The sequence below is a fragment of the Symphalangus syndactylus genome, chromosome 17 (genome assembly GCF_028878055.3).
Source record: "Symphalangus syndactylus isolate Jambi chromosome 17, NHGRI_mSymSyn1-v2.1_pri, whole genome shotgun sequence".
Classification (NCBI taxonomy): domain Eukaryota; kingdom Metazoa; phylum Chordata; class Mammalia; order Primates; family Hylobatidae; genus Symphalangus; species Symphalangus syndactylus.
In genome coordinates, this window is record NC_072439.2 from 30410569 (window position 1) to 30554747 (window position 144179).

The window sequence follows — 144179 nt, forward strand, 5'->3', positions numbered from 1 at the left end:
GAATCCTTTACTGCTTAAGGCCAAAAAGAAAATTGGCCTTATTGAAGGGCATTAAACAAATGGGGGAGGTAACCCACATTTATATATAGAAAGAGAATATTTATTTTCATTTTTGTTTTTTTGAGACGGAGCCTTGCTCTGTCACCCAGTCTGGAGTGCAGTGGCATGATCTTGGCTCACTGCAAGCTCCGCCTCCTGGGTTCACACCATTCTCCTGCCTCAGCCTCCCGAGTAGCTGGGACTACAGGTGCCAGCCACCACGCCCAGCTAATTTTTTGTATTTTTAGTAGAGACGGGGTTTCACCACATTAACCAGGATGGTCTCGATCTCCTGACCTCGTGATCCACCCTCCTTGGCCTCCCAAAGTGCTAGGATTACAGGCGTGAGCCACCGCACCCGGTGAAAGAGAATATCTTTAAAATGCCACTTTCCTCAACTTTATCAAATTGATAGAATGTTAATTTAAATTCCAATAGTGTTATAGATGGGACATGGTAAGCTAACTTTAAATTTGTACTAGTTTCCCAAGAAGTGGAGAAGGAGGAAAAGGGAAAGAAGAAAGCATTGTCCTACAATATAGACAAGGTCTTATTGTAAAGTGATAGTTCTTAAAAGCACATGTTATTGGCACAGTGATAGACAAACTGACACTTGCAATTAGGCGTGAAAGACGAAAGGCAGATCATATCTATATGCAACTTGACAGATGACAGAGGGGGTGTGGCAAGGTAAACTTTGGAGTGGGATTATTTAACACATAATACTATTTAACAATACTGTATTGTATACCTGAACTATTAGTTATTTATATAGGAAAGAAAAAGAAAAAGAAAATAAATTCCTACTTTATACCATCACAAAATTAAACTCTAAATGGATTAATATCTTACATTTCAAAGGCAGAAATTTAAAACTTTTTAGAAAAGATTATGTTAATCAAATAATTAATAAATTTTACCTCATTTAAAATTAAAATGTTAGACAAATTTTTAAAAAGCAATGTAGCAAAAGATAAATTAGAAAACTGGGCAAAACATAAAATTAAGCAAAAACATTTCACAGAAGAGAAAACATACATGACCAAGAAGAAAAAGACATACTCCACATAATGAATAATAATTAGAGGAAAGTAAATAAAGACCTTGATGTGTTTATTTATAAGCACCTTATTGTAAAAATGTAAATCCTTAAATTTATAACAGACATGTATCTATGGCTAACTCTAACATATTTCTAATAATTGGTCCAATGATATTGGAAAACTTTTTGAAATTATCTTTTAAAGTCTAACATGTCAATACCCTACAAGCCATTACTTCTATGACTAGACATATTTTTAAGAGAAACTCTTATATGTGTACCAGTAAACTTGAACAAGAATGTTCCCAGCACCACTGTTTGTAGTAACACATAAGTTGAAGCAATTTAAGTAGTCATCAACATCAGAATGAATAAGTGACTTGTGTTATCTTCATAACTTAAAGGATGTCTTAATGAAGAAACCACAAGAAAAAGAACATGTATTACTACATATCTTATAAAAATAATTTTGATAAATCATTTATTGCTGGCATATATAAGAATATAATTAAAAAAGAAAGCATATGATAAACACAACAACTACAATACTGATTGCCATAGCACTCCAGTCTGGGCAACATAGCAAGACCCTGTCTCAAAAAAACACATGTTATTTATTTATGTATTTATTTATTACTTGATTGGGGTTGGGGTGGAGCATTCAGGTCATAAAAGCCAGAGAAAGACTACATGTGGGGATGTAAGTATGTAAGTTATTAGAAGTGCTTTAGGTGTTGTGATGAATTCTACACTCATACTTAGTAATTATACTATTAACTACACAAATAAGAGAGAAAGGACATGCATGGACCAACGATGATGATGTGTCATGAGCCCAGGTTATGATTAAATCAAATCATGCATCTGAAGTCCAAGAGAAAAAGAAATAATACATTTACCAGTTTACAGAATTCAGAAAAACGAAAGAATTAATAGGTTCCTCAAAAAATCAGAACTGCCATATGATCCAGTAATTTATCTTTGGGTATATATCCAAAGGAAATAAAATTACTACCTTGACGAGATATGTGCACTATCACGTTTATTGCAGCATTATGACTGGATAAAGAAAATGTGATGTGTGTGTGCATGTGTGTGATATGTATGTACTCATGCATACAAATATTATTGACTCATACAAAAGAAGGAAATCTTGTCATTTACAACATCAAGGATGAATCTGGAGGACATTATGCTAAGTGAAATACGTAAGACACAGAAAGACAAATTTGTATAATTGCACTTATACGTAGAATCTAAAAATGTTACACTTATATAAACAGAGAGTAGAAGGGTAGTTACCAAGGATCAGGAAATGGAGAGTAGAAAAAGATGTTGGTCAAAGGCTACAAACTTGTGTTTATAAGATGGATAAGTTCTGGAGACAGGCTGTGCGGCAGGTGGCTATAGTTTATAATACTGTATTGTATACTTGAAATTTACTAATAGAGTAAGTTTCTCATTACACACAAAAAGGAAGTTTTGTGAGGTGATGGATATGTTAATTAGCTGAATTGTGTTAATCATTTCACAGTGTATATGTACAACAAAACACACTACGTTGAGCTCCTTGAGTATGTACATTTTATTTCTTATTTACGCCTCAAAAAAGCTAAAAAAATACTTCGGAATGAAATAATTCTTAGCATATGTAGAGTAGGAACCGAAGGGAAAATGGACAAACTGAAACTTAAATATATTAATTTTAAATTTAAGAATATCAAAAAGAAATAATTTCTAAAAACTCACAGAAAGTAAGAAGAGATTGCCCAAGAAAAATAATAAGTAGCTCCATTGCATACTGTTTAACAACAATAGAGGATCTACGATAATGAAGTAATTTTAAAAAATATTAATAAAAAGTAAAAACTTCAAACATAATGTTTGTCCAGTCCATCAGTCATTAAATTATAAGGGCATATGAAGAATATTCTCAGGCATACAAGACCTTAAAAATGTGTAATTTGAGAACCTACACTGGTATTACTTTTGGAGAAGGCACTCACATGGGAAACACGTTGACAGCATTCTGCAAAACTGTATGTGGACAAATGGCAATCAGTTTTGGTGGGGAGAGGGGACATTTACCATTACTTAAAGAACATGAAGACAAGAAGAAGGAAAGGAAAACAGATGATAAGTGATCAAAGAAACATGAGAGCAAGTTAAATAAAGTACTTGCCTTTCTGCGGAAGATTCTACCTGGAAGAAAGCAGAAAAGATGAAAACCAAACAACTCAATAAAGAAAATACTATATTTAAAAAGATAAAAGAGATGTGATCAAATTGAATAAACAACCTGATGGAACAATATAACATCTTTAAGAAAAAATGGTTAAAATAGAGAGAGGAGAGCCTGACATGATTGTGGGGTCAAGGGAGAGCTTCTAATTTGTTAAGTCATTGGAGAAAGTTGGTTTATGGGTACAAGGAAGGAAGTAGTAGAGAAATATTTAATGCTCAAAAAAGAAGGTATAATTAAATAAGCAAAGTTTCAGAGGAGATAAATAATCATGTAAACAAAAATGATAATTGAAAAGATAAGTCTTAGGAACAAGACCAAGCCATGCTTTCTTCCACCGTTTTAGGAGGTAAGGGAAATAAAATCATTCAGGGAAGATAAAGTACTTCACCTTAGAGATTTGTGAACGCTGTTGGCTAAAAAGATGAAAACAATCTACTAAATACAGGGGAAGCTATAAGAATTGTAGTTGACAGTCTAACTTAATTTGTATTAAAAAATTGTGTAAATGTTACAAGATTTAATGAAAGATGAGTAAGTAGCAACTGAGCAACAAGAGTTGAGATGAGATGAACTGGTAAAGGAAGCAAGTCTCAGTGGGTCATGATTTTCTCCAGTGCTGTTCCAGAACCTGAAAGTGGAGAAGGTGGATGCCAGCATTTCTAAGTTATGGTTGCATACAGCTGGAGGCACAGCAAAGACCAACAAGGCAGAGGGATGCTTGAAGTAGTTATTGTCAAGATTGACTACGGGGTCCCACAAGTGAGGAAAGCAAATAAATTCAGAAGGGGCTAATGCAACAAGTGGTGAAAGAATCGAAAAAGGATCATTTAATGAGGCCAAGGAGCAAGTTCAAGTGTCACAATTAAGTCAGAGAGGGAAGAACAGGAATTGAAAACAGAAGAGAGAAATTCCACAGAGCTCTTCTAATACGTGAACATTCCTGATAACGTGAGTGAAGATGGAGGATTTTGGAACATAGAAATTAAAAACCAGGCAAGTGGTAAACTAGTTCAATCATTGTGGAAGACAATGAGGCAATTCCTCAAGGATCTAGAACTAGAAATATCATTTGACCCAGCCATCCCATTACTGGGTATATACCCAAAGGATTATAAATCATGCTACTATAAAGACACATGCACACGTATGTTTATTGCAGCACTATTCACAATAGCAAAGACTTGGAACCAACACAAATGTCCATCAATGATAGACTGGATTAAAAAAACGTGGCACATATACACTATGGAATACTATGCAGCCATAAAAAATGATGAGTTCATGTCCTTTGTAGGGACATGGATGAAGCTGGAAACCATCATTCTCAGTAAACTGTCGCAAGGACAGAAAACCAAACACCACATGTTCTCACTCATAGGTGAGAAATGAACAATGAGAACACTTGGACACAGGGTGGGGAACATCACACACCGGGGCCTGTCATGGGGTTGGGGGAGGAGGGAGGGATAGCATTAGGAGATATACCTAATGTAAATGCCAAGTTAATGGGTGCAGCACACCAACATGGCACGTGTATACATATGTAACAAACCTGCACATTGGCACATGTACCCTAGAACTTAAATTTAAAAAAATTAAATTTAAAAAAATTTTAAAAAAAGAAAAATATGCAATAAAACTCCTATTTCAGAGTTCCTTCCTTTTATTTGATATGTTTCCACTGAATTGCTTTTTAAATGTCAAGAGTGGCTTACTCCAACTTCAAAATGCAGTTCCTTTGTGGAGATAACTCATTACACTTACAACTGCTTGATGTGTTTGATTTACATCCCCCAGAGTTAAAATGAAGATATTGGTTTGAGAAGGTAGCATTCAAAAGCAGCCCAAACTGTGAAGAGGTGTGTGTTCAGTTTGAAAGTAGATCTGCTTGTCTCTTATCTTGAAGATAATTAGAGTACCCTAAAGACAGAAAATCAATGCATTCTAAATGAGAATAATTTAGTTGTTAATGCATTCAGTCAGCATAAAACCATCAAAGAACCTCTAGAACTGTATATATTCTCATCATCTCACTTCAAATAATGTTTATAGCATTGTCAAATTTTAAGTGTCAAGTTATGTTAAAAATGTTGACAAGACGGATGATGACACATAATCAATATGGGCAAAGCCTCTGTTAGTACCTTAATGCTCCATGCACAATAATTATTTTCAAATAACAACTCTATTTAAAATAAGTTAACATCTTTCGTTAACATGTACACATTTTTCCTTTTAACATTCCTTTAACAACATAGTCTCAAGATTCATACAATGAGGAATACTACAACAATTTGTTATAAAATTTTTTAAAAAAATTGTTATGGTCTGCCCTGATACAGGGATTGATGGATCAACTGTTGAAGGCATGAACAGATGGTATGTGAGAGAGTTTCTTCAAAGTTTACACAGTACAAAACCGGTAGAGCACATTCTGACCAAGATGGATGGAGGGTTAGAGTGAACTTCTTTGCACTTTATAAATATGTTTCATTTTTTAAGAAAAACACAATCATTAAGGCTTAGTCCTTAACCACAGCACAACGAAGGTTTTCATCTGTAACCTGTTCCCATGTTCTTTTTTCCTCTGAATTCATTTATTCAATAATATTTATACAGACAAGTCTTGTGGTAACCTAAGTCAGCAATGGTGAACATTAAAAAAAAAAAAGGAAATACATGATGGGAGACCTAATCTAGATAGAATGAATGAAATACATCTCTGATTCAGAGATAATTCAACTGAGATTGTAAAAATACTAAAAGTTACTGTAAATGTGGGGTGTAAGGTGGTGAAGGGTTGGAGGAGAGATAATTAAAGTGGTAACTGGGTGGTCTAGTTAGAAAGACCAGCATGTGCAAAGATCTTGTGGTGGGAGTAAACAGAAGATGCTTGAGGAAAGAGAGAAGTGCAGCAAGGAAAATACAGCAAAGTATGTGATGAGGCGAAAGCCAAAGGATACAGGAAAATTATAGCACTCCAGTCCATCCTCTTTTCCATACATGATACTCATTTTCTGTTCTTCACATCTTCCACACTCACAGTGTTCCTTCTGCTTTTGCCGGCCAGCCCTTCCTTCGAAAATCCCCATCACAGAAATGTCTGTGTGCCTATAAGATTCTCCTTACCTGTTAGTAAACATGTCAGTGAAAACTGGTGGCATGAATTAATGATTTTAGTGACAATCTATGTAAATATTTTTCCATTTTAAAATAGTTTAGAAGCCCTCTGGACTCCTATGCACTGTGTGTGTATGCATGTGCAGTGAATTTCAAAAAGGGGAAATGCATAATTCTCAGAACAAGAATTATCAGTACTACTCCACATGTTACATTTCTACAACTGATTTATTATTCACTACTTAATGTAGTGGCACATATTTTGGAATAATTTTCACCTCTGATAAAGTTTGTAAACATTGATGAAAAAGTTTGGCCTTAATTACAGAAGGAATTTGAAAAAAAAAGTTAGATATTTATATCAAATAAGAAAATATTTAAAAATCTAACTGGTTATGACCACTTCATTCTTATAAAGAAATAACATATTTTAAATAAAGTATTTTAAAGGGAAAATAAATCTCTATACTACTCCCATTTATTCAGAGACTGACTGAGATGAGAGAATAGGAAAAGTGAAATGTCAAAGCCTCTGCCAGCTTTTCCTACTGAAAGGAAAGAATGGACATAAACAGCAAAGGCATTGAGTCTTTGGATATGGATATGGATATGGATATGGATTGTTTCAGCAAAGGCACTGAGTCTTTGGATATGTGAAATTATGCACAGTCTCACCAAGCATTCGGAGAACTAAATTGCTCTGCATAATAAGGTGATTTGCTATCTTCAAGGGTACCTAAGGGTGGGGACTAGTGAAGAGGAAAAGGTGGGTTGTTATCAGAGAGTCTAGAGGGGAAAAAGGGATGAGTAATTTCATGATATAAAACCTCACCATTTTCCTCAAGCCATTAGTGAAATCTACTCTTGCCACAAGTGCTTTGCATGAAATTTGTTCCAGTGTTTGTGAGTATGTGTGGCTAGAGAACCTTATAAAGAGAATAAATTCTACGTTTATATAAGTGAAAACAGAGGAAAAATGATAGTCAAGGACGATGAGATACAAGTAAAATGGATAGTTCAGAGAAAACATAAACTTAGAATTCTAAAAAAAGAAGGCCTTTCGAACAAATGGAAATCTTGGGTAGGCCCTTCGAGTAGCAACAGAATATGGGTTAGGACATTCGAAATGTCTTTTCTTTCTTAATTTCAAGAGACAATGGCAACTGAATTTTATTAATAAACAATGTAAATTCAGAAGCTAGAATTAAATTATCCCTCTAGTCAAAGGAGGAATTATCTTAAGGATTAGGCACATGTAACTATCACAGAGTTAGTTATTTTATCATCCTGAAAAATATTTCACTTCCCCATGAAACACTCTTTTCAGGGCCAACAGTTTAGATATGTCTGACTTTTTAAACCTATTTCTTATCAGCCTAACCTGGAAAATACTTTATATTTCGCCACTTTATGCTGGTAAGCAATGCTTCCATTGACATTGGCTGCATTCACTGCCTCCTGCTTGCCTCTCTTCGTTATCGCTTGATATGCGTACAAACCCATGAACCACATATCTGTACACAACACCCAGGAAAAGTTAGTTATCCTTTATACACCTTGCCTAAGTGTAAAATAAGTAGTGGTTTTGAAGCTGTATTTCCTGGACAAGGGCTCATGCCTCAGACACTGTTTATATTCACCTTACTAAAGGGAAAGCTAAAGCTTAGGGAGTTTGTTAGGTTTTCTTCACTAAAGAGAAAATAATATACTCAGAGTTGGGTGTCTCCATAAAAGCAGGTTAAATTCTGGTTCTTTCATTTCTCTCTCTCTTTCTTTCTCTCTCTTACTTTCTTGTTAACTCATGTTCTTGATCTCCTTCTTTGTAACAGTTTCATTGAGATACAGTTCACATTTCATACAATTTACCCATTTAAAGTATACATTTAAGTGGTATTTAGTATAGTCACAGAACTGTGTGAACATCACACAATCAATTTTAGAACATTTCTAATAACTCAAAGAGAAATCCTCTACCTTTTAGCAATTATTCCCAATTTCCCCCTGATATCTCTACCCCCAGCCCTAATTAAAAGATAATATACTTTCTGTTTCTATAGATTTACCTATTCTGGGCACTTCATATAAATGGAATAAAAAAATATGCTGTCTTTTATGCCTGGCTTCTTTCACTGACATAGCTTTTTCAAAGTTCATTTATGTTGACTTATGTATTAGTAATTAATTGTACCAGTCATTCAGCTTATAATTGCTGAATACCCTATATAAATATATTATTTTATTTTTATATTATATAAATATATTATTATATTTTTATATTATATAAATATATATTTTATGTATTCATTCATCATTTGGTGAACAGTTGGGTTATTTCCATTTTTGGCAAATATAAATAAAGTTGCTTTGAACATTCATGTACAAATTTTTGTCTGGACACATTTCCATTTCTCTTGGTATATATGTAGGATGGAGTTTTTGGGTCATATGGAAACTTAATGTTTATTATGTATTTATTAAGGAACTGCCAAGCCGTTTTCAAAAGCTGCAGCACTAATTTACAATCACATTGTCACTATACCTTTTCTAACTTCTTTAAGCATGTTTACTTTAGTTATTTAAACATATTTATGAGGGCTGCTTTCAAGTCTTAGTCTATTAAATCTTCAGCTGGAATCTCATAGACAGTTTATTTTTTCTGTTCTTCTTCCTGTATATAGATCACACTTTCTTGTTTCTTTGCATGTCTTGTAATTTTTTTGTTAAAACTTGGACAGATTAGTAACACTATTATAACACCCTGGATACTGATATCTACCTTCCAAATCTCACCCTTAGGAGCTTATTGTTTTTGTTGTTTGTTTAATTATTTGTTTAATGACATTAATATGCTAAGGCCTCTAATGGGAAAAGTGAACAACATGCAAGAACAGATGGGTAATTTAAGAAGAAATATGGAAACTAAGAATCAAAAGAGAATGCTATAAATCAAAAACACTATAAGAAAAATAAAGACCATCTTTGATGGCTCACCAGTAGACTTGATAAAGCCAAGAAAAGAATCAGTGACTCAAAGAAATGCCAATAGGAACTTCCAAAACTGAAATACAAAATGAAAAAGAATGAATAAGACAGAATAGAAAATTTAAGAGCTATGGGACAATTGCAAACGTGTAACATACCTGTAATAGGAATATCAGAAGGAGAAGAAAGTGATAAAGGAAAAGAAGTATTTGAAGCGATAATGACTGAGAATTTCTAAAAGTTAATGATAAACACCAAATCACAGATCCAGGAAGCTCATAGAACACCAAGCAGAATAAATACAAAAACAAAATACCTCTAGGCAAATCATATTCAAGCTGCAGAAAATCAAAATAGAGAAAATATTTTAAAAAGCTGGGGAGTGGGATTACTCTTTACCTCTGTAGGAGCAAGGACAGGGATTCCACTGAAACAATTCAAGGTGGAAGGGAGTGGAACCAAATGGAAGTAAACTAGAACTGAATGATGGAAGGATACCCGAAAAATCTCAAATAACTTGGAGATTAAATAATTCCAGTATAGCACCTGGGTGGAAGAAGTCCCAAGAGAAATTTAAACAAATTTTGAAGTAAATTAAGATAAAAATACAGCTTATCAGAAGCTGTGGGATGCAGTGAAAGTAGTGTTTAGAAAGAAATTTACAGCATTGACTGCATATATTCAAAAAGAAAAAAGATCAAAAATAAATAATTTAAGCTATCATTTTAGGAAACTAGGAAAAAGAAGGACAAATTAGATCCAAGGTAAACAGAAAAAAAAATTATTAGCTCAGAATTAAGTAAAATTGAACACAAGAAATCAACAGGGAAAAAAAAACAACAATAAAACCAAAAGCTGTCATTTCAAAAAGATCAAAACAGGGCTGGGTGCAGTGGCTCACGCCTGAATCCCAGCACCTTGGGAGGCCAAGGCGGGTGGATCATGAGGTCAAGAGTTTGAGACCAGCTTGGCCAACATGGTGAAACCCAGTCTCTACTAAGAATACAAAAATTAGCCAGGTCTGGTGGCAGATGCATTTAATCCCAGCTACTGGGGAGGCTGAGGCAGGAGAATCGCTTTGAACCTGGGAGGGGAGGTGGCAGTCAGCCAAGATCTCGCCACTGTGCTCCAGCCTGGGCGACAGAGCACCATTCCGTCTGGGGTAGGGGTTGAGGGGGAAGAAAAACAAAGATCAAAACAATTGATAAGCCTTTAGCTTTAGTCAGGCTAACCAAAATAAAAGTGAGAAGTGAGAGAGAGAAGACATTACTGATCTATGGACATTGAAATGATAATAAAGAACTATTTTTGAACAGCTCTGTGCTCATAAATTCAATGACTTAAATGAAATAGACCAATTCCTTGAAAGACACAATCTCAAACTTCACACAGGTAGGAATCAATTATCTGAATAGGCCTGTATCTATTAGAGAATTGAATCAATTACTAATAATCTTTTTAAACAGAAACATCAGGCCCAGATAGTTTCACTGGTGAATTCTACCAAATATTTTAAAAATAAATTATTCCAATTCTCTATAATCTCTTCCAGAAAATAGAAGCGATATCTTTAGTCATTTGCTCATTTTAATTGAACATTATTAAAAGAGTCGGAGTCTAGCAATCAGTACAGTTGGAACCTCACAAATATTTAGTGTGTGCCTACTTAATTATGCTATGTTGTGAATCCAAACATCTGTTTAACAAAAGCAAACAGTACCCTCCAGTATGCAGGTGGGTAGCAGTTCTAAGTAAGTGGCTAACTCAGACTTGTCACTTTGTCAGTTACTTACAAAAATAGACACAGCTAGTTATTTAAACAACAATTTACCAAATCAGACATTATTTCCAATACATCTGCCACAAGGAATTTATTCCTTAACCTTCATAAAGCTAAAAGTCTTCTCTTTATAACACTGCATGTTTCACCAATTAAACTATATTGACTATTATATGTCATTATCAATGACATTCCATCAATGTGACAATTTCAAATATCATTCTTGGTTTTATAAAGTTATTTTTGAAATTTTATTAGGAGTTTGGATTTTGTAATCTATATGAGAAAGACAATATTAACATTTAAGTGGTACTTTACCTAAGTATTCTAATAGTACCCTATTTGAGGTATGCTAAATGTGCATCCTAGTTCTCATTCTCTAGTGATTGTAAATTCAGTATTAAAATCAAATTGGACAATAGTAAACTAAAAATCAGGCCATGATAAAAATGTTAATTTTTAGATGGCAATATAATAGGAGATTACATTAAAATATTGATTAAAATATAAATTTTGATGGTCAATGTATATGACAAAAGTATCATAAAAATAAAAGGAAATATATATGAATTGAAGTTGTGGATTATATAGTATGTTCTAAGTTATCAACCTCTTTGTTTCCACTTGATGTACTTACTGCTATAGATACAAAAATCTGTAATACATGAATCTATCTGGTTGTATTTTTAAATTTCTTGAAATGCGGAATATACACATTATGATTTTCTCAAGAGCAACTAATGTTTTAGGTTAAAAGTTTTTAACAATAATCCTACATACAGAGTTCTGATTAAAGTTGTATTTATCATTCTATTTTACAGACTCTAAAAAGCAAATTTTTCTTACAGATCCCTCAGTTATAAAATATAGCCTTATTATTTATTTAATAATTGAAAAAAATGATTTCCCATATGTAACTAAAAACAAAATCTCTCATTTGTGTCTCATTGTGTTCTTGTTGCCTTTAGGTAAGCATACTTTTAGGATGTCATTTATTTTAAAAGCATTAGGTAGAAATCTCTGAATATCCTTGTTGGATATACTAAACAAAAAAGGAGAGAAAACTAAATTACTATTTTAGAAGATCTGTACAGAAAAATCAAAATGTCATATGCAAACCAAGATCCCAGAAAAACCTAGGGATTTAAAAGCTCTTCTAATAGTTTATAATCATCATAGCAAAAAGTAGGATGTATTTTTCTCTATATATTTCCATTTCTAAACCTAAAATCCAAACTGTTGATACATAAACTTTAGAGAGTTTCTGAAAAACGTGCTTGATAAAATCAATGAATATTTTATGGAATGTTCCTAACATCCAAGTTATAATCATACACATCTTCCCAAATTTTGATACATTAAGCCTAATTTTCTTACCCCACCAAGTCTGATGTTCACTTATGTTTAATTTACTAAATTTTGAAATAATTTTTTTCATTTTTGTTCCTGCAATTATTGTTCATAATGATGATTATTCAATAGGGTCTTTCTTTAAAAAGAAACTCTACATAAAATTAGCTATCACATTTTGAAAATCATTGGCATATGATATGCTACAGAAATGCCAAGAACATTTTATTACATAAAAACTTGACAAATATTGACAGACAGCTATGCAAAGGGCAAGCTTATATGAATTTTTATTTAACTCACCAATTATCATTTTTAAAGGGCAATTCAGTGCCTGAAAAAAGAAGTTAAATTATTCTGGTTTGCAGTTGATTCCTTAATAGTGCTTCTTAAGTAACATCCATACCTCAAGAAGAAAAATGAGGTCACTTTTTTTTTCTTTACATTTAAAGAATCTGAGACATATTTGACTCAATTTAAAGGCCAATGAAGAGTGGTGAGTTTTTTAATATTGTTCTGTTAAATAATATAATTAATTATAATGTAAAATTAAAAATCTAACTTTTTAAATGTCATCAATTTCAGATATGTTTTTTAGGATTATGTTCATTGACTTGCTGATTTGCTTAAAAACAGTACAATATTCTTTAGTGAACATAAAACTATATTTAATTTCCATGTGTGTATAGAAAACAGAATCTCATGTTGGTTTTCTGAGGTCCATCTTCCCTCTTGAAGTTTCTTAATAATTATCTTGGCTTCAGGGGCTTTGCTCAAAATCAAGGAATCCTTTATGATGATGACCCACCACACCTAAACTCCACAGTTTCTCAGTCTCTCCATGTAAATTCTTCACAGAACTCCAAATCACTGATCTCATCTGTCTTGATCCAAGCCTCACAAATTACAATTAAGTAAGCGAGGAGTGTACAGATGGTCATCGTTGTGTTAGGGCCACTCTTGATGCAGTTAGCCATTGGGGTGGGGTCTTGTGATAGAAAAAGCATACTTACTGCCTTTCAAAAGGCTCTAGGAAAGGCAGTCTTTTGAGAGCTGCTTTAGGTGAGTAAAGACTTAAACTATGCTTATTGCATTTCTTTGCAAGGAAATGTCATGGAGTAGGACATATTGGGTTATTGAATATAGCAACCCTGAATATGATTCTGAGAGTTCCAAGGGCACTCCCTCAGGGAGGCTTAAAGCACACAGCATTGCTTGTGGCTGGATAGGAAAGATTTGTTTAACACTGGGGTTCAGTTTTAGAAAATGTGACAATAATTGCCAGGGGAGCCTCACACACCATACTCTTTTGAAATGTTTAAGGACACAGTGCTTTGCTATTTGCTTCACTATTATCTATTTCTCACCAAGTGAGATCAGATGAGAAAGTGGGGTACATTTGCTGGATTACCTCAAGTATACACAAAAATATTTCTTTGATTATAAGTGAATACTTTGGTATATGTTAGAATTGCAAGTGTTCCTTAGAATTATGCAAATTTGTAGTTCCTAATATTTATGATGTATGTGTTCATTTTACAGAGTGTCTCATTTCATTTATTAATCTCTCTACATCTACCAATCTGGCTCCTTCTCTGAATCTATCATCTCTACACATGTCTACATACACATATCACTTTGTGCGTGTGTGTGTGTGTTTGCAAGAGAGAGAGAATGTATGTGTTTTTCCTAGACTGATCTGTATATCTAGGCAGCTATAAAGAGATTTTGTTTGTTTGTTTGTTTCAGAAAATCCCTGCAAACATGGTCACTCTCATGGTTTCAGAACCTGGTTAGAACCCTCACACTTTCCAATGAAAACCACTGTACTTGTATTCAGCAACCATATAACAAAGAAGATGACCAGTCAGTATTTATTATGTTCCCTTCAAAGAGAGAACACAGACTTTCAGATGCATCTTCGTTCAGAGGAGCAGTTAACAAGCCCTACAGAGGGGAAATGCAGCTGGGAATATCTCACTAGATGTGTCAAGGAAAGTTGAATTTGAACTGTAAATCAAAACTAACTTACAGGGGATGTGAAGGACCTCTTCAAGGAGAACTACAAACCACTGCTCAATGAAATAAAAGAGGATACAAACAAATGGAAGAACATTCCATGCTCATGGGTTGGAAGAATCAATATCGTGAAAATGGCCATACTGCCCAAGGTAATTTATAGATTCAATGCCATCCCCATCAAGCTACCAATGACTTTCTTCACAGAATTGGAAAAACTACTTTAAAGTTCATATGGAACCAAAAAAGAGCCCGCATCACCAAGTCAATCCTAAGCCAAAAGAACAAAGCTGGAGGCATCACGCTACCTGACTTTAAACTATACTACAAGGCTACAGTAACCAAAACAGCATGGTACTGGTACCACAACAGAGACATAGATCAATGGAACAGAACAGAGCCCTCACAAATGATGCCGCATATCTACAACTATCTGATCTTTGACAAACCTGACAAAAACAAGAAATGGGGAAAGGATTCCCTATTTAATAAATGGTGCTGGGAAAACTGGCTAGCCATATGTAGAAAGCTGCAACTGGATCCCTTCCTTACACTTTATACAAAAATTAATTCAAGATGGATTAAAGACTTATATGTTAGACCTAAAACCATTAAAATCCTACAAGAAAACCTAGGCAATACCATTCAGGACATAGGCGTGGGCAAGGACTTCATGTCTAAAACACCAAAAGCAATGGCAACAAAAGCCAAAATCGACAAACGGGATCTCATTAAACTAAAGAGCTTCTGCACAGCAAAAGAAACTATCATCAGAGTGAACAGGCAACCTACACAATGGGAGAAAATTTTTGCAACCTACTCATCTGACAAAGGGCTAATATCCAGAATCTATAATGAACTCAAACAAATTTACAAGAAAAAAACAAACAACCCCATCAAAAAGTGGGCAGAGGACATGAACAGACACTTCTCAAAAGAAGACATTTATGCAGCCAAAAAACACATGAAGAAATGCTCCTCATCACTGGCCATCAGAGAAATGCAAATCAAAACCACAGTGAGATACCATCTCACACCAGTTAGAATGGCCATCATTAAAAAATCAGGAAACAACAGGTGCTGGAGAGGATGTGGAGAAATAGGAACACTTTTACACTGTTGGTGGGACTGTAAACTAGTTCAACCATTGTGGAAGTCAGTGTGGCGATTCCTCAGGGATCTCGAACTAGAAATACCATTTGACCCAGCCATCCCATTACTGGGTATATACCCAAAGGACTATAAATCATGCTGCTATAAAGACACATGCACACGTATGTTTATTGCAGCACTATTCACAATAGCAAAGAGTTGGAACCAACCCAAATGTCCAACAACGATAAACTGGATTAAGAAAATGTGGCACATATACACCATGGAATACTATGCAGCCATAAAAAATGATGAGTTCGTGTCCTTTGTAGGGACATGGATGAAACTGGAAAACATCATTCTCAGTAAACTATCGCAAGGACAAAAAAACCAAACACCGCATGTTCTCACTCATAGGTGGGAATTGAACAATGAGAACTCATGGACACAGGAAGGGGAACATCACGCTCCGGGGACTGTTGTGGGGTGGGGGGAGGGGGGAGGGACAGCATTAGGAGATACACCTAATGCTAAATGACGAGTTAATGGGTGCAGGAAATCAACATGGCACATGGATACATATGTAACAAACCTGCACATTGTGCACTTGTACCCTAAAACCCTAAAGTATAATAAAAAAAAAAAAAAAAAATTCTTTATTCATCGATTTTATTTGCTTCAGAAATGTTTTATCTTCATTTTTGATCTTCAGTAGACAGGAGCTGCTAATACTGTCTGTAGGACAGAGAAATGGGGTTTGTGCAGAGAAAGAAAGATATTCACTAAGATACTGTGCTCAACTCCCACGGTAAAAGTTGAAAATGATAAATCCTGTTGGCAGTATATGTTTCCGAATGGAACTGCTTCATTTTCAATGTGTCACCTACTTCATTCTAAATTTTTTTCTCCCACAAGATGGTAAACACTGAAAATATCTGAGGGGAATTTATTATGGAAAGATGTCTTTTGATTTCAGGTGATTTTCTTACCTTTTTTGGAAAAGCAAGCATATACACGTTTTTTGTCATGTGTTTCAGACTCCCTGATGCATACTTCTTTGGAGAATGGAAGAGGTAGTTATTTGGGTTTTAAGAAAGAAAATAAAAATATAATGTTCTTGTATGTGTCTTTGGGGTACAGGACTCAAGTCACAGTTTAGACAACTCAATACAGTTATTTCCCCATTTAGCAGTATCTGCACAAAAAAGAATTAGGAGACTTTACCAGTGAATATTTTAAAATAGTCTGAAATTACCCCAACAACAGCAAATCAAAAAAGAACAACCATTCTTTTTCTTTTCAAATTACACATCTCTCAAGTGGCATTTTGTACATTCTTTTTTTCTTTAAAGCTATCCTTGAAAACAAGAGTTATTTAGTAACCATTTGAGCAAACGCAATCTATTTTTCTCTGATAACACCAGCCTGCAGGGGGATGGGGGAGGGGAGGCAGTCACAAAACTAGAATTTTACTGGATTTTACTTACTTTCGATTAGCAGAAACAGTTTTCTTCAAATTCTACCACACAGTTGAGATTTCCCAAGGAGTGCCTAATGAATTTGCCATAAACCAACCTTCTAGATTACCATTTTGCCTCCTATTCTGCCTCAGCTAATTCTAATGACTATCACTCTATTCTTCAAAAAAGAAATTTGAACTGTAAAGTCAAAGCACACAGAAGGCTTTGCTGCCACTGTTGGCCGTCATCCAGGGCCTGTCTCAAAGCAGCCTGTCTCTTGTTCCCTGCCTTCTGAATATGACACGCTGATGCTGCTCACTGGTGGTGCTACCAGAAATACTATTGCAGATGGCCACTGAAGATGCCACCACTGGGACCAGTGCCTGCCAATTTCTACATTTCAACAGCCACTGACACATATCTAGGTCCTGCATAGCTGTCTGTACTTCTGGCACCATTTCCCATGCTTGCCAGTACAATGGTACCACCCCTCCTTGCCTTTATAACTGCTGACACCAACATTTCTGATGCTCCATGCTGTCAATATTTTTTGCAGGTTTTAAAGAAGATGCATTTTTAGTTTTCATCTACTCTTTTATTATTGGCCTTTTTGCCCAAGAATCAAGGCATGAATTTGTAAGGGCCAACTGGAGAACAACTTGAGTGACCAATACCAAGTTGTACTCAAATTTGCCTTCTAGCAGGAAACTACTGCTTTTGAAACAGACTGCGCACTTTTACTTTTTCTTCTTGTAGGATATGTGTCTCTTGTAGGATATATGTTTTCATCTAAACAAGGCCTTTGAACAGCCAACCTACAAGAATGCCAGCTATAGCCATGTATTGCTCAATGCTAGACTGAACGCAAAAGAGATTCAAATTGGGACTTTTGATAAACATCATTCAAATAATTGCTACAACATAACACATGTCACATTGGAGCCCATTGGTGTGAGGGCCAGAGTGATCAACTTTTTTAAAGAGAGTTTAATGTCATGGAGAATTAAAAATAAACATAAAAACAAATGCACAGCCTTTTTTATTTGAATGAATAACTAAGGTTTTGTTTGTGATTATCTAATCTTGGAAAATAAAAAGGGGAAAGTAAGCTGTTTTTCTAAAAAAATTGTTTTGATTTTTCTTCCCTTTGAAAAACAGAGCTGAAAGTACCACTAATGTCAGGGTTCCAAAAGGGTGTTTTGCCTCAAATATGAACCATGAAACAAAGGTAAAATTGTACCAATTGTACTGGTCAATATAATCTAAGCAAAAAAATCTGATTTAATGAAGATAACTATATGAACATCTATAAACCAGATTTTTCTCTTCTGCCTGAGTCTTAGGAGGAAACAACAGTGGGAAACACGCCTCTTGCCATAAGTGAAGTGACAGCCTGTGGGATTAGGGACTAGGAAGCAATTGGATCTGTTCTAATCCATGGAAAATGATTTGAGTGAGAGCTGGAAAATATTGCCCAATCAGAGACCTGGAAACAGAGACTGTTAACATTTGGTCATCATGTATAAATAACCCATCTAGCTTTAGATTTAGTGTCCTCCCACTTCAGGGCAAGAGCTAGGATCAAAACTAAGTCATATTCCAGGAGAAGACATGAACACAATCCTAACCAAAAGTTACATACATCCTGATAATAAAATTATCTGAAAATTGAATGTGTATATTCCTATGACATGGGTGGGAGAATGAGCAGGAAGGATAGTAGGTATTATGTCTCTTCCATCTTTGTCTATAAGAATAAAATAAAGATATCTCATTTGTTTGAGGTACCAGATTCTCTATAAGTTGGAAGAAATTTAAAAAGATTTTCTGTAAAATGTCAAGGTAGTCCAGGATACATACTACAAAACTTTCTTTTGCCAATTCCTCTCCAAATCCTAAAGATGCAATCAAACATCCGTACCTAGTCATGATGTTTATAAATAAATATTCAATGAAATATATATTTTATTTTATGAGACGGGGTCTCACTCTGTCGCCCAGGCTGAAGTGCAGTGGCGCGATCTTGGCTCACTCCAAGTTCCGCCTCGCAGGTTCACGCCATTCTCTTGCCTCAGCCTCCCGAGTAGCTGGGACTACAGGCACCCGCCACCAGGCCTGGCTAATTTTTTGTATTTTTAGTAGAGATGGGGTTTCACCAGGTTAGCCAGGATGGTCTCCATCTCCTGATCTCGTGATCCGCCCGCCTCGGCCTCCCAAAGTGCTGAGATTACAGGCGTGAGCCACTGCGCCCAGCAATGAAATAATTTTTAAGCTTCCTTTGCTATAAGAATATTTGTCTACAGCATTAGGAGATACACCTAATGCTAAATGACGAGTTAATGGGTGCAGGAAATCAACATGGCACATGGATACATATGTAACAAATCTGCACATTGTGCACATGTACCCTAAAACCCTAAAGTATAATAGAAAAAAAAAAAAGAATATTTGTCTACCAATATAAAAAGTATCCACTTGAATTTCCCAAGATAGCCTTTTCAAATGACTCGAATCATCTATTTCATCCCCAACAGTTCCTGTGTGCTAAAGCAAGCAATGCTTTTTGTTAAATGTTTAATGTTTCTTGTGGTTAGCATATCAGTTAATGATAATAATTAGTGATGCAGTAGAGTTTTAGTTTATATGTCCTGTTTACATTTTATAGTATGTTAGGGTCTGCTGTAAAGATCCATTAGTGTAATATATTCCATTTTAGAGGGTTTTATATGAGATATTTGTGCCATGGTGTTAAGGTCTACTGGCCTACTGATCAGATTAGAATTCTGGCCTCAGATTTGTCTCTGGACACATGAAATACACCAGACAAGTCTCTTCACCCCTTGGTTATATGTAAAATGAGAAGTTGGATTAGAAAGTCTCTCTTGGTCTGAAATATTTCTCTTTCTTAGATTATAATTTTTATATTAAGTTTTAAATTTAGCTTTCCCATTACTACCAACTCAATGTCATTTTCTTCTTTTTGTGCCTAGTAAAGAAGTAAATTGACAGTTCTCGCATCAAGAAGTGTCCCTAATGGCCTCTTTGTATAAAGTGTTAATTAGGCCCACAGTCCTTTCCTGGTTGTGGTTATCTCTTATCCTAAATGATGAAACAGGGTCTCAGGGAGTAATAACCTTCCTCAAACTTATAGTGCCAAGCTAGGATTTGAAAACAGGTCTGCATAACCTTGAAATCCTTGTTTTTTTCTAATAAAACACTAATTTATTAATCACATCTGTGACTTATTTGTGTTCAAATACTGAATCCGAGCGCAATCCTCAATTGCATCATTGTTTCTGAGTAAAGCTACTAAAGTTTTATAACTAAACACTTCACAGCCCAACCCCAGGGAAAGCTTTGGAGTGAAAAGCAGCAAGTACTTATTAGAGCAAACATCCTGGGTGATATGTCAACAATAATGCAAACAGAAAGTCAATGCTGTGCATAGCAATCAAAAACATACATTTTCATAGCTAATTGGCAATCTAAATTAAGAATGGCCTGTAGAAATATAATGTGATGAAGTTTTAAAATATCAATCCATGTGTACTTTCTTTCTTCCATGTGTATTTTGAGCCTGCCTTCAAGCAGTCAGAAGCATCCACAAGGCATCGAGGAGAAGGATTGTTAGACAAAAAGAGAAACCATGGATATTCAGTGTTTTGACATATAAATTAAGTTGTTTGGAATCAAAAGTTAAAGCCTTGTAGAGAGTGGAACATGGGGACTACTCGTGCCCTGAACAAAACAAATGACAGTCAGAAACATGGCACCCTTCCCTCTCTCAGCTAGAGTGCAAAAGAAAATTGAAATAATACTAATAATAAAGGCGCTGGTGGAAAGAATTATTTAAATTTGTGTATGCAATATTAAGCTCATCCCCAAGTGGTCCATGTGTAAAGCCAACTAGAATCAAAACGGCAAAAGCTTTGGGAACAAAACTGTGATATGGAATACCACCCAGGTTTCAAATTGGTCTCTTGTAATACGCAGGCCAGCTAGGATGTGCTTTTTTTGTTTTGCTTTGTTTTCTTGAGACAGTCTCACTCTGTCACCCAGGCTGGAGTGCAATGGCATGATCTTGGCTCACTGCAACCTCCGCCTCCCAGGTTCAAGAGATTCTCCTGCCTCAGCCTCCTAAGTAGCTGAGATTACAGGCACATGCCACCACATATGGCTAATTTTTGTATTTTTAGTAGAGATGGGGTTTCACCATGTTGGTCAGGCTGGTGTTGAACTCCTGACCTTGTGATCCACCCGCTTCGGCCTCCCAAAGTGCTGGAATTACAGGAGTGAGCCACTGCACCTGGCCAGAATGTGCATTCTGAACCTAAATGCTGCCAGTTCAAATGAAATATTTAAACAGCAACCAGTGGCACAGAGTATAATATTCAAAATATCTAAGATACAATCCAAAATTACTCAGCAAATCAAGAACCAGGAAAATCTCCAGTCAAATGAGGAAAGACGAGAGATGGCAATGCCAACAAAACACAGATACTCGAATTATCTGTGAAGAACTTCAAAACAGTTATAAAAATGCCCAAGTAAGATGTCATAAATACCCCTGAAATCAATGAAAACATAGAAACTCTCATAAAAGATATAGAAGATACAAAGAAGAAACAAGTGGAGATTTTAGGAGTGAAAAATACAATCAACTGAACCTTTAAAAACTTGGTTGATAGGCTCAATAGTCCATATATCCAGAATATATAAAGGATTCTCAAAACTCAAGCATAAAAACACAAACAACCTAATTAAAAAACAGGCAAAAGAGTTAATCAGAAACTTTACCTAACAGGATATATAGATAGAATAAGTACATGAAACGATTTCCAATATCATTAACCATTAATTAGAGGCAACTTAAAACCACAATTGCACATACACTTATCGCATAACCTAGCAATCCTACTCCTAAGAATTTAGCATAGAGAAATAAAAGCTTATATTCATGCAAATACCGGTACATGAATACATAAATATTTATAACATCTTTATCTGAAATAGTCAAAAACTGGAAACAACTCATATATCCTTCAATGAGTGAATGGACAAACAAGCCATAGTTCATTTTCAAAACTGAACACTACTCAATAACAAAAAGAAACATACTGTTTGTTAGCCCAACCTGCACCATTTTGTAAACCCCACCATTTAGTATACCCTGGCCAGCATGAAAAATTCCACTGGGGCCCAGGCTGTGAGAAACATCCTGTTGGGCAGGTCCCAGGCCCAATCACCTGCCTGCAGGAAATTCCTCCCTTATCAGCAGCTAACCACACTGCCCCATCCCATTTTGCAACAATTCCCCCTCTCCTGTCCAGACCTGTAACTGCCCCAGTCTGTAAGTGGGGGGTAGGTTCCAGTGCCGGTGTCCTCCTCCACAGGTTTCCTTAATAAACCTGTGTTGCTGTTGAGCCACTAACTCTCTCTCTTTTACCTTCCCTCTCCCTGACAAACCTTACATTATTGATATCTGAACTTGGAATAATTCCAAGGGAATTACACTGAGTAAAAAAGTCAATCACAGGCCGAGCATGGTGGCTCACGCCTGTAATCCCAGCACTTTGGGAGGCCCAGGCAGGTGGATCATTTGAGGTCAGGAGTTGAAGACCAGCCTGGCCAACATGGTGAAACCCCGTCTCTATTAAAAATACAAAAATTGGCGGTAATGGAGCGCACCTGTAATCCCAGCTACTTGGAAGGTTGAGGTAGGAGATTTGCTTGAGCCTAGGAGGTGGAGGTTGTAGTGAGGCGAGATTGCACCACTGCACTCCAGTCTGGGCAACACAGTGACACCGTCTCAAAAAAAAAAAAAGCCAATCACAAAAGAAAATTTATGGAATAAAATATATACATTTCATTTATATAAAATTTTCAAAATAACTAAATTGCAGTGATGAAGAACAAATCAATGGTTGCTGGACATTAGATTTTCACAGAAGTGTGACTATAAAGGGATAGTATGAGTGAGTTCCCTTAGGGTGAGGAAACATTTCTCATTTTGATTATGGTGGTAGTTATATAAACATGTACATATGACAAAATTTCATACAACTATACACAAGCATAGAGTACCCATAAAAAACTGTTGAAATATGAATATAGTCTGTAGTTTAGTTAATAGTATTTTTGTACTTACACTATTTTTCTGGTTTTGATTATCATGCTATTGAGAGGTGACAGCGTGCCGGCAGTACACAGCCCTCGCTCGCTGACGGCACCTCCTCTGCCTGGGCTCCCACTTTGGTGGCACTTGAGGAGCCCTTCAGCCCACCGCTGCACTGTGGGAGCCCCTTTCTGTGCTGGCCAAGGCAGGAGCCGGCTCCCTCAGCTTGCAGGGAGGTGTGGAGGGAGGCGCGAGCAGGAACCGGGGCTGCGCGCGGCGCTTGCGGGCCGGCTGGAGTTCCGGGTGGGCGTGGACTTGGCGGCCCCCACCCCACTCAGAGCAGCCGGCGGGCCCTGCCGGCCCCAGGCAATGAGGGGCTTAGCACCCAGGCCAGCGGCTGCGGAGGGTGTACTGGGTCCCCCAGCAGTGCCAACACACCGGCACTGCGCTCGATTTCTCACCGGACCTTAGCTGCCTTCCCGCGGTGCAGGGCTGGGGACCTGCAGCCCGCCATGCCTGAGCCTCCCACCCCCTCCATGGGCTCCTGTGCGGCTGGAGCCTCCCCGAAGAGCGCCACCTCCTGCTCCACGGCGCCCAGTCCCATCGACTACCTAAGGGCTGAGGAGTGCGAGCGCAGGGCGAGGGACTGACAGGCAGCTCCACCTGCAGCCCAGGTGCGGGATCCACTGGGTGAAGCCAGCTGGGCTCCTGAGTCTGGTGGAGATGTGGAGAACCTTTATGTCTAGCTCAAGGATTGTAAATACACCAATCAGCACCCTGTGTCTAGCTCAGAGTCTGTGAATGCACCAATGGACACTGTATCTAGCTGCTCTGATGGGGACGTGGAGAACCTTTATGTCTAGCTCAGGGATTGTAAAGGCACCAATCAGCGCCCTGTCAAAACAGACCACTCGGCTCTACCGATCAGCAGAACGTGGGTGGGGCCAGATAAGAGAATAAAAGCAGGCTGCCGGAGCCAGCAGTGGCAACCCGCTCGGGTCCCCTTCGAAGCTGTGGAAGCTTTGTTCTTTCCTTCTTTGCAATAAATCTTGCTACTGCTCACTCTTTGGGTCCAAACTGCATTTGTGAGCTGTAACACTCACCGTGAAGGTCTGCAGCTTCACTCCTGAAGCCAGCGAGACCACGAACCCACCAGGAGGAAGAAACTCCGAACACATCTGAACAACAGAAGGAACAAACTCCGGACACGCCCGCCACCTTTAGAACTGTAACACTCACCGCAAGGGTCCACGGCTTCATTCTTGAAGTCAGTGAGACCAAGAACCCACCAATTCTGGACACACTATCGTTACATAAGATGTCATCACTAGGGAAATCCATGTGAAAAACAAACGGGAACTCTGCAGCTTTTGCAAATTCTAGCTGAGTTAATTAAAAGAATAATTTTATTAAATTTTTTTTTTTTTTTTTTTTTTTGAGACGGAGTCTCGCTCTGTCGCCCAGGCTAGAGTGCAGTGGCGCAATCTCGGCTCACTGCAAGCTCCGCCTCCCGGGTTCATGCCATTCTCCTGCCTCAGCCTCTCCGAGTAGCTGGGACTACAGGCGCCCGCCACTGCGCCCGGCTAATTTTTTTTGTATTTTTAGTAAAGACGGGGTTTCACCGTGGTCTCGATCTCCTGACCTCGTGATCCGCCCGCCTCGGCCTCCCAAAGTGCTGGGATTACAAGCGTGAGCCACCGCGCCCGGCCAATTTTATTAAATTTTTGAAAAATCAAATTCTCATATAAATACATAATGAGCATGTGTGCAATAATTATTTATTAATGATTAAAGACAAAGCAAATTCAAGAGGCTATGAAAGACCGATGCTTAGGGCCGGTGCGATGGCTCACACCCATAATCCCAGCACTTTGGGAGGCCGAGGCGGGTGGATCACAAGGTCAGGAGATCAAGACCATCCTGCCCAACATGGTGAAATCGTGTCTCTACTAAGAATACAAAAAATTAGCTGGGCGTGGTTGGTGTGCGCCTGTAGTCTCAGCTACTCGGGAGGCTGAGGCAGGGGAATCGCTTGAACCCGTGAGGCGGAGATTGCAGTGAGCCGAGATCGTGCCCATGGCACTCCAGCCTGGCGACAGAGCGGAAAAAAAAAAAAAAAGAAGAAGATGGATGCTTACACAGTCAGCTAAAACAATTGATATGGAAATGAGATATCTAAATTAGGTACAAAAATGTTTAAAAGACAATAAATCTAGAACTCTTGCCCCCTCTCCCACCCCCCACAGACATATGTACTTGACAAAAATTATTTGCATCTTTATTGGGCAAAAATCAATTGCAATTTCTTATTTTTCCAAGATAACATCTAATTTTATGGGGCCTAAGCCCAAATCAAAATACAATAAGTCAAGCAAAGTTAGAAGTCCCTGAATAACAGATGACTTCTAGGCAGACTTCTCAGATTAGTCTCCAATATGACATTTAAAAAACATACAGGCATTTTTTGGTCTTATTTCCAAGTTTTGAAAATTATTTTCTTAAAACCTTCAGTTTTTTGCCTTCTGGGGGAGGTATGTTAGTTGGTCTCCATTATTGCTTATCAAAGACTTTCTATAAATTGCTGCCTGTTCTTCACTCCTGGCTCATTCAAAAAAGGTTGACCACCCTTGCCCCAAGAGTACTGAGTCTCCATGAAAACTGGCCTTGTAGGTAAAGCCATATCACAAGACATCAGGACACTCATTAACATCCTGCCTCAAACAAAGCTGTGATTTTTGATTATCAAAGGAAGGGGTAACATAAACGGAAAAGTCCCAACACTAGTACTTGGGTGTAAATGGACCATGGGAAAGTTACGCACATTACCCTATCTGGAGCATCCCAATGACCACACATGAATACAATCCAATCTGTTTAATAATAAAAATTCGCATTTCTGATCTCATGCTTTGTCATATAAAGTGACTACCCAAAATTCAATTGCATTCATGGGAAGAAGGTATTAGAATGCATAACCAACATCAGATTTTAGAGAGACAAAAATAACACTTAATTTTGCAAAAGTAAATTTTCTTTATGGCTGTAGCTTCTAGAATAAGGAACATCAGAGTGATGATACAGGTGAAGGTATGCTGCAAAATTTACTCGACCAGAAGAGAACTCTGGGAGAACACCAGAGCTAATCAATAAAAGGATCTGGCAGCGAGTACTTCAGATATGTTGCATTTCTAACTAAACCAGAGCATGAACATTTCATTTTTTTCAGTTAATTGTACAGTGTTTGATTTCTCTAGAGAAATTCAGGTCTGGTAAACAGTTTTCCTGAATGCTTTCCATGCTGGTTCTAACGTATTGACACTGAAGGAATAATCTAATTATTATGTGGTTAATCGTCGACTGCTGTTGGTCTTAGGCTGATTACATTGATGGTTTATGAAGCAGAATCAGTATTTGGCTCAAATGTCTTCTGAACTGGCAACTTCCACCTAGGGATCAGAACTACATTGAGAAAATATTTCAAACAGAAGCACATGTAATAATTATTCAGTTAATTCCCATTGTCACTCAGAGACATGCAGTTACTAAGCAATGGTAATTACAACTCAGCATGTGTACTGCTGTTGCCATGTTTAAATTAATGAATATTTTATTGTCAACATGCAAATATAAAAATATCCTGCATTAGCTGTGTAGACAATTCTTATGTGTTTCAGCAACAGAGACAAATAAAATTTACTCTCATGCAAATTTAATTATAATACATGATAAAATGAATGACTTTATAAATTAGGAAGAGAATTAGAAATTCAAAAATGCTAATTTTTAATAAAGCCAATTAACACACACTAGAATTTAATGCAATCTTTGGCTTTGTCAAATGATTTTTCCATTATTCGTCGGTACAGTATTAAAATTCAAAATGCGAAGAAAAGAAAACATTCAGAAAATACTAATTTTGCCAAGAACATAGAGTGAATTCGGTTTCCCTTCAGGGGTTACTTTTAAATAGGTGCCTGGTAACTAGAAAAAATTATCTTCATCTGCTACTTCTGAGATGCCTGTCTGTCTTTTGTCAATGCTCTCTTCTATTTTATTTGTAATATCTTAGCTGTCTGGGACTCTAAATCCATCCTTTGATTCTTGGTGGTTCATGTAATCATAGTGGGGATGGGGACCAATTAAAGAAAAAAATTGTCTAACATTGAAATCACAGATTAAAAAATGTTTCTATTGTTATTTGACAAATGACTCTTGATGAATCTTTAAACAGAAAAGAAAATATTGTTGAAGTTTATTCATAGCATGGGGTTGAAAATAAAGAGTTATCTTTTCCTAAATTTGAGGCAGGGACTTTTTCCACCTTACAAGGTCCAGAGAGACTTTTGTTTGTTTGTTCTTACTTTTGAAGAAGATATTTAAAGTTATGAAATTTGCTAATGTGTGGAATATATAATAGGATCTATTTCAAACTGAAAGAAGTACCTCATAAAAAGGGTCTAGTACTGCATTTTACAAAGTGAGGGGAAATGTGGCACCCCACTATGTTGAAACAAAGTAAAACTTTCATTACATTTTGTTATTATTAAAATTTATAGCTATAATTTTTATCATTTTCACCCTTCCCATCCTCCCAACACTGGAAATAATTACTATTTGATATTTACCACTACCATAAATGTTTTCTATTTAAAAGTACATATGCACACACATATGTAAATGTATTCTTGTTTTTATATTAATAATTATACGCTATATATGTTTTTCTGCAGCCTGACTTTTTTGACCAAACTTAGGTTCAGAAAATTTATGCACACGTTGAAACATATAATTCCAGTTAACTCATTTTCACTGCTGAATAGTATTTTACCATATAATTCATTTATTTTAGTACTGATTAATGTTAAGTCATTTTGTTGTCTTTCACTAGAAATAATACTGCTATAATTACTCTTGTATAACTACCTTTTATAGCTATGCAAGAGTTTCTGTAAGAGTGTCTAAAAACAGGAGTAGGTTTAGTCCTGGTGGTATACGAAAAGCTCCCAGTGGTACACCAATATGGATAATCTTAAGGTATAAAGTTCCATATCATCAGCTTTTATATGAATTCATTTACAATTATCCTCCTGTTTTACAAAAGAATTGAATCTTTAAAATGTCATCTCTTCTGTTCTATAAATCTAGTTATATGGGTTCTTTTCAATATGTTTCAGTAGAATTTTTAAAAATTCTTCATACATTTTTCCATCTATTTTGATATATTTATCTGTAACTCATTAAAACCCTTTCTTAAGTTAAATTTTCAACTATCTTTGCTGACATATAGGAAGGTGATTAATTTCCATATATTGCTAAACTCAAATGCTAATATTTTTTATTTAAAAAATTTAATAATTGTACATATTCATGGGGTACATAGTGATGTTTAAATACATATAATGTATAGTAATCAGACCAGGGTAATCGGCATAACCATCATCCCAAACACTTGTCATTTCTTTGTGTTGGGAGCGTTCAACATTCTCTCTAGCTATTTGAAACTACATGTCATTGTGAACTATAGTCATCCTAGTGATATGGAACAGTAGCATTTATTCCTCCAGTCTAGCTAGTATTTTTTTTTTGTACATTCTCTGGGGATTCCTGTGTAGGACAAATAAAATATCTTCAAATGATGACTTCGTTTTCTACTTTTGAATTTTCAAAGATTTTCTTTTTCTTGTCTACTTCAGTGGTTAGAACCTCCATTAAAATTTTGAAAATGCATAGTAAAATGTAGATATTAGATATTTTTCACTTTATTTTTTGTTTGTTTGGCTTTTGAGGTAATATGTTAAATTTGTAAATATTAATTTAATTTTTTGATGATTAGGTCTATTCAGTTTTTATACTTTTTCTTGAGTTTTCTATAATTTTATATTTTTCTAATGAATAATCATTTTTTCCCTAAGTTTTCAAGTTAATTAGCATAAGGTTATTTGTGATATAACAGGATGTTAAAATGGGACTCCTGTCTCAGCCTTAGCTGAAACCCCAGGACAAATAACACAATCACTATGAAGTACTCCACTTAGAGCAAGTTACCTCCTATGAAATTGCCAGCATTTTTTTTCATGACAAATTGTTTTGGTGTAAAGAGCAAGAGCTAATAAGGCCTGAAGGAAGCTTGTCTTTGGAGAGATTTGGCAATGTGCTCTTCAGGCCCCCATTTTTCTGGGTGGGAATGAAGCAATTTCCTTTTCCCTTGTTTTAGTAAGCTGAGTGAAGAGAACTTTAAGAGAGCCACGCAGAAAGGTTCACATGTGTCTCCTGAAGTTGAGAGTATTTAGGGAATGGTGCTTAATTCTCATAGAAACAAAGAGAAGAGGTAATCTGGAGCCCAAAAAGCAATGAAAGAGAAGGCTACCTTCATACCAAATGCTCTTCCTCAAACAGAAGGCCAATTATGCCTCCAAAAAGCTGGAGAAAAAAAAAAGAGAGAAAGAGAAAAGGGCAAGGAAGTGAGAGTCCACAGAAGGGAGTCATCCAAGAGTCATCTTAAAAGGGACTCAACCCAAAAGGATCCTCTGAGGAAACAATGTGACCCAGCTAGAAATTCAAGGACTGAGGTGGAATTATAATTGGCCACACGGCCAGGTTATCCCCCATAAGGAGGATGCCCCCAACAGGGGATCTCTGAAGGAGACCTAAAAGTGCTCATGAGAGAAAGATCAAATAAGAATGCATCCACTTTTGGCTTGTTGAACTGTTTGGTTCCCTTGTAGATTCTGGATTGTAGAGCTTTGACGGATGCATAGATTGCCAATATTTTCTCCCATTCTGTAGGTTGTCTGTCTACTCTGTTGACAGTTTCTTTTGTTGTGCAGAAGCTCCTTAGGTTAATTAGATCCTATTTGTCAATTTGGTCCTGCTTGTCAATTTTTGTTTTTCTTGCAATTGCTTTTGAGGACTTAGTCTTAAATTATTTCCCAAGGCCAATGTCCAGAATAGTGTTTCCTAAGTTTTCTTCTAGGATTCTTACAGTTCGAGCTCTTACATTTACATCTTTAATCCACTTCAATTTAACTTTTATGTATGATGAGTGGTAGGCATCTAGTTTCATTCTTCTGCATATGGAATATGTAGCTATCCCAGCACCATTGATTGAATAGGGAGTCTCCTCTTTGCTTATTTGGTGACTTTGTTGAAGATCAGATGGCTGTGGGTGTGTGGCTTTATTTCTGGGTTCTCTATTCTGTATTATTGGTCTATTGTATGTTTTTGTACCAGTACCATGCTGTTTTGGTTATTGTAGCCTGATAGTATAGTCTGAAGTCAGGTAATGTTATGCTTCTGGCTTTATTCTCTTTGCTTAGAATTGCTTTGGATATTCAGGCTCTTTTTTGGTTCCACGTGAAATTTAGAATAGTCATTTTCTAATTCTGTGAAAAATGACATTCATAGTTTAACAGGAATACTGTTAAATTTGCAGATTGCTTGGGGCAGGATGGCCAATTTAATGATATTGATTCTTCTAATCCATGAACATGAAATGTTTTATCATTTGTGTCATCTGTGATTTCTTTCAGCAGTGTTTTATAGTTCTCTTTGTAGAGATATTTCACCTCCTTGGTTAGTTGTATTCCTAGGTATTTTATTATTTGTGTGCCTATTGTTAATGGGCTTGTGTTCTTAATTTGGCTCTCAATTTGCATGTTTTTAGTATATAGAATTCCTACTGATTTTGTACATTGTTTTTGTATCCTGAAACATTACTGAAGTCACTTATCAGTTCCAGGAATCATTTGGTGTACTCTTTTGGAGTTTTTAGGTATAGAATTATATTCTTGGTAAAGACAGATAGTTTCACTTTTTCTTTTCTTACTTGGAGGTTTTTTATCTCTCTCTATTGCCTATGTGTTCTAGCTAGCACTTCCAGTACTATGTTGAATAAGAGTGGTGTGACTCAGCATCCTTGTCTTGTTCCAGTTCTCAAAAGGAATGCTTCCAATTTTTGCCCATTCAGTGTAATGTTGGTTGTGGAGTTGTCGTAGATGGCTTTTCTTATTTTCAGGTATGTTCCTTCAATGCCTAGTTTGTTGAGGATTTTTATCATGAAGAGATGTTGAATTTTATCAAAAGCTTTTTCCATGTCTATTGAGATGATCATATGATTTTTGTTTTTAATTCTGATTATGTAAGAAGTCACATTTATTAATTTGCATATGTTGAACCAACCTTGCATTCCAGGAATAAAGCCTACTTGTTTGTGGTGAATGAACTTTTCGATGTGCTGCTATATTTGGTTTGCTAGTATTTTGTTGAGGATTTTGCATCTATGTTCATCAGGGATATTGGTCTGTATTTTTTTTTTCTGTATCTTTGCCAGGTTTTGGTATGAGGGTCATGCTGACTTCATAAAATGAGTTAGGGAGGAGTCAAGCAAATAATCCCATTAAAAAGTGGGCAAAAGGCATGAACAGACATTTCTCAAAGGAAGAATTTCAAGCAGCCAGCAAACATGAAAAAAAAGGTCAACATCACTAATCATTAGAGAAATGAAAATCAAAACCACAATGAGACACCATCTCACACCAATCAGAATGGCAATTACTAAAAAGCCCAAAAACAATAGATGCTGATGAAGCTGCGGAGAAAAGGGAATGCTTATACACTGTTGGTGGAAATGAAACTTAATTCAGGCACTGTGGAAAGCAGTTTGGCAATTTTTCAAAGAACTTAAAATAGAACTACCACTTTGGCTCAGCAATTGCATTTCTAGGTATATATCCAAAAAAAAATTGTTCTATCAAAAAGATAACTGCACTTATATGTTTATCACAGCACTATTCACCACAGCAAAGACATGAAATCAACCTAGGAATCTATTAATGGTGGATGGGATAAAAAAATGTAGCACATGTACACTATGGAACACTATGCAGCCATACAAAAGAACTAAAATTATACCCTTTGCAGCAATATGGGTGCAGCTGGAGGTCATTGTCCTAAGCAAATTAATGTAGAAACGAAAACAAATTCTATACATTCTCACTTATAAGTGACAGCTAAACACTGAGTATTTATGGACATAAAGATGGCAACAGTAGATATTGGGAAGTACTTGGTGGGAGAGGGAGGGGCCAAAGGTTGAAAAATTAACTATTAGACATTATGCTCACTACTCAAAAGACAGAATCAACCATACCCCAAACTTCAGCATCACACAAGATATTCATGTAACAAACCTGCCCATTTAACCCTCAAATCTAAAATAAAAATGGAAATTATTGAAAAAAAGAGTGGATCTTCCACACCAAGAGGCAAACTATTAGCCATAGAAGCATTTGTCCATTTCCCTTAGTCCCCTTTATTCTTACTATCTTCTCAGAAGAAATAAAACTGCAGCTAGTCAGTTGGGGAAGGGTGGAACAGGGAGAGAGAAGACTCCCACCATCCTTCCTATCACTACCACTTACTAAAGACTGAATCAGGTTTAATTGGAAGAGGAAAGGAATCTTTTATCAATTCGGAGTACTGATATTAACCAGGACTGGACTTTTATTACTCAAAATGAAGGACTTTTCATTTTCTAAGACACTAGAAAAATTATGAGCTTTGCTAGAGATTTCTTCCAATGGAAAACAAAATATTTTTTACTATATCTTTGCACAAGAAGGGTATGAAAATGGGAAATTCATTTCTGCTTATATCTAAAGAGGTTCAGTCCATTAAACTGGTATGTTCTCTGGTATTGTTTTTAAAATCTCTGATTGTGGTTATATTCCACTTTGATATTTATTTCATTTGTATTTGTTCTTTTTACCAATTTTTGTCTATTTTGTTAGTTTCAAACAACATACTTCTGTCCTTCTTGATGCTCTTTATTATATCTTTATTTCAGTGTTTTAGATGCTTCTTCATTATTGTCATTTTTTGAATTTCTTTAAATTTATTCTGTGAATTTTTTCTTCAGCCTCTTAAATAGAACATTAAACTCATTGACCTTCAGCTTTTCTTTCTTCTCAACTATAAGCCAATGACACTGAATTTCTGTCTAATGCTTATTCCGTATCTCTCCAAAATCTACTCTCTAGTTTCTGTTAAAATTCTTCTTTGCCTGCCTGGTTATTTAGAAGTTTCTTTCTTTACTAAATTTATATATATATATATATATATATATATATATATATATATATATATATATTTTCTTTTTGTTATAATGTTTGTTATTGATTTCTAAACTAATTACAATGTGCATCCAAATAGCCACATTGTAATTAGCTTAGAAATCAATAACACACATCAGTATGATGCTAATTCTTTGAAATTTGTGTTGTTTTATGCCTTGGTACATGGTTAATTTGCAGAAATACTATGTTCTTGATAAAAGTATCTGTTCACTAATTGTTGCATAAGTGTCCTATTTTTAATTTGCTCATTATTATTAATTATATTATTCAAATCTTTTTTTCTGCATGATATAGCAAATATGAGAGAACTGTAGATAGATTCATTTGTCCATATAATTCTGTCAGTTTTGGTTTATATGTATTGGAGGCCACATTTTATTTGTATACCTAATAATCAACTAATTGTGATGTTCCCAAATAAATGATAAATGTTTGAGGCAATGGATATTCCAGTTACCCTCATTTGATCATTACACATTATATACAGGTATAGGAACATCACGTATACCCCCAAAATATATGTAACTACTATATATCAATAGAAAGAGTTATTATAGCTTCCAGGGAATCAAGAAATGCAAGTATAAAGAGTGCACCCTATGCTCTCTAGATAAGATTGACTCTGCCCAAGGAGGGCATGGTACAAGAGACTCTCCAGATGTTCAAGAGGTCATAAAGGAGCCCTAAGAAATCAAACTAAGAACACTCTTCCCAGTCCTTGATCCCTCTATGTGCAAAGGTCCAGAGAGAATTGAGAGTACTCAAAAGAAAACTGTCATTCCCCCCAGCCTCTCAGTTGTAAGATGTAAGACCTCAGAATGCTGTCATTTCTATTTCCCAAAATTCACAGCTTAGACTTCACTACCTCTACTGAGACTACCGAATTTAATCTCATTGGTTGTATACCTAAGTGTGGAACTGTTGCACCATATAGTAATACTGTTTGACATTTTGGAGAACTGAAGATTTTTTTCCAAAGTGGCTATACGATTTTACATTTCTACCTTGAATCTCCTAGTATTTTCATCATGTGACTTTTTGATTATAGCCCTCCTAGATATGAAACAGTATCTCACTGCAGCAGTCAAATGCCTTTAAATATTTATTTTTAAATGTGTTGTAAGTTCATAAATGTGTCACTTCTATTAGAGCGCCTTTGAATTTGTACCTTAATTAATAACACATAAATGAATATACACAGTCATTGTGTGTGTGTGTGTGTGTGTACATACAGAGAGAGAAGGAGAGATGCATAATAATGATAAATTTTCCCAATTTCCATGTTTCCATGATTATCTTTCATGCAAAAAGCAGTTGGCACATATTTACTTATTCCTCAGATTAATATACTAAATTCAAGGTAACTTCTCTTAAGCCCTATGTTTAAAAACTATTGTAAAAAATCAGGATTTTAAGTACAACCATATGTGCCAGCCCTGCTTACCAGTCCTTGGCATATAACTGTTCAATAAATACATAAAAAAGGTATATAGAGACCAAGAGAGGACAGAATGCCATACATGCCATATGAACAAATGTGATGTTTTCTGCATAGAGAACTAATATTCCAGTGCAGTATGACATCTTATCGGTTTTTCACTCGCCAGGTTCTCTATCTACAATTTATTCTTGAGATGTAGTCATCAAATTGTCAAGGTGTAAGGAGTATTTCTATAAAAATTGTTTTATATTATATAGTAATTTACATTGGATGTATTACTTTTAGAAATAATTACTATTAATATTATAAAAACTGGAAATTTGGGTAATGAGAATACACAACAGAGGGATTACGCAGAGGTAAATATGGACCAAAATAAGAAAAAATAAATAAAAACCCAAAAAACCTGGATCTTAAAATATAGGTCATCAAAATCAAACATAGGTCATCAAAAGGTAAAAACCATTTGCAAAAATAATCATATATTGAATGGACAGTGAATTCATTTCCCTAATATAAAGATTTTGCAAATCATTGAAAAGAAGATATGCATCTCATAAAATTAAGACTAAGGGAGTTGGCAAGAATTTCATTAGTAAAATACACAACTGGCTAAAAAATGCTTTTCAATATTCAAACCCACTTCAAATTAATAAAATGCAAATTAAAGCAGCCACCAAACGAATTTTCAGCTAACAACTGCAAAAAGCTGATCATACAGTTATGGTAAGTGGGTAAAGATGTAGAAATTTTTCTATACTGATGGTTGAAAATAAATTAGCACAATTCCACATAAGTGAATTTCTTTTAAATATGTTATTAAGAAATATTCAACATTAATAAATTAAATATATAATGTGCAGGATTTATTCAGTACATTGTGGTGCATAAAATTAATAAGCATTAAAATTATGGGGACAAAGTTTTAACTAGCAAGGAAACATTGTTGTCATATAGCTTAAGAAAAAACAAGATAACATTCTGATTCCACTTTGATAAACTATATACCCATTATCGATTTATCAATACACCCACTATCGATTTATCAATCAATCCAGGTAGGCTACGCTCTGCTGCAATAACAACTCCAAAATCTTACTTATTTGGCCTAACTCAAATATATTACTTGCTCATGCAAAGTCCACTGCAGGCCGGGGCAGTTCTCTTTAGTGTCTGACCTCTATGCCCCATCTCAATGTTCAAAGCTGACCACCTCAACACCAAGTCTCTTCTCAGAAGGGGAAAATGAGAGACTAAAAAAGTTGTAAATATTTTACTGCCCCCATCCTAAAGTGACATCTCATTGGCTACAAAAGGGCTGAAAAGTGCAGTCTTTCATGTGGAAAGATAACTAGATATTGCTGTCATTGGTAATGTCTACTGCATATAGGACAATTCCAATTTGATAAATTATATACTTTATCTATCTATCTGAATGCAGACACACGTCTTGAGAAATATATACATATTCTGACTTTTACTAACATTGGGAATGTAAAGTGCTAATAATCAGAATAAAATTATTTGCTTTGTTATCTGTTCCTGGATGGTAATATAATAAAATTTAATTATAATATGTCAATATACTCAAGACATTGTCTAGCCAACCCAACAAATTAGGAATGTCGTGAGAATGAATGCTAACAGACCTTGATTGGTGGCCTTCTGGGCTCAGCCTTGCTTTGGCAGTGGCACTAAAGCTATTGTGCGTTGGTACTTATTTAGACTGAACTGCTTTCTTGGAGAAACCCTGTGAATGCTGCTTTCCCTATTCCATGAATTCAAGTTAGCATGTCAATAAATTCTCAAAGCTTTCTCAATGCAAAGCATCTAAGTTCCTCTCTGCCTCCTGGCATGGCTACTTATTGAGCTGGAATGCTGTGTATAGAATTTGCAGTTTTCAAAGCTCTTTTAATGCATTACCTCATTTAATCCTCAAAACAACTTTAGAAAGTAGATCTTATAGTAGATTACTAACTAGGATATGAAATTTAATCAGTTTTAGATGATGCAATTGGTTCCCCAGGCTAAATAATTTGTCCAATGTCACAATTAGTAGCAGACAGTGTCAGAATTCAAATTAGTTTTTACTGCTCATACACCCTCTCCATCGTACAGCTTATCCCATCCAGAATTCTTTGAGAAGGGTAGTACAAAAATACACTCATTTTATTCCTATTAAATGAACGTATTATATTTATTCCTATATATGTATATATAATGTATATTTTATTCCTATAAATGAATGTATTATAATTAAATAATTTTCAAATGAACCATTACAAGGGTGATTAGAGAGTAGACTACTCCTGACAAAGCCTAGAATTAGGATTCCTGACTCCTTGGTCTGCCATTGTTTCACTACCTGACTCTGCCTAAGGGGTTGTATGAGTGTCTCCTAAGAAATCATTCAATTATTGTTCTTTGGGGACATCTTCCTACCCTTTTAAAATAGTTTCATAAAACCTGTACAACCAGCAAAGTTTGCAGTCCTCAGTACTCAGGTAAAGCTAACACCCTAGTCATTTTTTTGACACATTTTTTTAATCGAAAATAAATATACAAAGCAGTTGGCTTGGACTTCACACCTAGCCAGGTGGGGATTAAAAAAAAAAAAAATCTATCTCAGGAAAAAGCAAGAAAACATTTTTCTTGCCTTTTTTACAGCAAGGCAAACTGAAATGATCCCTTAAAAAGCAGTACTTGCTTAGAATAAGATCCCATTTATTTGTAAGTAAATGAAAAATGCTTACGTTTGTACATATATTACTTTTGTCCCAGAAAGAATATGAGGAGCCTCCCAATGATACATAATAAAAGAGTACAGCTTAATTTTCGAATCAAAAGAGAATTAGATAGTCCTTGCTATGCATGCACCACAATTTGGTGTAATTTTTTTTTTTTTTTTTTTTTGAGACGGGGTCTCTTTCTGTCACCCAGGCTGGAGTGCAGTGTAGTGACTGCAGCTCACTGCAACTTCTGCCTCTCGGGTTCAAGCAATTCTCCTGCCTCAACCTCCTGAGTAGCTGGGATTACAGGTGCCTGCCACAACTCCTGGCTAATTTTTGTGTTTGTAGTAGAGACAGGGTTTTGCCAGGTTGGCCAGGCTCATCTCAAACTCCTGACTTCAAGTGATCTGCCCATCTCGGCCTCCCAAAGTGCTGGGATTACAGGCTTGAGCCACGGAGCCTGTCGTGTTCTAAACTTTTAATTGGAGAGATAGTCACCAAAACTTTTTTCCCCCATGGTCTAACCTCTTATTCTTTTGTGTTAGGAAAAAAAGGAATCACAGTTTTGGAGACATACAGTAAAAATCCTAGTAGAGAATTGAATAAAAATATTGCTCTGCAATGTTAGAATAATATAGCACAGTTGCTGAGGTTAGAAAGGATTAAAACGCTGAGGGTCAGCCACAGCTCTGGACTGTATATGAAATATTTACTCAAGCAACAGCTAGAGTCAAAAATATAAAAACAAGTAAAATATTGAAGTAACTAGGTCATGCAAACGTGCTAATGATCACCTGTTTCTGTGAGTGAGGTCAACTCCACCAGAAGGCGCATGTTCCAGGAGAGTATCAGTGGTGAGTATTCTAATCCTATACAGAGTTGGACAGACACTGGACACAGGGTCCTTTCCATTTGACTTGGATGATTCTTCTAATGGCATTTTCTTGCCATGTGTGTTTTTATAAACCACTGAGTTTACAAGTCGCCTAGAACTTGCAGGCATCCTGTGTATGTTTTCCACTGAGCATCACCATGATGCCCTTCCCTGTAGGATTCGGCTTATAAGAAATGAGGAAGATAGAAAGGAAGGAAATGCCATTAGCAATCGTGGGAGGCCACTGCAGGAATATACCTGGGCAGAAGAAAAGATTTTGAGAATCATCTGCTTTAGAAACCAGATAAGGCTAGAAGCTGCAATTACTGAGGTTTATCAATGCTTCCAGGTGAGCTCCTGTATGTCACCAACTCTAACAGCTTTGTGCCCAAGCCCGCCACTAGCTAATTCTCTGTATTAAAATTCCTACTGTTTAGAATACCCAGAATGGCTCATGTTTTCCTGGCCAACCTCTGATACTTCAGCAAATGTGCTTACCAAAATAGCTTCTCAGCAGCTGTGGTGTCAAAGAAAGCCAGATCTGTTACTTCTCAGTGTCCATAAAAGAAAACAGATCCAGTTACTCACGAGACATACATCTATTCTCAATGTAAGAGAGCTTCCCTTCAACAACATCCTTCAAATAAAGTTTCATAGTGCTGTTTTATTAAACATCCTTCAATAGAGGGAGGTGGCGGGTTGTGGGAAGGAGAGAGAGCTATAAATGCTCCCATGGCACTCAGCTTCCTATTGATATAGCTTGTTTCAAGAATATGTTTTAAATTATCTGACTTAATGGACAGTCTATTCTCCAAGAGGTTCTTTGCTTAGCTCAGTTTTAATAAATATCTGTTGGTGCACAGTAACATTATACTGGAGAGCATATTAATCTAGAATATATCATTTTGGGTAACGAGTTAAATACGGGTTTACAGACCTTGAAGACAATTCACCAGATATAATGCTATCTATCTCTATCTTTACTGAGTAGCATAACAAGACTGAATTCCTGATTAGAGAGTCTTACCTTGGAATTTATGAAGGTTCCCATGACAAAATTGTTTTACATCCTCTCTAGCACAAAGATACTTGGGCAATCACGGCATATTGATAATTTTTTTTTTTTTTTGAGATGGAGTCATGCACTGTCACCTGGGCTGGAGTGCAATGGTGCCATCTTGGATCACTGCAACCTCCACCTCCTGGGTTCCAGTGCCTCAGTCTCCTGAGTAGCTGGGACCATAGGCACACATCACCATGCCCAGTTCATTTTTGTATTTTTATTGGAGATGGGGTTTCATCATATTGGCTAATCCAATCTTAAACTTCTGACCTTGTGATCTGCCTGCCCTGGGCTCCTGAAGTGCTGGGATTACAGGCGTGGGCCACCACACCCAGCCGATAAAATTTTTTAAATAAAAGTTTTAATTTTGTCAAAGGCCTTTTCTGCATCTATTGAGAGAATCATGTGGTTTTTGTCATTGGTTCTGTTTATGTGATGGATTACGTTTATTGATTTGCATATGTTGCACCATCCTTGCATCCCAGGGATGAAGCTGACTTGATTGTGGTGGATAAGCTTTTTGATGTGCTGCTGGGTTTGGTTTGCCAGTACTTTATTGACGATTTTCACATCAGTGTTCATCAGGGATACTGGACTAAAAGTCTCTTTTTTTGTTGTGTCTCTGCCAGGCTTTGGTATTAGGATGATGCTGGCCTCATAAAATGAGTTAGGGAGGATTCCCTCTTTTTCTATTGATCGGAATAGTTTCAGAAGGAATGGTACCAGTTCCTCTTGGTACTTCTGGTAGAATTCAGCTGTGAATCTCTCTGGTCCTGGACTTTTTTTGGTTGGTAGGCTATTAATTATTACCTCAATTTCAGAACCTGTTATTGGTCTATTCAGAGATTCAGCTTCTTCCTGGTTTAGTCTTGGGAAGGTGTATGTGTCCAGGAATTTATCCATTTCTTCTAGGTTTTCTAGTTTATTTGTGTAGAGGTGTTTATAGTATTCTCTGATGGTCATTTGTATTTCTGTGGGATTGGTGGTGATATCCCGTTTACCATTTTTTATTGCTTCTATTTGATTTTTCACTGTTTTCTTCTTTATTAGTCTGGCTAGCGGTGTATCTATTTTGTTGATCTTTTCAAAAAACGAGCTCCTAGAGTCATTGATTTTTTTGAAGGTTTTTTTGTGTCTCTGTCTCCTTCAGCTCTGATCTAAGTTATTTCTTCTCTTCTGCTAGCTTTTGAATTTGTTTGTTCTTGCTTCTCTAGTTGTTTTAATTGTGATGTTAGGGTGTCGACTTTAGATATTTCCTGCTTTCTCTTGTGGACATTTAGTGCTATAAATTTCCCTCTACACACTGCTTTAAATGTGTCCCAGAGATTCTGGTACATTAGTCTTTGTTCTCATTGGTTTCAAAGAACATCTTTATTTCTGCCTTCATTTCATTATTTACCCAGTAGTCACTCAGGAGCGGGTTGTTCAGTTTCCATATAGCTGTGTGGTTTTGAGTGAGTTTATTAATCCTGAGTTCTAATTTGATTGCACTGTGGTCTGAGAGACAGTTTGTTTTGATTTCTGTTCTTTTACATTTGCTGAGGAGTGTTTTACTTCCAATTATGTGGTCCATTTTATAATAAGAGTGATGTGGTGCTGAGACGAATGTATATTCTGTTGATTTGGGATGTAGATTTCTGTAGATGTCTATTAGGTCTGCTTGGTCCAGAGCTGAATTCAAGTTCTGGATATCCTTGTTAACCTTCTGTCTCATTGGTCTGTCTAATATTGACAGTAGGATGTTAAAGTCTCCCATTATTATTGTGTGAGAGTCTAAGTCTCTTTGTAGGTCTCTAAGGACTTGCTTTATGAATCTGGGTGCTCCTGTATTGGATGCATATATATTTAGGATAGTTAGCTCTTCTTGTTGAATTGATCCCTTTACCATTATGTAATGGCCTTCTTTGTCTCTTTTGATCTTTGTTGGTTTAAAGTCTGCTTTATCAGAGACTAGGATTCAGATTGCAACACCTGTTTTTTTTTTTTTTTTTTCCATTTGCTTGGTAGATCTTCCTCCATCCTTTTATTTTGAGCCTGTGTGCATCTTTCCATGTAAGATGAGTCTCCTGAATACAGCACACTGATGGGTCTGGAAAATTCAGCAGCCCTTCATGCTAAAAACTCTCAGTAAACTAGGTATTGATGCAATGTATCTCAAAATAATAAGAACTATTTATGACAAACCCATGGCCAATATCATACTGAATGGGAAAAAAAACTGAAAGCATTCCCTTTGAAATCCAGCACAAAACAAGGATGCTCTCTCTCACCACTCCTATTCAACATAGTGTTGGAAGTTCTGGCTAGGACAATCAGGCAAGAAAAAGAAATAAAGGGTATTCAATTAGGAAAAGAGGAAGTCAAATTGTCTGTGTTTGCTGATAACATGATTGTATATTTAGAAAATGCTATTGTCTCAGCCCAATATCTCCTTAAGCTGATAAGCAACTTCAGCAAAGTCTCAGGATATAAAATCAATGTACAAAAATCACAAGCATTCCTATACACCAGTAATAGACAGAGAGCCAAATCATGAGTGAACTCCCATTCACAATTACTACAAAGAGAATAAAATACCTAGGAATCTAGCTTACAAGGGATATGAAGGAACTCTTCAACCAGAACTACAAACCACTGCTCAATGAAATAAAAGAGGACACAAACAAATAGAAGACCATTCCATGCTCATGGATAGGAAGAATCAATATCGTGAAAATGGCCATACTGCCCAAGATAATTTATAGATTCAATCTATCCCCATCAAGCTACCACTGACTTTCTTCACAGAATTGGAAAAAACTACTTTAAAGTTCATATGGAACAAAAAAAGAGCCCACATAGCCAAGACAACACTAAGCAAAAAGAACAAAGCTGAAGGCATCACACTGCCTGACTTCAAGCTATACTACAAGGCTACAGTAACCAAAACAGCATGGTAATGGTACCAAAACAGAGATATAGACGAATGGAACAGAATAGAGGCCTCAGAAATAACACCACACATCTACAACCATCTGATCTTTGACAAACCTGACAAAAACAAGCATTGGGGAAAGGATTCCCTATTTAATAAATGGTTCTGGGAAAACTGGCTAGCCATATATAGAAAGCTGAAACTGGATCCCTTCCTTACACCTTATACAAAAATTTACTCAAGATGGATTAAAGACTTAAACGTAAGACCTAACATCATAAAAATCCTAGAAGAAAATCTAGGCAATACCATTCAGGACATAGGCATGGGCAAAGACTTCATGACTAAAACACCAAAAGCAATGGCAACAAAAGCCAAAATAGGCAAATGGGATCTAATTAAACTAAAGAGCTTCTGCACAGCAAAAGAAACTATCATCAGCATGAACAGGCAATGTACAGAATGGGAGAAAATTTTTGCAGTCTATCTATCCATCTGACAAAGGGCTAATATCCAGAATCTACAAAGAACTTAAATTTACAAGAAAAAAACAACCCCATCAAAAAGTGGGCAAAGGATATGAACAGGTATTTCTCAAAAGATGACACTTATGCAGCTAGCAGACATATGAAAAAATGCTCATCATCACTAGTCATCAGAGAACTGCAAATCAAAACCACAATGAGATACCATCTCACCCCAGTTAGAATGGTGATCATTAAAAAGTCAGGAAACAACAGATATTGGAGACAATGTAAAGAAATACGAACACTTTTACACTGTTGGTGGGATGTAAATTAGTTCAACCATTGTGGAAGACTGTGTGACAATTCCTCAAGGATCTAGAAAATATATACTTTTTTCTCAAGTATTTTAAATGATAGAAGGATAAATCAAAAGCTTAAAAAAAATTCCTATAAGTGGAAGGTGGGAACAAGTGAAGAAGGCAACTTCTCTGAATACACATTTAGAACCATGTAAATGTTTTATAATAATAAAACAAAATCAAATTTATAAAAATAATACCTAAAAATCAAAGGTAAAATGAAATAAACCAATATGACTGTATGCCAAGGATTTATCTCAAGTGACTTTATGTATAGTAATTTGATTGTATATACTTGCAGACGGATCCTAGGATAAAAATAACTGCAAAAAACATACTATTTTCATAATCATATTATTATTAGCATTATTCTTTGAAACTATGTATATGTGTATATAATATATGTATAATAAATATGCTAATATAGTTAATGTATAGTTATTGTAGTTAGAACCAAGATCTTTCACCCCCAAAAATGAAATTTGATATAAAATTAAATAAATAAAAAACTTTAAATATTAAATTGAATTTCAAATAACTATATGAACACATAATTTGCTTTTAAAAATACATTATTTCTTGACCACACTCACAAAAAGAAACTAGGGATTAGTAGAGACATGTTTGTTTCTATGTCTGGGCCAGCTAATGTATAAGATAAACCTAGAAAATTTTTTTATGCTAGAGGAAAAGAAAATTGTCAAGACAACTGGAGTCACTTGCAAAAGATTCAAGGATCAATTAAAAGGGCTTTTACTGGCCAAAGATGGTATAATTGTATCATTAATAAGAAAATAACTGAAATGGATTGAAACACATCAAATATCCCTAAATCCAGGAGCCCATGATAGAATTTTGTAAAATTCTACTGGTGACTTATGTAGGATGCTAAGGAAAGATCTCTGAATATTGGAAAGGAACTAATCAAGCATTTACCCAGCCTCTAATGAAAAAATGCTCTATCAGGATGAAATCAACACAACCCAGAAAGTGGGAAACCCTGTAAAACAAATATTTCACTTTCTTTAACAAATAATTTAGAAAGAAAAATTAGAGAGATTAAAAGAGACTTAATCATTTCAACCGATTGCAATGCATGACTGTATTTTAATTATGATTTGAATAAACCATTAAAAATTGGGAAAATGTGAACTATATGTATATATTTGGCGATATTAAAGTCTTAAGTTATATGTGCAATTATATTTTTAAAAGGGAGTTATTGTCTTAAACACATACACTGTGTTAGCTAGCCATCAATTTGTCCTTCAGTGATATTTCCTTCCCAGTGTTCACACTCTTGTGTAGTCAGCCCCTTGCCACATTGAATCACGGTTGGAACAACAGAAGTGAGGATGTGACTTCGAGGCTTTGTCCTGAAAAGCATTGCAGCTTCCCTTTTGGCCTTCTGCATCATTTGCTACAGAGGAAGCCAGACAGCATACTGTGAATATGCTCAATCAGCCCAATTAAAAGCCCTATATGGGAAAGGACCCTGGGCTGAGGCAGTGAGTGAGCCAGTCTGGAGGTATGGAAAGAACAAATAGCCATGAGTTGTTCATTGTTGAAATTGAATCACAGGCACAGGTGGTTAATTGTACTATTTTCCCTACCTTTGAATATGTTCAAAAATTTCCATAATTAAATCATTAAAGATTCTATTGACTCAAAGTCTCAAGGCATGGGACATTTTTTCCCAATAATTAGTATAGATTGCACGAAACCATTTTCCATATGAATTATTTACAATTTCTGAAATGGTCAGTAGAAATTATAGTTGGAAGCTATGATTGAGGAGTATATTTCTTCAGGACCACAAAGCTTATGACTAAGCTGTCAGCACCCATTCTGAGAAATGTTACCTAGACTAATGCCAAAGAAAAAATTATAAAAATAACACTTTTCCTATCATTACTCTCCAATAACTTAAAATGTTGAGCCTGGAAATTGTGTTTAAGGTATAAATCATAGAAAGTTATCAATTAATTAATTAATCAAGAGACTTAGAGGTTATCTAGTATACAGTTCCTCTTCTATCATTAATTTATTTTTGTCATCACCACAAGGAAATTTTTTACCCAAGTATTTCCCAACTGTCAATTCAATCACATTTTATGGCTGTAATCATTTACTCAACTGTACAGCAGTTGTAGCCCACACTACTGGCCACCTATTTAAAAATTAAACAGTATAACGAAAATTTTGTTGCTGAATCTCACTTTAATGGCTGAAACATTTTAAATAATTTCCAATTGTGTAACTTTTTTTTATACATTTAGCATATTGCATACATATTTCCTCTCTGATTGTCTGAAAATAATTTGTTTTTCTGTCTATAAAAAATGCCTGGCATAGAGCACATACTCAGTAATGATTGTTTTAAATAAATAAATAAATAAATAATTAAGAAATAAACTATAATAATTACATATTAATTTATTTATAAAAACTTTCCGACACCACATTTCCTTCCAGTTAATTTCTTATTTTCTTTCTTCTTTTTTTTTTTTTCAAAACAAAATTGTATTGAAGAGTAATCTGACACCTGCCTTCTTCAGTTCTTTACCTTCTGTTATGGCTTCTCTCCCTATAAATCTGCTGTAACAGCTCTAACAAAGGGCAAACCCGCTGTTTTGAAAAATCTAATGGATATTTTTAGTGCTTAATTTTGCTAAGATTTACCTTAGTATTGGACACAATTAATCAGGCTTTTGTTCTTAATTACATTACCACACTCTCCCAGTTTGTTTCCTTCCTTTGTGGGCTCCTTCTCAGCTTGTTTTGCTAATTTTTCAATTTCCTTATAATATCATAATTTTTAATTTTCTCAGAACTATATTTTGCATTCCTTCACTTCTTTCTCTGTATTATGTCCCTCCTGATGTCATCACTTTTCATTAAATTTTACAGCATCTCTATGAGATGACATCCAAATTTACATCTCCTGTCAATCTCTTACATGAATTCCAAACTTATATGTTAAATTTGCCTTTGAAATCTCCACATAGGTGCCCCCAAGGCATCAATACTCAACATGTGTAAAACCGAACATGTAATCTTTAACTTCCCCACATATACAATAGCTGTTCTCCAGTCCTCCATTATAGTTTTTATAACCAGAACATTCATTTTTTAAAAACCAGAAATCTAGTATTTATATACTAAGTATACCAGGTATACTCGTTTTGTTCCAACATATGTACTTTCTCTTCCGTCTATGGTCACTACCATGATGCTCATACAAGTCATCATCACATCTTATTTATACCACTCCAATAACTTCATTCTTTTTCTACAAAAATTTACTCTCGGCTGGGCACAGTGGCTCACGCGTGTAATTCCAGCACTTTGGGAGGCTGAGGCAGGCAGATCACCTGAGGTCAGGAGTTGGAGACCAGCCTGGCCAACATGGCAAAACCCCGTCTCTACTAAAAGTACAAAAATTAGCCTGGTGTGGTGGTGGTTGCCTGTAATCCCAGCTACTTAGGAGGCTAAGGCAGGCGAATCACTTGAACACAGGAGGCAAAGGTTGCAGTGAGCCGAGTTTCCACCACTGCACTCCAGCCTGGGTGACAAAAGCAAGACTCCCTCAAAAAAAAAAAAGAAAAGAAAAGAAAAGAAAAGGAAATCCACTCTCTAACGAAAGCCAGAGTAATTGTCTTCAAAATGCAAATAAGATCATATTAATAAATCCCCATTGCACTTTACATAAAAATCCAAGTTCCTTATCAATTACCTACAAGGCCTTGCACCACCTGGGTCTGTCTTGACTCTCCATCTTCATTTCTTGCACTTCTTCCCTGAATTCACTCTATTCGAGACTCACTGGTCTACTTTTTCTTCCTTGAATGCACTGAGTTCCTTCCCACCGTTGAGCTTTTGCACATGCTGTTTCCTTTTCTGGACTGCTCCTTCTAACATTTTATGGTCATATTGTGTCCAGAATTGGTTCCTTCCGGTGGGTTCTAGGTCTCACTGACTTTAAGAATGAAGCCACAGACCCTCGCGGTGAGTGTTACAGTTCTTAAAGATGGTGTGTCAGGAGTTTGTTCCTTCAGATGTTCAAATGTGTCTGGAGTTTCTTCCTTCCGGTGGGTTTGTGGTCTTGCCAACTTCAGGAGTGAAGCCACAGACCTTCACACTGAGTGTTACAGCTCTTAAACGTGGCGCGCCCAGAGTTGTTTGTTCCTCCTGGTGGGTTCGTGGTCTCACTGACTTCAGGAATGAAGCCGCAGACCCTAGTGGTGAGTGTTACCGCTCATAAAGGTAGTACGGACCCAATGAGTGAGCAGCAGCAAGATTTATTGTGAAGAGCAAAAGAACAAAGCTACCAAGGCGTGGAAGGGGAACCCAGCTGGTTGCTGCTGCTGGCTCCTGTGGCCAGCTTTTATCCCCTTATTTGGCCCCGCCCACATCCTGCTGATTGGTCCATTTTACAGAGCACTAATTGGTCCATTTTACAGAGTGCTGATTGGTCCGTTTTTATGGAGTGCTGATTGGTGTGTTTACAAACCTTTAGCTAGACACTGAGTGCTGATTGGTGTGTTTACAAACGTTTATAGCTAGACAGAAAAGTTCTCCAAGTCCTCATTCGACCCAGGAAGTCCAGCTGGCTTCACCTCTCAATATCAAGTATCATTTCTTTAATGAGGCCTTTGTTGATAACTCATTCTTAAATAGAGTCCTTGTGTTACTTTACCTGTTGTTTTTCTTGAGAACGCTTAAACACAACTATTGATTTTACAGTTATTAGTTGGTTTTCTTGTCTGACGTTTATCTCCCCCATAAGTATATAGGCACCATCAGGGCCAGGAAAGTTTCTATTTTGTTCACTACTGTATGCCTAGCAATTAGCACAACACCTAATAGGAGCACAATTACTCAGAGCACAATTACTCAACACCTATTAGGTCCCCAATAAATATTTTCTGGATAAACTAATGAAGTCTTTATACCATATAAACATTAAGAAGTGACATCTAATCCTTTTATTCTAGGGAGATAAATGTCTTTCAAATTTTCTGACCTTTTGTAAAAGGTAAACCTAAAATACAAAAAAAAAATTGAGGACACTGTCATCCAGGACAAGTTATGTCATCCGTCATATCTTATCCAAATGACCTCAGGAGCCATGTCACTGGTTACCTCCCTTCCACTCTGTTCCTGCTAAAATTTGCTCCCCACAAGTAGCCACATCTGGGACTCCTGGGTAATTTGCCATATTTCAAAGGAAAGGAGAAAAGTCAATGCAAAAATGAAGTACAGCTTAGGATGAAGCCTCCAAAGATACTTACGCCCATTAAAATTTTTTTCCTTCCAAACCTCTTGAGCTTCTTAACTAAGAGAAAAATTGCTATGTACAGACCTTCTAAAGAAAGCATAAGAGGCTTCCTTGAAAATCAAGAAAAGTCAATACTGACTGAAATGGTAGTGAGAAGCAGCATAGATAAAGTCTCCAAAGGGAACTCACGAGTGTATTTCTTTTAATGTCAAAGACACACAGATACACTCAACTGATTTTAATTAAGGTCTCCTTAGGCTCAATAGCAGGTGAACTTTCCTAGCACTATAGGTAAGTAATTTGCCAACCAGGATAAGTGTGAAAGATACTACAGCCCTGGGTAGTTATATAATCCTTAGAAGTAATTAGTAAGAGATTATAACCTGGCATTCTGCTCACAGCAAAACACCCTGTTATCACAGCAGTGACCTCGATAGGTGTTAATTTGACACCTATCAAACAAGTATCTTAATAAGACGAACACGTCAGGGAAACAGAAATGGGCTTGTTTTAACGTCATCATCATGTTTCTTACAATGATGATCATATTTAAGTGCAGAACTCTTTAACACATTTGTTCAATTGACATGCTCCATAATCAGTAAAATCATAGGAAAGCAGCACATTGTTTGAAATTCAGCTCTCTCTCTTTTTTTAACAATATAAAGTCATGTTAGCCAGAGCAATGCTAAGCAAAGCACCAGGAAGTTTACTGAGAAGCTGGACTTTTAAATTTATCTGACATGCCAAATTTTCAAAGACCTTTTAAGAATTTTTATCCCTTACCCCTTACAGCAGTCCTATAAGGAAGCTCAGCACTTATTAGCATCCTAATTTTGCAGAGGAAGCAAGTGGAGATGCGGAGAGGGTAAATGGGCTGCTCAGGGTCTCTTAGAAAGTCAGTGAGGGATTACAGCCTGAAGGTCTTCTTGCTTTCAAGGCAGCAAGTGGAACTGGCTCCATGGAGTGCTTTTCCTAAGCAATAGAATGCATAGGCAAGCATCTATGGACATTTAAAATGAATAGGAACTTTTTAGAAAGTAGTCTTCTTAGTACAAAAAGCTCTTAAAAAAAAAAGTGATTTTCCAGATAGATATAATGAAAGTCACAGGGAATTAAGGCTTATTGTGACTCTTTCTGCAACACATATTTCTTAGTTTTCAGAGCATCTTGATTTGTTTTAGTAAAGTAAAATGTATGAATTTATATATTTAAGTTTATAAACAGGTATCCTATCTTATCTTATTATACATTTTATAACTAAAAAATATCTAATGACTTTAAAATATTATTTTTTAGGTGTGTTTTAGTTACCAATAGCTACATAACAATGTGTCTCGGTTGAAAACCATAAATATTCATTAGCTCATAGTGTCTGTGGTTCAGGGATTCAGAAACAGACTAGCAGAGTGGAGTCTTTTGAAGTTGCAGTTAGGAAGTTAATAGAGGCCTCAGTCATCTGAAAGTGTGATTGAGGCTATAGAAATTGTGTCCAAGATTACTTACTCACATGGCGGTTGGCAGGAGGCTTCTTTACTTCCTCACACATCAGCCTCTCCATGGCCTACTTGAGTGTCATCATAAGTTGTCATCTGGCTTTCCCTAGGGCAAGTGATCCAAGAGAGAGAAAGGCAGAAGCCACACTGTCTTTGCTGACTTCGTCTCTGAAGTCTCATATGGTTACTTTCTCTCTTTATATCTATTTATTAGAAACAAAGAAATAAGTCCACCGCATGCTCTAGAGAATGTGATAAGCTCCATCTCTTGAAAGGAAAAGAAGAAAATAATTTGTGTACATATGTTTAAACTACCATAGTTGTTTATTTTAGACGTGTTTCTAGGATGTGGCTATTAAAGGGAGATGAGCATGTGTCAGTAACATTTAAGTCTCTGTAAATTACCTTATCAGTTCGTGGGGCTATGCAATGTAGTGCTAAGAGCCCAGATTCTGGGGCCAGACTTCCCAGATCACAATCTTGGCTCTCATACGTACTAGCTCTGTGATCTCGGGTAAATTGTTTGGATAGCTTGTGCCTCAGCATTTTTTCTTCAAACAGGAGCTAATAATAGTTCTTACCTTTGGCTTCTCGTGAGTACTACATGAGGGGATATTAAAAAGTGCTTGGAATATTGCTTGTTGCATTAGAAGCTCAATAAGCTTTAATGATTATTCTGAGTTGACTTTAATTGTAGTAGCTCAGCCATATAGGAATGACTTTATTTCTATAGTCAGAAATATACTTTTATTTCTTCGTCAAAAATAGAAATTTAGATTGAATCATTGGACAATAAACATACCTTACCTAACACAGCACAATTCATTAGCCAGTATTTAAAAATTAACTGTAATAATACTTTATTACTTATATTTCCACAAAGATTTACCCCGTTTTCCCCAATGTGGGAGTGATTCCCTTTGTTTTTTGTTGTTGTTTGTTTGTTTGTTTTATTCCCATAGGTAGTTTCATTTTAGTCCCCTAAGAAAAGGTTTAATGTATTTAATATTTATTCATCTCAAATAGTTGAATCAAGTAAAAACAATGCTGCCTGAAATTAGTTTGGTTAATGTGTTTTTCTCTTTCCAAAAGCTTATGTCTCAGCTCTACCTGAGTGTCCTTGGTTTTTACTCTTTCGACAAGCTTATCCCTTACTATGCTGTGTTTCTTTACAGCTTGATTACAGTGTGTCAAAACCGCTGGGCTCTGATCATGAACCTCCTTTTAAAGATTCACTTGCTTCCCAGTAGTTGAATACTTACATTCATCCACCAACTGTTACTGTCAGTATCCTGCTGCCTTCTCATGTGAGGAGTTCCCAAGCCCTTTTTACTTCAGCAGCTTAATGAGCACTTTGAGTTGTGAATACTATTTTCTCTGTGAGTCTAGGGCCATAAATCCTTCCAAGTCTGCCCTCTCTATATTAGAGATAGGACAAAAATACATCCCCCCCACCACCTCACCATTCTTTCTCCTGGCAGATCAAAAAATTATCTTAGCTATTCTAAGCTAGCTATTACCAGTCCTGCATCTCAACGTCTCTCTCTGCTTCCCGTTCAGATACAAATGTAATTTTTGTAGAAGCAAATTGTGATAGCAGATCTGTCACACACCAAGGTGATCATGCTGGAGAAACTATTCCAGGACTGCAGAGTAGAAAAATGAGTTGTGTTTAAATAAACAGGTTCTTTGCAAACTTACCTTCAAGATTTCCTTTTCCCTTTCTGAGAACATCTCTTTATTTCCTGGTAAGACATAGAAGGATGTTAAATCGCATTTTCTGTTATACTTTGCAAAGTTTTGGTATTGTTTAGGTATGTGCTACTCAGTAATTTTAGTTCCCATCCCCATTTCTGACTACCCCACTGTACATGCTTTCACCTTTTACACACACACAAGCACACACGCACACACACACGCACACACGCACACACACGCACACACACACACGCACACACGCACACACACACGCACACACACGCACGCACACACGCACACACACACGCACACACACACGCACACACGCACACACCTTTCCCCAAGGTGGAATCACACTATACAAAGTATTCCTTAAATGATTGCTTCCTGAAATTAATATGTGTTGTTGCATCTATTCAATCATTAACAACATAAGGACAATGCTCTTGAGATTTGCAATTGGACTATCTGGATATAAATACTGTCTGCTCCACTCAGCACTGGGTATAATTGGGTAAATTACTTAATCTTATTAACTATTGCCTATCTGTAAAATGGAGATAGTAGAACATCTATGTTATATGATGGTTATGAAGATTAAATGTGATACAGTAAGCACATAACATATTGCCTGGTAATTGGAAATCCATTGTTGTATTTCAGCTATTAATTTATAATTCTTTTTGCCATATCACTAGTAATAAATATACTTCATTTATTAAAATGACCAAAAATAGTATTTTACTTTATGAAGGTTGAATCTCAATGTGGCCAACCAACTCCCTATTAATGACTCTTGACAGTGTTTCTGATTTTTTGATATTATAAAATATGATGCTGTGATGGACATTCTTGTACAAATATCTTCACACATGCATGGCTATATTTTTGTTTGGAATATTCCCCAAATTATCAATAATCCTATGAAGAATGACTACACAGAAATTAAGAAGTTTTCTTCTATAAAAGTGTTTTTTCCATTATTCTGCTGAGATGTTTACTGAACAGGAGGGATATTTATAGCTTTTTTTGCGTAAGGCAAAAGGGTTTGTGTTATGGCTTGATTCATGTCCCCCAAAAAGACATATTGAAGTTCTAACCCCTGGTGTCTGTGAATGTGACCTTATTTAGGAATAGGGTCTTTGTAGATGTAATTAAGATAAGGTCATTAGGAAGGGGCTTAATCCAGTATGATTGCTGTCATTCTAAGAAGGAGAAATTTGGACAAAAACACAGATAGGCACTGAGGGAAGACAGTGTAAAATCACACAGGAAGATAACCAGGTAACAACACAGGCAGAGACTTAATTAGGAATGTATTAACACACCAAGGGATGTTAAGAATTGCTGGATAATACAAAAAGATAGGGAGGCAAGGAAGGATTCTCCTTTTCAGATTTCAGAGAGAGTATGATCTTGCTGACACCTTGATTATGGACCTCTAGCCTCCAGAACTGTGGGACAGACAATAAATTTCTGTTTTTTTAAGCCACCCAATTTGTGATACTGTCTCATGGCAGCCCTAGGAAATCAATATAATTTCCCCCATCTGTGTTGGTAATCAACTTCAATTATTGTTTCATATAAGTTGAAGAGAAAAATGGAAAGCTTGGAGCATCTTGTCCCCTACATAAAAAATCTATTTTACATAAAAAATATAATTGCAGAATTATCCATAAATTAGTTTATATTGCTGGAAGTGCATAAATAAAACTTGACATAAAACACAAGCACTCAATAAATATTAATTGAAAAGCACAGTTTAGCATACTATAAAAGCCATCCAGACAGAAATCAACTAGCTAAGATCTATTTGTCTATCTATCTATCTATCTATCTATCTATCTATCTATCTATCTATCTGTCTATCTTATATATACCCAGGATGGGCAGCATCCTAATTTAGATGGGGTTAAAACAAACAATGTTAATGTTGATTAATGATCAACATTAACAATTAACAAATATCCACTCATTGTAGCAGTCAGAATTAAGATATTCACATCTGTGAACAATACAAACTAATATTTATTTGCCATCTACTCTGTGTCAGTGGTACACGTACACCATAGAATACTACACAGCTATAAAAAGGAACAAAATTACATCCTCTGTGGCATAATGGATGGAGCTGGAGGCCCCTAAGCAAACTAACACAGGAAGAGAAAACCAAATACCACATGTTTTCACTTATAAGGGGGACACATTGAGTACACATGGACCCAAAGAAGGTAACAACAGACACTGGGGCTTACTTGAGGATGGAGGTTGGGGAGGATGGTGAGGATCGAAAAACTACCTATTGGGTACTATCCTTATTGCCTGGGTGATAAAATAACCTGTACACCAAGGCCCTGTGACATGCAATTTACCTATAACAAACCTGCACATGTACCCCTCAACCTAAAATAAAAGTTAAAAAATAAAAAATTTCAAAGAAAGTCCACATTAAAATAAAAATGCACAAAAAACTGTAACATTAGGTATGTTTTTACTTATGATAATGATTGACTTTTTGACATATAATCTTTTTGCATCTTATTCTTATATTGTTTAATTATATATATATATACACATATAAATCTATAAAAATACATACCCTTACCTATAAATCTTAGCTCCGTGGTAATGCTTATCTGATTTTCCCATATGGGATATCAAAGTCATAATTTTAAAAATGTATTGAGTCAAAAAAATTAATACTATAAAGAAAATAATAAAATGAGAACAAAATTATCATAAATCAGACGATTGAGAAACAGTTAATGCTGTTGGAGACAGTGGCTCATGCTTGCCACCCTAGCACTTGGGAGGCCCAAGGCAGGAGGATCACTTGATGCCAGGAGTTTAAGACTGGCCTGGGCAACATAGTGACACCCTGTTTCTACAATTTTTTTAAGTTAGTCCAGCATAGTGGCATGTGTTTATAGTCATAACTACTTGGGAAGCTGAATCAAGAGAACTGTTTGAGCCCAGGAGTTCAACGTTACAGTAAGGTATGATTTTGCTGGACCAAGACCCTGTCTTAAAAGAAATAAAAGGTTAACGTTTATTAACTATTAACAGTATTTAATTATAACTAGTGGAAAACTCTGGAAAATGCTGATCAAATAAATCAAGTAAGAACTAAATAAATTAAGAGATATTCCATGTTCATAGATAGGAAGACTCAATATTGTCTACATGTTAGCTCTTTGCAAATTGATCTGTGAATTCAATGCAATCCCAATCAAAATCCAAGACAGTTGTTTTGTGGATAAGAAAAAACATTTTAAAATTTATATGCAGAGCAAAAAGACCCAGATATCACCTGGACCTGTTGCTTAGTGTTTAAAAAATTGTTAATTATTAATTTAACTTCCTTAATGAATATAGACCTATTCAGATTATTTATGTGTGAGGTTGGATAGAGTGTCTTTCAAGGAATTGGTCCATTTCATCTTTGTTATCATATTTGTGGGTATAGAGTTGTTTGTAATATTCTTTTATTGTCCTTTAATGTCCATGGATTTTTGTGAGGGCCCCTCTTTTATCTCTGATATTAGTGGTTTGTGCCTTCTGCCTTTTTTTCTTAGTCTAACTAGAGGCTTATCAATTTTGTTGATCTTTTAAAAGAACAAACTTTTGGTTTTGTTAATTTTCTTGTTTTTATGTATGTGAAATCTTTGAAGTTTTCTATATATGCAATTATGTCATCTGCAAATAGAGCTAATTTTACTTCTTCCTTTCAAACTTGGATGCCTTTCATTTCTTTCTTCTCCTATTGCTCTTGCTAGTATGATCAGTACTATGTTGAATAGAATGACCTGACTGGGTAAACTTGCCTTGTATCAGATCTTAGTGGAAAAGCTTTCAGTTTTCCCCATTTATTTTAATGTTAGCTGTGAGTTTTTCATAAATGACTTATTATATCGAGAAATGTTCCTTCTGCATCTAAACTGTTGAGAGTTTTAATCAAGAAAGTATGGTGAATTTTGTTAAATGCTTTTGCTGTGTCAATTGAGATGATCATGTGGTTTTTATCTTTTCTTCTGTTAATGTGAAAATCACTTTTGTTGGTTTGCACACGTTAAACCAGCTTTGCATGCCAGGAATAAATTCCACTTGAATATGATGTGTAATCCTTTCGATAAACTATTACTAGCATTTTACTGAGGATTCTTGCATCAATGTCCATTATAGATATTGGCCTTACTTTTCCTGAGGTGTGTTTGTTTGGCTTAGTCAAGGTGATGTTGACCTCACAAATTGTGTTTGGAAATATTCCCACTAGCTCTATTTTTGGAAGAGTTTAAGAAATATTTATTTTTATTTTTTTCTCCTTTTTTTGGTACTTGAAAGTCAGACTTCAAAAGTATTTTTTATAATAATCTTTTTAATTTAATTGTGCTGAATTTGTACTGGGTTAGTTTCTTGTTTGTGCACAGTACCTTCATATATCCGATTCTTATGATTTTCAGTTTGTATGTCTGGTCAAAGTTTCTATCACAAAAAGGTTATTTATACATTGCAGTTTCTTAAGTAGTATTATTTGTTTTGCTTTTTGTGAAACTAGTAATTATTTGATGCAGCAGTGATTATCAAAGTGTTATCTAAGGACTCCTGTTATCTAAGACACCCTTTCTGTGTGTGTCTAAACATGCAAGGGTTTTCTACATCAGTCATTTCGCATCCTCTGATTTGACTTTGAAGGACATAGAAGTGAAGGGAATTTGCAGAGTATCATGTGCAAAATATTTTACACACTTTAGTTATATAATCTCTCAACAAATTAAAACAATTTTATGAGTTCCATGTTGCAGAAGAAACAATCTAGCTTTCAGAAGGGTAAGTGAAGTTGTCCACATTTTCACTCCCAGTCATGAGATTCAAAATGAGAGCAATCAGACTCCTTTTCACTGTGCTACAGTGATGTCGTGGGCCAGGATGATTACTCATGACTTAATAGAAGTAGATACTATTGTAAACCTAAATAATAGTAGGTTAGAGTGACCAGGGTCAAAAAAATATAAGGCCATTTGTTCATTTATTCAATAAATATTTATTAAGTTGCTATTAATTGGGCACTGTGCTAATAGGTATGGAGAAAGGAGAAGAAATTAAACTAGATCCTTATGACTATTGATTGCGATAATAGAAAGAAATAAGTGCAGACCAATTTGTACTTGGTTTGGAGGTCCAAAAGAGTCTGGTCATAGGACACATATATTTTACTCTTTTTGGATTTGTGTATGTGCACATACCCATATATGAGTGTCTTTTCTGTTCATTTGTTGTACAGCTAGCATATTTTGTTACCTAAGGCAAAGTCCAAAACAAGAGAATTTGCGTTTTTTAAATAAACTATTATCTGTTTCCCTTGTTTATGGCAGAAAAGTGTTTTTCATCAAATAAGACATTCAGTTACTACCACGCTTTGATTAGTATCTACTTAATTAAAAAAACAGCTGACTTTTCTTCTATCCTTGCAAACTTATACAAGAATAGGGAGCAATTCAAAACAGGGGTAGTACCTAAGCATGGCCGAATGGTTTCTGTATGAAAACATGAGAGTTCCAGTGCTTAATGAGAAAAGACTGATTGTATTAGGTGTATATCTTTAAATATTTATTGGTGTTTTTGAGTCATTAAGTGTGATGTAAGACACAGTTTAATTGACATGTGTTAAAAAGATTAAAAATTCATATGAATATAATATGTTCAAAATGTAATTTGTTTTTATTAATTCCTTTTTACATGAGAAACTAGTACATATGAAGAGAAAAAAAAACAGTGAAGTTTCTAATTCAAAACTTCAAAGAAATAAAGATGAATGCAACCACTGAAAAACTTTTCAAATGAGACTTACCATCCAGAAACTCTTAAGTGTTATACCACGCTTTTCTAGTTTTTCACTAAGTTACAGTTAAGGACAGATAAGAGTGAAAAAGAATTCACAGGTGTCTGGAAATGTGACTATAAACAGCATGCTACCAGGCTAAAATTTCTTTGAAATTTTAGGTTTTATCTGAAAAACTAAAAATTTTTCACTTAATATATTATTATTTTACATTAATATAACTTTCCTTATTTTGCAATAAAACTAATGTTTTAATGCTTTAAATATAATAAACATTTCAGGAAGATGTTTCATATTTACTGTGTGTTGGACATCTGAATTATAGAAACAAAGTAATATTTATCTGGCAGGAAGGTGGGAGATGATTAACCTGTCAATTTGCCAAATACACCCTCACTTCCAGCCATACAGCAGTATGAAGAAAAGCTTTCCAATAAAACGAGCATAGGTTTAATATTCTAACACTCTCTGTCTATCTGAACTTGCATAAGTTACTTAATCGCTGTGAACATCATGTGTCTCATCTAAAAACTGGCTTGTTTAAAGATTGTATATAGTGTTTGTAAAGTGTTTAATGGAGTCATAAATATAATAAGTGCTCAATAAATGGTAAATATTGTTTCATCCTTATCATTCATAGTAATAGCACCATATCATTCCCTGTTGTTGGCACTGGCAGTCAATACTGAAAAAGGAACAGCCGAGGCTAAAATTGCTAAAAATTTTAAGCTTTTTTATCATTGTCATTATTGCCACCATGGTTAGGCTATCCATCAATAATTACTGAGCACCTGCTATGTGCTGAATCTTGAGAATAACAAGAGGTAGGACACACAGGCCCTTTCAAAGTGACTTGAACACAACATGCTTAAAATTTAATTCAGGATCTTTATCCAGAACCTGATTTTTCTTCAAGGTTCCTCATCTTTAAGAATCACATCACTACACATGCCAGACATCAAGAGTTATCCATTATTCCATCCACTTCCTCATCCCTAATATTGAATCTATTAACAAGTCCTGCTGGTTTAACTCCAAGTATCTTTCCATGTATGCTAGGTTGAACAGTATCTTCCAAAAATGTATGTCCACCCAGAACCTGTGAATGTAACCTTATTTGAAAATAGGTACTTTAAAGATGTAATCAAGTTAAGATCATATGGGATTAGGGTAGTCCTTAAACCAGTAACTAGTATCCTTGTAAGAAGAGGAAACTTGGACACAGACACTCAAGGGGAAAGCCATTAGAGACAGCGACAAAGATTGGAAGAATACCTCTACAAGCCGAAGACAGCAAGGATTTTCGGCAACCACTTGAAACAAGGAAGAGGCAAAGTAGGATTCTCCCCTAGGGCCTTCAGAGAGAGCTTAACACCACCAACACCTTGATTTCAGACATCAAGCCTCCAGAATTGTGAGAGGATAAAATTCTGGGGGTTTTGGGGGTTTTGTTTTTTTTTGAGACAGTCTCGCTCTGTCACCCAGGCTGAAGTCCAGTGGCACAATCTCGGCTCACTGCAAGCTCCGCCTCCCGGGTTCACGCCATTCTCCTGCCTCAGCCTCCCAAGTAGCAGGGACTACAGGCGCCCGCCACCATGCTTGGCTAATTTTTTTGTATTTTTTTAGTAGAGATGGGGTTTCACTGTGATAGCCAGGATGGTCTTGATCTCCTGACCTCATGATCCGCCCACCTCAGCCTCCCAAAGTGCCAGGATTACAGACGTGAGCCACCGTGCCCAGCCAATTCTGTTGTTTTAAGCCACCCAGTTTTCTATATTTCATTATGGCAGGCCTAGGAAATTAATACACCATCTCTGCCTCATCACTCTATTCCAGGATATCATCATCCACATGCTACAAAAGCTTTCTGCCTTCACTTGTTGGAACCTGAAACAAAGATTAAGTACTAATGTTTAATTTTTGAGGCACCACCCCCAAGGCATGGAGAGTGAGGACACAGCAAAGTAAGAAGGGGAAAGATTTGAAGTGATGCAAAATCATGCATTATTATTTTGACCACTGCACCATCACGAGCCACAAAATAGATGCAGCTGGTTGCTCAGCCACATGAGATATCTCTAGACATACCATGCAAAGGTAATGTGTCAAGGTATTGTCCATAGGGAGGAGGAAAGAGACAACATTTATTTATGGGCTTTCTCCTATCACCTGTTTTCTGATAATCAAAGTGGCTTCTCAAAGGGTTAACTTCCAAACATTAGAGCAATATTATCTGGCCCCTTTGGTGGCAACTTGAAAAGCTAGATCTCACATCCCATGAAATGATACTTTATACAAATCCAGAGTTAGCAGGAAAAACTGGAAACTCAGAACATGAGGTTCATTGACTCAGCAGTTCAGTAGCAGCCACAGGGGAAGAGTGGGCCTCCCAGGTGAGTGACTGGTAGACTCCAGGGAGTAGAACAGCAGGGGGGCCAAGCAGCTGCAGCTGGAGTGATGCAAAGAGCTGAAATGTGAGAGAGAATGCACAAAGGGCGGTGCTCAAGAAGTATCAGATACATATCTTGACAATACTTTCTACATTGACTGATAACATCTCTAACTATTCCATCATCAACACTGTAGCCATAATCAATTTTGTAGGATACAGTGTCATTTGCTTAGAATTCATCAAAGACTCTCCAGTGCTGTTAGGATAAACAGTAACATCTTTAACATGACCTATGCGATTTGGATTCTTTTTTTATATATACTTTGAGTTCTAGCGTACATGTGCACAACATGCAGGTTTGTTACACATGTATACATGTGCCATGTTGGTGTGCTGCACCTGGTTAACTCGTCATCAAGCCCCTCTCACAAGTCCCCTTGCTCTCTGCCCTGCAACCACAGTGTTCTACTTTCATTTCCCTCTACTTGGTATCCTGTGATTGCATCATAGAGGCTTTGAATATGCTGCTGCCTGTGTCTAGAATGTTCTTTTATAATCACCAGCCTTGCTTTACGTAGTTAAATCCTACCATTCTTTTAGATTCCTTTTCAGCCTTTCTTTCTTTAGGGAGAACTATTATCACTTACCTAGCCTCCTAAATTTCCCCCATGATATGCTTTCATAACCATGTACTTCATCTCTGTAGCACCTACCACAGATATATTTTATTTATTTATTTATTTATTTATTTTGAGACGGAGTCTCACTCTGTCGCCCAGGCTGGAGTGCAGTGGTGCAATCTCGGCTCACTGCAAGCTCCGCCTCCCGGGTTCACGCCATTCTCCTGCCTCAGCCTCTCTGAGTAGCTGGGACTACAGGCGCCCGCCACCACGCCCGGCTAATTTTTTTTTGTATTTTTTAGTAGAGAGGGGGTTTCACCGTGGTCTCGATCTCCTGACCTCGTGATCCACCCTCCTCGGCATCCCAAAGTGCTGGGATTACAAGCGTGAGCCACCGCGCCCGGCCTCACAGATATATTTTTAAAGTTTTTTTTTTTAGATGGAGACTTGCTCTGTTGCCCAGGCTGGAGTGCAATGGCACAATCTCAGCTCACTGCAACCTCCACCTCCCGGGTTAAAGTGATTCTCCTCCCTCAGCTTCCCAAGTAGCTGGGATTACAGGCATGTGCCACCATGCCTGGCGAAATTTTGTATTCTTAGTAGCGATGGGGTTTCGTCATGTTGGCCGGGCTGGTTTCGAACTCCTGGCCTCAGGCAGTCCACCCACGACACCCTCCCAAAGTGCTGGGATTAGAGGTGTAAGCCACTCTGCCTAGCCTGTATTCATGCAATCTTTTATTAACTTCTGGATCCTCCCATCCAATATAAGCTCCATAAGGTCAGAAGTTTTTCTTTTTGTGTGGGTGTTTATTTGCACCAATATAAACCCAAAATTCAGCACTGTGCCTGGCACATGGTGTACTAGGCACTCAAAAATACCTGAAAATCACTTCAAGAGTTTAAGAACTAGTTTCACGGGGACAGGATGTCCGTAAAAGATAATACGTACAAATTCGACTGAATAGTTGTCTTTAAATGAAAATTCAAGTCAAGAAGAGCTACAACAGCTTAGAAGAGAGCACATTCCTAAAGGACAGGGCAACTAGAAGCTGCCAAAGAGGAGCCAAAAGTGAATTCAAGAAACAATGAACTTTAGATAATCAGAGATGAAGGAGCAGGGCTTCCTTGATCAAATATGCTAGTGTTGGCTTCCCTCCTGCCGCCCCCTGCCCCTCGCTTTTTGGCTGTGAACCATAAACCTGTGATTTTCCTAAGAGTGATGTTTTCTTAATGTAATATTTTATTCTGGTAATTCTCAACCTACCACTGTGATATGATTTATTTACTTGGTTAGTGTGGAAAAAATTAGGCATTTGTAATAAACATGCCATAAACCCATTGTAAATAATAACTTTATGTACCACTGCTATCTCATATCTCACATGATTTCATTTGCATAACACTCTTTATGTTAGTCGTATAATTATAGAAATATCAGACAGCAAGGATGCAATTCAGAAGTTGCATTACTAAAAGAAACTCGTACTAGGAGCAGGCTAGTTGGGGAACAGTATAATACTTTGGCAATCATATTTTTGTGTTGTTGTTTTTGCAATTATTGATGTTTTAAGAAGCGATACATTTCAAACAAAATTTGGGAAGAGTTGTTTTGTTATGATACAATTAAATTGTATTTTCTTGTTTCAAATGATAATCTACTAGAAAATTAAAATATAGGATATGTTATAAATAAGGACCTGTTCAGCCCAGTTGAAATAATGAAATATTCTGTGTATTTTAACATAAACTTGTCTCTCCCATCAATGACTTTCTTGGTCTTACTGGGAGCTGCAAACCAGAGCTGTTCCTATTTGGCCATCTTGCCAGATCCCCCTGCCACATTCAATATTGATCTAGATGCTGGATATATAAATAGTGTTAATTCTAGTGAATAGAAGACTCAATGCAACAATTTTCAGAAACATTCAAAGCAACAAAAAAATGAAAAACAGGATTAAAACCATTAATATAAAGATTTGTATATATGAGTATTGTACATAGTTCTATGCTAACAGCTAGACATATTTTAATTTCAATCAAAAATTTCTCTAAGTATAATTTATAAGTAATATATTTGAGAAGGACAGGCAACAAATATAAACAGACCAGGCAACACAGAAGAATCATAAAAAGCTATCAAGGATTTTTGTTCAATAGATTTAGGGATCTAAGGCCAGGATTTTGTCCAGGTGATCTCTTTCAAACTTTCTAAAGAGCACAGATAATAATGTAAAGAAGATAATATTCTTTCTATGTTCTTTAGAACATAGGTACTGGGCGTTAGGTTAGGGGTGGATATAATGCTATCTACTGTAGAATTGAGGGGCATCTAAAAACATCTTATTGTATTTTGTAAAGCTAGCATAATCTATTACCAAAATGCAAATACTGTTGCACTCAAAAGAAAGCCAGTGATCACACTCACTTGTGAAAATACACATGAAAATTCAGATCTCCTAAAAAAGAAGAAAGCTAACAAGTGTACATGCATATACATACATAACTTCATGACAAAGTTTATCCAGAAATGTTGATATTCTCATTTTAGAACATATTTTACTTTTAAGGCATATTATTATTGAGTAATTAACAGCATCATATAATCTCAATTGTTACTGAACAACCATTCAATTAAATTCAAAAACAGATTATTTTAGTTAGAAAATTATATAGATGAATATTTTCTGAACATTATGAAGATTATTATAGTATTCATAGTGATCTGAATATTTGGCCTTTCCTCTGCCCGTTTTGATTACCTGTTCCACTGAACATTCTCTGGCACTGCAAATTCTGGGCTATGATCCATCAGTATGAATGTTCTAGAAGATAATGGTAACCCCATAGCCACAGCAATGATAGGGCAATGGAACTGCTATCCGGGGCCCAGAATTCTTGGACATCACCTAAGTGGAAGGTCATGAGATTAAGTTCATGTGGAACTTACAGGAAAATGACATTTTGAAAGAAAACTTGGAAGAATAAAAAGTAAGAGAAAGAGAAAGTTGATGGAAGAAGAAGGAAAAGAGAAAGTGTGAGGATAGAGCAGAAGTAAAGAAAATGGTGGATGTAAGTAGAATAGGAAAGGAGGACAATGAAAACAAATGACAAGGATGAAGTTCCTAATATTTGTATTTTGAATATAAAAGAAACTTGTTCAAGAACAAATAGCTAGTAAACATAGAACTGTGATTTGAACATGCATCCCAAACTCTGGACTCCTGATTCTGAAGGCTACTTCCTTTTCATTACACCGTGCTGCCTCTTCCCTTTGCCTCTGAACTCCCACAATCCTTAAAAGCTTGGAGGACCATACATTAAACGGCTTTCATCACAATTTTTCTACTCCAACTTGACCTGAAGATCAGTGAATGTGTTTCCCCATGCTGGGCTTGCAGAATATTGTATTTGGTTTATTTCCTTTACTTTCTACTCATCATCAGAACCCTATATATATTTTTGTTGAAATTCAACATGTCAAATTGAACACATTGACAGGTTTTACCCCGTCAAAAAATTCTTAAACCCACATTCTGATTTCTGTCTAATTCACAGTTTCTTTGAGTTTTATGCCATTAGCAATTTTTATAATTTCTTCCTGTTTACTGATAAAATCACTGAATAGGAATGGATCAAGAAAAGATCATTAAAAATCTTCCTTCAAATTGTCCTCAAGTGCTAAATCAGAGCAGAGTAGTGTATTTTAGTTAGTTGCTAATCCACCAAATTACACAACCAATCCAATAGCATTTCTCTGTTTTGTTCAAGTAAAATAAAAAATCCCTGACAAATATCTTATTGAAATATAGCCTTATTATATGCATTATATTTGATTTATCTTTCCATTTAGAATCTAATTCCAAGTTACTTACTTAGCCAAACTGAAAATGCACCACAAACCTCATGTGGTCTTACAGGTGGATTATTTTACTATCTTGCCTAAATGTCAACAGAAAATGTTTTCACTGATATATTTTTTAAATCATCCAATGTGATATTAACATAAGCTTAGTTAATTCACAGCATTAGCTCAGCCATCTGTTTTGTTTACAGAGCCTTAGTAATTTTAGGAATTCCACAGATTGTTTATGCACTCACATACCTCTCTATAATTTTCTTAAAGACAATGAACCAAGACTTGGAGGAAGAAGAGCTGGATTTTATTCCTTATTCTCCCAGTAACTACCTTCATGATGGTATTATGTAATTACTAATTCAGGTTATTTTATTCATATATTAAGTGAAAAGAATTTACCATATTAGCATTTCCGAAAATGTCCATAAAATTTACCCACATGGTTTAGTAGATATTGCTGGAAATATAATATCTATGGTAAAATATCTTTGGACCGTGCCAATAAATTTACTTACTCTTGGATTGTCATACCAGAGCCTTAAAATTGAAACGAAATTGTCTTTCCAACAAAGAGCTATGATAGTGTTTCCAAAACATATTAAGATACAGAACACTTCTGTATAGTTTGTCTTGTTGGCTAATGTTCTCTAGAGCATATGCTAGAAAATATAGAAATATACTTGGAGATCTAACATCATTTCTGCTCCACAGGATTCTATCATTACCATATATTCTGCACCTACTCAAGCAAAATACAGAATCTAGAGTTTTCATGATAAAGGCAAATCCAGAGAAACTGAATAAAAATGGATGGTGTCAACAGATTCAAATAAGGCTAAAATTGAAATTTTGAGATCTTTAATTATGAATGGATTCTGAGTGTATTCATGGCAAAAGTCTATCCCATCCAAAAAAAAACAAACTTAATGAATGTCATCCAAAAGTTGCTGTGATATATTCTTATTGATTTTGTTGTTGTAGGGTTAACAACAACTTCTGGATAGGAAACTAATATAAATTTAAAGTAAGCTTTATGTAGAATAGATTAAATATAAGAATGTAAAAAAAGTAGATAGAAATATATGGTTAAAAATGAAGAAAGCTTTTAAAACCACACACTGTACCAAAAGACACAAAATTTTATTAGGTAGGAGGAAGAATTTGAATAGATCTGTCATGCGTCATAAGTATGTGAGGTAATGCCTGTGTTAAATGGCTTGATTTAGCCATTCCACAGTGTACACATATATAAAAGCATCATGTGGTATACCATAAACATACAACTTCGACTTCTAAATAAAAAAGAAAATTATCTCAAAATAAAAAGTAAGAAATTAGATAACGTATAATATTTTAGTTAAATATCTGACAGATGGCATTGGCCTGGTTGAACAGAATGTTAACATAACAAAGTTCTTAAATATTTTCTTGTTTTTTTCTGTAGATTTATCACTTTCCTCTTAAGTTTCTATCGAATATAGAAGTGTTAAAACGAGAAAAGAGTTGGAAGGTACTTAAAGTGAACACGATTTCTTGGAAGGCATAATGTAATGTATTTGTTAAACTGTAATATATGTTTGCCCTCAAAGTGTTAGTCTAAGGAAGCTCTTGTATCTGGCATCTCTGTGCACATTTGGCCTGAGGAAAGTATGAACCTAGCTGTTCTTTGTTGTATAGTTTTTGAAATAAACATCAAGTTCCTTCGAGGTAGTGTTTACACAACTTTGTATTCCTCAGAATTCCTATTTTAGTACCTTTCCAGAGTAAGTGCTCAATAAATATTTGTTGATGAAACTGCACTAGAAATGATGCTAGGTGCTAGACATACAAAGATGAATGGTACTGTTTCTTCTCTGAAGGCATTAGTGTTCTAGTAATAAACAATAGGACTTTTTAGGACAGAAAATGCTATGGAAGCATTATACACAGCTCAAGGGATATACACAAGCACAGCACCTATCCCAGACAAGGAGAGACTTCAACTGACCCCTCAAGGATGAACAGTGGTAAAGACTCAGAAATGATACCCCCAACAGAAGCCGCAGAGTGTGCAATGAGCAAACACGAGAGAACAAGGCTGAGAGAAGACAGCAAAATGACTGGAGGATGAATGCTTGAAGAGCAAAAATCAAATCCGAGCCATCCATCCAGCTTCCATTTGTACCTCCATTCTCTGTGCTCAACTCACACTGTTTTTAGTTCCTCAGACGCTCTATCCTCCATCTTGCTTAAACGAGAGCATATGTTTTTCTCCCTGGTTGAAATTTTTTTCTCATTTTGTGCTTAAAACCGATACTCAACCTTGAAATCTCAACTCAAATATCACCTCCTTGGAGAGGGAGGCCTTTCCAAACTCCTAGAATATGTGATATATTTTTTACACGGACACATCCTCTGTGTTTCCTCCCTAGCACACATCACTTTTTGTATTATATATTTATATGTGTAATTTTGAAATTAATGTCTGCATCCCATGCTAGACCATATGTTCTGTGAAACCACAGACTATTTTATTTAGCATTTACCCCCATAAACTAGCAAATTACTTTTCATATACAAAGTGCTCTATAAACATTTCTTGATTGAATGCATAAGTGATGAAGGCAGAGAGAGATTAGAGAAATTAGCAAGAGTCCAGAGAGTTCAGACATCATAGGCAATACTAAGATTTTATGCTTTATCCTTTATTTCAACTTTATTCTGAAGTCCCTAGGGAGAAATTGAAATTTAAATAGGGAAGTTCATTTTATAAAGATTGCTCTGACTACGTGTTAAAAATTAATCAAAGTGGGATATGTCTGTAGGTAAAGAGTTGAATTAAAGGTTACTACATTAACTCACACAACAAATTATGGTGACCTGAACAAGGAATTAGCTCCTGAGATAGAAGGAAGTGTGAGATTTGAAACATATTAAAGAGATCAGAAAAATGGGACTTAGTAACTGCTTGGAGATGGATGTGGAGAAAGAGAAGAATGTGTCAGAGTCGATTCTTAGATTTCTAGTTTGGGTAAATGTGTGGCTAGTGTTGCTGGCCACTAAGACAATGAAATGGGAGTGGGGCTAATATTTAGTATTTAAAATGTTTAATCATAAGAGATTTCCACAAGGGATTCCCATTGAATATATAGATTGAATCTGAGACTCTGAGAACAAAAAGGACAATTAGACAATGAGGTTTTTAAAAGATTGTGGTAAAATACCCATAACCTAGATTTCACCATCTTAATCAATTACCTTCTTAATCAACCATCAGCATCATCCATCTCCAGAACGTTTTCATCTTTACAAACAAAAATTCTGTACCGATTAAATAATAACTGCCCATTTCTCTTCCCTCCTCAACCTCCAGTAACCATTATTTTACTTCTCTCTCTATGAATTTCAATACTCTAGGTACCTTATATAATTGGAATCATACAATGTTTGTCCTTTTGAGATGGGATTATCCTCAAGGTTTATTCATATTGTAGAATGTTTAAAAATTTATTTTCTTTTTAAGGCTGAATAACTTCCATTTTATTCACACTTTGTTTATTCATCTGTTGATGAAGGCTTGCGTTGCTTCCAGTTTTTGGCTTTTGTGAATAATTCTGCTATGAATATGATTTTATCTGTTTTCAATTCATTTGAGTATATATATCCAGAAGTAAAATTGCTGAATCATATGGTAACTCTATTTTTAATTCTTTGAGGAACTTCCATAGTGTTTTTCATAGTGGCTGCACCATTTTATACTCCCATCAAAAGTGCATAAAGGTTTCAATTTTTCCACATCTTCATCAGTACTTGTTATTTTCTGGGTGTTATGATGGTAGCCATCCTACCTACAATGCAGTATATGAGATGGTGACATAAGCTTTTTGATGGTAGGCACAGGGTCTCATTGATATGAAGTTGTAGTCCCAATATGATGGCTGAGCATAGGAGATGCTTGATATATACTTGTTTAATAAAGAGCCATAGACAGAGATAATTTAGCACATCATACCCCACAGTTTACAAAGGCCTAGACCACATTCCTAACATGCAGTCTTTCAGAATTGACTTAATTCCAGTGAAAGAATGCTCATAAGCATTAAAAAAAAATCCTAATCTTGAAGATTTCTCATTATTACTGCTTTTTTATTAGGAATTAACCCTGTTTCTGAATTGCTCTCCTTCCAGGACTGCAAAGAACATATATAATCCTGTTTTTCTATGGAAGTCTTTCCAATATTTAAAAGCAACTGTTTTTTTTTTCTCTCCCAACACCAAATATTTTTCTTTACATTACAAATTTTTAGTTCAACTGTTAAACTATTTCAGCAGTTCCTCACACACCATGGTTTCTTGACTCAGTAGTTTCATCTATCACTTGATTGGCACATTGACCTTTATTTGATCAGCTCTTTTCATGGAAAACTTAAGAAAACATAAAAATTCAAGTGAGTCAGTTGCCTTGAAATATTCGTAGATGTGGACATATAGAGTTTGGAAGCAAACTGTAAAATGAGCTTCAGGAAAATACACATTTCAAGGGTATTATTTCAGACTTTTCTCATCATCATCCTAGTTCTCACACAGGATCCACATGTTTGTGTCTTCTGTTTGCCAGACCATCCCATCAATTCTCTGCCATACATCTGCATCCTCAGAGTTGGAGTCTAGTGCCTTCCACTCATTAGTTGATAACATACCCCCATCATTTGTTTCTAGGTTGCCTCTAGGAGGGAATTTTAATCTAAACCATGATTTTTCTGATATGTTTTAGTGACTCAGTAGGAAAAGTTCACATAAGCTTCATATTGAGAAGCAATAACACAGTACACACAAAACTACAGATGAAATGTAGACGTATCTACTCAAGGCAACAGGGTATTCAAATACATTTTGTAGCAGAAAGTTTTCCAACAATAAATAATTTCTTTGAGTGAATAAAATTACCTAATTAAGATTAAAGCAAGTTAAGAAATAATAAAAGTGTATTATAGGTTTTTTTTTAAGCATCCTTCATAGCTCAAGTTTTATTATTGCTTCTGGTCTAGTGTCAGTAATTTTTCCAATAGCTATGTTTTTGCTTCATAAAATGTGATGAAGAGATATTTAATAAATAAGTTAGAAGATGTTTTTTCTCCTGGTTAAAAAAAAATAGGATTATTCTACACCTGTAGTCAATTGTCACCTTATGTTGTCAAAGAATGGGAATCCACTCAATATTAAAATTCTGATCTAAGAGAATGCAACCTTGTTAAACACTTAGAATTGTTAGAGTTTATTCAATTTAGCAAGAAAATAGATAGATGGAGATAGATGGATATGCAGATGGCCTGCTTCGTGTCTGACTCAGCCATATCCTGCAGCTACAAAAATGAATAAAGCTCTGTCCTGTGTTTAAGGAGGCTGTAACCTTGTGGCATTTTGGAAGTGATTTGCACAGCCTATTACTCTAAGTAAGGTTTGCATAGGACTTTATGACAGAGATAGGGGATGCTCAAAGAGCCTAAGAAAACATTAATCACTAATGAGAAGAGAAATGTTTAGCATTACCTTGAAAAATGAGTAAAAGACAGTAAAACAAAGAATGTGGGCAAAGACTGAGCATAAGCAAATGCGGTAAAGCAGTTCCATATCACTAGAACGTAAAACTCAATAACAGATTTGGTCAGAATTGAAACAATGAAAAACGGGAAGAAACTATTAAGTCATGGAGAATCTTGAATGAGGCCATGGTACTTGTACTTTAGCCTATGGAGACTGTTGCTTCCATAATCCCAGTGAGAAGTGATGAGCATCTACACCTGGGATGGAAAGCAGGAACAGATATTGGACATATTAAAAAGATAAAATGAATAATTGATTTACTGTGATATGGTTAATAATAATAATTTCCATTGACTGAACAATTGCTTTTTGTCAAGTACTTTTCTTTACATGTATTATCTCATTTGATCCTCATTACCTCCCTATGAAGTAAGACCTCTTATTGTTCCATTTTACAAATAAGATAACTGAGGCACTGGCAGGCTTTAATGCTATGGCGTGAGTAGGATTGAAACTCAGGTAGTTGAAATCCAGGGATATTTTTTCCATTTATCTATGCTGTCTGGAAGAGGAGGTGGGAATAACACAAAGTATTATATTTTTATTCTGAGCAAAATGTAGATGGTATCTGAAAACATGAAAATTTCCCACTTAAATTTTATTTTATTTCTTATTTATTTGCTTTTGTACACGAATAAGTTCTTCAGTGGTGATTTCTGAGATTTTGATGCTTCCATCACCCAAACAGTGTACACTGTACCCAATGTGTAGTCTTTTATCCTTCTCCCCATCCTACCCTTTCTCCTGAGTCCCCAAAGTCCATTGTATCATTCTTATACCTTTGCGTACTCATAGCTTAGCTCCCACTTATGAGTGAGAACACATGATGTTTGTTTTTCCATTTGTGAGTTACTTCACTTAGAAGAATGATCTTCAATTCTATGACGTGAATCACATCATGTGAATCACATAACGATGTGAATGTCATTATTTTGTTACTTTTTATGATTAAGTAGTATTCCAGGCCGGGCGCGGTGGCTCACGCTTGTAATCCCAGCACTTTGGGAGGCCGAGGCGGGCGGATCACGAGGTCAGGAGATCGAGACCACGGTGAAACCCCGTCTCTACTAAAAATACAAAAAATTAGCCGGGCGTGGTGGCGGGCGCCTGTAGTCCCAGCTACTCGGAGAGGCTGAGGCAGGAGAATGGCGTGAACCCGGGAGGCGGAGCTTGCAGTGAGCCGAGATTGCGCCACTGCACTCCAGCCTGGGCGACAGAGCGAGACTCCGTCTCAAAAAAAAAAAAAAAAAAGTAGTATTCCATGGTTGCTATAAACATGCATGTTCAAGTATCTTTTTTGTATAATGACTTATTTTCCTCTGGGAAATAAGTCCCCTGGAGTGGGACTGCTGGATAAAATGATAAATCAACTTTTAGTTCTTTAAAGAATCTCCACACTGTTTTCCATAATGCTTGTACTAGTTTACATTCCCACCAACAATGTAAAACGATGTAAAAGCCTCACTTAAATTTTAAAAGATGTATTAGTTTTCTATTGCTGCTATAGCAAATTAACCACAAATTTATTGTCTTAAACCAACACATATTTAACGATCTTACACTTGTTGAGATCAGAAATCTGAAACAGGTCTTACCAGGATAAAGTCAAGGTGTCATCAGGGCTGCATTCCTTCTGGAGGCTCTAAAGTTCTTTTTACTTGACTTTTCCAACTTCTAGAGGCAATCAACATTCATTGGCTGTGACCAGCTTCCATCTTCAGAGTCAGCAATGGCTAGTTGATTCTTACCTCATATCACTCTGACATTGAATTCTGTGACTCTTTTCCACTTTCACAGACTCTTACAATTACATTGGATCCACCTGGATCACCCAGTATGATCTCTCCATTATAAGGTCAGCTTGATTAGCAAACTTAATCCTATCTATTACCTTGATTTCCACATGCTATGTAATACAAACTATTCCCAAATTCTGTGAATTAAGACAGGAACACAGTTGGAGGGCTTTATTTTGCTCACAGATGTCATAACTAATTGACAGTAATAACCAAGCCAACAGAAATTATTTTCAGCTCTTTTTAACAAAAATATATTAACTACAAAATGTCTACTTACCTTCAAGTATGAGAATATGTTGGAACATTTATAGATAATGCTGTCCAGGAAACATAGCCACTTCAAAAATTGTTGTCTTGCATAGCTCCTCTCAAATAGCTCCAGAAATAGCTGAATTATCAGAAACTACCTCATTAACGACCATTCTCTTTACTTTTATCTCTTTTGTGAGGGGAAATTTTTCAAGATTGTATAACAAGAGTATTGCTTGGAAGTTATCGCCCAAGTCTGAAAAAGAGCTGCTTCTCAGAAGATCCAACACCCCATTTATTTTTAAATAAGTTTACATTATAACTCAGCCATGACAGCTACAGTGAATTTGTCTCCTAATCCAGTCTGACATAGAAACTTCTTTGTATGATCATATTATTCCTTATTATTTGCTTCCTTTTTATTATTGATTAATATACTCAGTGCATTATGCAGAATTTGGATTTCATACTGTTCTTTCAGAGCATTCGAGTAAGAAAGCTTGTGCAGTTACAAATTTAAGACACTGAGTTTAATGATTTTGAGCAAATAAAAAAGGATGCTGGGTAGTGAGGGAACAAATCCATCTTTAGAGACAGTCAGTAATTCACATGAAAAAAGCAAAGGATTGGAAATACGTGAGGATAGAAAGTGAATCTATCTCAACTTCACCAAATAGTTGAGTGCATGACTCTAAGATCCAAGAGTGTGTTACAAGAGGGGAATGAGACTAAAAGTCTAGAATGAGCACATCAGAATTACAGTGGGGTTACTGTGGGATTGATTTCACTGTTATCCTCAAGTTGCTGACATTTATACCAGGACTGTCATGGTATTGAAGATGTAGATACAGGTGAGATAATCACATGAAACGCAGGGTCTAAATACACAGCCAAGTAAAACAAATATGTGGTAATATACCTACAAAATTGCACATAAAATATTAAGCAGAAGAAATGGCCATATGCACATGTATATTAAAGTCTTATGCTATCCCTATTCTTTTTATCTTAAAGAGTAGGTCTTTATGGAAAAACCTTGCACATAATATCTACCTCTCAAAGTCAATTATTGAGCTATACTTTAAATAGCAAATGTATTTTTTTCCATTATAAACTTTCTCTCAAGTTGAAAGAGAAGCATAATATAATATCTATTTTAAGCTTGAATTCATCTTTAATAATTCAATAATTATTTATTGCTCATCTTTGTATGTGTGGCTACAATTCCAAAGATCCAAAATAAACAATTGCCTAATGGGTTTTAATAACCCGCAGGATTCTTACAAGTTTCCAATGAAGGAATCTAATTAGCTAAGGTTATCAATTAGATTTATTGTTTTCTTAAATAAAATGCTAACCTCAATGCCTAGAATCACTCTACTCTAAAAAAGTGTGTCATCAACCTTTTAATAAGAAAAATAATTTGAGTTTCTGAATTGTTTTCAGAAAGTTTTGATGCTTCAATTCTATCATCCATCTATCTTTTTCCAAAGTGTGAGCCAGGGATGGCAGGTGGTCTGTGAAGTTCTCCAGTGTGTTGCTCAGCAAGCTTTTTTGTGTATTAATGATGAAATCATCCCAATGGCTAAACTTTGATCTTTGGTACAGATTCATATTTGTTTTCTGCTATAGTTTGAATGCATCCTCCAAATTTCACATGTTGGAAACTTAATCTACAAATTTATGTATTCATGACATTTGGAGGTGGGGTCCTTAGGAGGTAATAGAAATTAGATAAGGTCATCAGGATGGGGCCACCAAGATGGGACTGGTGGCTCTGTAAGAAGAAGAAGAGAGATAGGAGTTGGTATGCTCTTTCCTTCTTGTCATGTGATGCCTTCTGCTGTGTTATGACATGGCAGGAAAGCCCTCATCAGATTCCACAGCAATGTTCTTGGACTTCCCCACCTCCAGAACTGTAAAAAATAAATTTATTTTCTTTATAAATTACCCAATCTCAGACATTTGGCTATAGTAACAGAAAATGAACTTCTTATATACTTCATTGGCATCTTATTAAACTACAACGAGCCTCTTCACCCATTTTGTAAGGAAAAGGTGGAGGATAAGGGGCTCAGAGCTGGGTTTGCACCTCAGTGCTGCCATCTCCCACTTGTAGTTCAAGCTATATTTTCCTGTGAGCATGTTTTAAGATGAAGCTGAGTGGTGGGTGCTGAGGGTGAGATAACACCTTTTAGGACGATTGTAAATATTAAAGGATTAAAGGAATGCCAAATTTCTCCATAAAATAAACAAACACCAAACTGCATGCTGTTATTGCTATCATTTACTTATTAAGAGGTTTTTTTTCAGTGACAAATGTGTGGGGATATCAAGTAATTAACAGACATTTTGACAAGTGAAGTGCTTTGTAGCATGAAAACTATGAACCTAGAAAGAATTTATAGCCACTCTTTTCCTCACATGTTTCATAAAGTATTTATCTCTAATACTGATTTTTGTATAATGCTTTGAGAATATATTCTGCCTTTTGAGCTGTATCCTTGTTTTCGTGTCTTTTCTGAACAAAATGACGTAAGAGAATATATTTATAAATTTATCATCTAAATTCAGGGAACATATCACTGTAAAAGACCAAACATAAATGTTTACTCTCTTCAGAACTAAAGAAACATTTTGAACTCAATACACTAAAAAATTTAAAAATTTTAAAGTTTAAACAGTTGATCGTTCTATTCACAATTAAGATTTTGTTTACAATGTAAGGTAGGAGCATTCTGAGCTTTTGTAATCTTTTCTTAATCTCTCTTGTAGTTCTTTCCTTTTTTTTTTTTTAATTTAACAGAGTCTCTCTCTGTTGTACAGACTGGAGTGCAGCAGTGTAATCTCGGCTCAATGCAACCTCTGCATCCCAAATTCAAGCGATTCCCATGCCTCATCCTCCAGAGTATCTGGGATTACAGGCATGTGCCACCATGCCAAGCTAATTTTTGTATTATTTAGTAGAGACGGGGTTTCAGCATGTTGGCCAGGCAGGGCTTGAATTCCTGGCCGCAAGTGATCTGCCTATCTCAGGCTTCCAAAGTGCTAGGATTACAGACGTGAGCCACCGTTCTTGGCCTCTCTTGTATTTCAATAACTTACTCTTCTGTAAAGCACAGGCCACTGTTTTGTTATGTACATCTCTCAAGACAAATATCTAGGCTGATATAATTCTAGTGAAGTAATGTGGGAAGTATTTCTGATGATTATTTTTTCCTTCTTGATACCCATGTAAAAATTGTTACAAAGGTAAGCTTCGTCATGGAAACTGGAGCAAAAATTCACCAGATTTTAACATTTTATAAACCAAGTAAGTTGGAAATATTTGCTAAATTGAAAAAACCTACTTTGCTTATTAATGTTCATAATCTGTTTTCCTTCAATAACGTACAGTCTCATTGATGGAGCTTCACCTGCATGTTTTCCTGTGCTTTTCTTTTTTTATTTTATTTTATTATTATACTTTAGGTTTTAGGGTACATGTGCACAACGTGCAGGTTTGTTACATATGTATCCATGTGCCATGCTGGTTTGCTGCACCCATTAACTCATCATTTAGCATTAGGTGTATCTCCTAATACTGTCCCTCCCCCATCCCCCAACCCCACAACAGTCCCTGGAGTGTGATGTTCCCCTTCCTGTGTCCATGAGTTCTCATTGTTCAATTCCCACCTATGAGTGAGAACATGCAGTGTTTGGTTTTTTGTCCTTGCAATAGTTTACTGAGAATGATGTTTTCCAGTTTCATCCATGTCCCTACACAGGACATGAACTCATCACTTTTTATGGCTGCATAGTATTCCATGGTGTATATGTGCCACATTTTCTTAATCCAGCCTATCGTTGTTGGACATTTGGGTTGGTTCCAAGTCTTTGCTATTGTGAATAGTGCCGCAATAAATATACGTGTGCATGTGTCTTTATAGCAGCATGATTTATAGTCCTTTGGGTATATACCCAGTAATGGGATGGCTGGGTCAAATGGTATTTCTAGTTCTAGATCCCTGAGGAATTGCCACACTGACTTCCACAATGGTTGAACTAGTTTACGGTCCCACCAACAGTGAAAAAGTGTTCCTATTTCTCCACATCCTCTCCAGCACCTGTTGTTTCCTGACTTTTTAATGACGGCCATTCTAACTGGTGTGAGATGGTATTTCATTGTGGTTTTGATTTGAAATTCTCTGATGGCCAGTGATGATGGGCATTTTTTCATGTGTTTTTTGGCTGCATAAATGTCTTCTTTTGAGAAGTGTCTGTTCATGTCCTTCACCCACGTTTTGATGGGGTTGTTTGTTTTTTTCTTGTAAATTTGTTTGAGTTCATAGTAGATTCTGGATATTAGCCCTTTGTCAGATGAGTATGTTCTGAAAATTTTCTCCCATTCTGTAGGTTGCCTGTTCACTCTGATGGTAGTTTCTTTTGCTGTGCAGAAGCTCTTTAGTTTAATGAGATCCCATTTGTCAATTTTGGCTTTTGTTGCCATTGCTTTTGGTGTTTTAGACATGAAGTCCTTGCCCACCCCTATGTCCTGAATGGTATTGCCTAGGTTTTCTTCTAGGGTTTTTATGGTTTTAGGTCTAACATGTAAGTCTTTAATCCATCTTGAATTAATTTTTGTATAAGGTGTAAAGAAGGGATCCAGTTTCAGCTTTCTACATATGGCTAGCCAGTTTTCCCAGCACCATTTATTAAATAGGGAATCCTTTCCCTATTTCTTGTTTTTGTCAGGTTTGTCAAAGATCAGATAGTTGAAGATATGCGGCATTATTTCTGAGGGTTCTGTTCTGTTCCATTGATCTATGTCTCTGTTGTGGTACCAGTACCATGCTGTTTTGGTTACTGTAGCCTTGTAGTATAGTTTAAAGTCAGGTAGCATGATGCCTCCAGCTTTGTTCTTTTGGCTTAGGATTGACTTGGTGATGCGGGCTCTTTTTTGGTTCCATATGAACTTTAAAGTAGTTTTTTCCAATTCTATGAAGAAAGTCATTGGTAGCTTGATGGGGATGGCATTGAATCTATAAATTACCTTGGGCAGTATGGCCATTTTCACAATATTGATTCTTCCAACCCATGAGCATGGAATGTTCTTCCATTTGTTTGTATCCTCTTTTATTTCATTGAGCAGTGGTTTGTAGTTCTCCTTGAAGAGGTCCTTCACATCCCTTGTAAGTTGGATTCCTAGGTATTTGATTCTCTTTGAAGCAATTGTGAATGGGAGTTCACTCATGATTTGGCTCTCTGTTTGTCTGTGATTGGTGTACAAGAATGCTTCTGATTTTTGTACTTTGATTTTGTATCCTGAGACTTTGCTGAAGTTGCTAATCAGCTTAAGGAGATTTTGGGCTGAGACAATGGGGTTTTCTAGATATGCAATCATGTCATCTGCAAACAGGGACAGTTTGACTTCCTCTTTTCCTAATTGAATACCCTTTATTTCCTTCTCCTGCCTGATTGCCCTGGCCAGAACTTCCAGCACTATGTTGAATAGGAGTGGTGAGAGAGGGCATCCCTGTCTTGTGCCAGTTTTCAAAGGGAATGCTTCCAGTTTTTGCCCATTTAGTATGATATTGGCTGTGGGTTTGTCATACATAGCTCTTATTATTTTGAGATACGTCCCATCGATACCTAATTTATTGAGAGTTTTTAGCATGAAGCATTGTTGAATTTTGTCAAAGGCCTTTTCTGCATCTATTGAGATAATCGTGGTTTTTTTCTTTGGTTCTATTTATGTGATGGATTACATCTATTGATTTGTGTATGTTGAGCTAGTCTTGCATCTCAGGGATGAAAATGACTTGATAGTTGTACATAAGTTTTTTGATGTGCTGTTGGATTCAGTTAGCCAGTATTTTATTGAGGATTGCATGGATGTTCATCCAGGATATTGGCCTGAAGTTTTCTTGTTTTGTTGTGTCTCTTCCCAGTGTTGGTATCAGAATGATGCTGGCTTCCTAAAATGAGTTAGAGAGGAGTCCTTCCTTTTCAATTGTTTGGAATAATTTCAGAAGGAATGCTACCAGCTCCTCTTTGTATTTCTGGTAGAATTCAGCTGTGAATCTGTCTGGTCCTGGGCTTTTTTTAATTGGTAGGCTGTTAATTGCTGTCCCAATTTCAGAGCTTTTTATTGGTCTATTCAGGGATTCAACTTCTTCCTGGTTTAATCTTTGTAGGGTGTATGCATCCAGGAATTTATCCATTTCTTCTAGATTTTCTAGTTTATTTGCATAGAGGTGTTTATAGTATTCTCTGATGGTAGTTTGTATCTGTGGGGTCAGTGGTGATATCTCCTTTATTTTTTATTGTGTTTATTTCATTCTTCTCTTTCTTCTTTATTTGTCTAGCTATTTTGTTAGTTTTTTCAAAAAACCAGCTCCTGAATTTGTTGGTTTGTTGGAGGGTTTTACGTGTCTCGATCCTCTTCAATTCTTCTCTGTTCTTAGTTTTTTCTTGTCTTCTGCTAGCTTTTAAATTTGTTTGCTCTTGCCTTTATAGCTATTTTAATTGTGATGTTAGGGTGTCAATTTCAGATCTGTCTGGCTTTTTGATGTGGGTGCTTAGTGCTATAAATTTCCTTCTTAATACTGCTTTAGCTGTGTCCTGGAGATTCTGGTATGGTGTCTCTTTGTTCTCAATGCTTTCAAAGAACTTCTTGATTTCTGCCTTAATTTCATTATTTAACCAAGGGTCATTGAAAACCAGGTGGTTTAATTTCCATAGAATTGCATCATTTTGAGTGAATTTTTTAATCCTGAATTCTAATTTCATTGCACTGTGACCTGAGAGACTGTTATAATTTCAGTTCTTTTGCATTTGCTGAGAAGTGTTTTACTTCCAATTATGTGGTTGATTTTAGAATAAGTGCCATATGGCACTGAGAAGAATGTATATTCTGTTGATCTTGGATAGAGAGTTCTGTAGTTGTCTACTAGGTCCACTTGATCCAGAGCCGAGTTCAAGTTCTGAATATCCTTGTTAATTTTCTCTCATTGATATGTGTAATACTGATAGTGGGGTGTTATTATATGGGAGTCTAAGTCTCTTTGTAGGTCTCTAAGAACTTGTTGTATGAATCTGGATGCTCCAGTATTGGGTGTATATATTTTCAGAATAGTTAGCTCTTCTAGTTGAATTTTTCCCTTCACCATTATGTAATGCCCTTTTTGTCTTTTTTTTTTTTTTTTTAATCTCTGTTGGTTCAAAGTCTGTTTTATCAGAGACTAGGATGGCAACCACTCCTTTTTTTTTTGCTTTCCATTTTCTTGGTAAAATTTCCTCCATCCCTTTATTTTGAGCCTGTGTGTGTCTCTGCACATGAGATGGGTCTCCTGAATACAGAACACAAATGGGTCTTGAATTCTTATCCAATTTGCCAGTGTATGTCTTTTTATTGGGGCATTTAGTCCATTTACATTTAAGATTAGTATTGTTATGTGTGAATTTGATCCTTCCTTCATGATGCTATTTGGTTATTTTGCACACTAGTTGATGCAGTTTCTTCATAGTGTCATTGGTCTTTATATTGTGGTGTGGTTTTGCAGTGGCTGGTACCGATTTTTCCTTTCCATATTTAGTACTTCTTTCAGGAGCTCTTGCAGGGCAGGTCTGGTGGTAATGAAATCCCTCAGCATCTGCTTGTCTGGAAAGGACTTTATTTCTCCTTTGCTTATGAAGCTTAGTTTGGCTGCATATAAAATTCTAGGTTGGAAATTCTTTTCTTCCAGAATGTTGAATATTGGCCCCCAATCTCTTCTGGCTTGTAGAGTTTCTGCTGAGTCGTCTGCTATTCATCTGATGGGCTTCCCTTTGTAGGTGACCTGGCCTTTCTCTCTGGCTGCTTTTAACAGTTTTTCCTTCATTTTAACCTTGGAGAATCAGGTGACTATATGTCTTGGTGTCGATCTTCTTGTGGAATATCTTAATGTTGTTCTCTGTATTTCCCGAATTTGCATATTGGCCTGTCTTGCTAGATTGGGGAAGTTCTCATAGATAATATTCTGAAGTGTGTTTTACAGCTTGTTTCCATTGTCCTCATCTCCTTCTGGTACTCCAGTTATAGGTTTGGTTTTGTTATGAACTCCCATATTTCTTGGAGGCTTTGTTCATTCCTTTGCATTCTTTTTTCTCTATTGTAGTCTGCATGTCTTATTTCAGTAAGGTGGTTAGAAATTGGGCATAAGACAATATGGAGGCAGAAGTTGGGCATAAGACAATATGAGAGGTGGTCTCCTCCCTTATTCCAATGACAGTGAAAGAAGAGGCCAAGGGCAGAATGCTGGAAAACACCAATGTATAAGACAGTGGAAGAGAAGAGAAGCATAAATAGATACTAAAAGGATTGTTTAGAGAGAGAGAATGAGACAGTCAATGCAAGACTTAAGAAAAGGAATAAAATGAACCATAGCATCACATGCTCGAGTGGTAAAGAAAGAAAAAAGTACAAAATTTTACCCTGAATTTAGCAAAAAAGAGATTGTTATTGAAAATTATTTAGTTGGAGTCATAAAGATAGAGGCTATATGGATAAAGATAGAAGCTAGACTGCAGTAGTTTGGGGGATACATGGAGGCAAGATGAAAATGTGGAGAGTGGAGAAAACTTTTTCAAGAGACAGTTGTGAAGCAGAAAGAAGTTTATTGCTTTGTTGCTGAAGGAAACTGATGATGTAAAAGTATTTTTGAACACATGATCATAGAGCATTTTTGTATTTTTAAGGAAAAATATATGAAGAGATTAATGATAAGGAGGGAAAAGCTGATGAATAAACAAGTCAAGAAAATAAAAAGGCAGAAACGTCAGGGATCAGCAAAAGGAAATAGCCATAGATAGAAGGAGACATCTTCCTTCCACTGAAATTGGAAGGGGAAATAGCTAAGAACTGAAAGACTGACATACTTACTGAAGAGGATAATAAGCATGAGGCTGAGGGCATTTCCACCTAACAGACTCAAAAGTCTTTTTACAATAAAAAATGTGTGCAGATATAAGGAGGGCTGGGGAGAAAAAGCAGAGAATATGCGCTCTTGTGGGAAATGGAATATTGAAGGACTATGGATTTGTTACAGGTTTCTCAGTATAGACATGACAGAAGATAACAGAAAATACAAAATTGTAGTCATGCCAATTACATAGTTGCAGTAATTTTTACTCAGTAAATGTTGAAACCTCCATTGCCTAGAGTAGATAAGTCAGACAGCTATATTAATCCAGGGTTGTGGTTTTACAAAGAAGGTATGATAGGGAAGAGATAAAAAACTTGGAGAGTAATGATAAAATAATAGTTCAAAAAGGAAACCTTTGGGTCTAGACTAACTAAGAAAATTTTAAAAAGGCAGGAAAGCAGAAAAATTGGGGGTGAGTAAAAGGTGTAAGGAACTAAAAGTGTTAAAATATTGGGAGACTAAAGGCGTAGAATAAAGTTTAAGATTTTGAGTTAGACTTCTCTTACATGTTGTCAGTATCCAAGGTTTGAATATAGATTCCCAAAGTAAAGTGGAAATAAAAACCAGTAGAACTGAAAGTGTGCAAGACTCAAAGTGAGGAGGAGTTAGATACTGAATTAATCTAGGATGAGGATAAGATTTGGATGAAAATAAAAGATATCTGGCACTAAAATTTTGCTTAGTAGGTGTCAGTAGGTCGGTAGACAACAGTGATTAAAAGGAATAGAAGATGATAGCTCTGCACTACATAATCCTCAAGGGATCAGTGATCTCTGCAGGAATTTGTAAAATACACCTCATGCATAAAAGGTGGCAGTCAGGTGCTATGATAATGATAAACCAGAGCTATAAGGAACAACAGATTTGAAAAATATGCTTTGAGTCAACCATTTAACAATTTTGTTGCTTGCTTAGTCTTTTCTGGTAACTCCTGAGGACTCAAAGTATAAATATGGATATTTCAGTAGTCTTCAACCAGTGGTAATACTTAACAGAAGGGTATTCATAGAAAACATTGAGGTATTTACAGAAGACTAGAAGCATGAAGCATAAACGGGTCCTTTCTGAGAAAATAAAAAAAAAATTTTAAAAAGTAGTTTTTCTCCTTGTTTTCATTTTGATAGCACCAGATTTCTTGTTAAGGTGATTCATGGTAATTAGGTGTGAAAGGTTGGAATAAAATACAATCTGTCTTATAAATGGACAAGACTGTCATATCATAGAAAAAAAGAAATAAAAACTAGTGACAGAAATATATTAAAATGCTGTAGGAACAGAGAGTGGGAGTGCTCATCAAATCTTAATGTGGGGAAGATGGGAATGTTACATGTAGGAGGTACCATTTATGTTGAGTCTCATCCAATGTATTTTCTAGGTTTAGGAAGGGGGAGCAGACCATGTAGGTGATTGTGAGAATCATGAGGTCAGAAAAGTAGCCTGAAGCCATGTTTTGGAAAACAGTGAATAAATGCTATTTCTACTCATCCCTAGAAAAAATTCTGGGAAGTGAAGGTGGAGATTGAAAGACGTTAACCAAGGAAATGTGGAATAATGACATTCATCTTTGAACATGTAAATCTTATCAGTGGTTGTGAAGAATTGGCTTTTGTGGGGAAACTGGACTGAAAACACGTTAAAAGGTTATTAAAATTGTTTAGACAAGAGCTAATAAAAGCCAAAATAAAGCAGAATCTATGGGATGCAGAAGAGTGTGAGAATTTGGGGGAGATGGGATATATGGTGTAGATGCTTTGAGTAGGAAAAAGAGTCAAGAATTCCAAATCCTTGAACATTAACAACTAAACAGATCTATGGTGGAGACATTGACCAAGGTAAGACTGTCCAGAGAAGAAATAAATTCTTAAGGCCAGAGTACCATATGCTAAATCAACCACATGTATAAAGTAAAATATTATCAACATAAGAAATTATCTCTCTCTCTCTCTATATATATATATATATATATATTTTGCTGCACATTTAAACAATTGATTATTCCAACTGAAATTTAAGACCATGTTGCTGACTTGCTGAGAGCTCATGCTTCTGTTTTTCAGTTTTCAAAGACGTTATGCTGCAAATGAAGTGAGCCATTCTGTAGCTCACTTTTCACACAACATAAATCAGAAATTGCACAGTCTGTCAGTGGGGCTCTGGAAAATATGGATAAAAAAGAACTCTTCCTTCTTTTTTCCTCCTCCCTCTTTGTCTGCTTAAGGCGTGAAGACTGATCAGACATGTACAGCAGCAACTGCCAAAGTCTTACTCACTGCACTGTGGGGGTGATTGTTGTATATCTCCAACAAAAGCAAAATGGCAGCATTTAAATGAACTGACACATCAGATATCTCCAGCTGTTGTTTAAAAGTAATACATTAATCAGGGGATAAACAAGGTATTGTCACCCTGACAAAATTTTAGAGGACCACATCAGAGAAATCTCCTGAAATTACTCCTCTTGAGTACAAACCAGGGACTGACATTTTCCAAAAAGAACAACATATCTCAAAAATCTTTAGCTGTTTCTTTTTTAATCTTTCTAAAGAAAAAAAAAAACTTTCTTGATTAGTGACCTGATTCTGTAGAATATTTTATTATCTGAGCCTCCCTTGAAATAAGTGTGTTAGGTAAGATCTGAAGGCACTTTTTCCTCCAGCAGTGACTTTTATGTTGATGAATTTTTTAGACTTCCTTTAAACATATTCCTTTCTTCTATTTTTTAATGATATTTTAGTTTGAGTTCTCTTTACATCGTACTTAAGTTATAGTTTGCTAAATGTTTTTTTTTTTTACTCCATTATTTCCTTTCCTCATTCTTTCCTGCAAAAGAGGGACAGATTTAGTTGCATATGTGTCACTTGACCAGCAAAAATAAACCTAGAGGACTCTGCCTTTCTCTAGGCTACATTCTCATCCTTTGTTTGGTCTTAGGATTCTCTGAAATTGATTATTAAACTGACTCCCAAACTTCATCGTCCACTGCCCTCTGCACACGGCTTCTTCTCTGGCTAATAAACACTGTGCTTTCTTATTCCTACATTTTGAATTCCTACCTGTTTTAAAATTCGGTTCAGTTGCTATCTCTTATCTCCTTGATGATTTCATTCCTATTATTCTCCTGAAATTACCTTGGCCTTTAACTATCATTTATTATGTACATATTATATTTCAAACATTTTGCCTTTGTGAAAGAAATGTTTCTCCTTTGAACTATTCTTTGTAAATGGAGTTTATAGTGCCAGGTGGAAGAGTAAACACGTTGAGAGTGGCCTTTGACATTTTTTTTAAAGAAGCTGAGTGTGGGAGATATTCAGGGAAAGAGAAGGGTTTAACAGATTAGCTGAAGTTTATATTTGACCTAGAAAACAAAGGAGAGCTTCAAGAATAGCTCCTTGTGAGCTTGGAGTGTGCAAAGAACTCTTGTTATTTATTTTGTTAAATATCTTCATCTCTGTGTCATTGATCTCCCTATCTCTCTGCTCTTTAGGTTCTTAAAGCTGACTCTTAGTCTCCACTGTCACCACCCATCTCCAGTTTATGGTTTCTTACCCACCTCTCTGTCCCATAGTGGAGGCCCCTCCTGGCCCAGATACCTCCAGTTGCATTGCTGAACCAGAGATAAATCTAACTTTTCAGAAATTATTGTAAAGAAAAAAGGTGAACCAATCAATGTGAGTCAATCAACAAATATCTGCCAATCAGAACTTTACAGCCCAATTACTGTAATTTGGAAATTCATAAACATTCAATATTCAGCCAAGGATATTGGTCAGAAATGAAGATTCTGAGAGCCCACCTCAGACTTCCTAAATTAGGCCCTTATCTGCACATTAAGGCAAAAAAAATCAAGATTGCAAAAAACCATAGCTTTCATTATTCATAGATAACATTGTTTCTGTAGGAAATTCTAAAAGAATTTATAAATCAGTAGTTGGCATTTAATAAGAGAGACTAACAGGGTTTATTGATACAAGATCAAAATATAGAGATCTATTTCATTTTTCCATAACAAACAAAAAAAAAGGAATTTTTAAGTATATGTCATTTACATTAACACCACAATATTGAAGTATTTTTCACACTTTTGGAGGCTGGGAAGTCCTAGATTAAGGTGCCAGCAAGGCAGATTTCTTTCTGAAGCCTCTTCTTTTGGCTTGTGTGTGGTCACATTCTTGCTGTGTGCTTACTACACCTCTTCTTTGTGGTCTCCTGATGGGCAAAGAGAGGGAGAGGGAGAGAGATCTTTCTTTTTTCTTCTTATAAGGCCATCAACCTTTCTGGATTAGGACCTCACCTTCATGGCTTTATTTAACCTTAATTACCTCCTAAAGGCCTTATCCCCAAATATAGTCACTTAGGGGGTTAAGATTTTAACATATGAATTGAGGGAACACAATTCAGTCCATAGTAACTCTTAAAACAGATCTACATCATTCTCAGTAAACTATCGCAAGGACAAAAAACCAAACACCGAATGTTGTCACTCATAGGTGGGAATTGAACAATGAGAACTCATGGACACAGGAAGGGGAACATCACACTCCAGGGACTGTTGTGCGTTGGGGGGAGGGGGGAGGGACAGCATTAGGAGATATACCTAATGCTAAATGACGAGTTAATGGGTGCAGCAAACCAACACGGCACATGGATACATATGTAACAAACCTGCACATTGTGCACATGTACCCTAAAACTTAAAGTATAATATTTTAAAAAAAAAAACAGATCTACATGAAAATAAGAGAAATGCCTTATTTCATGAATTGGAAGACTCCATGTGAAATGTAATAGGAAATGTAAATTCTCTTCAAATTGATAAATAGATCACTTGTAATACAAATGAAAATCAAAGCAAGGTTTTTGTATGCTTCAATGTGGACTTGAAAAACTGATTCTATAATATATAGAATTATACTTACACATATTTTATATTTATATTACATATTCTATGACTTATATGAAAATATAAAGGGTCGTGGATAACCTTGACGCTATTGACAAAAAAGAAAATGGTTATTTTTCTTCAAATTTCAAGCATATGTAAAGCTATATTAATTAAAGTGTGATATTATATAGGGATAGACGAACAGATTAATGAAACAGAATATACAGCCTAGGAAGACAACACTATGGATGCTTGTTATAAAACAGCAGCGATTATGCAGATCAACAGAGAAAAGCAGTGTTTTTCATTAATTGGTGCCAGGACAATTGCATATCTAGCCATAAGAAAAAAAACAGGAAAGAAAAAGGATTCTATCTCACAAAATAAACAAAAATGCATTCCAATAGGATTAATGACCTAAATGGGTAAAGGAAATTTATAAAGCTCTTGTTTTATTTTGAAGATAAAATAAAATATAACTTCATTATCTTGGTAAGGTGATAGTTTCTTGAAACACAGAGCACTAAAAACACTGGTACATTGAAATGTATTAAACTTAATTCCATGTATAATTGAATCGTATGTCTAATTAAGAAATATTAAATTAAATAATTTATATTCATCAAAAGTCAAAGAGAGCAGAAAGCCAGTTACAAGGTAGATTTCTGCACAACATAAAATTAACAAAATAAACTAGTATTCAGAATACATACTGAACTCCTTTAAATTGGCAAGGAAAAGACAGAGAGCCTAAAATAAAAACAAACAAATATTTGAACAGGCATATAAGAAAAGAGGAAATCCAAAAGGTTAATGTAAAACATAAGAAAAGGTGATTAACTGCACTGATGATCAAAGAAATAAATCCACAAGATAATACCCTTTTTAACCTACTAAATTGGCAAACATTGAAAATTCAGACAGTAACAAGTGTTGGTGAGCACATGGGACAAGAGAAACTATCGTGCACTGTGATGGAAGTCTAAATTGGAGACCTCTGATAGAGAAATGTGTATCCTAGGACTCTAAATCTCTATGCCAAATGTAACCCCTAGAGAAACTAGTGTGCATGTGCATTAAAAGAGGCATAAAAAATGTTCACCAGAAGGTCAGTTCTAAAAGGAAAAAAACCTAGAAACAATTCAAATGTCCATCAACAGTAAAAAGAATGAATTAATCCTGGTAAAACTAAAAAGAGAATTAGAAAAATTACTGCCACCAATGTCGGGGGGTTGGTATAAGAGAGTGCAATGATAGAGAAGATGCATATAAGAAATTGCTTCTAAGGTCTGATCATGTCATATTTCTTAATTTTGGATAGTGATTACACAACATTTGCTCTATAATTACTATCTAAATTTACAGATATGTCACACATGGTTTATATACTCTTTTAGATATGTAGGATATTGCAGAACTTTGACAATATTCAGTCACTTTTAGACCCAAGGACAATCTTGATTAACTAATAAAAATGTTCATTAAGCTTAATCATAAAAGATTTCTTCTGACTTGAGAGAGCCGCATTTTTCTTTCCCCAGCCCTGTGGCCTTTCAGTAAGGGACCTCAACCACTCAACATGGAAAATAGGCATCTGCTCAGCTTCTCTCTTTCCCAGGCCTGCACATCTCCTTTTTCCCACCAGCTGACTCCATCTGATTTTTTATTTCTCCAGTGTTGGGGCTAAGAGAAGAAAGAGTGGAGAGGGGTAATAAGGTGTTAGTTAACAGACTCTGCTACCATCAGGCTTTTTTGTTCTTTGGGCTTGGAGAATGCTTAAAACTGATTCATTCCCTCTTGAAGTTGGTTCTAGAGAGATCCTACAGTGGGAACGCCTGACTTCACTTGCCTCAATGAGCCAGTGCCTTTCCTCTGGCTGGACATTAAAAAAACACACACAACTAAAAGGTAATAAAAACAAAATCTCCAGCTTCTACATCCGTATGTACAATTCGCATCTTTTTCTACTGAGATTATGTTGCCTGTAGCAAGAAGCAGTCTTGACTAAGTTTCCCTGTAAAATGATTGAGGCTGGATCTTGCTCACCCAGGGAGCAAATGTCTAGATCCCAGAAAAGAAACTTCTCTTTCCCATCACTCTTAGTGCAGCAAGTTTTAGTTTTTTCTGGAATGGGTAAAACTCAAATGCATGTGCCCTTGTGATCAAATTCAAGATTTCAATGGAATTCCACTGAAGGTTCTCTCAGTAGGCTTGGGGTACGAGACAAAGTCCACCTTCTTTCCCACAGAACCATGGAGATGTAGGGTGAAAAGGGAAAATGTTGCAACATTCACTCTCTAGTGCTCTTGTAATTGTCTCCAAAAAGATTTTTGTCCCAGTCTCTTCATGCTTGATACTTTTTTATCTATTAGATGGATGTTTTGCTAAGACTCTTGTCAGTGCCATTGTTTGCTTTATCTTTTGGAATGCAAGAATTCTTTCCAACTTCCTATTTTATTCTTCATCTGTTGAGATCTTAGCAGAAAATAAGTCCCATTTTGACAGCTTGTCACAAACACTTCCAACCAATCCATACCACATCTCTATATATGGATCCTTCACTTTCTGAATCTTTCTGCAGTTCTACATGTTGATTTTCATTGGTTTCTCTCTTACTAGCCCTTAGCAGAGCAAAATAAAAAAACACCTAAAGTATTTACCATTCATCCTTCTGTTTTCTTTCTTTCATAAATTGGTCTACATTGCTTGTTTGTTGTGTTTCTTCTCTGAAATTATTTGTCTTTATGGACTGTGCTTATTATCCATTTTCTGCATTTTTGTAGAATGTCAGGAGAGAAAAATTAGTTTTATAAATAATGTAATCAGAAGACTAGGAACTAGGTCTTATCCTGCCCCATGGTGCCTAGTAATGTTGTGGCCCCAGTAGTTAGGCGAGCAGGAGGGAGTTGTGCTCAGTGGCTTTTCACTTTTTCACTCCCATAATTCGGTGAGCAGGAGGGAGTGGCACCCAGCAACGTTTTTACTCCTGTAGTTTGGTGAGCGGGAGAGAAGGTTACAGCTTTTTTATTCCCACCACCCGCATCTCAGCGAGCCGGCCAGGCGTGTTACAGCTCTTTTGCTCTCACAGTTCAGTAAACAGGAGGGAGGGTTACAGGTCTTTCATTCCCACCACCTACAGCTTGGCGAGACAGCCAGGAGTATCACAGCTCTTTTGCTCCCACAGTTCAGCAAGCAGGAGGGAGAGTTACAGCTCTTTCATTCCCACCTCCCACAGCTTGGTAAGTTCCTGGTTCTTGTCCCAAGAGCAAGAGAAATAAGGTAGACAAACACCAGAGAGTGACTAAAACAGAGAAGAATTTTATTGAGTGACAAAAGGAACGCTGTCCCCTGCAAGAGGAAAGTGGGTAGCCCTCTGTGAGGATGAGTATGGGTTTTTATGGCCTTAGAATGGGGAAGTGCATGCTGATGGGTCCATAGGTGTTCTTGGAAAAAGCACCATTTGATTGGTTAAAAGGCATCCTCCAGAAGGAACCGGTTGAGAGAGTGGATAAGAAATGGATAGAAGGTCTGGCTTCAGTCGTGGACTCTATCTGGGATTGACAGCTTAGTTTTCAGGCTTTAAATTGTCTTTGGTTTGAAGGTTGAGTTTTTCTGGGGGACCCGACCCTGTCTGCCTAAGAATTTGTCTGTCTCCTGTCGCCATCAGTGAAGTGCTCTGTGCAAGGTAATTTTATAAATAAATTAAATTATTCATGAAACAAAAATTTATCCCAACAGTTAAGAAGAAACATGCTTCCTGTATTATATATTGTATACTGTTGAAATGGTATACTTTGCTAAATATTTATATGACAGCTAAGTAATTATCTAAGCAATGAAAGAAAAACTCAATAATTTTTCTTACTTAGGTTTTATGATTTCCAGTGAATGTGTTTGTGTGTGTATTTGATGAGCTCCTAGTGTTATCAGAAATTTTCCATTATTGTGATGCAGCTAGTATATCTTATTGAGACAATTTCTCTCAGTATGCAACCGTCTGTATTAGGAAAGAACTTAAATATCGTATGTCTTCCTTTGCTCCTGTTTAATGTGATTCTATTATCTTGGCAATTGTGTAAATCCCATTACAATTATTGTGTGCATAAAAGTATAATACCTGCCTATTTAGTTTACCAATTATATATTAAATTGCTACTTTCATTAAATAAGCATGATAGGAAAGAAAGAAAAAATTTTAAAAGCCTGAATGCATTATTTGCTACCTTGAAAAGAACAAAAATTTGTCACCCAACACAGAGACAAAATTATAATATTTGCTCGAAAACCACCAGCTACACTTTTAGATAAGATTATAACTTATTTCAACATATGAAATGGTTCTCATTGTGTAGGAGTTTTATCTACTAAATTGAATGTAAATCTAAAATGTTTTCAAAGTACAAAATATAAAAAGATACACTCTAAGGTAGTGAGAGGTGACAGCATGCTGGCGGTCCTCACAGCCCTTGCTCTCGGCGCCTCCTCTGCCTGGGCTCCCACTTTGGTGGCACTTGAGGAGCCCTTCAGCCCACCACTGAACCGTGGGAGCCCCTTTCTGGGCTGGCCAAGGTGGGAGCCGGCTCCCTCAGCTTGCAGGGAGGTGTGCAGGGAGAGGCGTGAGCGGGAACCAGGGCTGAGGGCGGCACTTGCCAGCCAGCTGGAGTTCCGGGTGGGCATGGGCTTGGCGGGCCCCCCCATTGGGAGCAGCCGGCTGGCCCTGCCGGCCCTGGGCAGTGAGGGGCTTAGCACCCAGGCCAGCAGCTGCGGAGGGTGTACTGGGTCCCCCAGCAGTGCCAACCCACGGGCACTGCACTCGATTTCTCACCCGACCTTAGCTGCCTTCCTGCGGGGCAGGGCTCAGGACCTGCAGCCCGCCATGCCTGAGCCTCCCACCCCCTCCATGGGCTCCTGTGCGGCCCGAGCCTCCCCGACGAGCACCACCCCTTGCTCCAAGGCACCCAGTCCCATCAACCACCCAAGGGCTGAGGAGTGTGAGCGCGTGGCGCAGGACTGGCAGGCAGCTCCACCTGCAGCCCCGGTGCGGGATCCAGCTGGGCTCCTGAGTCTGATGGAGATGTGGAGAAACTTTATGTCTAGCTCAGGGATTGTAAACACACCAATCAGCACCCTGTGTCTAGCTCGAGGTTTGTGGATGCACCAATCGACACTCTGTGTCTGGCTGCTCTGGTGGGGCCTTGGAGAACCTTTGTGTCAATAGTCTGTATCTAACTGATCTGATGGGGACGTGGAGGACTTTCATGTCTAGCTCAGGGATGGTAAACGCACCAATCAGCGCCCTGTCAAAACAGACCACTTGGTTCTACCAATCAGCAGGACGTGGGTGGGGCCAGATAAAGAGAATAAAAGCAGGCTGCCCGAGCCAGCAGTGGCAGCCCGCTCTGTCCCCTTCCACACTGTGGAAGCTTTGTTCTTTCACTCTTTGCAATAACTCTTGCTACTGCTCACTCTTTGGGTCCACACTGCATTTATGAGCTGTAACACTCACCGTGAAGGTCTGCAGCTTCACTCCTGAAGCCAGCGAGAAAACGAGCCCACTGGGAGGAAGGAACAACTCCAGATGCGCCGCCTTAAGAGCTGTAACACTCACCGTGAAGGTCTGCAGCTTCACTCCTGAGCCAGCGAGACCACGAACCCACCAGAAGGAAGAAAGTCTGAACACATCTGAACATCAGAAGGAACAAACTCTGGACACGCCGCCTTTAAGAACTGTAACACTCGCGGTGGCTCACGCTTGTAATCCCAGCACTTTGGGAGGCCGAGGCAGGCGGATCACGAGGTCAGGAGATCGAGACCACGGTGAAACCCCGTCTCTACTGAAAACTACAAAAAATTAGCCGGGCGTGGTGGCGGGCGCCTGTAGTCCCAGCTACTCGGAGAGGCTGAGGCAGGAGAATGGCGTGAACCCGGGAGGCGGAGCTTGCAGTGAGCCGAGATCGCGCCACTGCACTCCAGCCTGGGTGACACAGCGAGACTCTGTCTCAAAAAAAAAAAAAAAAAAAAAAAAAGAACTGTAGCACTCACCGTGAGGGTCCGCAGCTTCATTCTTGAAGTCAGTGAGACCAAGAACCCACCAATTCCGGACACAGTAGGTACAAATTACTTAAAATAAATCAGCATTTTTATTTCACAACGAACCTCCTTTTTTTTTTCCTTAATCATCGAATCAGCAAGACTTTCTATTAGGTACAGCTTGGTTGTAAAATAAAATAGTGACTTGCTAATCTTCAAAATATAAAGGTTTAAAATCCATAAGTTTGTAATCACCTGCATAAAGAAGAGATAGAACATAAAAGCAAATAAAAACCAAATGTAGCCATGTGTAATAGAATTGCAGTTGACTCTATTTCACACCAGATAACTTATCTAAACCAATTATATGTAATTTCATCACTCTTGCCAGGAATTGCTTCAGGCATGGATATGTTGCCTAATTTTTTTTTTTCTAATGAGACATGAAACCTGCTGAGAACGCTAGAAAAAAATCTCTAGAAAGATGGACAAGAAAATATAATTTTCTATCTTTTTCTTGTATGATATGTGAGAAGCCATTTTTCTATCAGCCTAATAGTGAAGACACCACCAAGGATGATAGGAGACAGAAAGGAAGGAAAAGAAAATGAGAGTGTTTGATACCATCCTTGAGTAGCTAAATCAACCAACGCTGGAATCCATCTGCCTCTTGTTGTTATCTGAGATAATAATTTTCCATATTGCTTAAGCTTATTAGTGTCAGAGTTTGCTGTTTTTCATAGTCAAAAGCATCTTAACCAATATATGAAGGGATATGAGGAATTATTAAGCAAACTAGAAAAGAGAAGACAAATGGGAACCCAAAAGCTCTTTTCAAGAATATGGCCATAGTGGATGATATTGTCGGTAGAAGTTACAAGGAGCTGAAGTTAAGCTTGAAATAAAACTTGCTGTCAGAACCATCTGAAAAGGCATAACTGCTTTGGAAGTGGTAATTCATTCTTACTAGAGATTGGCCAACCACGTCTTAGTTACGCTGCCAACCAGAGACATTAGACTATATAACTTCAAGTCATTTCCAATACTAGAATTTCTTTATTTCTGTGAATCTGGGAAAAATGATTTTTCAACATGAGTCAAAGTCTAAACTATGTCTATAAGACAATCTTCCTTCTGTCCTATATTTTTAGTTCTCTGAGCATTTGCTGAGTCTTTGCTGAATTTCTAGAGTATGTTGGTAATTGAGAGAATTAAATTACTATGTGATTACTATACTAAATAGTTTAATTCCTCATTGGGACATATTCTTAATTAATGATAAATAAACCACAGCATATAATTGAATGTCAAAATTTGTGATAGAGCTAATAAAAGGTTTGGCACAAGAAGTAGACAAATCAATATGGGCAAAAATGGTTGACCTTCAGCTTGACTTTAAGAGTGAATAAAAACTTACCAAGTGCTGATCTTGACAACATATGCATAAATATCATATAAACAGTGTCTTTAAAAATAGAGCCAATTGACACAATGTCATTTTGAGTTAGTGCCATTGAATTGTTAATATTAAATCTCACTATATGGAGTTATTAAATGAAATGTTAGACCAGGCTAGGGTTATTAAGATACAAATTTAATTTTGTCTCTGTCATTTTGAAGAAAGATATATTTTTAACAACAGTGTTAAGGCAATGCCATTAGTCATATAATGAAACTAGGAGCTGCTATAATTATTTCAAAAGAAACTTTTTTCCTGTTCGTATTATTTAGAATAAATAAAATTTCTACCAATGTTCTTCTTCACCATTTCCACCATTTATTTGTGGTTTATAAAGAAGAATTTTAAGAATTTTATTGTCCACTGTGGCCATTTTATAATGTAACATTTCTCTACTTAATCCAAACATCCTTACAAGAGGCATAAGGAAAATGGAAATCACCAGACTCTTAAACATAACAGCAGCATTAAGTCGTTTTCAGAATTGTTGGAGAATGTACCAGAATTAACTAGGAGAGTACAGTAGAGAGCTCAATAAATTACAATAGCAATGAGAGAGCTACATGGGAAACTCTAGCAAGAGTTATTTATCTAGCTTCAGATCTAATAAATCATATTAGTTAAAGAGAGGACTATTTCATTTTTATTGATAAAAGTTTTCTGATTTCCCTGGTGCCAGGTACATTAGTCCACTTTTCACGTGTGGAATCTTTAAGAAGGAAAAGATAAATGGAGAAAGGATAGCACTAAGAGGAAGAAAGAAAAAGGTAAGGAACAATCCTAAACACGTATGGTGACTAACAATTCTATAAAACACCTGACCCAACATGACCTCTTGCTGTTACTAGCAGAAAAATTGCTCTCATTTGCATTTTTTATTTTCTATCTTACAAATAGTGAAGGAAAGAGGAGTTCAGGTAAGACTTCATTATCTCCTCTCACCCTCCCATAGGCTTTGGTGAAAGAAAGCATTTGCAAAATGTGTTCTTCATATGCTATGTTCCTCTCTCCTCCCATGCAGTAAAATCAATTTCAAACCATTTCATTTCTTAACATAAAATCACATTTCATGAAAATAGACCCATTGCCATAAAATCAAAAAGCCTGTATTCCTCTACTGCAGGCTTCTGCTGACTGGCCTCTTTCAAGTCCGCTGCTTCAAGCATAGTGCAAATAATGTAAAATAATTACTTTTTATTTTCTTTGAAGCTCAAGCATGTATACTTTATTTGAACTAAGCACACACAAAGGTTGTCTACTCTCCTTTTTATTAAAGCTTCATTGAATACAGATTTATTGCTAGATAATCTTATCTATTAAACTTTCAAGAAACTTGTACAATTTTAAACTTTTATTATTTATTTATTTATTTATTTATTTATTTATTTTTTGAGATGGGATCTCTCTCTGTCACCCAGGCTGGAGTGCAGTGGCGCAATCTCAGCTCATTGCAGCCTCGATCTCCTAGGTTCTAGCGTTCCTCCCACCTCAGCCTCTGGAGTAGCTGGAACCACAGGCATGCACCACTACACCCAGTTACTTTCTGTATGTTTTGGTAGAGATGGGGTTTCACCATGTTTGCCAGGCTGGTCTCGAACTCCCGACCTCAAGTGCTTGGCCCACCTTGGCTTCCCAAAGTGCTGGGATTATAGGTGTGAGCCACTGCACCCAGCCAACTATTATCTTTTAAACTTTCAGAAAATTGTAAACTCACCAAAACGTTTCCCTGCAATTCAGGTATCTTTTTGATAGATTACACTACAATGTTTTCATGATATTTGCTGCATGGAAGTATTTCTCTCAGTGGATATATGACCACAAATTTTTCATTTCCTTATAAAAAAAGAACTCTTCATGAATTACCTAGGCATAAGTAGCATTAACAAACTTTACACTTGAAGGTGACATATAAGCAAAAAGATTTTACAGAAGAAAAAATACTGTCTTATTATTTGGATGGTTCTTCATTAATACGTAAATTTTGGGAATCCTGGTGTTTTCCATCTTTTCTCTTTTTTGGTCTTAGAGAGATAAGGCCTTCAGTCATTATCAGATTTTGTTTCTTTTCAAATGTTATCCCAGAATACACTCCTGTTTAAGTGACTCAGGTCTAAACATTAGTCTTAAACAAAATACTTCTTATGCCCACAACCCCTTATGCATTCTACTTTATATTTTTCCCTTCAAAGCCAATTTATTTTAAAAGATGTATAACTCACAGTCTGCAATTTTTCATTTTTTATTTCTCCTCAACCTGACACAAACTGGTTTCTACCTCCACCATGCTAGGTCACAAATGAAGCAATGTAGAGGTCATTGGTGACCTAGCTTTGCAACACTTAAACTGATTGACACTCCTTAGAAAATTTCTTCCTTCTTGATATTACATATAAGTATCTTTCCTGGTTCTTAATAAAAACCTGTTAACTTCTTTATTCATTTATTCAATAAGTTGAAAAGTTATTGAAGGTCAGGTTCTGTTTCCTGCTCCTCTGCTACATCTACTGCTTAAATATTATAGCCCTCAGTCTGTGTGCTTTTCTCAGTATACACATTTACCTTAGGAGGCTTCATCTAAGCCCACACTAATGATTCTCAAACTTGCTTCTCCAGGCAAGATTTCATTCTTATTTTCTCAACTGTGTGCAGAATGTCTTTATGCTGGTGTTCAGAAGACACCATATACTGACTTGTCATTAGTTGTAAAAATAAAAGGTTTAAAATATGTATTCTGATCTACCTCTTTTATGTTTTTGAATTATTTTATGAAACCAAATTCAAATAAAACAGAAAGTTATAAAACAAAAGTAAAAGTTCTCCTAGTCAGAGAAGAAAAGGTAGCATCTCATGAAGAGTGAGGAATAATAAAACAGAAATTAGAAAAATGTAAAATCTTTTTGCAATACTTTCGCAAAATAAATATTTAACTTTGGGGAACTTGCATTTTTAACCTTGCAAAATAGTGGCCAACTGTGCAAATGAGCATGTACAAATGTATATGATGTCTTTAAATATCTATATACTGCACAATAGCATAGTGCTCCAATGGATAGTATCTTAACTGTTTTTCTGTTGATAGAAGCTCAGATGACTTTCACTGGTTTCTATTGTATTAATTATTCTTGTATACATAATTTTGGGGTATTTGTGTGAATAAAATTCTAAAATATAATAAATTTTTATAAGTGAATTTCCTAGATTAAAGTGTATGGATATCCAACATTTTAATACATAGCTCTCTATGCCAAAAGTGTTATGTAGATTCACGTTCACACTAAAATTACCTGGGTACTTCTATTTCTCAACATTCTTGCAAACATTTAGTACTCTAATTTGTTTAATTTTTGCTAAAGCTATAGGTAACAAAAAATGATGTCTCACTTTTAATTGCATCTCTTTAATATTAAAGAAGATTGAGCAACTTACAAAATATTTACTGTTATTTGTATTCCCTCTTCAGAAAACGTATTATTATCACTTATTAATTTTCTTTAGTTATTTTAAGATATACTTACATAGAGTTATTTTAAGAGATTAAAAATCAAATCATGAACTATATAGATAAAAAGGATACAGTATTATCAAACAGAAAATCCTAAAATTATCTCAAACATGCCAGATTTTGAAACTTGAACAAAAGAATTTTAGTATTGTTGAAAGGATTATTATTCTGTACACTTTTTAAAAATAAAGCTAGAAAATGTTTTGCTAAACTATTCAGTTGGACCAAAAACATAAAAAGGGTTTCCCAATTATAAGTCCTCCGATGATATATGAAGAATATTCTGATTGAATAAAAATTGAGGCAAAACCAATATTTAAGGTTGGAACTTCTCGATGACAGTACATTCTCCTGGCACACTTTCTGCAGCAGATTTTGACAAAACTATATTGAATTAAATGGCTTATGTTACAGCCTTACAAAGAAAAAAATAAAATTATCCCATTATGCCCTACAGAAACAGAGAAGAATTATGTGCAAAGGGTCAGGAAACAGTAGCTGGTTAATGCAGAACAATTAAATATAATAGTATTTCATAGGTAATTACCACTTTCTAAAAGTGGTATTCCATCATAGTCCTTTAAAAATAATATAAACACTCATTTATTATCCTATATTGGAAATCTCAGAGAGCACCAAATCATACAAACTTTAACATTTTCTCGGTGTTTTCAATAGCTTCTTACATAAAATAAACTATTTTTACCATTTACCATAAAGACAAATCAAAGTAAGATGCAGACTTTTAATTTTTTTAAATTTATCACTCATAAAGTTTATGCTCTATAATACTTTCTAGATATTGTCCTATACAGATTAAGAATGTTCTGCATGGAAATTAGATTATTATAGATTTTGTAGAATTTGCCACAACCATATCGATTCTCAGACTAGATTTCTGCCTTTTAAAAATGCTTCAAATATTTGAAACAAGATTTAGATTCACATCTCTGACCCTCAATATTTAAGTGTACCTGTGAGGAATCAGGATACAAAATAGTACTTCTCACTGTTTCTTTCTATTCTGACTTTTCTTAACAGTAACTGAAGCTTCTATCGCTATATTTAGTAGTTTCAGCTCTTACTGTGATGATCTATTGGCCTTTTTTCTTACTCTGCAACAGAAGAAAAGTGATAAATTGTGTTCTTGAAACTGCACAAATAAATACATTTCAGCACTAAAATAAGACTGAATGGATAAGGTTTTGGCTCTTAAATATAGAAAGTCACAGATGCTTTTAGGTAATTTATGCCTTTCCTATTGCCCTTGAAACTATGATGTTCAAAATATATGTACAACCTGGGAATGTGCTTGTTTTGCTCACCTCCTTCATTCTCAGAGAGAACTCCCTTGAGGTGTGAACCTGACAGGAATGTACTGCTGTGCAGGAGAATTGGGGTTACTAAATTGCATTAAGCTCGTGATGATTTGGAGAATGCAGAGAAATTATACATTCAGGTTAAAGCTAGTCAAATACTCTACTAAAGGTACACCCATCCACTATGGTGGAAACCACACATTGTTAAACTTCAGAACCTCTCACATTGTTCAATTTAATAATGAGCTGAAGAAAAAAAAATGTAATTTTTCTCACCCAATCCTTCAGTTCTCCTTTAGGATAGAAGAAACAAATTTGTAGGCTGGGAAGAAAGTTAATCAGTACATCATCAAAACAGCAAGACATATGGATAAAAAATGAATACTTCTTCCAGTCATCTGGAGGTTTCCTAATGTCCAGATGTTTGGTCTCATGTTAACTAAATATTTAAATTACTGATTGAAATTTCTCACTTGGAAGTTTTGGTGTCATCTAGATTTCTTCAACAAGTCTGTGTTATACCTGGACTTTCCATGGTTTAAAAAAACAAATTTCATTTTTGAAAAAAATAATATTTTTATGGTTAGATTAAAGAAGGCCTGTTAATATTCATCAGATACCAAATTTATGGTTAATAAAGTGAGGAAATTTGACATCTCCATTGCACAGATTTAGGAGGCACAACTCTGTTCATGAATCATTTTTAATAATGGTATTTCTTGAATCATCAAAAATTAAAACTTTATTCAGCATAAAATTTTTTCTTCTTCCTGAGATAATGTAAATTGGGGGGGAAAAGTGCCTTCTAGCTCATACAATCTAATGCCAGCTAACTTGAGGGCAATTCCTTGTGGCACATTTTGGGTCTGTATTTTATAAGGCTCTTGGCTCTTTTCTCTGCTGTGATAATGTACCCAGGAACTCCAAGACTCTCATTACTGAACAGAACTCTTCACTAGCTAGCAAAATTAGGTCTAGTGTCTCATAATCAGCCATCAAGTCCCACTTAACCATGCAGACAAGAATTGATTGACTATAGTGAACACTGTTGTAGAATAAAATAGAAATGAAAAATAAAAGACATATACAAGTTCTAAGTTCTAGCATTTTATGATTTAAATCTAATAGCACACTAGGACAACTAGTTAAACTAGGAGATTTCCTTTAAGTTCCTAATTTGACCATTACTTTCTTTGGGTTATACCTTTTCATTGTGGATATTCTTAAGAAAGTCAAGCTAGAGTCAAACATGAAGAGGGTCACATGACATAAGGTGTAGATGCACAAACCTCCTTAGATAGAAATCACTTGCAAACCCAAATGCAAAATATCGTAGTCTACAGAGACCTTAAGGAAGGCACAGTTGGTAAGAAAAAAATACAAGGATAAAGACATATGCATATACTTGGATGTGTATGTGTGTATGTGTGTGTGACAGAGAGAGAGAAACAGACATGTAAATAAAAATTATAATTATAATCAAAGCTTATATACCTTCAAATAAGCAATATATACTTAAATAACTTTATACAGAAAATGAACATGTTGGGAAGTCCCACCTAACAAAAAACTAAGGACAGGATCTGGCTAACAATCAGCAAACAACAGAGGTCCCAGTCTGATAGCTTTCAAGAAACTGCCATCAACACCATGTGAGCTCAGAAGAAGATTCTTCCCCAGGTGGATCTTCAAATGAGAACCCAGCCCTGGCTAACATCTTGACTGCAGTATTGTGAAAAATTCCAAAGCAGAGGACCCAGCTAAGTAATGCCTAGACTCTGGACTCACAGAAACTGTGAGACTATAGTTGTATGTTGTTTTAAGCCACTAAGTGTATGGTAAGTTGTTAGGTTGCAAAAGATTGCTATTGCAGATTCCAAACTCTTCAAATGCAGAAGCAATACATATAATGTGTTTTCTTAAGCTCCTAACAGAGTTCTTGATCATAATCTACATTCAGTCAACATTTTTTCATCAATTTCACACAAATAAAAGTTTTTAAGTCCTTTCCATGTACACAAGTAGAACTTCAGACCATCATTTAATACTCAACTTCTAGAAATATATTTCTGTAAGACATATCCCTGTTTGCTGCTTTCAAAGTAAGATAGAAAATGGGCAGATTAGATGAATAATAAAGGCCACTATGATGGAAAATTTTTCTTCATTCTGAGTTGTTTAGCAGAGTTTTGGTTACTTTTAGTATTTTTATATATAACCATACACTACTTGTTTATGTATTCACTTCCAAGCCAAACAGAATTCCCATTTGCTGAGATGCATTTAAAAGATACCTTTTAAAGCCAGTAGTCGGTGAATACAAAACCTTTTCCTTTGTAGCCTCCAGAACAAAAAATAGCTTTTCTACCCTGTTTCTTTTGGAAATGTATTCATTTTTTCTAATAGTGAGCTGTGGTTTGAAAGAAAAGGGCCTTTATCTTGGCAAATAAAAGAAAGGGAGAAAGTTAGAAGCAGTGTATAAAATTGCACCTAAGAGAAGGAGAGTTTAGTTATCCAAACAGATTTCAGCAGAGGAAAAAGGAGTGAAAACTAATCAACTCTTACGTGGTGTTTGTATTTCAAAAACACCACATGATTTTTCATTTGTAGAGTCACTCAGTACTGAGGAGGCAGTTTCACATACGGACAGTCTTACCAAATGCTTTATTGGTGCAAATTTTATGGGCTGGTCTACCACAAATGTCAACCTAAGATTCACTAGAAAATTGTACACAAGGCCAGCAGGTGTTCAGCCCCGTGCTTTACATTCGTAGAACCAACTTTGCTTGTCTCAAAAATTATTAATGTGAGAGCCATGTAATGGTTCTGTCTCCAGATTTAGAAACATGGAGTCAAGACACTTAGATCCTATTCTAAGCCTGACATTGCAAGGGAATAGTAGCAAAAGGAAAAGGAACACTTCCAGATCTGTGAAGGGGCCACAAGTTGCTGCCCTTAGCAAGGGAGTGGGGATGCCTGGCAGAGTTTTTAATAATGACTACAATATGTTAAATGTATTCTCGCTAAACTCCAATGTCATATTTCTAAAGGGAAAAAATTTTTAATTGGTGTCAAGGATTTTAAGAAAGTTTTGTAACTATCAGTGTTTACTTTTAAATATAAAAAAATTATTGCAGAGCCTAATATCCCCATCTAATTACAAATAAATGTAAAATTTTACCTGTCAATATTAATGACACAACATCACACCAAATTTTATTTTAAAATTATGGCCCTTTATGAGATCATTTTGAAATATTCAAAAAAGGTTTGTGTATTGTGCCTAATTTTCTTGACATCTAAAGAGATGCTCTTTTATTTGACAAAAAGCAACTTTTCAATTGTCAATCAAGAGTTTATAAATTGGGCTGCAAATATTTATCTCTCTGGAATTTTAATGATTATAGAAAGGAGACATGAGATTACATATTAATATTGCAGTTAAAATACAAAACTTTCAAAAATACTCTAAGGCATTTTCTCTTTTATTCAACTATTTTAAAGGGAAGAATTTAAGCAGTGGAACCATCATGAGTTTAATTAACATAGAAAATGTCTAAGGCAAAGTAAGCAATCTGGGACCTAATAAAAATGCCACAACTGAGTGAAATGAAAAACAGCCCTCAACTTGCTTTGGCATAATCAGGTGTGGATTTTTCCAAGTGTATATTGTGCACAATGAAGCCTTGATTAGAACTGTCTATAATAACTACCAGAACCCTCAAATATTCTCACAGTGGAAAAAAGCAAACAAAAGAGCTTCAGGGAGAGTTTGGATGTAAATAAAACTCTAAGGTAATAAGCAAACATGTCTTCAGGTTCAGAAGAGATTGGAAAATAGAGAAAGTATAGTTCTATTGAGGGAGAGTTCTGAGCTAAAATTCACATGTCAATACCTTGATTAAACTTATAAATATTATACTTTTTTTAAAAAATCAGATTCACTTAATGAGTGGAATTACATACTAACTGGTGATTCCTTTTAGACTGCCTCATCAAAACTCTTCTGAAATTAGCACTGTATAAGCTATGAAATGGCACTCCGTAAGTATTTGTTAACTGATCTGCCATAACTGTATGTAGATGAGGTGGCTATTATCTACAGAATTAACACAGGCTGCTGTGAAGACTTGTGTCATTCCTAATATTTCCACACTCAGCACTTTATTCATGTAAAGAGAGTGAGGATTGGTACGTATGCGTGTTTCATGGGGTTATAATGGTGAATACTTGGATTCATATATGTAAAGCACTTAGAACTATGCCTGAAACAATATACGCTCAGTGAATGAGAGACTGTAGAAGTACGGGACAACAGAGGAAGAAGTCATTAAGTGAACCTTGGGTATAACAACAACCTTCACAAAAAAAGGGTGCATTTGAAATGTGAATAGGGTATTCTCAGCAGGGAAAGAAGATGAGAAAATTCTAACCAAATTCTTCTCCTGCAATTCAAATCCTTCAATGGTTTTCCAAAGAGAGATATGCGTGTGTGTGTGTGTGTGTGTCTGTGACACACACATCTTTTGCTTTTGCATATACACATATGTACATACACATCACACAAATATATAAGGGATAAACTGTATATGCTCTAATTTAATGTAAAAGACCATTCCTGGCTTGCTCAGTTAGATTTGGCAAACTATGCATGCAAGTCTGTCACTCTTCTCACCTCAGAAGTCATATGATCTTGTTTCCATCCCCAGTGCACGCATTTTTCTCACATTTAGGCATCTGTATATCTCTCATCCTGGGTTCTTCCTCCCACTGCTCTCTCCTTGCTCACTCTTACTCATCATTTCAAATCTGTGGTTCAAATAATTGCCTCTAGGAAGACTTAAGGATCTGCCTAGATGAAGTTGGATGAGCATGCTGTATGCTTCCATCATATCCTGTATTATTTCTTTTTCTACTGATATGTAACAAGTTACTACAAACTCAACTACTTAAAATAACACTCATTTATTATCTCACAGTCCACAGGGCAGAAGTCTGAGCAGGCTTGACTGGGTTCTCCTTTCAGAGACTCACACGGCTAAGTCAAGGTGTGGACTGGCCTGGCTGGGCTCTTGTCTGGAAATTCCAGCAGAGAATCTGCTTCCAAGTTCATTCATGTTGTTGACAGAATTCAGTGCCTGCACTTTTTTGACTGAAGTCCCCATTACCTTAGCGGCTGTCAGGCAGGAGCTTACCCTTAGTGGCCAGGGAACTTCTGCCTGTGACCTCCTCTGCCTTCAAATCAGCAACTGCAAGTCCATCCCTTCTCAAGCTGTCAAGCTCTCTAACTTCCTCCTTTTGCTACAGCCAGAGAAAACTCTGCTATTAAAGGGCCTGTGTAATTAGGTTGGGTTTTCCAGATTATCCCCTTTTACTTAATCCAAAATTAACTGATTAGAAACCTTAATTAATTATGCAAAAATTCCTTTCACCATAACATAATCACCAGGGGAGTGATATCTCATCATATTAACAGGCTCCACTCATACTTAAGGAGAGGAGATTAGGATCATTGGGAGTTATTCTTAGAATTCCATCTACTACAAACTCCAAAAGCCCCATTTTATAACCCCACTGTTCATTACAATTGCTTATTTTTTTCTTACTATATTTAGTGAACTCTAATTTAGCACTTACTACATAGTAGGCATTGTCTTACCTTTTTAGGAGGCTACTTTTAATATGCCCATTTTTCATATGAGGAAAAATAGATGGCATATAGAGGTAGGATAATCTGCCCAAGCTCATACTCCACTCTGGCTGGTACATTCATTTCAGAACAGCAAATATTCCTATGATAGGGGAAGTGGGTTTGAAACTCAGGTGAGCTGTCTCTAGATTCTATGCTCTTAATATTATAATGTCCTCTGGGCACAGCTAGTATGCAAGCTTTATGTCAGAATATCTTTCCTGTTTTTTTGTATTCCTTATGCTTACTTAAGTAAATGGCACTTAAGTTTTTTTTTATTTTATTAGTATTATACTTTAAGTTTTAGGGTACATGTGCACAACGTGCATGTTTATTACATATGTATACATGTGCCATGTTGGTGTGCTGCACCCATTAACTCGTCATTTAGCATTAGGTATATCTCCTAATGCTGCCCCTCCCCCACCCCCACCCCACAACAGTCCCTGGAGTGTGATGTTCCCCTTCCTGTGTCCATGTGTTCTCATTGTTCAATTCCCACCTATGAGTGAGAATATGCGGTGTTTGGTTTTTTGTCCTTGCGATAGTTTACTGAGAATGATGTTTTCCAGTTTCATCCATGTCCCTACAGAGGACATGAACTCATCATTTTTTATGGCTGCATAGTATTCCATGGTGCATATGTGCCATATTTTCTTAATCCAGTCTATCATTGTTGGACATTTGGGTTGGTTCCAAGTCTTTGCTATTGTGAATAGTGCTGCAATAAACATACATGTGCATGTGTCTTTATAGCAGCATGATTTATAATCCTTTGGGTATATACCCAGTAATGGGATAGCTGGGTAAAATGGTATTTCTAGTTCTAGATCCCTGAGGAATCGTCACACTGACTTCCACAATGGTTGAACTAGTTTACGGTCCCACCAACAGTGAAAAAGTGTTCCTATTTCTCCACATCCTCTCCAGCACCTGTTGTTTCCTGACTTTTTAATGATGGCCATTCTAACTGGTGTGAGATGGTGTCTCACTGTGGTTTTGATTTGCATTTCTCTGATGGCCAGTGATGATGAGCATTTTTTCATGTGTTTTTTGGCTGCATAAATGTCTTCTTTTGAGAAGTGTCTGTTCATATCCTTTGCCCACCTTTTGATGGGGTTGTTTTTTTCTTGTAAATTTGTTTGAGTTCATTGTAGATTCTGGATATTAGCCCTTTGTCAGATGAGTAGTTTTTTTGTTTGTTTGTTTGTTTGTTTGTTGGAGATGGAGTCTCACTCTGTCGCCCAGGCTGGAATGCAGTGGCGGGATCTCAGCTTACTGCAACCTCCGCCTCCTGGGTTCAAGCAGTTGTCCTGCCTCAACCTCCCAAGTAGCTGGGATTACAGGCGTACACCACCACACCTGGCTAATTTTTGTATTTTTAGTAGAGACGAGGTTTCACCATGTTGGCCAGGCTGGTCTCGAACTCCTGACTTCAGGTGATCCATGTACCTCAGCCTCCCAAAGTGCTGGGATTACAGGCATAAGCCACCATGCCCAGCCAAGTATTTAAAGTATAAATCAATATGAAATAAAACTTTCCTAAGTATTTTCTTCAAACAATGTTATTGAGCAACTATGGATAATTTTTGTGCCATATTGAACAACTATGACTCCATATATGACCCTCATATGTTTCAAGCTTGATTCTAGACATCGAGGAAATCATGTGTCAACATCTATCTCCTCTTGGAATTTGTCTGGATGGCCAAACATACAAGTAAACATCCAAATGCAATATGATGTGGAGAATGCTATAATACAATTAAGTTTTATTATCTGATGAATTAAGAGAATATGTGCTGAAAATACGGCTTTTGCTTTCTTATATTTGAATGCTCCAGATCAGATCACGCAAAAGACTGATTTGAGAAATGACTTGAATAAAAGTAAAACCCTAAGAGCTGAAACATTAACTAATCAAGAAATTAAATTTGAAGTTCTCTCAGCATCCTATTCTCTTTGTTACACAGTGAAATTAATCATATTCCCATAGGCAGAAAAGCTAATACAGGTAAGATCAGCAACAGGGATTTGCCCCAGTTGCTACTGTTTATGAATATATTACTTTCCCTAGGTGGAGTCAGAGTGGAAGCACTTCAAATCACATCAGCACCAAAATTAGTCCTCTTGATTAATGTCATGTTTTATAACAAGCATTTGTAAAGCAGTCAGCCTTTGCCACTATAAAATGGGGTATCTGTTAATTTGTGTTTATATCTGCTCTTCGATTAAACTTAATTATCTTTCCCTGTGGTTTTCAACCAAGGAAGATTTACATGTAAATGTATGGCTTTTTTTGAGATTTAGCAGAAATTCCGCATAAAGAGGAAAGGAGGAAGGAGCAAATGAAGTTAGCAACTACTATATGCCAGGTGCTTTTGATATATTATCCGATTTAAATCTCCCAATAACTGCATGACATTTTAGTGTAATCTCTAGTTTACAAATAAAAGCCTCAAGATTTAGTAAGATTAAGAAAATTGTTTAAGATCATGAAGCTGACTTCTAATTCTTTTATACCTTGTATTAACCACCTGTAGGCATCTAAAAGAAAGTGTATGTTAATAGATTTTGGAATAAAAAATAAAATGCCAAGTTTGTTGCTTCCTGAGAGTATTTTAATTTTGTTTTTTAAATTTCTCTTTGTGACTCAAAAAAAATCACTGTACGAATGTAGTTCTCTGGCGGGTACATTCACTTCGGAAAAGCAAGTGTTCCTATGATTTTTGCTTCTGACATTAGCACCATGTCTCTAACATGTTTCTCTTGTGTTCTGACAATATTCTGATAACCTGTTGGCTCCATCTTCACAGCCCTCTATTCATTTGCACATCAGTTCCAACTGTCTAATAAAACTGAAAAAAAACAAATAGCTTGACTCTAGAGCAATTTTTTTTCCCAGTATTCAGCTGAGGGTCAAACATTAAGTCCACTATTCTTAAAGGAAATCTCCAAAAATTATAAACATATCGAAGCCATGATACAAATGGTCCAGTAATCATTAAAGAAACACAATTTTACAACTAAAATGTAACTTGAAAATAAGCAAATTCATACTTGCAATTCTCAAATAATATGAAAATGATACTTAAGTCACAGCCATGCTTAATTATAGCCCCTTTCCTTCCATTTCCTATAGTAACCTTGTTGCCACTCTTCAAATTATCTAAAAAATTTCTACCTCAGCCTATAACATGCATGCCTTTTTGTCCATAATACCTTCTTTCCTTTCTCAAACCTGCACCAGGGAAACAAGAGGAAGAATTAGTCTCATAACTTAACCAATAGAGGAAGAGGTTAAGGGAAAAAACTTTCAAGCAAAGCAAGGACCCATTTACTAGGTGGGAAGAGAAAAGATTCAAAATAGTCAAAGGTTGATTATTTATGGCAGTTGGAACTCTGAGTAGGGAATTAGCCAGAAATGTGAACAATGAAAGCAGCCAAACAATAAAAATATTCACAAAATACTTTAACAGCTTCACTGGATATAATTCAAATACTACACAATTCACCCTTTTAAAGGGTACAATTCATTGTTTTATGGTATATTCACAGACGTTCAACAATCAGCACAGTCTAATTTTCAACAGTTTTCTCACTCCAGAAAGAAAACTAACAGGCAGATCACAGAGGATATTTAGAAGTAAAAGTCACTTGTATAATACTGTAATGGTAGACACATGCCATTACACATTCATCAAAAATCATAGAATGTACAACACCGAGAGTGAGTCCTAATGTCAACTGTGGGCCTGGGATGATGATGATATGTCTGTGTAACTTCATCAGTTGTAACAAATGCATCACTCTGGTGCTGGACGTTGATAGTGGGGAAAGTGGGATGAATGAGGAGCAGGCAGTTTATGAGAACCCTCTGTACCTTCCTCCCAATTCTGCTGTGAACCTAAAACTGCTCTGGGAAATAGTTTCTTCCTTTAGAAAAAGAAAAGAAACCCCATCTCCAGCAGGAGTAATTCCCATCCTCCATTGCCCCAGCTCAAGACTACCATAGGTCTACTTTCTGTCTCTTCAGGTTTTCCCTATTCTGGCAATTTTACATGATTATCTTCACAAGGTAACAATCACACTTATGTAAGAAATACGAAATTGGGCTGGGTGTGGTGACCCCAACTGTAATCTCAGCATTTTAGGAGGCCAAGGTGGGAGGATTTCTTTAGTCTAGGAGTTTGAGACCAGCCTGAGCAGTATAGTGAGATCTGATCTCTACAAAAAAATTTAAAAATTAGCCAACTGTGGTGGCACTTGCCTGTAGTCCTAGCTACTGTGGAGGCTGAGGTGGGAGGATCCCTTGAGCCTGCGAGGCAGAGGGTGCAGTGAGCCAAGTTGACGCCACTGTACTCCAGCCTGGGTGACAGAACAAGATACCCTTTCTATAAATAAATAAATAAATAAATAGGAAATTGTTTACTAAATCAATGGGGTGTACTTCTGGGTTATCCCAGGATAATGCTAGCTTCTTAGATTAAAGCTTCTCAATACTTTTTCCCAAAAGCAAATTAATCAAGAAGAAAAACAAATGAAACCACACAAAACTGACTTATTTGGCATAACTTGGACACAGAGAATGCCACAATCCTCAAACTACATATAAAGAAAGAAGCTAACCCTATATTCCAGCAAAGATATCTGTGAGTTCACTCCCTAAGATTGTGGAAATAAGATAGCATCTGAAGGGCCTGGATGGAAAAGAGGGTCATGGAGGCTAGAGCAAATAATATCCAGATACGCAAAGGCCCAATATAACCACAAACATTCTAAAACAGACCTTGGACCTGGTCTATCTGAGCACTGGCCATGGAAAAGGTACCTTGAAAGTATGTCTGATCTGGAGTACTAAATTCGAAAACGAAACTTTCCTGGAAAAGAGGGAAGTGAATAGGATCTGGAGGGCACTTTTGAAGATTTGGTGATAAAGTTAAAGCAGAAAGTAAGGGGAGAAATTAAGGGTCTCAGAAACAAAAGAGAACAGCAAAATCCAAACATGCCATCCCATTTCCAAAAAAAAAAAAAAAAAAACCTTTACCCTCGGGTGCATAAATTGTGCAGAAAAAAATACAAACAGAAAAAAAGTCTATTTGTATAAAAAAAAACTTTAAAAAAATTAAAATAATTCAGTTGGTGAAAAATCTTCCCTCCTGAAAGGGAAACAACCACAAAGCAGAAGAAAAAATAACCCTGCCCTTGAACCTGGGCTAAGTATACCTGTATATGCATTTGCAGGTATTTAATGAATGCCTAAATCAGAAATTCAAAAATTCAGATTCAAGATAGGCAAAAAATAGGAAGATAGATAAAAAAGACTTTGACCAAACTCAAAGAAATTGAAAAAAAAACAAAAACAAAAAAAACACCTCTCAAGAAAACTAAATTACAAGTGATTCAGTCCCAATCAGTTGTAATCAGTTAACCAATTACAAGAGCTCGATTGAACTAAAAACTCAAAAGTTTAATAAGAGATATGGAAGAAAGGCTGGAAAACAACCAAATAAACAAAATTAGATGAAGAATGAAGTAAAAAACAATCAGGAATGTGGCAGAAATTGAAGATATTCAATGAAGATTCAAAACTACAAAACTGTTAAGAGGTAAAGATTAAAATCTCATATTTAAAACAATAGCTGCCAGGAATAGTGGCTCACATCTGTAATCCCAGCACTTTGCTAAGCTGAGGTGGGTGGATCACTTGAGTCCAGTTTGTCAAGACCATCCGAAGTAACATACCGAGACCCCGTCTCTACAAAAATACAAAAAACTTATCTGCCATGGTCGTGCATGCCTGTAGTCCCAGCTACTCCCGAGGCTGTGGTAGGAGGATCGCTTGAGCCAGGGCAATCGAGCCTGGGCAATAGAAACCCTGTCTCAAAAAATTAAAACACACACATGTAAGACCAATTTCCATATTTTGAATAAGAAAAATTATATTTCTTTCTCAGAAATGTTTATGCCTTTTATTTTTCTTTGTTGTCTTACTCCACTGTAAAGACTGTCCAGAAAAATGCTAAATAAAACTGATAAAAGCAGATATCTTGCCTTGTTCCCAATGTTAATGGAAAAGCATTTAGTCTTTTACTACTAAGCACGACGTTAGCTGTAGCATTTTTGTAGATGCTCTTAATTAGTTTTAAGACATTCCTTTATTCCTGGTGTGTTGAGATTTTTATCACTAATGGGTTTGAATAGAGTCATCTGTTTTTCAGAGGGCATCTACTGACATGATCATTTATATTTATCCTTTATTCTGTTAATATGGTGAATGTACTGATCAATTTTCCAATGTTAAACTAACCAAGAAATTCTGGAATAAATGACAGTAGTCAAGATGGATTAATTTGTATTAATTAATATATATGAAAATATATATATATACATGTGTTTTAATTAAACACATATATATTAATTAAGTATATTTATATGCACATATGTTTAATTTGATAATATTTAGATAAGGATTACCTATTTTTTAAGAAATAATATTTTTTCATGTAGGGTTATTGTCTAATTTTAGAATCAATATAATTCTAGCTTCATAAAATATGTTGGCGGCGTTCCCTCCTCTGTGACTTTTTCAAGATGTTCATGTAGGGTTGGGATTATTTTGTTCTTACATATTTGTTAGAATTTACCAGGAAAGCCATCTGGATCTGGATTATGTCTGTGGAGAAGTTTCTAATTAGAAACTTAATATTTTTGTTAAGTATATGTTATTCAAATTTTCTTTACACTCTTCTGACGAATTTGGTCTTTTCTGTCTTTCAGTACTATTAATTGTCATATGTATTGGCCTAAAGCTCCTGGATTGGGCTCAATAAATTATCCCCGTATTTGATAATCCATAGCAACACTACTCTTGCTCAAGAGGTACAGTAAAATGCATAAGGAAAGAGAGGCCTAAATCTTTCTTTTCTTCCCCATGAGCCAACAGATGAATGTATGAGTAGGTGTTGTGCATGTGTGCATGTGTGTGTACAAAATTTGATTCAGAATATAACTTTGTATTGACACCCTGTTGCAGTTTAGCTTCCCCAAGAAGCAGACATTGATATAGACATTAGCATGCAGAACATTAGTTAGGGAGTGTTCTTGAGATCAGCACCTCTGGATGGGAGGAAAAGGAAGCAAGATTGGACAAACGGATAAACTGACTTGTGATTCAGTCCCAATCAAGTTTACAAATGAGCCCACTGGAAGTTCTAGAGTCAAGATGGCCCTTAAAATTTATTATTTATTTTCTTATATTCAAATATATATATTTAGATTTAATATATTATATCTTTAATATAATAGATTTAGCATTTCAAATCAGTGGAGGAAACATAAATATTCAGTAGAATTACAGGAGCAATTGGTTATCTATATGGAGTTAAATCTAGATTTCTCCATTATAGAATTCACAAAAGCTAATTTCAAATAAATTATAAACATAAACACAGAGAAAACTACAACATTGTTATTTTGTAGCTATTGATATTTTAAAATATTATTTCAACTTGACAAATCACAAGTGTATATATTCATGGGGTACAATGTGATGTTTTGATGTATGTATACAATATGGAATAATTAACATTAATTCTAATTAATTAAACATTCATCACTTATTTTTATGGTGAGACATTTGGAATTTACTCTCTAAGTTATTGTGAAATGTACATTACTGACTATATTCACCCTGTGCAATAGATCTCAAATTTATTCCTCCTGTTCCTCAAAACTTTGTACCCTTTGATCAATAACTTCTCATTCCCAAACCCCATTCCCCTTCTCCTCCCTTGCCTCTGTTAATTGTAATTCTACTCTCTACTCTACGAGTTCAACATTCTTTGATCTCATACATAGGTGAGATCATGTGCTATTTGTCTTTCTGTGCTTGGCTTATTTCACCTAGCATAATGCCTTCTAGATTCATTCACGTTGTTACACGATAGAATTTTCTTGTTTTTAGAGCTTGAATATTATTCCATTGTGTATATGTACCACATTTTAAAATCCATTCATCTGTTGATGGACACTTAGGATAATTTCATATATTGACCACTGTGAATAATGTAATGAACATGGGAATGCAGATATCCCTTTGACACATAGTTTTCAATTCCTTTGGATGTATACCCAGAAGTGGGATTGTTGGATCACATGGTAGCTCTATTGTTAGTTTATAGAGAAAACACCATCCGTAATGGCTTTGCTAATTTACTTTTGCACTAGCGATGTACAAGAGTTTCTCTGACTCCTAATCAACCTGTGTTGTCCTTCATCTTTCTGAGAAAAGCCATTGTAATAGATGTGAGGTGATATCCGATTATGATTTTAGTTTGCATTTCCTTAATGATTTGGTGATGTTGAGAGTTTTGTCATGTACTGTTGGCCATTTGTATGTCTTCTTTTTAAAAATGTTTATTCAAGGCTTTTGCCTATTTTTAATCAGGTTATTTAATATCTGTTTTGGATATTAACCACCTGTCAATAAATTATTTGCAAATATTTTCTCCCATTATGTGAGTTGTCTATTTTGTTGTTTTCTTCATTGTGTAGTAGCTTTTTAGTTTGATGTCATCCCACTTGTCTATTTTTGCTTTTATCGTCTGTGTTTTCAGGGTCATAGGCAATCAGTTGTTGCCCAGACCAATGTCATGGAGCTTTCCCCCTGTGTTTTCTTCTAGTAGTTTAATGGCTTCAGGTCTTATATTTAAGCCTTTAATCCACTGTGAGTTGATTTTTGTATGTAGTGTGAGATAAATATTCAATTTCACTCTTCTGCATGTTGGTAAGTAGTTTTCTGAATACCATTTCAGAAAACTTCTTCATTTATCAGAGATTTTCCTTTTCACATTTGTGTATTATTGGCACCTTTGTTGCAAATCTATTGACTGTGAATGCATGAGTTTAAGGGTTTCTGTCCTTGGCAACGTGTTTGCTTTTATGCCAGTACAATGTTGTTTTGATAACAATCCCTTCATAATATGTTTTGAATTCAGGGAATGTGATGCCTCCAACTTTGTTCTTTTCGCTCAAGGTTGTTCAGGCTATTCAGGATATTTTGTGGTTCCATATGAATTTGAAGATTTTTGTTCCTAATTTTGTGAAAAAATACATTTGAAATTTTGATAAGGATTATATTGAATCTGTGGATTGCTTTGGGTAGTATACACATTTTAACAATATTAATTCTTTCAAACGATAGACATGGGAAACTTTTCCACTTATTTGTGTTTTCTTCAATTTCTTTCAATTTTTTTTAATAGTTTTCAGTATCTAGGTTTTTCACCTCCTTGGTTAAATTTACATCTAAGTATTTTATTTTTTGTTGTTATTATCACAAATGGAATTGTTTTCCTAGTTTTTTAGATAATTCATTATTAGTACATAGAAATGCCACTAATTTTGTATGTTGATTTTGTGTCTTGCACTTTTACTGAATTTATCAGCTTTAATGGTTTTTGGTGGAGTCTTCAACAGCTTTTTGGTGGAGTGTTTTGGGTTTTCTGTATATAAGATCACGTCATCAGCAAACGGAGACAATTTCACTCTTCCTTTCCTGTTAGTATAATTTTTAATTCTTTTTCTTGATTAATAGCTCTATCTAGGACTTTCAGTACATAGTTCAATAGAAGTAGTGAGATGCCATCCTTCTTCCTTATCTTAAAGGAAAAGCTTTCAAATTTTCACTATTAAGTATGCTGTTAGCCATGAGTTTGTTATATATGGCCTTCATTTTATTGAAGTACATTTCCTCTACCTAATTTATTGAGAGTTATTACCATAAAAATATGTTGAATTTTGTCAATTGATTTTTCTGCATCTATTGAGATGATCATTCTAATTCTTCATTTTGTTAATATGGTGTACCACATTTATTGCTTTACATACGTTGAACCATTCTTGAATACCAGGGATAAACCCCACTCACTCATGGTGAATGATTCTTTTAATGTGTTGTTAAAATTGGTTTGCTATTATTTAATTAAGAATTTTTGCATTTATATTCAATGGGGATACTGGTTTATAGTTTTCTTTTCTTGTCGTGTCCTTGTCTAGCTTTGGTATCAGGGTAATGCTGACCTTAGAAAATGAGTTTGGAACTATTCCCTCTTCTTTAATTTTTTGAAAGAGATTGAGAATAATTGGTATTACTTATTATTTAAATATTTGGTAAAACAGCAGTGAAGCTGTCCAGTCATGGGCTTTTCTTTGATGAGACACTTCTTATTATGGATTCAATCTCCTTACTTATTATTGATCTGTTCAGATTTTCTATTTCTTCATAACTCAGTCTTTGTAAATGGTATGTGTTTAGGAATTTATCCGTTTCTAGTAGGTTATAAAATTTTTTGGCATATCACCGTTCATAGTTGTTTCTTATAATGCTTTGTATTTCTGTGACATTAGATGTAATGTCCCCACTTTCGTTTATGATTTTATTTATTTGAGTCTTCTCTTTTTTTTCCTAGTTAATCTAGCTAAGGTCAATTTTATCTTTTCAAAAAATCAACTCCTAGTTGTGTTGATTTTTTTCTATTGTTTTTCCAGTCTGTTTTTCATTTCTTTCTACTTTGATTTTTGTTATTTCATTTCTTCTGCCAACTTTGGGCTGAGTTTGTTGTTTTTTCTCTAGTTCCTTACATATAATGTTAGATTGTTTATTTGAGTCTTTAGTCCTTCCTTGATCTAGGAGTTTAATGCTATAAATTTTCCTCTTAGGGATGTTTATGTTGCATCTCATGAGTTTTGGTACATTGTGCTTCCACTTTTGTTTGTCTCAAGGTATTTTTTATTGCCATTTTTATTTTTTTTGTGAGCCATAATTTGTTTAGAAGCATGTAGTTTAATTTCCAAATATTTGTGAATTTTACGAAATTCTCCTGTTATAGATTTCTAGTTCCATGCCATTGCAATCCAAAAAGATACTGGTTGACAGAATTTCAATTTTCTGAAAACTGTGAAGACTTGTTTTGTGGCCTACCATATGATACATCTTGGAAAATGCCCCATGTGTGGTTGGGAAGAATGTGTATTCTGCTGTTGTTGGCTGGAATGTTCTGTATATACCTGTTAGGTCCATTTGTTCTGAAGTGTTGCTCAAATCCAATGTTGCCTTATTGATTTTCTTTCTTGATAATCTATCTATTGTTGAAAGTGGGGTAATGGGGTCCAGTATTATTATTGTGTTATAGTCTATCTTTCTTCTCAGATTATTTACTAACTGCTTTATGTATTTAGGTATTGTGATGTCAAGAGCATATATATCTACAATTGTTATGTCCCTTTTGTTAACTGACCACTTTATTATTATTGATGACTGTCTTTGTCTCTTTTTATAATTTTTGACTTGAACTCTTTTTTGTTTGACATAAATATAGGTACCCATGCATTCTTTTGTTTTATATTTGTGTGAAATACCTTTTTCTGTTTCTTTGCTTTCTATCTATGTCCTTACTAATAAAGTGAGTTTCTTGTAGGCAGGGGATCTTGTTTTTTTTATTCATTTAGTCATTCTATGTCTTTGATCAAAGAATTTAATCTGTTTATATTCAAGGTAATTATTGATACATAAAGACTTGCTACTGCCATTTTGAAATTTGTTTTCAGTTGTTTTATAGGTCCCTTATTTCTTTTTCCCTTTCTGTCTTCCTTTGTGGATTGATGGTTTTCTGTGCTGGCAAGCTTTGAATCCTTTCGTTTTGTATTTTGTGCATGATAACCACAAAGCAAATGCCTATAGAAGTTGCAAAAACATATGTGGTTATCAAGGGGCTTACATATAATATTTTGTCTTTATAACAGGCTACTCTGAGCTGGTAGTAACTTTAATTGCATGAACACTCATTCTCTATCCCCCAGATTTCATAATTTTGATGTGAAAATTTTCCTTTTTTTGGTAATTTGTATTATTTAACTATTTGTTGTAGCTGTAGATGTTTTTCATAGTTTAATCTTTAACCTGTCATAGTAGAGATAAAATTCTTCAAACACAACCTTTACAGTATTAAATAATCTCAGTATGACTATGTATTACATTTTGAGATTTTACTTTCATGATTTTTTATTAATTAGCTGCCTTTTGTTTCAGCTTAAAGAATTCCCTTTAGCAATTTCAGTAAAGCAGGCCTAGTGTTGATGAACTCCCTTCATTCACCACCTTTTGTTTGTCTGAGAAAATTTTTATTTCGACCTAATTCCTTAAGGACAACTTTCCCAGATAAAGTAGTCTCAGCTGGCAAGGTTTTTTTTCTTCACCATTTTGAATATAATAATTATCCCGTCTTAGTTGGGGACCTTGTCTCTATATCCCTATGTTGATAAGCCATCAGATGTGAACTTCTTCAGGAAGGAGATTTGACCTTGCCTGCAGCAACCTTATTCACCATCACCTTTTTTATCCTCTTAAAGAGCTAGCACTTAAGAACTGAATTCCAACATCACTCTTTGCTGCTATATGAATCAGTTCTTCACATAGGCAGTATATCTATGTGTCATCCTCACCATACAGTCACCTTGTTAAATTACCACCATTGACAAATTCAATCCATACTCAAATATTTATGTTTTTTACACATTTAAATGCGGTTATCAACATGCCCATGTGTGACAAAAATTTATTAGCAAACTCAGTCAATTGAAATTGTAAAAATGATGCACAGCCAAAAGTTACTAACACCATGCAAACCTGGCAGTCTGCTCCCCAGATAAAAGTATAATTGTAGAAAATTGGTCTGCCATTAATTTTTAATATACTGTCTAATTTAGGCAGTGTATTAAGGAACTTTGTTGAGTCATAAGGTAATATATCTCCCTGAAACTTGTTAGAGGTTGCTAAATATTATGCAGTTGAGGCTAGTAAAGAATTGGTATAAGTCCCTAAAGAACAGTTCTAATAAATGATGTATTATTTATTTCATTAGCATTATTTGCTCTTCAGCTCCCCAGTGCCAATAATTTCTGTATAATCCTTACCTTTTATAAGCAACAGATCTGTAATAATAAGAAAGAGAACCTCTATGTCAAAAATAAGAATCAACAGGCATAGTCAAATAATAATTGCTGGCTGCATTCTGATGAATTTCTCATAATTTCTTTCCCTGTTAAGAAACAGAGAAGGAAGGTTGCAAGTGGTTGATTTCTGGCTACGAGTATAATTAGGATGCTCCACCAAGTGTCATCAGCATTTAAATGAAGAAGGTCATTTCAGCATAAAAAATAAACTTCCACTCATTTGTTTCCATTCTCCAATGTATGACGAATATGTCTCATCAAAGAACGAAAAAGGAAAATTAATATGTATTTCCCCTTACTTGTAGGGAAGTGCCTTTCACATGGATGACCTCTCACTGGTGTTGTCTATTAAAATTCTGGAAGCTGTGGAAAGAGAAAAGTGATAATGTCACTGGTCCCTGTGGGGAACATTATTAACACCTTGGCATTCTGGGGATAAGGTGAAGGTACTTTGATATAGACCAGTTTTGTTTTGTTGAATTTCACTACCACTTTAATGGTCTCAGCTGAGTCTGGTAACAAGGCATATTTTGACAGACTTGTAGGTAGTTTTACATACATTTAGCCCATGATACCATAAGTAGAAATAATAGACTATTTAAATATAACTGCTTATATATCAGATATATATCTGAATAACATCACAAACAATAATATTTCCTTTGGGAATTGGAAAATGGTTGCTCTATAATAGAAAGTTTGGGAATCACAAGCATTTGGATCTGTTAGGGATGGGGGTTGTGAGGAGATATTTATTCCCTACAATTTTTCCTTCTTTGGTTATAAAGTTCATTAGTGTTACACTCTTCATTCCCTTTCTCAATTCTCCCTGGGGAGGGGGAAAGACTTATACTACACAATTGCTAAATTTGTAAAGAACCAATTTAGCATTTTCAGGTTAGCTCTGCCCTTCTTCCTCTTGGGAGTTGGGAGAAAGCTTTCTTGGTCACTCTAACTGACTATGGCAGGAGGGCTGCCAGTCCTGTCCTATCTGTAACTATGTGGGTAATTCTGTCTAACTCTAAGATGAAGGAAGCTCACTTGCTTATATATAAAGGCATGTCTCCAACTTCGCACTGATCAAAAATAAAGTTGATATTTTTGAACTTCATCTGTGTCTCTTTGTTTTATTTTTGAATTTATCCAGAACCTAGCTATGGAACAGGGATGCTATGTATTTCCCTCCCTTCCTTAAAGATCCCCAACATTTCATGCATGGACCAGGAGCTCTGAAAAATAAAACAGATGAGCGAGACCCAAGACCAAATGTACATGTGGTAAGGCTTTGGGAGGGACCACCAAGATATTTAATGCTAGACTTGGAATTTACTATTTTGGCTAGGCATTTTGAACTTCTATTTTTCCTTTCTTCGTCTTATTTTTTGAGATGTATATGAGACTAGTTTTTATTTTTTTCATTTTTTTTTTAACTTTTTTATTATTATACTTTAAGTTCTAGGGTACATGTGCACAACGTGCAGGTTTGTTACATATGTATACCTGTGCCATGTTGGTGTGCTGCACCTGTTAACTCATCATTTACATTAGGTATATCTCCTAATGCTATCCCTCCCCCCTTCCCCCACCCCACGACAGGCCCTGGTGTGTGATGTTCCCCACCCAGTGTCCAAGTGTTCTCATAGTTCAATTCCCACCTATGAGTGAGAACATGTGGTGTTTGGTTTTCCATACCTGCAATAGTTTGCTCAGAAGGATGGTTTCTAGCTTCATCCATGTCCCTACAAAGTACATGAACTCATGCTTTTTTATGGCTGCATAGTATTCCATGGTGTATATATGCCACATTTTCTTAATCCAGTCTATCATTGACGGACATTTGGGTTGGTTTCAAGTCTTTGCTATTGTGAATAGTGCTGCAATAAGCATACGTGTGCATGTGAGACTAGCTTTTAAACACTATGACATAAAGAAGAGAGGTTAAGTCTTTGGGAACATAATATTTTGATGTCATTGGGTCAAAATAGTTTATAACAGCTTTGTCCACATGTAAATGACTGGGTTTTTTAGAGACCAGGACTTAGGCAAAGGGTGTTGGCCTTGATTAAGGACTCTGGCCTCAGTCAAATCATTGGTAGCCTTGGGGACCTAACAATAGGGACAAAATAGGAAGCTCTCAGCAAGTCACAGGTGACCCAGTCATTATATAGAACAAACACAACTTTTTGAAAGTAGTTGTGGTCAAGGCAAAGTTCAATTGTTACAGGTCTTTTCAGGCTTTGCAGGTATTGTTGGACAGAATATTTGCTGATTTAGAATGACAGGGTGTTGAGTTCTTCTAGTTTTACAGAGGGTACTATTGAAGCTCTGCCTTTAAATTGTTAGTGCCAGGCCTGTGTAGGCTTCCTAAATTATTCTTGCTTTTATGTTTTGAATTATTTTCAAAGCCCAGAAAGGAGAAAACATCAATATCAGCTTTGGATTTGTGAGGCTTGTCCACAAATTCACTTTGATTCTAGACTAGTTTTATTTATAATTTTATTATAAAATTATAATTAAAATGAGAGACATTCTCAGGGAAACAAGTTTTGAGAACTTTTATATATGATTTATATAAAAGGACATAGCAGCAATAATAGTAGCCCAGGAATGAACACTTGCTCCTAAAAGAAAGACGATGCTATGACAGTGCATACAGTCCCTACCCAGTTCTAGAGGTAGTAGAAATCCGGAGGTTTTGAATATAATTCTGAGTGACCAGAAAGGCACTTTAGCTAAGACCTGGTATTTGGTACTCTTAAGAATGCAAATTTCTCAACTTTGTGGGAAAACGGCAGTGGCTCTTTATGACTCTAAGAGAGAAAGTAAGATACACAGGTGGATCCTCCCTACCCCAGACAGGAAAATCTGTGGTGCCTAAATTAGCCTCTTGCGGGAAGATCCATCCCAGTGGAATTTAATTGTATAGGTTAAGGATTGCAGACAACTAGCATGGATTTATCTGCATCCTTTTCCCCTTTTCTCAGAGAACACTGAGTCTCTGCTTTGGTCTTTGGTAACACTGGCTTCTGGAAAAATAGTTTGCAAGAGATGATTAATATAGGCACTAGAGATTGTTTTTTTAATTTGGTAGGCCTGGAGCCAATGTTATAATAATCTCTTATATCTTATTCATCTTTTGGATTCCTTAAAATCAGGTGCATCAGAGACTTGACATTACAAATTTTGAAGTCCTAAATGAAGAGACTGCACCTATTTCTGTGATATACATCTCAGAAGGCAGCTGCTGAAAGAAGACCAACTTCACACAGGCATTCAGAATTGCCCTGACAAGGACTAAGCTGAATGATAAACTTGGGAGGATAGTTTGAGGTCTTAATTACAATTTATAAATTTTAAACTTCTAACATTTAACTCCAAAGGGGAAAATAATTTGATACTGAACTTAAATTTATTTGAACTTTATTTTGGCTTTAACTTGAAAAGATATTTCATCTTTGAACTTCAGTTTTGTCCTGGGATTTGTATAATACTTTATAAATCTTTATATTCAGATCTAGGATATTCTGATTGTGTTGGCATCTCGCTACTAGAGAAATTTAATTCTTTCTTCCTTTTTATCATTAAATCTCATTGAAAAACCTCTGGCATGCTGTTGAAAAATGTAGCTGGACATAATTTGGAAATTGAAAGAAAACACAGAATGAATTTTTAACTTTGGATTGAGACTGGCCTTAAAGTTGATATACATAATGTAATGTACATATCAATTTCAGGGCATTCTAGAGGCAAATTCTACAGTGGTCCAGGAATACCAAGGTAATCCAGTGAATTTGATTTAGGAATTTGGAGAACAACTTCATGAAAATGAGAGTAAAATTATCCTGAAACTTGTACATCTCCTCTTCTGAAGGCTGAGCATGGGTTTAATGGGTGAAAAGAAAAATTAATCTGGGGAATATAGGGGTGAATGATTCTTCCCCACTCCGGATGTTTCCTTCCATGTTTATGCAGAGACATTAGAGTTATCAGGAATCCTCTCTGTGACCTTTCACTCACTCAGCCCTAGAGAAAGCTGACTGGCAAACTGGGGAAGGCTAAGCCTGGTGTGGTCATCCCCTCTGCTCTATTTTAATCGTGAGCATAAGCTACTTTCAGGAGCAAGCTTTCTCCTTAGTTTGCCCTATAGTCTAGACAGAAGGTGATGAAGGAAAGTGGAGTGTGGAGGGATGAGAGTGAAAGGCCTGCCCCAGTCCTGTGCATGCAAATCTGCCCAGTGCTGGGATTAAGTATTAGCAAGCGCATGTGCTCTAATTTAACTTTCAATAGAAAGATTATCTCTTTTCCTCTATCTGCCACTACTTGATTTATTTCTCAATCTGCTTCAGGGAAAGGGACGTGATACTCTTTTTGTTTTTCTTTTGTTGGCAGAGTCTGGCATTGTCACCCAGGCTGGAATGCAGTGGTGTGGTCTCGGCTCACTGCAACCTCTGCCTCCCAGGTTCGAGCAATTCTCTTGCCTCAGCCTTCCGAGTAGCTGGGACTACAGGCGCACACCACCACGCCTGGCTAATTTTTGTGTTTTTAGTAGAGACGGTGTTTCACCATATTGACCAGGCTGGTCTCAAACTCCTGACCTCAAGTGATCCGCCCACCTCGGGCTCTCAAAGTGCTGGGATTACAGGCATGAGCCACCTCCCCTGGCTGGGATACGATACTCCTAAATTGGCTCCTGAAGACTTAAAACCTCCCTCTAGGACCAAGGACTGACTTCTATGATTTGCTAGTAATGTGATCTGGCCATGTTTCTGGAACTTGGTTTGCTTATTTGTGATGCTAAAACATAAAAAAAAGAAATATTAACCCAGTCTCAAACCGAACTGGTCATTTGCAGGCCTCTGATTGAAAGCAGCAACCTTGGCTTGCTGGATTCGGTGTCCCTCCTAGGAGAATGTACCGGTGGGCCTCCCACCTTGCTGGGAATCCCAGGGCTGGAGTATGCTAAACTCCTGGGTCTCTGTGTGTGCCCAAGTGGCTGCTCTGCTGGGACTCCACACAGCTCTGTGTATCTGACCAAAGACCCTGGTAGCATGGGCTTATGAGGGAATCTCTTTATCTGCTGGTTGCAAAGATCCGTGGGAGAAGTGTGGTTTCCTGGGCAGGATCATATAATCACTCATCACTTCCCTTGGCTGAGGATAGGAGTTCCTTCGACTCCATGCTGCTCCTGCTTGTGCTGTCGCCATACCTTGCTTTTCTTCACTCTCTGTGGATTGAGCTGTTTGCCTAAGTCAGTCCCAATGCAAGAACCTGGATATTTCAGTTGAAGGTGTGGAATTCACTCTCTTCTTGAGTACCACGGACCGCATCTCTTTCTAAATGGCCATCCTGGCCCCTCCTGAGATTATTCTTTAGAGTAAGAATGCTCCCAACACCCCTATCAGCAAATGCCATTTCTAGGCAGGATGGACTCAACTATTTATTGCTATTTGTATTTTGAAACAAAAAAATTATAAAATAAAATAGAACAGAACAAAACCAGACTGAACTGAGTTGAGTTGAGTTGGACTAAGCTGAGCTGAGCTGAGCTGGATTGGATTGCATTCTAGAGACATTGTATCACAAATAGTCCACTTGAACAAATAAGGTAAATGAGGCTACAGGATTACATAACTTGCCTATGGTCACTTACTTTATTAGTTGGAAAAAAATCCTGTTTCACTGAGCCCAGCAATACACTCTTCCCACTATACTGCTTCTGATAATTTGCTCAGTTTTGAAGCAATGTTTTCGTTTGTTTGCTAGTTTTATTTTGTTTTCATGCCTAGACTTTTCATCTTAACTTAGTTTTATAATTAGATAGAAATCACTGGAAGAAGGAGAAATGTAATATTCAGGAGGTCCCCCCCAACCCATGTAGGAAATCACTTTAGGCATTTGTATAGCCAAGTTCACCTACTCTGGTTCAACAATTGGGCATATCATAATGTGGATAATGAAGAGACTGCCCAAGAGATCACAGACCCAGGATTAGCATTCAGCACTTCAAGTGCACATTTTAAATTTTGCATAATGAGAAAATTCAAGCCAGGCAAGGTGGCTTACGCCTGTAATCCCAGCACTTTGGAGGGCCAAGGCAGGTGGATCACCTGAGGTCGGGAGTTCGAGACCAGTCCGACCAACATGCAGAAACACCGTCTCTATTAAAAATACAAAAAATTAGTTGGGCATGGTGGTGCATGCTACTCAGGAGGCTGAGGCAGGAGAATTGCTTGAACCCGGGAGGCAGAGGTTGCTGTGAGCTGAGATTGTGCCATTGCACTCCAGCCTGGGTGACAAGAACGGAACTCCGTATTAAAAAAAGGAAAAAAAAGAGAGAGAAAATTCAAACTTGTATCAAAGAAGAATAATAAAAAGCACCTACATATGCCCATGACTCAGTTTCCACCATTACCAACACATGACCAGTTGTACTCCATCTATGTTCCTGCCCTGCCCTAGATTACATTGCAGCAAATCTTAGACATAAAACCATTTCAATATGTATTTCCAAACGTAAGGATTCTTTTTGTAATACAACCACAATATCATTACCATTCTTCAAATACTAAAAATGACTTTAAATCATCAAATACTCCATCTCATATATTCTTAAGGCTTATTTTGCTGAATCAGAATAAAAATAAGGTCTATTGCAATTGGTTATGACTGTTTTAAACTACTGGTTTTCTTCCCTCTTTCTTCCCTTGAAATTCATTTAAGAGATCAGATCTTTTGTTATTAATATATCTTATGCCCTGAAATTTGCTGGTTGTGTCTCAGAATTAATGTGCCGCTCTGTCCCCAGTATTTCCCATAGGATGTTTCATAGGTGGCAATGTATAATTCCATCAGGAGCCATGTAACCTTGTGTTGTCTCTTTTTGTGATGTTAAAGTTTGACTGCATCCCCACCCAAATCTCACCTTGAATTCCCACGTGTTGTGGGAGGGACCTGGTGGGAGGTAATTAAATCACTGGGGCAAGTCTTTCCCATGCTGTTCTTATGATAGTGAACAAGTCTCATGAGATCTGATGGTTTTAAAAAGAAGATTTCCCCTGTACAAGCTCTCTCTCTTTGCATGCTGCCACCCATGTAAGACGTGACTTGCTCTTCTGTGCCTTCTGCCATGATTGTGAGGCTTCCCCAGCCATGTGGAACTTTATGTCCAGTTAAACCTATTTATTTTGTGAATTGCCCAATCTCGAGTATATCTTAATCAGCAGAGTGAAAACTGACTAATTCAGTAAATTGCTATCAGTAGAGTGGGGCATTGCTGAAAAGATACCCAAAAGTATGGAAGCAACTTTGGAACTGGGTAACAGGCAGAGGTTGAAACAGGTTTGGAGGGATCAAAAGAAGACAGGAACACTTGGGAAAGTTGGATCTTCCTAGAGTCTTGTTGAATAGCTTTGACCAAAATGCTGGTAATGATAAAGACAATGAAATCCAGGCTGAGGTGGTCTCAGATGGAGATGAGGAACTTGTTGAGAACTGGAACAAAGGTGACTCTTGTTATGTTTTAGCAAAGAGATTGGTGGCATTTTGCACTGCCCTAGAGATTTGTGGAAATTTGAACTTGAGAAAGATGATTTTAGGGTATCTGGTGGAAGAAATTTTTAAGCAGCAAAGCATTCAAGATATGACTTGGATGCTGTTAAAAGCCTTCAGTCCTTCAGACCCCAGAATTGTAGATCCACTGACAGCTTCTCCATGTGCCTGGAAAAGCTACAGACACTCAATGCCAGGTCATGAAAGCAGTCAGGAGGGAGGAGGGAGGCAGTACCCTGCAAAGCCATGGGGCGGAGCTGCCCAAGACCATGGGAACCCACCTCTTGCATCAGTGTGACCCGGATATGAGACATGGACTCAAAATAGATCATTTTGTAGCTTTAAGATTTGATTGCCCCATGGATTTGGGACTTGGATGGGGCCTGTACCCCCTTTGTTTTGTCCAATTTCTCCCATTTGGAGTGGCTGTGTTTATCCAACGCCTGTACCCCCCCATTGCATCTAGGAAGTAATTAGCTTGCTTTTACAGACTCGTAGGTGGAAGGGACTTACCTTGTCTTGCATGAGACTTTGGACTGTGGACTTTTGAGTTAATGCTGAAATTAGTTGAGGCTCTAGGGGACTGTTGAGAAGGCGTGATTGATTTTGAACTGTGAAGATATGAGATTTGGGAAGGGCCAGAGGCAGAATGATATGATTTGGTTGTGTCCCCACCAAAATCTCATCTCGAATTCCCACATGTTGTGGGAGGGACCCAGTGGGGGGTAATTGAATCATGGGGGCAAGTCTTTTCCATGCTGTTCTTGTGATAGTGAGATCTGATGGTTTTAAAAAGAGTAGTTACCCTGCACAAGCTCTCTCTCTTTGCCTGCTGCCATCCAGGTAAGATGGGACTTGCTCCTCCTTGCCTTCCACCAAGATTCAGAGGCTTCCCCAGCCACGTGGAACTGTAAGGCCAATTAAACCTCTTCCTTTTATAAATTGCCAAGTCTTGAGTATATCTTTAACAGTAGCATGAAAACAGACTAACGCAGTGATCATTGCCTGAATCTATTCACGATGATATTCAAATTCTACCATTTTTCTACATTTATTAGATGAAATACAGATTTAAAAATTTCTTCTTGTCACTTATTTGTTGTATAGGAAAAGCACAACAAATGCTTGATTTTTCCCCAATATATTGCAGTTACCTGTGGCTAACACACCCCAAAACTTAGTACCTTAAAACAATACCATGCCAGATGTGGTGGCTCATGTCTATAATCTCAACACTTTGAGTGGCTGAGGCTGAAAGATTGTTTGAGCCCAAGGATTTGAGAACAGCCTGGGTAACACAGCAAGACCCTATCTCTACAAAAAATACAAAAATTAGCCAGGCATAGTGGCTTGTACCTTCCAGCTACTCAGGACGCTGAAGTGGGAGTACCACTTGAGCCTGGGAGTCAAAGTGAGCCATAATTGCTCACTGCACTTCAGCCTGGGTGACAGAGGGAGACCCTATCTCAAAAAACAAAACAAACAAAAACCCAATACCAATTATTTTATTATTATCTCTCACAGTTCTGCATTCAGGTAGTTGATTCACATTTGGAGTTTCTCATATGGTTGCAGTCAGACCGTGACTGGGGCTGAAGTCATCTTGAAGGCTCATCGTTACTCACCTGTATGGAAGATTTCAAGTGGGTTTGTCATCTGAAACACCTACACATGTCCACTTCCACTCTCCAGCATAGTGGTTGATTTTTAAGAGTAACAGCTGTATCATATTTTATGACCTAGTCTTGGAAATCACAGACCAAAATCACAGGTCCACCAAATTGAACGGAGGGAGCACGGACCACACACCCTAGTGGGAAGAATGAAAATTTACATTGTATGATCACATGAGATGGTAGAACTTGTGGCTATTGTCTTGGAAAATGCAGTTTGATATACTTCTTTATCACTTTTTGCTAAAATTCATTATTATAGGATCCAACAAAGTTGATCCAATCCATTTTGTCTTTATTATTATTATGAATTCATGGAAGTTAATACATTTTATATATTCCAATAATTACAGTTACTGTTTCCACTCGTGTATAAATTCATTCATCTTGACAAGTGAAAGACTCGTTAAATTACACCTTAGTTCTTTTGATACAACTCCACAAGTTTTGAAAGTCTCTTTACTTCCTGGCATGGCATGATATTCCAGGCTCATCTTGAACATTTCTCATTCCAGAAACAGAATCCTTCGTTTCTCTAAAAGCTCTGGTTCCTTTTAGGATAAAATGTAGTATGAGTTCCTTCCTTCTGATATTTCAAATGCAAATTCAGAACTACACAGTTTTTACTCACCTCATTGATCTTGTGTCCCTGTCTCCTTCCCCCATGCTAAAAATACTAATTCCCAGTAATACCAGCATAATGAAATATATATTCCATTCCACAAAGGTAGCAAATAATCTCAGAATAATTACCAACAATAAAATTAATAAAAGTAATTTTTATACCCAAATTTCCTATACCCAAAGTTTTGTTTTTCAGGTATGTCTGTCTCATAATGAATAAATAATCAAACTATGCTATTCCAAAGTCACTTGAAATAACTCTTCCCTGTGTGGTTGCGTCACTACCTCCATGCAGTTAGATTCATTTGCTCCTTTTTGTTAAGAATTTCATTTTAAAGATTTAACGTAATTAGTAATGTAAAATATTTACATAGAGACAAAATCAAATCTGCAAAAGAAGATACATTCAGGAAAGTCTAACTTTTATTTCTGTCCCTTCCACTTCCTCCTCCTTTCCCCATCAGTAACTTTGTATTTCAATATTGATTTATTTGCAGTATGATAAAATAAATGTGTATTTTAATCTCACCCCTTTATTAAATTAGTAGATGCATACAATACATGCCTTCTCCTTTTTGCTTTTTTCACCTACAATAAATTTGGAGATAGTTGCACAGTAATGTATAAAAATATTTCTCCTGTTCTTTCAGAACTGCATGCTCCTTTGTTTGACTGTACCATTGCTTATTCAACTGGAACCCTACTAAGGACATATGAGTTGTTTCCAGTCTTCTGCTATCACCAATAAGCCTGCAATGAATAGCTTCATGATTATCTGTCTTTGTATTTTTTGCAGTGTATTTTAGGGGTAGATTTTTAGAAATGAGATCTTGTATTCACATGTAATTTTGCTGTGTAGTGCTAAATTTCGTTTCATAGGTGATGTAACAGTTTGCTTTCCCATCAGCAGTATTTGACACTACCTAGCTCCCTCAGCCTTACCAAATATATTATGTTGTAAAAGTCTTCATTTTTGCCAGTCTAATAGGTTGTACTTTAAAAAAGTCTACCCCTGTGCTTCAAAGAGATACATTTAGATACGGAACATGAAAATAAGTTACCATCTTAACTAAAGAGAATTAACATCCTGTGTTTTAAAAAAGAAAGGCAAATATTTTTTCTCTTCTCATGACTATTCAGCAATAGGCATTTTCTTGCATTTCATTGCACATTATCTAATTAAACAAATGTCCTGCAGTTAACAGAACAGAAAAAGAAGTTGTTTCTGGAATGCATTTGACTGGAATTTATCCTCGTACATACACCTTGTCAGACAACTCCCAGTTTGAGATATTACTTAGTAAAACTAGAATGACCCAGGGCTAGTATCTAAATCGGCCAATTGTCATCCAGCCTCAAGGGGTGTGACCTTCTCCCTGCTTGGTGCACCTGAGTCAGTGTGCTGTAACCATGCACAGGGACCTAACAACCTTCACCAGCCAGCTTCACAGCCTTTTCCTGACAAGTTAATTTTCTCCCATTTTACTACTTAACCTTCCCATAACCCCAATCTGTGCTAGGTTTGATGATCAGGACTTTGCTGACCCCCATGATAATGCAGCATTTCTACCTAGTTTGTCTTCCATTTTTAATGAATGAAGAGAGAGGGAAGAGCAAGGACAGATGGAAAAACAAACATTTTTATTACATGTATTTTTAGGTATTTAGCAGCCATGCACCTCTTCTACAGTGATATGAAATCCCGAATTGAACTATAGCTTTCTATTTGTTTTCCTCTTCTATTCTCTACTTTAGCTTTTGTTCAGCATTGTTTATTTCTGCTTTCCCATTCTTCTGTTCCCAATTATGCTCAGGCAAAAAATCTCCTTTTTCTGTATCTTATTAAAATTATTTTTTTATTTTTAAGCTATTGGATAAAATACTAGCTAAATAAGAATAAGCTGAGTCATGTCTCTTTACTTGTTTAAAACAATAGCAAGCATTTTCTCAGGTATGAGCTATTTTAGGTTACACTTTTAAAATAGGGACTTTCTTTTAAAAGGTTTATAAGAACTATGGATGCACATTATAATAAGAAACTGGAATTGGGGACAGAAAACACATTACCAAGGTTTATAACTCACTCGCAATTCTTTTTTTTCTTGTTAGAGGCATTTACTTTTTTTTACATTTGACTTTAAGTTTTGGGATACATGTGCAGAATGTGCAGGTTTGTTACATAGGTATACATGTGGCCATGGTGGTTTACTGCACTTATCAACCCATCATCCAGGTTTTATGCCCCGTATCCATTAGGTATTTGTCCTAATGCTCTCCCTCCCCTTGTCCTGCATCACCCAACAGGCCCCAGTATGAGACGTTCCCCTACCTGTGTCCATGTGTTCTCAATTCCCACTTATGAGCGGGAACATGTGGCATTTGGTTTTCTGTTCCTGTGTTAGTTTGCTGAGGATGACGGTTTCCAGCTTCATCCATGTCCCTGCAAAGGACATGAACTCATTCCTTTTTATGGCTGTGTAGTATTCCATGGTGTATGTGAGCCACATTTTCTTTATCCAGTCTATCATTGATGGGCATTTGGGTTGGTTCCAAGACTTTGCTGTTGTAAATAGTGCTGCAGTAAACATACATGTAATTCTTACTGAATTCTAGACATCGAATTGAATGCTAGTTGTCCTGGAAGTACAGTCTCTTTCTATCTCATGGCATGCAACATTTTGCTTCAAAAAATATAAAAACTTTTTGTATTGAATATTACAGGATTCGTCTGATGTCTTGTAGGCCAACAGATTGTTCTTACATTTGGACAATACTGGTTGTAAATGAATTCAAATAGAGAAATATAGACAAAAGTATCCCAACTCTTTTCTTAACAGAAGTTTGTGGATATGAAAAAGAGTTAACTAAAGTCTTGCATACTTGCTTTGTTGGGAAACGTTTTTTAATGACAAAAACAACCTACTGTGTCCTGAAATTCTTAAATCAATCACTTAAACAAACAAAAACATTTAACCTTTCTTATAGTTTCATAGTCAAACATTGTTCAGCTAATCATTTTCAAGAAATACCATTTACTGTGTTTTCACTAAAGGAAAACTTACACTTTAAGACATGGGCCTTTGAGGATGGGAGAATAGAGAATTATTTTTTGCTCTTCAGTTTTCCAGGATTTGAGAAATATATTCGTGGCCTGAAAAAAATAAGCTTTATTTAGCTGGACAAATGTCATCAACAACAATATCAGACAGGTGTTTGTTGTATGCCATATAGTTTTTTGCTCTTCTAGAGTCAGGGGAAGTATTTTATCTTTTCAAATCCATCTCATGTGTTCAGATGAGGATAAGGTATAGATGAAATAGGTCATTAAGTTTGTAAGTTATTTATTTTCTCAAAGATTTGAAAATACTTGTAAACAATAACTCATTTCAGAATAAGTTACACATTTCTACTCCTTCTCCACCCTCTCCTCCACTCTAACAAACATACACACATACATAGACAGACAAAATGGCGTAACTGAGGGTAGCAACGGTGGCCTTGAAATAAATTGCAAACTAAGAGCTTTATGCTATCAAGAAGGTCAAGGAAGCCAAAGAAAAAGAAAAAAAAAGTCACTTTGGAAAAAAAAAGCCTCTGAGGAAGCAGAAAATGCCCACAAAGATAAGAAACAATAAAAAGTACGAACACTCAAGCTCTTGAACCGGGGTGCTATCAGCCTGTTATATGGAAGATTTAACACACACTTAAGCAAATGGTAAAATCTGTCTGTCTACCACATCAGTTATGACAAGTTAGGGGACTGGCGCAGTAGCACCTGGAAAATGACCTTTCCAAAACACTGACAATCTCAACATGACACTGTCACCCAGTGAGTAGCTTAAAATGTGGAAAAAAAAAAAAAATCTCTCAGAAACTCTCTCTAAAATCTCTACCTATCTCCTATTTACATCTCTGCATCTTACATTTAATAGGCATCTAGAATGAATGTACACTTTATATTTTAAAGGCTTTTTTTAATGAAGTGTGAAATTCTGTTACAGTGTCTTGAGTAGAACTCAAACACTTGTAGAAAAATTATATTTACATAAAATTTAATCTAGATGTATGTTATCAAATCAGATTTACAGATTGCAGAGACAACCAAATGACTATGGTACTTGCACATTTGCTCTGTTTGGTAATGCAATGGCTGCTTCTCTTTTATTTTATGTGTTATGATGAGTGCGATTACACTCCTATACAATACTCCCTCCCCATTTCCCCTGCCAAGACACACATATATGTATACTTACACTCACTGGCTTAAATTGATTTTGCTGTTATTGTTGCTCTCTGGTGTCCTAAGGATAGACTTTCTTCTCTTTCACACATGTATCTTCTGATTATGGTACGCATACATTGATTAGAATGAACAGAAGCCACTTGGATTTACAAACCCATAGGTTTTAAAGGTTTTTTTTTGGCTTGTGGAACCAAAAAGATAATGCAAACATTGTAGCAATGTTCTTCCTGTGAATGGTTGCATAAGATGATGCAGAAGATGTAATACCTGAAGAAGAGATGAAGTACGTGGAGTAAAAGCTTTCATGGAGAGCTCTCAGTTGATGGTGTAAAAATAAAAGTGATTTAGTGAATGCACTTTAACTCAAACATGTATATTCAAATGTACACATTCCTTTAATAAATATTCACAAGGTTTAATTTAATATTATTACAATGCTTTTTAAATGGCCTCTTAGAACACAAGTTAATGAAGTTGTGAAGCATGAATTCATTTCATCTAATCATGAATAATAACAACTCACATCTTTGAGCATTCCAATGTGCTCTTCTGCAAAGTGCTAATTTCCTCATGTGTATTATTTAATCAGTTTTATTCATCTGCCTTTTATTCCTTCTTTTTCTCCTTCTTTCACCTAAAATCATAATTTATGTTTGCTTTTTAGGAGAAAGATGACTCTTTGGACACATCAAAGCAAATATGGCAGATTTGCAGCTCATAGAAAAGATTAAATCACGTAACTTCAAAGATAATTTAAAGCCTGGTATAGTTCAAGGTATTGAAGTGACAGAAGTCAGAAGATGGGTAGGAAAGGTAGCAATGTCTAAGCAATAGCCTGAAGGATCATCTAAATTCCAAAAACCATTACTGTGACTTTTATTTGGACCAATTAATCTGATAACTTCATATCCCAAATACCTCGCTTATAGCACAAATCAGTTTTCATAGTGTTGGTCCCTTGTTTTATGCCACAGTGTCTTATTTTCCTTGCAAATGGTGATAATTTGTTACGCTAGGTGTCTAAAGATTTTCTTATATACAAATGCATGTTAAATGTCATCTATATTTTGATATGGGAAAATTCCATCCAGTTGTCTGCATATATTAGTTTTGCTCAAATGTTTAAGATTTCTGATGAGAAATTGCTTTAAATTTAGTTTGTCTTCCTTTGTTCTTGACAATCCAGCAGATTGTAACAATAGGAGGATTTCTCATCATGGAGTATAAATAAATTAGAAAATTATATTAACCCTGGCTTTTGTTTAAAAAATACTAATAAAACTGCTTTCAGAGTGCATGTTAAAATTGACTTACTACTAAGTTTTCTATATCTATAGAGTTTGAAGGTTTTTTTATTATGGAGTATCTGTCAATTCTTTGGATCATCTAGTTTTCATACTCTCATTTAACATTAAAACTTGTGAGAGAGAAAAAAACCCTTTTTTCACCTCACAGTCTGTACTTTTTATAGAATCCCGAGGATAGAATTCAATGGAACATCTGCTGTAGACGAGAATTTCTGTAAAGTAATGGATCCTTTTGTTCCTCTTTTGTTATAAAAAGGTCATGTTGATTTGTAGAGGGTATTATTTTATATTCATTATATCATTAAGCATGTTTGAAAAATAAGAGGCTATTAGTGTTCCTAACTGCTTCCAAAATTCAATGGAATAACCCTCTTGCTGAGTACATTTTCCATTAGGCATGACACAGCAGTTAAATGCAGTACTACACTCTAAAACGGCCAGTCAACAGCCTGTGAGCATGTACACCGAGGCAGGAAAAGCGTAATTTATGCTGCTCAAGAAAGAATTTATTTGGTTTGATTAAGTTGGACTCTCATTTGTGCAATTTAATCAAATATTTTAAAGAAGGATTAATTTTTCTCAAGTCAGCAGCTATGTCATTAGGCTAGCCCCTAAATGTTTGGTTTGTTGGCTTTCCAATAATGATCCAGCTAGCTAGTCCTTATCCTTCTTTGTCTTTCAATACAGTGTATCTTTATCTCCCTCAGAGGGCAGCTATGTGTTGATAGCAAATATTTTCCTACAGTAAAGCTTCACTTTTAATGTATTTGCTAATATGCTCTATTTCTTGATTTACTTTCTCAGTCTCTATGTATGCCATTTTTTCTAGTCGAAATTAACATAGCTTTTTATTGCAATACATTTTCTTATGTCATCTCAGCTACATAAAAGTTTTAACAAACAAATTTTTGGAAAAACTATTTAAAAATTCCAACAGCCCTAAAATTATGTCTTTTTCTAAATATGTTTCTATTAAGGAAAGTAGTGCAGGCTTACCTTGGTCTAATTCCAAATCAAATTTTTAATCTATTTAAATGTACCCTAATGTAATGATTTAGTTATCAATCCATCACTTGTGCACCTGCTTAGAAATGGGCAGGTGGTCCCTTTCAGAAATACCATTAGATAATGATAATGATTGCAATTAGATGATAATGATCTTGGTCATTTACAACATGCAGAGTCATTTGTATAAATGATTTTTTGTAAGTATGGTATGTAGTTGGTAGGGAACCAAAAGCTACTTGCTTCCTAGGTTACAATTCCTCTAAGTAGATGAGCTGAGTTAGGCATATGGGTTTGAGAAAGTTTATTGCATTTTCCTATCTAATAAGACAAATTGTGTAATTCTTGTCATGCAGGTGGGCTAGGGCAGACTTATACCAAATCCAACTGACACCTCCACCTCCCATCCAGGCCTCTGCCACGTGCTTTCTTCCTGGTTGTCTGGAGAACCCCAGTGACTACCCAAGCTCTGCTCGTGGTCATAAAGCCCTGCCACCCCTGCAACCACTTCATCTCCTAACAACACTTCAGCCCCAGCCTCCTCAGAGGTGAGATCTGATCTTCTCGACCACAGAGACTGTGGTTTCCTCAACAGCTGCCCAGAGAATCCTTGTCAAATAACCCAGATGTGCAGATGAGTTAACATGTTGTGGGTCAGACTTCGACTAATGAGAGACAAGAAGGAACAGGAGCAAGCAAGTATATTTTCCTTCTTCCTCTCCGGAGGCTTCATGTATGACCCAGGAACCAATTGTGTTTTCTTGAGAAGCTGAGGCCAGCTTGGCAATGCAACACCATGTCTCAGTTTTCCCTTCTTTCTTGTCTCAATTCCCCTTTTTTGTAGTTGTTTTTTTGTTTGGTTTTGTTTTTGGTTTTTTTTTGGCTTTTGCCTTCACAGGTAATAAGCCCCAATACAGTTTTAGCATGTAAGTTCTGTCTCAAGCTACAGTTCTAGGAAATTAAGGCTGAGATGGAGCTCTTTAAATAACTGTTCACATGTGTTCCCCTTTGCTTATCCCAGAAATTGTGACATTTGCCACTTTCCTAAAATGACTAACCCCAATCTCCTGCACTCCCCACCAGATATAAAATCAATTAACTGACATGGCCCAATAATTGGTTTTTGTCTAGTCTCCACACATTCCAAAATGAGCTTCGGGACAATAATGTAAGACGAGAAGGTCATTTTAAATGTCTCATATATTATGAATTATAGCATGGCTATGTTACTCAGGTTACACATGATTTTGAAAAATACAATATAAATTTTTAATGAGTTACAACATTCTCATATGCAATGTGAAAAATACTGGCCAACTAAGCATGCTTCTTTGCCTCATGTGAATCAATTCCATGGTATGTACCTTAGAAATACATTTGTTTCTTTAATAAACATAATTAAAGAAAATATGTGGTTTCACATTTTACAAAGTATTTCAAAATTCAACTAGATACATACAGTTAACCTGAGACATAAAGAAGGTCTATATTAATGTTATTATTATTACCATTTACATGAGGATAAACTGAGGCTCAGAAAGGCTGAGTTTCCAGAGTTGGCAAGCAGCAGAAATGGCATAGAAAATTACTTTTCATTCTAGACTCTTTGATCTTTATACCCTGACTTGCTGCTTTACCACACTATATAGGGAGGAAAGGTAGACAATTTTAAAGAGTAATTTGGACATATCAAATTTCTTGAATAGGAATATATTGCATAACTACAAAAAAGGAGGTTTTCTCACAACGTATATGGCAATATATAATATTATTTTGGACTCACACAAATGTGTATGCAAATTTAATTTCTACAGTTTTTTTTTCCCTAAGACATGAGAAAATTTAAATATTTAAAGAAAATCTGTGGCCAACTCTGGTAATGTCCACATATCACGTAACAGATAATACTGTCTAAAGGTAAAATGGTTTGCCTCAGAAAGGCCTTAAAGCATCCTTATATTACAGCTGAATTTAATCATTGGATGGATACTGAAAAAGGTGACTTCTAAGGTCGTAAGATTGATTCTATTTTGGGAAAAGTGTTTGTTCTTGGATAAATACCTGTTTACACCCGAGAAATGACAGTAAGTTGGAACAAATGGGCACTTTTCTGAACAGAGAAAAGTTAATGATGGGAATCCTCAACAAATAAATTCACTTAACTTTTTTTATGATCTCAAAAGGAATTCCATAGAGAAATCTATGTATTTCAGATGCACGGAAAGCCCTTCCAGGGGGTGAAATGTAAAGCAGTCAGAGAAATACAAGAAGCCATGGTAATATGTGGGTTTCACTTTATGTAAAACTAAAATAACATTTTTGGCGGGGAAATTGACCCAAAGGTTTAGAAGGATTGGTTTTGTACCATCAGATACGTTTCATAGTGAAAATGCATTGTAAACTATGAATTTTCTCTTCTGTGAAGGTATGACGCTAACATGCTGCTGAAGTAAAGCATAGCAACCAAACACTATGTTTTATCAGGAAGGGAAGCAAGAAACAAAGCAGCAGAGTATCTCAGACCCTTAGGAGAAAAACTCCAGCAGGTCCTTGTGGTGGCTTCTTGAAATTTTGCTACCTTTTCCTAGTAAAGCACAATCTAACTTGTATGTTTGCAAAATCAACTTTCAGTTATCAGGCAGTGGACGAATTTTTAATTGAAAGAATAAAAGTGTACTTTTTTTTTTGTCATAGAGTCTTGCTCTGTCACCCAGGTTGGAGTGCTGTGGCACTTTCCTAACTCACTGTAGCCTGGGAGCCTGGGACTCCTGGGCTCAAGTGATCCTCCCACCTCAGCCGCCTGAGGAGCGGGAACCACAGGTGCAAGCAACCATACCCAGCTAATTTTTGTAGAGACAGAGTCTCGCTATGTTCCCCAGGATGGCCTTGAAGTCCTGAGCTCAACTGATCCCCTCACTTTCAGCCTCTCAAAGTGCTAGGATTAGAGGCATAACTCCCCCATACTTGGCTGAAAGTGTATGTTTAAGAAGCAGTTTTACTATAAATGTAAGGCTATTCTACCTTAGTTGTAATCACTAAAAATGACATAAGCCTGAACTTTAAAATGGTATAAGATATTTAAAAGTTATTATCAGGCTCCAGGAACTGTCAGAGCCTTTCACACACCTTTGGTATCATGTATGTATTATGTACGGAAAAGAATCATCCCTTTCCTCTTGAATATCCTTAGCAACTAAATACTAGAATGACTCACACACCTAAATGTGAATAAACAAAGTTTCTCAAGAAACTGCAATCACTTCTACAGGAAACAGTAAAATATCTTATTTGTGAAAGGTGTACAAATAAATTAGTAAAAATAAGGAATGCAGGGTCCATATATTAAAGCAGGATATTTATCCAATTTTTGAAGATACATCTCCCACGTATATTTTCAAAAGGAAATGCAAGCTAGATAATAGTAAAATTAGATAGTATTTTCTGTACTTAGACGTTAAAGGAGATTTCTTATTAACATCCAAGTATGGATGTTAATCTTTATGTTCTAATGGATAAAATAAAGAAACACAACAGACATTGATTTCACACTTACTTGACAGCCAAATATGAAAGCTCTAGGCATGTGGGTGGGGGAAGTCCTTGCTCCACTCATTTATTCAGACATCCAGGCTGATGGAGACAGTGACATCATCATCTTCTGGTTTCTGAGGTCACCCTGGCATTAGCATCCAGGCACCAGAAAGGGAAAGAGAAAGGTGTTTTCTGACTTTAATCAGCATTTATCACTTCCGCACATGTTCCATGAACTAAATCTCAGACATATGGCTGCACATAACTTCAAATAATATTTTCAGACACTTGGAAATTAGATGGGAAAATGAGATTGCCTTCTTAGAGTAAAATAATTGAATCAATATTTACCATAGGTTGTGGGTTTACCCCCAATTAAAAATAAAACTCTAATTAATAAGCTCCAATTTTTTTCCTAATGCAACATTAACTCCTAAGTTAAGCAAAATCAGGCAGTGTTAGTATATTAAAGCTGTGCCACAATTTTTGTTAGGTCTCTTTCAGTTGCAAAGAATGGAGACTCATTCAAGCTACTGCAATCAAAAGGAACAAATTATGCAGATACATGGGACTAGAACTGGTACTGGAAAAAGTACCAAAGTCAGGAGAGCCCCACCAATGAATTGATCTATTTTTCTCTTGGGGCTCATGATTTTTTTCTCTCATTAAATAACTATATCTCTCTACGTAACTGTTACTTGCTCTCCTCTCTAATGCCCCTCACAATGTCTCCCTCCTCATAACTCTAGCTCCCTCTGGATTCAATCTCCATGGCCTTTAATATATCTCATGGCATCATTTCTGATCATCTAAATTCCAAAGAGAAAAGGAGAGACCCAGCTCATCTTTTTGAGTCAGGCCAAATCACTGCCTCTTTCATCTCAGACCAGTTGACAGCTACTGGCCCAATTAGCTGTGGACAGGTGTGGGTCACATATACACCTCGTGGTTTCTAGGCAAGGGATTACAAGGGTGGAGGATGGGCCTATTAATGGACATATCTAGCACAGGCACTGAATATAATATGAATATATCTAAACAGACTGAAAACCAAAGAACCAACATTCAAAGAGAACAGATGTCCAACTGGATATTACATATTCACTACTCAGAGTGGAAAAATCCCTGGCAAACTAACTTGGAGTTTTCTATTTCCATTGGCAAAGTTATCTGTACAGTAGAAAAAAAGTCCTGCAAGTTCTCTTAACTTAAAAGGACTCTTAGCTGAAGGACTTTAAGTAGAGGTTTATAATCTTTTTTCCAAAATCTTTTAGTGTTAGATACATTTAGCATCATGTATTTTCAGATTTTAGATGGCCAAAATAGTCCAAATACCATATATTATGTACCAACCCCAGCAGGATCTCTATGAGTGCTATGTAATCAAACATATTCGTATTTCTGCAGTAAAATAGTCAGTTTTCCAGGTAAGAGCAGAGTTTGCTTCTAAATGAGGTATTAATTTTTTTCAATTTTTAGAGTTTTTTTAGTATTTTTTTAATCACAAACGAGGGATTGTACACTAAACTTACCATCTCCATGTTAATGCTTTACTTCTGTTTTTTCCAAGATCCTTAAATATTCTCTTTGATTTTATATGTGCCAGAAGAATCTTTTGATTGTTATTTAACCCCTTTTGTTGAATGACTATAAGAAAAAAAGACTCTGTGTGCATTTCCAGTGTCCAATAATTCTGACAGTTATTAATCAGTAGATGTCAGTGACTTGCATTCTTCTGTCGGTGGCAGTTGTGTGTACAGATTACTTACTGTGAGTCTTTCTCTCATAATTCAATCATCCCAGGCATTACTACGACCCATTTTTTTGGTCTCCGGACCTGACCAAAGGACCTAGCATTTGGTGAACAACTTGAAGTTCTGTGGGTTAGATCTAGATCTCTGTGGTAATTGCTACCACCAGGTTTCCAAAGATAGCTTAGTAGCTGATATAACTACTGTACTAAACAATGACAACTCCGCCATGAAAAGGCACTATTACGGTGATACACACCATAGATCTAAGAACTCAGCTCTATGTCAGCTTATACTTAAATTAGCAACTATTTCGTTTCTTTTTTATTAATGGCAAGGGTTTCTGATCAAGATGACAATATTTTTTCAATTTAACTTTATTTTCCATTTCAATAGTTTTTGGGGTACAAGTGGTTTTTGGTTACATGGATAAGTTCTTTAGTGGTGACTTCTGGGATTTTGGTGCACCTGTCACTTAGGTAGTGTACACTGAACCCAATATGTAGTCTTTTATCCCTCACCTTCCTCTCCTCCTTCCCTGACTGTGTCCCCAAAGCCCACTATATCATTCTTATGCCTTTGTATCCTCATAGCTTAGCTCCCACTTATAAGTGAGAACATACAATATTGATTTTCCATTCCTGAGTTACCTCACTTAGAATAATGGCCTCCATCCAAGTTGTTGCAAAAGACATTATTTCATTCCTTTTTATGTCTGAGTAATATTCCATGGTGTATATATACCACATTTTCTTTATTCAGTCATTGGTTGATGGGCACTTAGGTTACTTCCATATCTTTGCAATTGTGAATTGTGCTGCTATAAACATGCATGCGCATGTGTCTTTTTTCCTATAATACCTTCTTTTCCTTTGCGTAGCTACCCAGTAGTGGGACTGCTGGATCAAATAGTAATTCTGCGTTTAGTTCTTTAAGGAATCTCTACACTGTTTTTCATAGTGGTTGTATTAGTTTACATTGCCACCAGTGGTGTAGAAGTGTTCCCTTTTCACCAGATCCACAACAACTTTTTTTATGGCCATTCTTGCAGGAGTAAGGTGGCGTCTCATTGTGGTTTTCATTTGCATTTACATGATAATTAGTGATGTTGAGCTTTTTTTTATTTTTTTGTTGACTGTTTGTATATCCTCTTTTGATAATTGTCTATTTATGTCCTTTGCCTAGTTCAATGACATTATTGTTTTTTTTCTTGCTGTTCTGTTTGAGTTCCTTGTGGATTCTGGATATTAGTCTTTGTCAGATGCATAGTTTGTGAATATTTTCTAGCACTCTGTGGGTTGGATGACAATATAATATTACCTGATACTAGATTACTCATTTCCTCTATGAAATACTTATGAAAATGCAAAAGAGATGCAATATTTGATAACTAGAAACTAAACACTAGTTAGCAATATGTCAGATACCAGAAACAATTTCCTCTAACAAATGGCCACATAATGCTCTGATATAGAAAAGGGGAAACATGCAGAAATAATGTGGTGGGTTTATACCCGTACACACAGAGTATTGGGAATTCAGAGGCAGAATTATTTTTAAAGATACCCTAACTTCTTATAATGAATATGTATAATTATAAATGTAAATGAAATACTAAAATTTGTACATTAACTATTCCCAGGAAAAACAGCCAACACATTGAGGAATAAACCTCAAATTATAATATATCTCAGTAGCTCTCCACAGCACCAGAAACTTTAATAGGTATGAATGTAAATTTCCGTATTGCTTCAAAAATAAATGGAAAACATAATCAAGCAATTATATAAGTTAAAAAATAGAAGCTACAAATGTTGACAGAAGTTTACAGAATAAGATCCTAGGGTTCTCACTTGAACATCCTTTCAGAATGAGCCTCCTGCACAATGAATCTACTTAAGAAAAAAGTGCAGTACAAACTTAGGTTACAGAGCACTACTACCTAACTGCCAAGGCCGATAATAGGTTCACTTTACTCTGTGGCATCAGGCCACTTCTGAAGAACTGTTTCTTTACTGGTATACTACATTTTAAGAGGGACTTTTTATTAACTACAGCACATTTCAAGAAATTTAATACAAATTATGAAAATCCTACGACATAGCTGAGACTATTTTAAGTAGCAATGCATCCCACTAGTAATTGATGTTTTCTCAACAGTTAGAAAGGCCTGGGGCTGGATCCTGACTCTGCCTCCGTACCACCCAGGGAAACTCCCATTTGGAATGGATTTTTTTTTTTTTTGCAATGGAGTCTCGTGATGTCACCCAGGTTAGAGTGCAGTGGCATGATCTCGGCTCACTACAACTTCCACCTCCTGGGTCCAAGCAATTCTTGTGCCTTAGTCCCCCGAGTAGCTGAGATTACAGGCACCGGCCACCACATCCTACTAATTTTTGTATTTTTAGTAGAGACAGAGTTTTGTCATGTTGGTCAGGCTGGTCTCAAACTCCTGACCTCAGGTGATATGCCCATCTAGGCCTCCCAAAGTGCTGGGATTAAGGTGTGAGCCACTGCACCCAGTCTAGAATGGCTGTATTTATTGAATGCCTGTACTCCCAGGGCATCTAGGAAGTAACGAACTTGCCTATGATTTTATGGACTCATGGATGGAAGAGACTTGCCTTGTCTTAGATGAGACTTTGGACTGTGGACTTCTGAGTTAATACTGAAATGAGTTAAGAGTTTGGGGGACTGTTGGGAAGGCATGATTGGTTTTGAAATGTGAGGACATGAGATTTAGGAGGGGCCAGGGTGAAATGATAAGGTTTGGCTATGTCCCCATCCAAATCTCATCTTGAATTATAGCTCCCATAATTCCCACATGTTGTGGGAGGGACTCAGTAGGAGATAATTGAATCATGGGGGCGGTTTTTCTCATAGTGTTCTCATGGTAGTGAATAAGTCTCATGAGAGCTGATGGCTTTATAAGGGGAAACCCCTTTCAGTTGGTTCTCATTCTGTCTTGTCTGCCAGCGTGTAAGATGGGCCTTTTGCCTCCTGCTATGATCGTGAGACCTCCTAAGCCATGTGGAACTGTGAATCCATTAAACCTCTTTTTCTTTATAATTACCCAATCTCGGGTATGTCTTTATCAGCAGCATGAAAACAGACTAATACAGGATTGAAGGAATTTCTTCATAAGAAGCCTGAACTTCCTTATGACTAATTAACATTTGTCCTTTCCAAATACATTACAAATTCTTTTGAAAGAAAGGTACATGTGTCTGTATTTTTATGTATTTCCATATAAAAGTAGTATTTAAGAAAACAAATTCTTGTTAAATACTCAATTTAAATGTCAAGTATTCCTTGAAATGGCTACATTTGTTTGGATGGAACAACAGTCTGATAAATGAGGTCATCACTATATTTTATCTATTCTATTACATATCTTTCATGTTAACATTTTTGAAATTTATAGTCTTTTTACTTATGGTACATAAAATAATATGGTCCATTTTACAATGATGGCATCTTAGATTGACGAAATCTAATAGTTTGTGCATCTGTGATGTACCGGGTCCTAAGTACTTTATAAGCATTATCTCATTTAGTTATCATGCTGCTAACGAATGAATGTGCCCCTCCAAAATTCGTATGTTGAAATCTTATTTGGAGGTGGTACTTTTGGGAGGTAATTAGGTCATAAGAGCAGAGCTCTCAAAAATGGTATTAGTGCCTTTATAAAAGAGACTCCAGAGAGCTCCCTCACCTCTTCTGTCATGTGAGAACACAGAGAGAAGACGGCCATTTATGAACTGGGAAGTGGCCTCCACTAGACACTGAATCTGCCAGGGCCTTAATCTTAGACCTCTCCAGTCTCCAGAACTGTGAGAAATAAATGTTTGGTTGAGCTGCCCATTCTAAGTATTTTTGTTACAGCAGCCCAAACAGACTGAGACACATGGTAACCAAGGGTAGATATTCTTATCCCCATTTCGTAGGTCTGATTTAGAGTTAAAGAAAAATATTGGCCAGGAGCAGTGGCTCACGCCTGTAATCCCAATGCTTCGGGAGGCCAAGGTGGGCGGATCACCTGAGGTCGGGAGTTCGAGACCAGACCCCATCTGTACTAAAAATACAAAATTAGCTGGTCATGGTGGTGTGTGCCTGTAATGCCAGCTGCTCAGGAGGCTGAGGCAGGAGAATCGCTTGAACCCAGGAGGCAGATGTTGCGGTGAGCTGAGATTGTGCCATTGCACTCCAGCCTAAGCAGCAAGAGTGAAACTACATCTCAAAAAAAAAAAGAAAGAAAAAGAAAAAGGAAAAGAAAAATGTCTGTGATCACACGGCTAGTAATGATGGAGTCAATTCAACTGACATGTGTCTGGTTGGAAAGTTCATGCTATTAGTCAGTTCACCGGCATGCTCTTCTAAGAAAGGTTTGGATATTTTTTTTTTTTTCTAAAACGAAAAAATTTTAAAGTCTCAGAGGTGCTTCTATGTATTTGCTAATGCTTCTCATGCTTCTTATATATCCCTCTGCTGGTCAAATCCTGCAGCCTCAGAGCCATACTGCACTTGCAGCAGCTGTACTATTTAATGTTGATTCTCAGAGCTAATCCAACATTAGAACGCAATTTACTGTTGAGGTGATTCTAAGAAGCCTGAACACTGTCGAGGAAGGTTGTCTCCTTTTTCAAAATGAGACATAATGTCTATTTCATTCCATTTTGATAATATTTTAGTACAGACTAAAATTCCCGATAGTAATCTCTATGAAGAAAAACAAAAATTATTTCCCCATTTAAATAATTTTACCACAGCCTTAAAAAGTCCACATTGACGAGATAACTTTCACCACAGAATTTTACAATGAATTAGAAATGTCTTTTTTAAAAGTTTGTATTCATATGATAATTTTTAAAACTATTATTAAACCTCAATATTTTGGGAAATATTTGAAAGAATAACAGAGGCAACAGGATTGATGATTAAGTGCCTCACTACACTACCTTAATATTTGTTACGGTAAGAACCATGACATTCTTGTTTTTACAGCTATTTCAATATCAAACTGAGGCAATACCAAATATACTAAACTAGATTTAGAACCAAAATGAAGAGCTCAAGAAAAAATATCATAAATGTTACTAATAAGAATCTATTTGGTGAAGCTACAACATATCTATTGCTATTTTAACATGCACAATCATTACGTTCTAGGTTGTTCCCAAATTACTAATTCAAAACATACTGAAAGGCTAAAAATGACTGCACATTAATGGCAATTCAATATGAAGTGAACAAAATACAATATCGTCAATTTTCATCATCTCTAATGTTCACTGTAGTTACTCTAGATGAAATGTGCGCTGTCAAGATGCTAACCAATCTTGAAATAAGAACTCGGCCTGTATTTTCCTATCCCGTGATTGCTCCCTTAGTCCCACATCAAGTTCTAATTTAGGAGTCTTTTCTTTCAGAGATTCTACCTAATCACTGGCAGCCAGAATGATGCCACTCTGTTGTCAACAACTGAACTTGTAAAAAGAGTTTCCAGTCTTATAAAACTGTACAAGTAGTATATACGTATGTAGAGATTTTATAGATAATATACATTAATTATACCACACAGATTCACCCAAAAGCATTGTGTTGTAAATCTTCCCAT